The 144179-nt window shown below is 37.8% G+C and overlaps 11 protein-coding genes across 23 annotated transcripts in view; 9 read left to right on the forward strand and 2 right to left on the reverse strand.

The window, feature by feature from the left end:
• The window catches only part of RB195_016831 (uncharacterized protein), a gene marked incomplete at both ends in the record, with an annotated part of 20024 nt that extends 5733 nt beyond the window's left edge, over positions 1–14291 (forward strand). Inside the window, 15 exons of one of the 3 annotated variants that reach the window (XM_064183545.1) lie at positions 106–187; positions 253–360; positions 5377–5508; positions 7921–8062; positions 8177–8297; positions 8428–8559; positions 8925–9026; positions 9104–9195; positions 9880–10046; positions 10533–10616; positions 10817–10998; positions 11106–11202; positions 11741–11875; positions 13931–14077; positions 14136–14291. In XM_064183545.1, coding sequence (XP_064039425.1) covers positions 106–187; positions 253–360; positions 5377–5508; positions 7921–8062; positions 8177–8297; positions 8428–8559; positions 8925–9026; positions 9104–9195; positions 9880–10046; positions 10533–10616; positions 10817–10998; positions 11106–11202; positions 11741–11875; positions 13931–14077; positions 14136–14291 — 1879 coding nt within the window. Of the gene's footprint in view, positions 1–105; positions 188–252; positions 361–5376; positions 5509–7920; positions 8063–8176; positions 8298–8427; positions 8560–8924; positions 9027–9103; positions 9196–9879; positions 10047–10532; positions 10617–10816; positions 10999–11105; positions 11203–11740; positions 11900–13930; positions 14078–14135 lie in introns of those variants that run through there. The other 2 variants (XM_064183544.1, XM_013449843.2) reach the window with 2 other exon arrangements.
• A 4045-nt stretch (positions 14292–18336) lies between these two features.
• On the forward strand, positions 18337–41125 carry RB195_016832 (uncharacterized protein; the record flags this gene model as incomplete). 4 transcript variants are annotated; one of them, XM_064183546.1, is made up of 16 exons in its annotated part: positions 18337–18394; positions 20023–20076; positions 20248–20316; positions 32634–32741; positions 32814–32888; positions 33858–33968; positions 34063–34137; positions 36713–36826; positions 36964–37041; positions 37119–37172; positions 38783–38836; positions 38910–38954; positions 39330–39404; positions 40616–40669; positions 40740–40826; positions 41046–41125. In XM_064183546.1, 16 exons carry the CDS (start codon positions 18337–18339, stop codon positions 41123–41125), a joined length of 1191 nt encoding a protein of 396 aa, XP_064039427.1. The 4 variants fall into 4 exon arrangements, with proteins under 4 accessions (XP_064039427.1, XP_064039428.1, XP_064039429.1 ...); XM_064183549.1 differs by lacking the exons at positions 18337–18394; positions 20023–20076; positions 20248–20316; ... (2 more) ...; positions 33858–33968; positions 34063–34137 and adding an exon at positions 35199–36606; XM_064183547.1 differs by lacking the exons at positions 36713–36826; positions 36964–37041; positions 37119–37172; ... (4 more) ...; positions 40740–40826; positions 41046–41125 and having other exon boundaries at positions 34063–34160.
• Positions 41126–44374: 3249 nt separating this feature from the next.
• RB195_016833 (uncharacterized protein) lies at positions 44375–53939 on the forward strand (the record flags this gene model as incomplete). Its single annotated transcript, XM_064183550.1, has 11 exons — positions 44375–44536; positions 45397–45518; positions 47708–47813; positions 49512–49655; positions 50086–50283; positions 50362–50494; positions 51071–51146; positions 53085–53276; positions 53389–53542; positions 53683–53796; positions 53859–53939. The coding sequence occupies 11 exons, from the start codon at positions 44375–44377 to the stop codon at positions 53937–53939; spliced, it is 1482 nt and encodes a 493-aa protein (XP_064039431.1).
• Positions 53940–56039: 2100 nt separating this feature from the next.
• Positions 56040–63714, forward strand: RB195_016834 (uncharacterized protein; the record flags this gene model as incomplete). Of its 2 annotated transcripts, none has more annotated exons than XM_064183551.1 (11): positions 56040–56201; positions 56889–57010; positions 57521–57626; positions 58291–58434; positions 59669–59866; positions 59943–60075; positions 60696–60771; positions 62541–62732; positions 62849–63002; positions 63459–63572; positions 63634–63714. In XM_064183551.1, the coding sequence occupies 11 exons, from the start codon at positions 56040–56042 to the stop codon at positions 63712–63714; spliced, it is 1482 nt and encodes a 493-aa protein (XP_064039432.1). The 2 variants fall into 2 exon arrangements, with proteins under 2 accessions (XP_064039432.1, XP_064039433.1); XM_064183552.1 differs by having other exon boundaries at positions 56160–56201.
• A 4394-nt stretch (positions 63715–68108) lies between these two features.
• On the forward strand, positions 68109–77533 carry RB195_016835 (uncharacterized protein; the record flags this gene model as incomplete). 2 transcript variants are annotated; one of them, XM_064183553.1, is made up of 11 exons in its annotated part: positions 68109–68273; positions 69996–70117; positions 71932–72037; positions 72390–72533; positions 74163–74360; positions 74407–74539; positions 75466–75541; positions 75605–75796; positions 76789–76942; positions 77298–77405; positions 77504–77533. In XM_064183553.1, the coding sequence occupies 11 exons, from the start codon at positions 68109–68111 to the stop codon at positions 77531–77533; spliced, it is 1428 nt and encodes a 475-aa protein (XP_064039434.1). The 2 variants fall into 2 exon arrangements, with proteins under 2 accessions (XP_064039434.1, XP_064039435.1); XM_064183554.1 differs by having other exon boundaries at positions 68238–68273.
• Positions 77534–79918: 2385 nt separating this feature from the next.
• Positions 79919–87973, forward strand: RB195_016836 (uncharacterized protein; the record flags this gene model as incomplete). 2 transcript variants are annotated; one of them, XM_013449840.2, is made up of 11 exons in its annotated part: positions 79919–80173; positions 80317–80438; positions 81302–81407; positions 82808–82951; positions 83005–83202; positions 83264–83396; positions 85243–85318; positions 85381–85572; positions 87285–87438; positions 87771–87872; positions 87941–87973. In XM_013449840.2, 11 exons carry the CDS (start codon positions 79919–79921, stop codon positions 87971–87973), a joined length of 1515 nt encoding a protein of 504 aa, XP_013305294.2. The 2 variants fall into 2 exon arrangements, with proteins under 2 accessions (XP_013305294.2, XP_064039436.1); XM_064183555.1 differs by having other exon boundaries at positions 80126–80173.
• Positions 87974–99228: 11255 nt separating this feature from the next.
• Positions 99229–113446, forward strand: RB195_016837 (uncharacterized protein; the record flags this gene model as incomplete). 2 transcript variants are annotated; one of them, XM_064183556.1, is made up of 11 exons in its annotated part: positions 99229–99405; positions 99604–99725; positions 104731–104836; positions 108504–108647; positions 108708–108905; positions 108990–109122; positions 109977–110052; positions 110114–110305; positions 112237–112390; positions 113231–113338; positions 113414–113446. In XM_064183556.1, the coding sequence occupies 11 exons, from the start codon at positions 99229–99231 to the stop codon at positions 113444–113446; spliced, it is 1443 nt and encodes a 480-aa protein (XP_064039437.1). The 2 variants fall into 2 exon arrangements, with proteins under 2 accessions (XP_064039437.1, XP_064039438.1); XM_064183557.1 differs by having other exon boundaries at positions 99361–99405.
• Positions 113447–114341: 895 nt separating this feature from the next.
• RB195_016838 (uncharacterized protein) lies at positions 114342–117282 on the reverse strand (the record flags this gene model as incomplete). Of its 2 annotated transcripts, none has more annotated exons than XM_064183558.1 (4): positions 114342–114439; positions 116108–116137; positions 116204–116323; positions 117234–117282. In XM_064183558.1, the coding sequence occupies 4 exons, from the start codon at positions 117280–117282 to the stop codon at positions 114342–114344; spliced, it is 297 nt and encodes a 98-aa protein (XP_064039439.1). The 2 variants fall into 2 exon arrangements, with proteins under 2 accessions (XP_064039439.1, XP_064039440.1); XM_064183559.1 differs by lacking the exon at positions 114342–114439 and adding an exon at positions 114570–114772.
• Positions 117283–120550: 3268 nt separating this feature from the next.
• Positions 120551–121474, forward strand: RB195_016839 (uncharacterized protein; the record flags this gene model as incomplete). The annotated part of the gene is made up of 2 exons (XM_064183560.1): positions 120551–120665; positions 121380–121474. The coding sequence occupies 2 exons, from the start codon at positions 120551–120553 to the stop codon at positions 121472–121474; spliced, it is 210 nt and encodes a 69-aa protein (XP_064039441.1).
• Positions 121475–128076: 6602 nt separating this feature from the next.
• Positions 128077–132028, forward strand: RB195_016840 (uncharacterized protein; the record flags this gene model as incomplete). Of its 2 annotated transcripts, XM_064183561.1 has the most annotated exons (7): positions 128077–128158; positions 128223–128308; positions 129267–129398; positions 129475–129583; positions 131278–131393; positions 131503–131696; positions 131905–132028. In XM_064183561.1, the coding sequence occupies 7 exons, from the start codon at positions 128077–128079 to the stop codon at positions 132026–132028; spliced, it is 843 nt and encodes a 280-aa protein (XP_064039442.1). The 2 variants fall into 2 exon arrangements, with proteins under 2 accessions (XP_064039442.1, XP_064039443.1); XM_064183562.1 differs by lacking the exon at positions 131905–132028 and having other exon boundaries at positions 131508–131522.
• Positions 132029–133455: 1427 nt separating this feature from the next.
• RB195_016841 (uncharacterized protein) overlaps positions 133456–144179 on the reverse strand; it is a gene marked incomplete at both ends in the record, with an annotated part of 12661 nt that continues 1937 nt past the window's right edge. The window contains 8 exons of one of the 2 annotated variants that reach the window (XM_064183563.1): positions 133456–133636; positions 133698–133788; positions 134537–134648; positions 134764–134879; positions 134945–135053; positions 135389–135520; positions 135617–135766; positions 135876–136030. In XM_064183563.1, coding sequence (XP_064039444.1) covers positions 133456–133636; positions 133698–133788; positions 134537–134648; positions 134764–134879; positions 134945–135053; positions 135389–135520; positions 135617–135766; positions 135876–136030 — 1046 coding nt within the window. Of the gene's footprint in view, positions 133637–133697; positions 133789–134536; positions 134649–134763; positions 134880–134944; positions 135054–135388; positions 135521–135616; positions 135767–135875; positions 136031–144179 lie in introns of those variants that run through there. The other variant, XM_064183564.1, reaches the window with a different exon arrangement.

Genomic DNA, 144179 nt, shown 5'->3' on the forward strand with positions numbered 1-144179 from the left:
AGAATTTTAACTCATCGTTATTATAGATTTTGATTCTTTTTCTAAGGGAACTCGAAATTTTCAATGTGCTTAAGATTTCTCTGCTAAATTATAAAATGATTTCAGTAAAAAATGCACTCAACACACTGTGATACCATTTTCAATCGCTCTTAAACGTATGTCGGAAATTGTTGTCTATCGAGCGAAGGTAGAACTTTCCAGACGTTTTATTCCTGACACATATGCTGCGTTTAATTTATACTTCAACTTTAGGGACGACTTCGCGCTCTTGATCAAGCTCATGAATGTGTTAGTCAAGAGATCGATCAACTTGATAAAAATGTCGATAAAATCTTAGACCAAATCAACACCACGTTCCAGGTATGTCTCCTATTCAACTTCCTGATTTTTTTAAATGTAAAATCCTTACCTTACCTTTATTCTCACTGGATTTCCTACAGTTCGAATCACTGTGAACCAGGTTTTGTGTCCAGCTCAGTCCATACCGTACCTCTGTGGTTATTTTGCGGAAATTCTTATTAAAAATTACTACAGTAAGGAGAAATTGAAAAAGTTAGGAGGAAACTGAATGAAAACAGTAGGAAACCCGTAATCCACAATTCAAACTCTATGTTTTCCCTTTGGGTTTCCATGCTGGGTCAATTTCCTGATACGTTACCTTTGAGGAATGAGATGTACAGAAATGTGGCACTAACTTTCAAGTAGATTTGCTTTGTTTATCGTGATAATACATAGATATTTCAATTTCTGATACCGACTTTTTGGTCCCATGCTTGTCCCATCTCTTATTAAGTTCTTTAAAAAAGCTTTGAATTTGTTCTTCTCGACTTGTACAACAGTTCCGAACTCAGGTTCTATGTAGTTGCAGACCGGTTTTTCTCTTTTTTCTCTCTTTCTTTCCTCTTCTCTATCCTTCCCACCTACGTACTGTATGTGAAAATTGTTTTCAAACTTTAGATTCGTAATTATGCACCCACTGAAGAATCCAGTTGCTGGAGAATATTTAGATGAGCGGTCCCCTTGTTACGATCGAAAAGGACCTTCTACGATATTTGTCCCTTGATTTCCCTCTCCCAAACCAATATATTTGATTGGGAATTGTATTGGAATCATTATAATCTGTTAGTGGACCCTTTGACCTGAATTTTCATTTGAACCAAAGTTTTGGGGTTTGGTTACCATGCTCTTATTTGGCAAATTGGCTGCTGGATACATTTATTGTTGAACAAATAGCGCATATAGAAGTGATAAGGGACATAAAACTTTTACAAGTGTTCCCCTTATCCACAACTGGCCCCTTCTCTTTTCTTGTTTGGTCGAATAACCTTCTTCGATTCGGAAAATGTCGGAAAAAGAAGGTAATCCCCGTCCACTTAGGATAGATCCGCTCTATCGCACTTATGACGTAGAAGTTATATTCTGTTATTTATATTATATTTTTATTTCTTTCCATCTCGTTTTTTTTTTGCTCTTAAAAACTGGCAACTAGCCCAATTTTGTCGAAGAATTCGCAAAATTTAAACGACAATTCCAGACGCGTATGTGGCACTAGAAATACCATGGAATAATTTTCCTACGCGGAATGATTGTTGTGAAAAATTCTGAGTAGTGAAACCGATCAAAAGGTACATAGAAGTTTTGAAATTCAGCCAAATATCCGATTTTCTAGCTCTATTTTTGTGTACCTTACATTCAAAAATTTTTATATTTATTATATTGAGATATGTACCGTAACTAAGAAACTCAGCAGTATTGAACATTTACTTAGCCTCTGTGTCTTAGCGATTAGTTGACTTTTCCTAACTTCTGGTGGTTTTTTAACTGAACCTTCACAGTCGTCAGCAACTAGAAATTCAGGAACTTGCTTTTTCTAGACAATTCATCATTTTCGACTACCTTAAAAAAATGAATGAGGAATTCAGAGTGGTACTTGTTTATCACTTGGAACTCTCTTTTACAGAGAACTCAAAGAACGAACGTGACATAAATCACTCACGTTCCGTCTTTTTTTTTAGAAATTCATCCATATTACTCAACAGCTCGAAGCTGAATAATAAAGCAGCTGAAAAGCTTATACTTAATTTATTATTCCGAAGTCAAACTTGTTTTTTAAGATACTTTTTTAAGATAGTATATTTAATTTATTAAATTTATTTATTTATTTGTTGTTTTTACTATAGAAAGGATGAAATTATTTTCTGCCTAAATTTCATGACTTGATGAAAATTCATCGCTTTGCAAAAATCCGTGAAATCCAATGTCAACCTTTTTGTGTAATAGTTTTGAGTGGTTTTTAGTTTTTTTTTTCTTGCGTCCTTGATTTTATCGGAGATTTCTTTACCGAGAGCGTAGTCGAATTATATGTTACGGATATTATTCAGGCGTGAAGAGGGTGGCGCGTAAGCGCGTCGGTAGATTGTAATGTCGATACCGTCATTCTTCACCTAGATAATGTCCTTAGAATAGTAATCCCTCTAAGTGGTTTTTTTTTCGTAGCTGAACTCATAGAGGTTATCGATTTTGCTCTACATAAAAACCTTTTCTTATCACGCTCGACGCACTCACCGTTCTCATGATTACTTCGTGTTTCTCAACGTTACATTACATAGTTTTTACGCAAAAATGCGACCGCAAGTATGAAGATGTTGGAAGGATGTTGTCCACGTTCCTCTTTGCTGACTTTCCACCCTATGTGTCATCTGTTTCCTCAAATATGACTCAGATGATTTTGCGTGGGCATACTTAAGTGATTCAATCAGTCCTTTCTTTTTTCTTTTTTGTGCTGTTTTTTTTCAAATTTTGTGATCTTTGTTTGAATAATATTTGTTTGTTTGTTTGTTTGTTTGCATATCTTTGATAGGTTTGCCAGTAGAAATAGCTAATAGTATTATTTCTTTGGAATTTTGAATATTTTGAACAAACAGAGGAGAATTTTCCAATCTTAATAAAAACGGGGATGTATTTAGTGTCTACGAGTGGATGTTTTTATATACCAAGAAATATTTTCTGAAATGTCCCCAACAAAAAAAAAAGAACAGTCCCCCTCGTTTGGAGTTTAGGTTTCGGGATATCAACATAACTCAGAGGAGGCTTCATTGCTATTTTGGTTCATGAGAATTACTGTAGAAACTGTTGGTTACCCAACGGTGACATCGAGAGGTTTTATGAGGGCTAGTTCGGTTATTTTAGTTTTTGTACAGTTAGAATCAGAAAAATCATCCTGAGAGATGTTGACTTTGGGAAATTGAGGATTTCTCCATACTCTTCATCGTCGTATATTGGATAATTGGTGTCTCGCTGCAACGCCAAGAAATAAATTCAAAAAATCAATTTTAAAATTAGTAATAAATCTCTGAATTTTATGGATCAAAGTAAAGTTACATATTTTTCTGTTATATGTGAAGTATTTATTTTAATTTCAAGTACATGTCTGTGGTATTCTGATTACACGGAACAATTGACTTGTTATGTGTAATCCGTTCCGGAGGCACTAGTATTTTTGAAATAAAAATTTCTACGTCAACGATCTATTGACCATATTTCATTTTTGCAACGCTCTTAATGAAAACGTTTGATTCAGCATCATTCAGAACCGGTTATTGACATCAAATGACGTCATTCTCACAAGTTATACATAAACATGTAAATGGAAATGAATTCTTTCCCTTAACAGAAGTTAAATCGATGCTTTTTGGCCATTTGCTTCGTTTACACTGCAGTTTCTTTAGGTATTTAATTACTTCAATTCTAATTTCGGTCTTTTCGAATATGTTCACTTTGGCGCGAGCACTTATTCGAAAAGATCCAAAATTTCTGAGCCATTTGTCTGGGTTCGAGACGTAATTAACAGAATTTTATTGTTTATTTTTTACTTTAATAGGATTCATCATACAAGCCACTAATGACTCGCTGAGTACATTCAGAGCTTCCTTTCCTCCTGGATTTATGTTCTCTTGTTTTGCCAAACGAGTTTTTTCTGAAATTTTATTTATCCTTCATTACGTTTCGACAAGCCCTTCTTTTTCAAAGATTATCAAAAAAGTGGTTCTAGGGTTTTCATGGTACACATTTTCTCCTTCTTTCTTTCTTTTCCCCTTTCTTCTTTTTTTTAAATCTTCTTTACTCTCCTTCCTGTTGAAGAGTAGTGTTTCTGCAGATTCCCTACTCAAATAGCTGTTTTATGATTATAAAAAGAAGATTTTCCAATGTAAAAACTTTGTCCAGACATTGCTCCGCTACTTTAAGACTGTTAAATTAAATCTAGATTATTTTGTTTCTAGTTTTGCAATCCTTTTTTTGAGTAAATAGAAATTACGACTTGCGACTAGAAATCTTGTCAGTTCTTTTTAATTTAGTCGGAAAATTCTGATACAAAGAAGCGCAGTGCTTCTGCAAGTGACAACAATCTCTAGGGAAGATCCTGATTTACTCTAGGAAGTGCTCTTGTGATTGAGACATGCGTGCTTTCATCAATGAGAGGATTTTTGTTTTAATTTTAAGCATCCGATTAGTATTTTAAATATCCACTATTCGATGTCTCCTGTTTATCTTTCAACTCTACATTTTATTCTTTACTATTTAAATTCTATTGCCTGTATTATATATACTTTTAAAATACTTTTTTTTTATATCTCTCACTTTTGATGATAGTTTTGGACCGGGATAAGTTGGACAATTCACTTCTTTATATGGAACACTACTTAATTTAATCTTTTCCTGTGCCTATTTTTTTTATAATTTCATCTACTTAATTTTATCTTTTATGGATTAAGTGCTTACATGGTCATCAAGTGAAAAAAAAACTATGCTTGAGAACTTATGGAAATGTGTTCCTATGACAACGAGGTTCTCCTTAGGGGGTTGGACAGCTGCACAATCTGATGTGTTGATTTTTATAATTGCATGCGACATGAAAAGAAACTACATCTGCGCTCTAGCTTAGTTTAAAAGCTCAAATAGATACCTTACAATCCCTTACGAGAGACTTTTCTCAAACGCTTAGATACGTGAAGCTGTTTCTTTTTTTCCTGAGCAGAGGAATTAACAACCAACTTTCTCGTTTAGAGATTTTTAAAGTAGTTTCTAGATTTTTTTAGTAATCTCCTTACCAAATATGTTGTAGTCCATTTTATTTCGCAATTTTCCTTTACATTGTCTTCTGTATTGTTTGGAAAACCCTAAAGGTGATTAATAGAGAGTATGAGATGGGTTTTATTTGTGGCTTCCGTGGAGCCAGGATAAATGATCTCTTTCTCTGAAAACGTAGATTTTCGGTTTCCTTTTCCTAACAAGTTGAGGTCAACAACTGAGATTTTCACCTTTTTTTTTGAATTGAGGGAATAAAATTATGTGCTGGAACTGAATTCTTCGGTTTAGGAAGTGTCGAACACGGTCGAGAACCGTCGACGTGATCTAATCGAAAGCGTACGAGTTCGACGAGACGAAAAACGAAAAGTCCTCAAAGATCAGATCGAAGCGATCAGCGACGAGAAGAAAAAACTCGCTAAGGTAAGCGATTTTATCGATTTCGTGGAACTTCCTCTTCTATCTCATTTACCTTTCAGAGGTTTTATCGCGTATCGTTCAAGTTTCTCATATTTCATGTATTGATTTAGTTTTTTTTTATGAAGTACTATTTCATCCATTCGTTTCCATTTTAATTGGAAACAGAAGTATTTTTTTTATAAAATAAAAGTATTTCGGTAAATGAACTATAAGTTAAGGAAAAATGATGTCATAAAACGTATTTTGGCGACGTTATTGCTAGCAATTGAGTCATTTTTAGGAATATGCTTGAATTGCTTGAATCGGCGGAACCGCTAAGTATGACTCAGTATTTTTTTTAATGATGTTTCTATTTCTGCGTTTATAAAAAAAGTGCTGTTTCGATCCTTATTACGAATAGGATTTCTAGAAATATCCTGGGAAACATGTAAGACACGAGATCATCGCCTCCTTTGAAAACAACGGAACAGAACCATTAAGCACATGATTCGATATTTGATAAGAATATAGCTTAGTCATCGGGGAGCTGAAGGCGTTTGTTTACGTAGAAGCCGTTCGAGTTCAAAGTACTGATTTCACCTCATTTTTCTTCCGCGGTAATCTCTGGATGTTATTTTATCGTCGTCCTCGCTGCAGCCATCGTTATTCTTAGTACTATTATTTTTATTTTGATTGTTAAAGTCGTCTTAAGTTAATCACATCAGCTAATCAGTATTAAGTTAAGAAATTAGTCTTAGGGTAATCTTATCAGCTAATCGCTCTGTAGCTAGGAGATGAGTCTTAAGTTAATCTTTAGGAGATTCAGTTGGGCTTTAGGATAACGTTAATCACAAGAAAATTCAGTTGGGCTTTAGGATAACTTCTAGGAAATAATAGAATAAAAAATTTAAGAAATGAAAGAATAATAGCATGAAGATTTTAAGAGATTTTAAGAAATAGATAATACTGTATTAGGATTTTGAAGAATTTAAGAAATGTAAGAATAATAGAATAAAGAATTTAAGAGATTTCAAGAAATAGGTAGTACTATATTAGGATTTCAAAGAATTTAAGAAACGTAAGAACAATAGGATAAAGGATTTAAGAGATGACAAGAAATAGATAATACTGTATTAGGATTTTGAAGAATTTAGAAATGTAAGAGTAATAGAATAAAGAACTTAAAAGATTATAAGAATTAGATGAAAACAAACGCGTAGCTGCAACACCAAAGGATTTATCAACGCTATCAAAGCTATATTTTATTCTATTCGCTGCAATTCAGCGGCAGGGAGTTTATAAAAGTTGGTGATACTGTATGATACTGTATCAGGATTTCATGGATTGTTAAAGGTTTTTTGAGTTTCTTTTTAGTTTATGTTATATGTATGTTCTCGGATGCCCATCAATGACTTTTCTATTTTTAGTGTGCAATAGAGTACATCGAAAGTGTGGGTAACATTTCTGTAGAAAGTAATTTCGCGACGCGGTGTAATATTTCCACGATCCATCGAAATGTTGCTCAAATTCTCGTCACGGGACTCTACTGCACACTAGAAACAGAAATATAGAACACGTGACCAACGATGTCCTTTAATTCATTGATGGGAATTCGAGAAGGGCAGCATCGTGACAGACGAGTTGTTCGTTGTTTCTCATCTCTGTAAGGTTTACTTGAATTCCATACTCATTGTCACGGATGCCAAGGAATACGACACAACCGTATTTTCACGATTTCTTTCGTAATTCTGCCGAATCATCACATTTCTTGACTCATCTTTCTATTTATTGATAAGCTGTGACTCCGTTATATTTAAAGTAGTAATCTGGGCCATCCTGAATGAGAGATTCGTTTTAAATTGGGCGCCCACACCTTCGTTTCAGTTATTTTGTACTAATAAGTGATTAAAATTTGTGAATAGCATACATACTACTGGCTCTGATTTGAGATTTTTCATCCAGGAATGAGAACGTAGTATTTAGAAGGCTTAGTATTTATTTGTGTTTTTTTCTCAGCTTATCAGAAAAAAAATACTTTGAAATTTTGCAGTGTTTTCTCACAATTTATTCTGTCAGGACTCTCATTTCAATTCATTCAAAAGATTGTGGTCAATTTTTTTCCTTTTTTGGTCTACCTACACTTTTGTCATTTTGTCATTATTTATTTCTTAAAAATTTGTCCTAATTTCCCTTTTTTACATTTTTTGTCCAGTCTTTTCAGTCTTTTTTGTAGCATCCCTGTTTCTCAAGAAAGCATCCAAGAAATTTTACACGGAAAAACAGAAAATTTTGAGAGAATAGTTAGTGTCATATTTATATTCCTATATTTATTTTTTTCTGTATTTATGTGCCGTAAACCCTATTTTCTTCGCGTAGATAAATCAGGTTTGTATTTTTATTCAAGAAGAACGTTAATAGTGCTCGTGCTCGTTGTAGGAGCTGGAGTCGTGCCAGCTGGATGTGCGTTCTATGGCACGCCAACTGAAGGCGATGGATAGCGGATGGGAACGTCAACTCACACAACCACGCGAGAACGCGTTTCTCAAGCTGAACACGAACTCTAATCAGCTGATCTGCGGTGAATTTATCTAAAGATCGTGTGTTTTTTTTTCACAGAAGGTCCCCTTACAAGTTTATTCTTTTAAATCTCCACGTGGAGCATTTTCTGATCGGCAATGATCAGTTTTTCCAGATGTGCAACGATGTCTCGGTGATTTTGGATCGTTGGCTGCATCGACCACGTTCCCTGGAGAGACGGTTGTAGAACTTATTGACACAGCTTCTACTTATATTGAAGTGAAACTTATTGTGAGGTTAGGATTCATGCGAAGTAGTTTTTTATGTATAGAAGTGCAAATAAGTCTACGTTTTTTGTCAACATACTATCTCCACACGCGCCCAAAAATAAATTATGATGTGGTTCATGCAAAATTTTCTTTTCAGGACCTTTGATGTAGACTGTAAACCTCGAAATTCCGGCGGAGATCCTTTGGACGTACGCCTCCGCTTGGATGAAACATCTTTGCCTATATCTATTAACGATCTCAATGATGGCACTTATGAACTTTCTTTTCGGTAGGAGTTTTTTCTGGACAAGTTGCACTTTTAAGAAACTTTTCTTCTTATTATTTCATATTTGTATTTTACATTTATTATTTACTTGAAGTTATCATACAAAACTCAGCCTCTTGAGAAAATTTGAAAATTTTACCATCTCATCCACTGAATAGGGTGGAGTCTGAAGCGATTGTACCACTTCCAGTAACAAGTCAGGAGAAAAAAATCTTTGTACAATTAAACCACGCCCTCTTCGATGGAAGATGTTCACTATTAGAAATTTTTGGTTGCCTGTTTGGTTTACCGCGAAAACACATATTTTTTTGTCTTAGATGGTTTAGGTGAAACTAGAAAGTTTGTGATTTTCAAATCCTCACCTTCAGGGTACAAAATCCTGGTGACTACGTGGTTGATGTCGATATATTTGGTCGTCCAATTAAGAATAGCCCATTTCCTGTTTCGGTTTCGTCACACCACCCACCGAAGTGAATATTTTATTTATTGATCATACATCGAATATATTTCTGTTTTTGATAGGAATTTTATCGCACATCATTTATAGGTGGCAGTTACCGGTTGAACTACATCAACCTGTGAAAGTTGCAATGAACGGTGATTATGTGCTGTATGTGCTGGATACCGGCAATGAAAGAGGTAGGGTTTCTGATTTTATTTATACTCGCCCTGCCTGTCATCCGTATCATTATTTTTTTCGTATGTTTTTATTTGCACTCTTTTTTCTTCTTTTTTATTCATACTCTTTTCGCTTTCGCTTAATCCCTCCCCCTCCTCTCTCATAAATACTCTTTTTTTTTGCGATTTTTTAAAATGTTTAAAATGCAACACTAGTACGATATGTGGTGCTGGTAATTCATAACAAATGTGTCCAGCTGGATGCATAGCGGTTCTCCACAGATCTCGGATTGGTTCCAACTGCCTATGTAGTCAGCTTAACCTCAATTGTCATTACTTCCTTCTGAATTTGTAAGCTTTTGCCGTCGCGTGAGACGCGCAGGAGGCTCTGCGTAGGTGGATGGATTTTGTTGCAGCTGAAAAATTTGAAAAATGAGTCAATAAATAGGCCTTCACGTGTGTTTCTTAGGAGTTCACCCCAGTAGGATGTTTTTTTTTTTCTAATTTTACGTTGACGAAGCATTTCCACTGCTCGTTCTTTTTCCTTTTCTTTTTTGGAAAATTATCCGAGTTCGGTTTCTTACGATGTAATTTTTCAATACCTCGATGTGATTTTTTTTCTTCTCTTTTTTAAATTCTGTACCATGTTGTTTAAATGGAGAAGAAATATAACAGTACTTTTTGATGATTCCCGCCTACTTGTAGTGCGTGTGGTCAAGGAAACAGGCGAAGTAATCAGCGACCTGAAACCTCCATGTCTGAGCGGAGGAACTGCTGTAGGAATGGCTCTGTTATCTGGTGGTGATATGGCTATTCTGAACTGGAGGACGAAAAGTATTACCCGTTTGGGACCCAAAGGCGATGAAATTCAGGTTGGTGTCATTTTAGTTCTTAGTTAACAGTCCTAGTGCGCGGTTTCTCCTTGAGAATAAATGGAATCTCTTGAATTATTGAACTTTTTTGAGAACTAGGTTCTAATTTGCCCCTTTTTTGCTCCCTCTTAGTTCTTTATCGCGATTCATTTATTTGTTTTATTTTGTTTATTTTTTGTTGTGTTTTTCTTTAAATTCCTGTAGTCAATGTTTCCCATTTTTTTTCCATTTTTTCATCACTTATTCTAAATCGACTCATTCTGAGACGCTCTATTCGATCCCTGAAAAAAATGCCTCTATCTCTACTTATTTATTTATTGTTAATTTGTTAATTTAAATATGAGTTGTACATATGAAGGACAATAGTGTTGGTAGTTTGAAAATGCTGAAAAATTTCTATTGCGTTGCTAACAAACATCAAAATACCAAAATCATTGGAAAAATCCACATTCATCATTTTTCTGAAGATACTCTCATTGAATTTAGAGCATCAACTTCTCCGAATTCAATGAACCAATAGATTTGGCGGCTGATCACAGAGGAAGATATTTGATTGCAGATGCGCAAAAGGTAATTTTTTCTTCTATGTTTTTTGTTCTTTCCGTTTTTTTTTTTACCATTCCTTATGGTTTTGTGGACCAGTTTCGCATGGTCACTGTTTCATGCTGAGATGTTTTATGTTTTCTTCTTGCACAGAAACTCTTACGCTTCTAGAAAGTAGTAGCTTGATTCCTTCTTGAATCCAAACTATTTATTCTATCTTTTTACAGATCTTCGTGTTTGACTCGAATATGCGACCACAATTCAGTTTCCCTACTCGTGGTCACACTGTCACATCAGTCAACGTTGGACTAGATGATGATATTCTTGTCGGGACAACTCATGGATTACTTTTATTTGATGGGGCAGGAAGATTTTTAAGAGAGATCCCCATTGCTCCTGAAGAACACAAGTTTGTTGCCATATATTGTGCACTATATCATTATATTTGTATAATTAATCTTTATTTCGTAAAATATACGTGTGTTGTTCGTGTAGTGTATGGGAAGGAAGTTTCAGGGGCCGTATTATGGTTTCTACTTGCGCTGTGTGTCGTGAAAGTGGTCTTGTTATTGCTGGTGTAGTCGACGCAAAGACTAACAAAGCTCAGTTAGCGGTGAGGTTTTTCTATCCATTTATTTAACAATTTGTTTTATTTATTCATTCCATCGTTGATTTATTCATTTATTTATTTATTCATTCATTCATTCATTCATTCATTCATTCATTCATTCATTCATTCATTCATTCATTCATTTGTTCGTTTGTTACACTCTTTAATCAGACGATTCCATAGTAGGTTCTTGCTGTCTTCATTTGTTTATTCGATTCGTTTATGGATTAATTTTCTCTTCCATTCTTTTCTATACTTTTATGCATTTTATTTTATTTCTTTTCATCTATTTATTCTTTCATTCGTCAATTCATTCATTCATTCATCAATTCATTCATCACTTCAATCATTCATTTATCGATTCATTCAATCACTCATTCATCATTTTCTATTCATTCATTCACTCACTAATTCGTTCATTCGTTTGCTCATTAATTAATTAATTAATTAATTAATTAATTAATTAATTCATTCATTCATTCATTCATTCATTTAGCCGGGTCATCTATCAGTTCTTTCATACAATGAAGAAACATTTCAGATTTCTCGGTACAAAGGAGCATTCGTGTTCTACATCGACTCACACGGTGCTCGTCTGAGACGACCATGCGGGATCTGTGTAGGATCGGGCACACGCGCTGGACAATGCCTTATTGTTGACCACGCTTCGAACTCAGTTCGTATGTACAAGTTTAAATGAGCTCAGTGGACGGATTCCATCAGAAAATGGATCAGTTTCCTCGAATAAAGCGTATTGCTATTGTTCAAGAGTTGCTTTGCTTGAACTTTAAAAGAAAGCATTGGACGCGCATAAAATGCAATAGGTTTCATTTATTGTAATAATATTTATTTTAAAAGACACCATCTGAATAATTGTGTTTGGTGCCGTTACTATCCATTATTATTATTATTAATCCATAATGTGTAATTGTCTCCATAATAGGGAAATATGCATGCTTTATGATGATATTCATCGTTTTCTTCAATATGTGGTGCGGGTCAATGTCCTTCTGCGAAGTTGATCACTGGCTCAAAAAATTCTCCTCCTCCTCCTTGTACAAAAAAATTCTATGTATGTGGTCATTACGTGAATTTTTTTTACGTGTTATTTCAAAAAAAACACCAGTGACAATGTGTTTTTTTTCCGTTTCTGTATAGCATAATTTTGTTGATAGAGTGACTTGTTAATGAACTGTTGAGTGCTTCTCTGTTACTCTTTGGCTTCTTGACCAAAAATAGAGTAGCTAAGGGGAAAAAAATTGAGAAAAAGGTGTGTTGCCGGGTGTCGTAACGAAGGTTCTTCCTATAACGTCACAAGAAAATTTCCCCAAAAAAAATCCTAGAAAATTCCAAATTTCAAAACATCACTAACCTTCAAACGTTCCTAAAAAGTTAGGAACCTATTTGTGAACCTACCTTTAGTCCCTTGAGCTGGTGAAATAACGGATGATTTCAATAAAGCAAAAAAAAAGACCCAATGGTGTTTAACGAGAGCAAATGGAAAAATACTGCCATGAAAGTCAGTAAAAGGTCAGAAGAATCAGAATTTATAACAGTGTTTGTAATGTAACATAATGTAATAATACAGTATACAGGTTTCATTCGTCCTGGATGAAAATATGTAGGCAATAGCGATGGCTCTCGAAACCTCTGCTACTCGGTTACCCTCAAAATCCTCCTCTCTCCCATTTTCAAGCTTTGATAAAGGTAAGATCGTGGAAAAATCAGGCCATCCACAAATAAAGTTTCATCAAAACGTCGTTAGCAGAATAAGAAAACATAAATTCAGTATGAGGATTTTTTTCTCTACTTCCGTATGTAATCTCACTTGAAAGATGCATACGTTGCTGCTATGCTTAATACGAAGGGTGGAGTTCCATCGAAAAGATAGCAGAAATTCTCCGATCTTCCTGATATGTGCTTATCGTACCGCTTCTCGCTCGTTTTTACGATTAGGATAGCGTTAAATTCCGCCATTGTTCACCGAATGAGTGCCACATGACTGCCTCTTGTGATCCGTTAAATCATTCAACTTAGTTACTAGAGTTTTTATAATCATGTTTCATTTTTTAATGTAATATTTTTAATGCATTTTTAAATGAACGTGTAGTTCTACTCACTTTAAGTTTGTCACAATGCTTTGAAATTATTTTGGCACCTAAAAGTGCATGGAAATATTATTTCAAGCATAGTAATAAGCAAATGTACCTATTATGATTATAGTACGCATGAGGACTAAAATGGAAAAAGAAAGAAAATTTCGTCCGCTTACTATATGACCCTACCACATGACTTTTTTTTGGATGATTCGTTCGTTCTCTCACTGAAATTTTGCCGTCGTTCAGAATACCTTAGTTACGGTATAAAAATTACTGACTTAGTATGGTTTTGCCTAACGAATTTATCCTATCATTAACCCAATAACCGAAATAACGTCAAATTTGACGAGATCGTTAGCTTTTTCAGGACTTCCTTTGAAGCTCAGCATCCGAAAATCCATCCTATAGTAAAATTAGGGGTGCTAAGAGTCCAGGGAGTCTAAAAATGTGATGGATGATTTAAATAAAATGTTCCTTTTGCACCACACACTAAGCTGCTGATCAAATTTGGATTTTTTCTGCATTTCTAGAAAGCTGAAATCCATTTTCTTCACTCAGTTCTATTGTTTTCTATTTGCTTTTCTAAAACGAAAAATTTTCCGGCTCCATATCGCATTACTGTCTATTTTCAGATGCGCTCCCTTATTGTCCTTGCCCTTGTGGCCGTTGCTGCCTTTACTCTCCCTCAATCTCAAGCATCATTGGATTGTCTGATGTGTGAGATGGGTGTGAAAACAGTTGTACCGATGCTTGACCAGGATACAAAAGATATTGAAAATGTAAGAATTTCTAGTGAAAACTTTTTAGAAAAAAAAACTGTAAATAGTACACATTTAGGCAGTAAACAAGGAATGCCATAATCTATTGAAAGATATTCCATTCGCCACGAAGAAATGCCAAAAGTTTGTCGACGAAGACCTCAACAAAATCATCAAAGAGCTCGAATCTGGAACTGCTCCAGCAGATGTGTGCAAAAAAATTGGAATGTGCTAATCATCGATGTATTGTGCCTGAACAATTTTAAGCGTATTCTTAGTATAGTATCTAAGAATAAAAGTGCTACACGGCTAATTTTGTAATTGACTAGTTCATAGAAAAATTGATGAGTTTAGAAGAAGAACAGTGAAAGAACTTCGCCAACATTCAACAAAGATAAGCTACAGTGTTAAAAAAATCCTTGAAAAGACAAAAAGAGAAAAAAGGAAAAAAGGTGACGGAACCTGAGTTGAGGATGTCAAGAAAGATATCAGTGTGAGTAATTTAACGATATATGGCTCAAGAGGCGTGATTTCTCCCATGCCACGCTATTAATTGATTCAGAGATCAATCGGTAAATCCATAGATCAAAAGATTCTATGGATTTCAAGACAATTTATTTGAGATCAGCAAATTTTAATGGTTAGCAGGTCATCTAAAGCTTATTTCATTTACTTCAGTTTATATAGCTTTATATCATTCTTCTATGATTATTTAAAATCAACAAATAGTGAACGAGGAAAAAAAGAACCTGCTCTCCGAACAAACAATCAGCTACAGTAATGAGTAACAGTGCTACAATTCGAGCTAGAAAATAGGTAGTTCTAATTAAAAAAAAACATATTAGGGTATAACAAATAAAGTTTAGATAGCACCACTTCTAATGGTACCGCAGTCGGTAGGAGGTTCCGCTATGGCAGTACGATCGATCGGAGGTTGAAATCCGTCCTAGTGCTCACCAAGACTTTCATCCCTTCGGGGTCGATAAATTGGTACCAATCGTGTCTGAGAGGATATAAACACTGACGTGACCCAGGGCTAGCCCCGGTAATTATTTAATAGGCTAGGCACGCGTTTGTAAATCTCAAACGATTCTGAGTTAAAGTGAATGTGGTGACGGATCCGAAGCGAATTGATTAACGTCAGACACTTCACGACTTCGAGCGCCCCGGCGCGCTATTTTCTACAACGAGTTCGATTAGAGCGCGCCAGCCTTGCACACGCGCCGCATATTCCGGGCCGTTTTTTACGGCAATTAGGAAGAAATGGACGGAATCACCCTCCTCTCCATAACCTACGACCCCGTATAGGAATTCTCCACCTGAAGTCCGTACCACCTCATATTCGTGGGGTGATGCCTTTAACTGGGTTAATTTTATTAATTTCTAAGAACAAAACAACTGGAGGCGTAAAAAATAAGTCATAAACAGCACTGTATCTGAGATGGGTGTTGACGTATTCTGTAAAAATGTCAGAATAATAATAAGGCTGACAACCAAAGTACAAAACTGTGAATTCAATTCAATTCCCATTTTCACGGACATTCCCTTAACCATATGTAATTCTCCTTTCCATTTCGTGCATGGTTGTTTACATGTACGAAATAAAATGAGCAGGTACATGTGTTCACTGTGAAAGCACATAAATTATTGTAATGATACCTGGGACGACTTTTCAAAAAAGAATTACCGGCCACATTGCGACATTGATTTTCAGCCCTCTGTAGGTGTTTGAGTTAGAAAATGTGTCCCTCTGATATGCCTTGTTTTTCCTTTACAATCATTTCTTTTTCTTTTTTCTCTTTACTGCTTCGAAAACATACTGAAAAGTGAAATTTTCGATCTTTGACGAAGAATATAGCGAAAAAGAAAAGTGTTATTCTTGGTTAAATTTATTGTTTCCAATTTGATTTCGTTTGGAGAGCTAGCGGTTGATTTTGTGGTTTCCCACCCGTTTTCTTCTTTTTCGTCCGAACATTTTGAACATTCCTTCAAACTTTCATTATTATTTCGTCCTTTCATATCAAAAACACCACTGTTACCACTTAACATTAATGGTAGTCGGAAGAAAAGACATCATTGCACATCAACAAGAGCCTATTTAAGTACCTCATGCCGTGTCGCCGTGTCGCCGTGTCGTTGTGGTCGCTTTTATAAAATATTTCTCCCCTATACCAATCAAATTGATCATGTGATTACCGGTAGATTGCATCTATGTGGACTATGGACATTGGAAAAAGCATTTCAGCATCATTAGTCTACCCCCGTGCTGACCTCAAATAGGTCCTTTGAAGAATAGAGATCCAATGAACATTGTTCTAATAATTTTCTTTTTACGCTATCCAGTTATTGTCGGGTGCAGCGGAGCAGTGAGAGGTGATTCCGGATTGCACGATTGATGTTTCATAGCCGCCCTCGTCCAACCAAACCAAAAAGAAATCTGTTTTGGATAGCGTAATACCAAACATGTCTGGGAGGATAAAAAATACTGACTTGATACATCGCCTGGACCTTGCCAGTCATTCTATAGACAGCACATCAAGTATAAAGGACAAAGTGTCTGGCGTTAATCGATCCACTTGGGATGCGCCATCACGTTCATTTCAATTTAGAATTGTTTGAGGTTTACGAACGTGTAACTGGCCTAACTGTCAAGTGTTTTTATCCTTCCAGACAAGTCCGGTACCAATTTATCAACCCAGAAAAGAATGAACGGCTTTGTGAGCACTAGAGCGGATTCGAACCTCTTATCGACTGCACCACACCCGCTCCTAGGCTGGACATCCACCCAAAAATCGTTTTGTTTCTGAATTGATGTCGATCGAGTTGGGAAATCTTAGAAAGATTGATCAACGCCGTGCATTTTATTCTTTACCAGTTTGAAAGTCCTCCTAATGCCGGACATCAAATTACTTGTGGTACTCGCTTCGCTCGTCTACAATGATTATCATTAACTATAATAGAAGTGGTGAGATTGTATGTAAACTTACAACTATTTCTAAGTACGCTTTCTTCGTTCTTTTTTTCCCAGAAATCCAAACAGTGATAAAATGGAATGATGATTGGATAGTGATTAAAGGCATCACCACACGAACCTGAGGTGGTACGGATTTCAGGTGGAATATTCGTATACGGGATCGTAGATTATGGAGAGAAGGGTGATCCCGTCCAGTTCTTCCTAATTGCCGTAAAAAGGACCCGGAAGATGCGGCGCGTGCACAAGGCTGACGCGCTTCAATCGAACTCGTTGTAGAAAATAGCGCGCCTCAACGCTCGAAGCCGTATCTTCCGGGCTGTTTTTTACGGCATTTAGGAAGAAATGGACGGAATCACATCTCTCTCCATAATCTACGATCCCGTATACGAATACTCCACCTGAAATCCGTACCACAGCAGATTCGTGGGGTGATGCCTTTAATTTGACGCCGCCGGGCCCTATTCACCCACGTGTATCGTTATTCGGCGTCGGCACATCTATCTAAACGTCACTGGATCCGTCTCACGGCTTTCTGGTAATTCCTTAAACCCATGTGACAGAATAAGCTCGTTATTATATAGCATGATTCTTTAACAACGTATGTGTGATCATACTCTAGCTACTTGGAACATATAGTTGATTTTTTAACTATATTACAATTCTAAGTGGGTTAAAATTCAAGAACTACGAATGAAAAGACCTAAATATGAAAGTTTTCTCTATTTTTTCTTTAAGAGAGAGAAAAAAAAGACTCATGAGGGTTTTCACCTATAATGAAAGTCAATTAACACAAAATAAAATGAAAATGTGAATGTGAATGAGCGCTCTCGCACCTCAGTGGTTAGCTTCTCGTATTCGCTTACACTTTTTCTAGAATTCTTACAATTACACTAAGTGTAGTCGATTTTAAAGCTACATGCCAGTTCATATCTTTTTCAATAGTTGTTCTGCTTGCGTTTATCGACCGTTACATCAAAATGATTAGCCAACACTATGGAACATTCGTTGTTCCACTTCTCGTCTCGTATTACGTTTCACACTTAAACACTTGTTTGTTTCTCATAGTTTATCACTTTTATCTCCATAATCCTTGAAATTAAAGTTACACAGCTTTCTTTTTACTAGTATCCTGAGATATTTACGTAAAATTCCTTTTGTCATGGTCCTTGGAAAACATACGTGTTTACTTTACTGCTTCATTGTTTCCTTATTATATTCGTAAATTCTTACTTGTCAGAAATGTTAAAAGAAAAAATCAATAAAAAAGTCATGTAATAACGCTTTCAAATTCAGAACCGAGATACCGATGACGTCGACGAAGAAACTCGGACTACTATCGCTTCTTCTTCTTCTTCTTATAGTGGGTAAGAGAAGTTTTGATTCTGCGAGATTCTCTCGTTAACACCTCAGACCCTGAGGAGGCCTATTATATTATACAATAGGGTATTTCAAATGAGGAATCGAAAAAACAAAAACACGCCATTCATTGTTGAGTATTGATCGGAAGGTAGAGGCTTAGAGTTTTGTCTGTTTAGTTGTAGGGAGATTTGGTCGTTTAAATTGTGGATCGAATCGATCATTTCTCTGGCACTGAAAAGTAGGACTTGCCGAAACGGGGACCAATAAAATCAATTAACAACCTTATGTATATTAGAGTATGGTGTAACGGTTAGAGGTTACGCTTCCTGCACGATCGATCGGAGGTTCGAATCCGCCCTAGTGCTCACCAAGCCTTTCATCCCTCCGGGAAAAAATTGGTACCAGACTTGTCTGGGAGGATAAAAGCACTGACTTGACACATCGGCTAGCCACCGCAAGTCATTGTATGGGCCAGATACACGTTCGTAAACCTCAAACGATTCTGAATTGAAATGAACGTGGGAGCGCATCCCAAGCGGATTCATTAACACCAGAAACTTTATCCTTTATCCTTTATGTATAGTAGGGTCTAAGCGGAATGAAGCTTGGTACAATTGCGTAAGCGGCTTGCGGTGCAGTAGAGCATGGCGGTTAGGAGAGGAGAGACCATTTCTAGCTCCATTCGTCACTGCAGTCCGCTACGGTCTCACCTCAACCCCAACTGCTTGCTCTACCGCGCCGCTTGTGCAACCGCACCGTGATTCAGGTCCCTTTGACCCGACTATACACATCGTCGGGGACCAGCGCATAATCTTATCATGTCGATGTTCATCTGATGTTGAATGTCCCGGATGTTCTAAGTAGAGTCCACTGAAAATCTGCAGTCTATTTATTGCGCTCCCGGGCTTGCATATTGCAAATCAACCCCAAACAGTTGCACTACCGTACGTTTCATTGTTTCATCCTTTCGCAGCGAATATCTACGTCGCTTTACTGCTACGCACACTTTTAGAAAGAAAGTTGTCTTAAAACATTGGTTACTCAGTAGAAATAAGTAGAAAGTTTTCTTCTGAACTATCACATTCTTATATTATCGAGTTTGATAAGCTGTACACGAGGTTGTTAAATAAATTTATTGGCTAACGTTTCGGCTATATCGCCTTCTTCAGAGCCTGAAAAGTGCGATATTCAATCCATAATTCAAACGACCAACCTCTCCACAACTAAACTGATAAACTCCACGCCTACTTTCAATCACAAATTTAGCGACTACACTGAATGCTCACCTTAGATTGAAGACGCCTAGCATGGACCGCTGACTGATCGATCACGAGGGCGAATGGTTCGAATGTCACATTCGGATCGAAAGAACCATTCGAGATATGGCGCAAGTTCCCGCGTTATCGACAGACATTCACTCTTGCGGTTCATTTTAAAGTTTTTGGCTTGGATCCAAAATGCCTCCAGCGATTTTCGAGCCAAAGTTTTAGATTCGTGCGCTAAGATTTGGACCCTAATTTCAAAATCGGCTCCGTCGTGTTTTGTGTTTTTTTTTTGTGTTGGTTCATATAAATTCAACTATGCCGAGGTTCATTGAAAGTCGAACTTTTCAACTATCACATTTTTGTTCCAGAGACAGGCGCATGGAAGGAATATGGCAACGATGAGCACTCACCAATGAGTTCTTGTACGTATGTTGGAAAATTGATTATTTATTTGAAATTTAAGAAAGTGAAAATGCCGTCGAGGAGAGCGAAGAGCAAACTTTTCTGTTTATGTGTAGTGAAAACAAAACAAACAAAACAAAATGGCTAGTGCAACTCATGTCAATGAGTTAATTAAATCATAACATTGTCAGGGTGGCAAGGATGGGACAGTGACGATTGGCATATGAACCACGACGGATTTCTTGGAGGTTTCAGCAAGAGTGAGTAATTTTCCAATCCGAAAATATTTGCATTTAACAGAGTTTGTGGAGTGAGTCGAAAGAAATGTTAGTTTCTTTCTTTTGCACTGCAGAAATAGTGCGATAGGGCTAATGCCTTGTTGTACAAGTGGTTCAGTGGTTAAATATTTATTTATTAGAGCGCAACCATGATTGAGTGATCACTAGAAGCCACAGAAACCAGAATAACCATTGCGAACGGTCGTAGAGAAGCAATCTTCGCGGCCACTCATCTTGATACTGTCTAGAAATAATGAGAAAGACGTCATAATAATGAGAAATAGCAAAATAAATGCATTTTTCGAGGTACTTTTTTTGTCAGAAATATTCTTGTGTAGTCGTAGCATTCGTGAACTTCTTACCTAGATAACCCACCGACTGGGCTGGAGCATCATTTCCATTCGTTTCTTCTCCTTGTATTCTTTATTTTTGAAAATTTCACAAATGTCTAATAGAATTCTTATTACAAAGGCAACCTTCCGAAACGATCGCGTTCCCGAAAACGGTCTTGAACGCAGGAAATTGACGTGATACGGAAACCTCCGCGTAAACATGGAGTTCGGGCTGTAGATTACGGAAACAACCGTAGCTCTGCTCATCCTCTCCTAGTCGTGGAAAAAAAAAACGGCATAGAAGTCGCCGTTTTCCCTACTAAATCAGTTACAGCGCTCTACCGCTCGCTTGTGCACACGTGGCGACCACGAGCGAGCGGTCGAACATCAATGATACCTCCTCGCCAGCCCTTTCAACTAAAACCAATGAATAGGGTGCTGAGGTTGCCAAATCCTGGAGGGTGCGCGTTCGTTGTTTGCGTTTCGCTTCGCTTCCCATCTCTTTGGAAGCAAAGCTGTTCCCACACCATTTTTAGGATGACTGAGGTTAGTTGAGCGAGGTCACGCTTGTTTCCGTAATCTACGATCCGAGCTCTACGTTTTCCCTGGAATTTTCGTGCCAGGTAAGTTACGTGTACGCACCTGCTCGTACAACTCTAACCATAAATCGGATGATGTATTAGTGTGATTCGGAACAAATCAGCTGCTGCTAATTGAAATGAGTATTTTCACTCTAGTTATTCATTGTTTTTCATTTTGTTTTTCTTTCTAACGGTACACATTTTGTTAATTACAGGTGAACTTACAAATTTTTACGTTAGTTCGCTGATGCTTTTGCAGTCGAACTTTGGCAAAAAGCAGGCGCGATTTATAATGTTGAAATTGTAATGAAATGAATTTCCAACATCAAATTACTGCTGCGAAAAACACAAAAAAAATTTTGTCCTAATTCAAAACGTGTGCTTCAGAAGCAGAAGAAGTAGAAGAAGAAGCAGTAGAATTAGTGTGATCATTTAAGGCAGTGTTTCATGAAATATTCTATGTCTGGATCTCTTGCGGACAATATAGAGTTCGGAGTAGCTTATGAGTTTGAGCTTAGCCACGCTCAATTTCTCCCATCGTTCTGAAAAACTGTCTCAGTTCCTACGACGCACGTCAGAAAACCCCCTCTGCCGGTGAGATCCTCCCAAAAATTCCTCATTGGTTTTACTTGGATAGGTGGTCGAGGAGAGTTCATTGAATTTCGACCGCTCGCTCGTGGACGCGGCGCGTGCACAAGAAGGCGGGGAGAGCGTTCTGATGTACTTCGTAGGAACTAAGACCGTCCCCCACTCCGCTGTTGTGCACAATTGGGGAAAATTGGCCGAAACTTTATATTGTCCGTGAGAGATCCACAATCAAAAATTTCATGATACGCTGCCTTTATTGGACAGATATCATGTCCACTGGCACATTTGAAATATAAGGTGTCTTCTTCTTTTCTCTCATCACATCTGGCGAATATAATGAAGTTTTCGAGTGCTTGAATAACGTCGTTGTAATGCAGAGAACCTCAATCTTTCGAAATTTCTCACAGAGTCGATGTTAAAATCTTAAAATTTTTCATAATGCACCTTTACTTTAGATAGTGAGAAATAAAATGGCTTTAATGGATATGTTGTTTTGAAAATGGAGCAAATTGAGTTTTAATGTCGATTGCGATGCACGCGCGTGATTAGACATACTATACATATTTATGCATAATTTTTAGTTTTTAAAAGCAAAACAAAGCATTGCTATTAGATTTAACGATTATATATGCAATAACAACAATAATATGCATTGCCTGAACTCCAGGCCGATGTTAATAATAGACGTGCACTATCGTATTAGATAGGACATTTGATTTGTTTTCAATTGGGTTTAAATTAACAAAATCATCTTTTAAAAAAAACCATGACTCCAACAAGAGTCACTCTAAACCAAAATCTTCATAATCTTCAAGTTATTAAAGTTCTGCGATGTTATGTTATGTTTGTACGTTAATTTTCAAAAAAATGCCGATTAGAGGTTCATTACAGCCGGTTAGAGATCCGTATAGCCACACAGTCGATGGTTCGAAACCGCGCTAGTGTCGACCAAGCCTCTCTTCCTTCCGGGCTCAATAAATTGGTACCAGACTTGTCAGAGAGGATAAAAGCACTGACTTCATTATCGGCTGGCCCGCTCGTCTCATTTTATAGGCCAACACGTTCTAAAACCTCAACGATTACTGATAGTAGTGAAACGCGTCTGCGCATCCAAGATGGGTTTATACGCCAGTAATTTTATCCTTTTCTCTCAGTCTAATCTGTCCGGAAGTCCTGGAACCCATGAAGTTTTATTCACAAACTCTGTGATCTACTCGTTTACTGCAATCAGTAGTCACAACCTGACCTGAACAACAACATACAAGCTGCATATCCATTTCCGTTATTCTTTTTCTCGTTTAGCTCATCCTTCGGGATATTATGATTGCAGTCACATTTGTCATGGAATCTAACAAATCCGAGCATATTTTAGGGAATAGAGAGAAAACAATCAATATGCGGAGTTTTGGACAAGCTTGTGGTCACCTTCATTCATCCGTTGAAGGCAGTTCACGAGATTGACTTAGTGTGGAAATTTGGTTGAAAACGGGGAGTTTGGGATGTAGATCATGAAAATGACCGTGGCTTCAGTCAATGCTGCGTAAGCATCCTGAAAAACGGGGTGAGAAGCGGTGCTTTTTCCTACGAAGTAAGTAGTTGTAGTACAGTAGTACTATTCCACCCTTGCGCACCCGCAGCGTACACGAGCGAGCGATCGAAAACCAATGAATTCATCTCCGCAGATTATTCGAGTGGAACTATGACCGGGACGTTCTAACGTACCCTGTAGGAACAAACTCCGCTCTCATGCCGTTTTTCAGGAAGACTAGGGGGAATTGGGCGAGGCCACGCTCATACTGGTAATCTACTATCCGAACTCTGTTTTCCATCAAGTTTCCACATCAACTTCCTGATTTTTCGCTGACCTTATCTGTTTTTTCTCGCGAGTGTTCGATTGTTTCTCCTTTTTCTTGCATTTCGCTCGTTTCCTTCTAAAGCCCAGCGGTAATAGATATGCCTTCGCATAAAATCCAACAAATTAGGGGCTTTTAGGACATTTTGTATTATTTTATGACAGGATCAGGTTTTTACTTCTCCTGTATGGCTACAAAATGATTAAACGAATGAAAAACGTCTCACCCAGTTCACTGGAGTAATAGCGAGCTTGCTCTGCTCTCACTTTTAAATAGGTACGCACAAAGCGTGGTCTTCCAGTGCTTTAGGGATCTTCGGCTTCTTTGTTCCCGTTTTGGGAACATCCTGGTGGGTTTGCTTTCTTAGTAGTAAGTTCAACTACTGGCTCATTCGTAATGGGAAGTTTTCTTAGGAGATTTCTTCTCGCTGGTGCAAATTTGTTCCTTATTTGAGCCTTCAAATTCTTCAGCACGTGAGTGAATAGTTTTGGAGGTGTTCTTTTGAGAACTGAGCGAGTTCTCATCAGTGACCTTTTCTTTAGATGGACTCTTTGCTTTTATCTTTAGCTCTTTCGCTAAAATAAGACTATGAAGGAATAATTTACTTGCGCTAAATATTGAAAGAGAAATACCTACGTTGTTGTTGTTCCTGATCATTGCAATTCCTTTTCCACCTAAGCTCCATTTGTTTCGATACTTGCAGAGCAATGCGTTGCTGTTATAAAGTATATCATATCGGGGGAGTGTGGCGCAGTCGGTACTAAAGTTTGCCGGTTTGCCAATGACTGCACGATTATGAATTAACTGCCAGTAATTAGTCCCACCCAAGCCTTTTACCCCTCCGGGGTCGCTAAATTGGTACCAGACTTGTTTGGTAAGATAAATTCCGTCATTCCTGCAACCGTGTCCTTCCTGGCGCTACCGTACCAGGCTTTCTTCCGAGGTCAGGAGACTCTCTTCTATTACTGTGACATGTGATAAAATCTTAAAACCTACGGGCAGGTTGCAAGCCTCTAGTCCCATGAGCTTTTGGGAGAGCTTCCGTTCTCCCGGAGTGAACATGTGGAGCTTATTTGTTGGAGGCGACTCCAAACCGCCTCCCTTGCACCTCGCAGTCACTTGATTGCAGGCTTTTTGCCGGACCGACGTGCGGGATACAAATATGTCATGAGTCAGTCCTGGCTCAGCAGAAACAGGGAGTGCATTCCCTGAATCCACCCGCGTCTCTGGGCAAGCACAAGGTCGCTTTTGGTCCGCGATTAGCCGCCTATCCGCCACCTGGGGACGCGCCACGTAGCCTCGCGACTAACCGGCTGTGATCCCTCAAGTGAGGGAGGGCCGTGGTGAACATGTTAATGGATATTTTATCAACTTATCAGTAGACGAATACAAAACCCAAAACTAATCGTGGATCAGAAGACGACAGAGAACGTGTGTTGTGCAGTGGTAAGAGATTCTGCTCAAACTGCGTGATCCATGGTTCGAGAGTACCCCTAGCCAACCAATTCCCTTATAAATCTCTCATTAGATTGGTACCAGACTGGAAGGATACTGACTTTATGTATCAGCTGTTCACCGCAAATCATTGTATACACAGTCTGTGTGGTGCGCTCTGTGAAAACAGAGATGAGTAAATACAGTAGTTCAATGGCAAGTTTTTCCTAGAAATGAAACTCTCGATCGAAATAACAGCGGTGAGTGAGACAGAGATAGACACTCAGTAATTAAACAGCGGTGAGTTGATTGGCCTTTGAGGAGTTTAGGTTGAGTGACTTCACTCACTACCCTAACAATGACACTGAGCTGGTGCATTCACTCGAATACCGATGCATTCGTGAAGCTCAACGGATGTGAATTAACGTTGAACTTGTTGGCGCGCATCCAAAGTGGATTGACAAACAACAGATATTCCATTTCCTGTACTTTATAATGATCAGGTTGCTGCGTTTACAGTACACAGGGAAAATTTTGAACTCTTTGCGCCGTTTCCCGTGTTTTCGTTCTAAAACACTCGAGTCACTTGACGTAACCGGCGTGCTGCCCAACCGTCCGCAACCTCGCCGAGCTGTGCAGCGTTCTCGACCTACAGAAAAGCTAGCACTAAATTCTCCACATCCTGTAATACTTGACCTTTCGCTTGAGCTGTGTATCGATACCGCTTTTCGATGAGTGTCCGCAAGTTTATCTCCGACAATCTCCTCTAGCTCAGCGTGAAAAAAGGAGAGTTGTTGCCAAATAATCGAAGTTTTCTCTCAGCATTTGATCCTATCAGGATACACGCTTTTGCGCTACGCTAGACGGTAGGACCTTCTAGCAATGTTTAGTTGAATTCAACACATAAGTGTACAAGTAATATAGCTAGTATGTGAACAAAAGGTATAGTCTGGTTTTAATGACTTGAAAATTGCTTTATTTGCTTAAAGACATCACTCCAACAATCTGATGTGGTACGGATTTCAGGTGGAGTATTCGTATACGGGATCGTATATTATGGAGAGAAGGGTGATTCCGTCCATTTCTTCCTAATTGCCGTAAAAAACAGCCCGGAAGATACGGCTTCAAACGTTCCGGCGCGCTACAACGAGTTCGATTAGAGCGCGTCAGCCGCACGCACCGCATCTTTTGGGCCGTTTTTTACGGCAATTAGGAAGAAGTGGACGAAATCACCTCCCTTTCCATAATCTACTATCCCGTATAAGAATACTCCACCTGAAATCCGTACCACCTCAGATTTGTGCCTGTGGTGATGCCTTTAAGGGGAATTGAGCGGGCCACTCTCATACATGTCGTATACACCCCGAGCTCCTCATTTGACAACCATACAAAGACGTGAACGTCGTCAGTTCCGTGATACGCTGCCTTTAATCGGGAAATTCTAGTGGAATTCTTCTTCGACATAAACATTCGTAATGCAGTATTGGGCGACTAATGCCCAGCTATTTCGTTATGATTCATCGTAAACCACCCGATAAACTTATGGTGCATCGGAATTTCAACATGTGACACAAAGATGGAGTTCTCCATGTGTAGCGCGTTTAATTTTCATCGCTGCAGGAGAAAAAGGCAAATCTTTTAAGCTTTTTTGAGAGTAAATTCTTTTCAGAGAAACCTTATTTGTCACCTCTTTCGATTCTATTTCCTTCTACCCTTTATCACTTTTATCTCCTTCGCCTATTTAATTACACTACACACTTTTTCCTACCTGTGATCAAATCATGCACATAACTCATCAACGTTGCGTATCTCTGAGGAAATAGGAGAAAAGACGTTTTCACCCGGTTCATTGAGTCTTCTGGCCCCAACGTTCTTCAGTACCAAAGTAGACGAACTGACGTTGAAATGGCAGTAATGTTCCGATTAAGAGCTAGAAGTGCCTTGTTCATTAAAATTATTGGGAAGAAATTCATTCTGCTGTTTCAACTGTACTATCACTTCTAGCAGGGTTAAATTTCAAAATAGTACAAATATCGAGAACGTATATTACTTCAAACTGGCCGAGCAATTTCACTTTTTTAACCTGTGATTCTATCTCATGGCAATGGAAAAACGAGTTTTACAACTTGAACTTTTTCACTAAGTTTATCGCAAACCGCGTGAGATGGACGTATAAAAAACGAAAACGTAAAGAAGAACGTGTGTGTCTTTTGAAAACATTTATTGTATTTCATGTCAACACATCCTTAATTTTTTAACACTTTCTTCTCTACACTCGCTACTCGTGATTTTTTGTGTTTCATTAGAATACCAGGTGTAGTCTTTCAAATAGAATTTGGTAATTTCCTCAGAGATTTATTCATTTAGTCATTGCTTATTTGCTCTTATTTTACTAGTCTGCGAAGAAATAAACGTTGCTCAATAAAATATATCACAAAAGCTCGTAATAAGCTGCATCGTTGGAGAGAAGAATACACGCAGAAGTATGCATGCACGCTCTCCTATGGATCTGTTTGGAGAATTGAGCGTGATCCTTGTGAAACTAACCTACTTGTGCTGAAATGGTAGTATTGGGGATTTTGTGATACTCTGGCTCTAGATGTACTGCCGGTCAGTGCGACAAGCACATCCTCGGCTTTTTTTATTTTTAAGGATTTTTCGTACGATTTTCAGACTTGTAAGTACTCTTTTCAATTTTTCAAAAGTTCAATGAATTCTTAGGAGGATACTATACGATTGAAGTTTTCTACTTTTTGGTCTCATCGTTTTCGCTTGAACTGCTTCACTTTCTAGTATTCAAGCTATAAGCTAGTGTTTAATTTTAAAAAAAGAAAAAAAAGAACTAAACAAGCCGAGAACTTAACACTCCCTCATTCTCCACTCATTTTCCTAGGATTTGATGACTACGAATTCTTGTTACCCCTTATTTTATTTTAACCTTTATTTATTTCTTTATTTTATTCTTTATTTTAACCCCTTATTTTTTTTTCACTTTCCTGCTGACTAATTGCTACTTACTTTCAAATACGTTTTTTTTTCACGGAAATGGGCTAAAGTAAAAAAAAAAGCAAAAAAAAAGTTTTGTGTCCTTGCCACGCGGCTCACTATAGTTCAGAATCGCATGCTCGCAGAAATGTGATTTAAAAAGAAAAGGCTAAGGAGTATGGCCGTGGAAACAAAATATACGAAGAAGGTGAAAGATCAATACTGATCTTGGCCACAACTAAATCAAATCAATAAAAAATAGTTATATGTTCAACAAATAAGTTAAACAATAACAACAAAAAACATTTTGACAAATCTTTTGTTTTGTTTTGAAATGATTGTTTGTCATTATTCTCTGGTCTAGTATCAATTCGTTCTCAAAGGCATCAACCCACGAATCTGAGGTGGTGCAGATTTCAAGTGGAGTATTCTTATAAGGGATCGTAGATTATGGAGAGGAAGGTGATTCAGCCTATTTCTTCCTAATTGCCGTAAAAAAAAAGCGGTCCAGAAGATGCGGCGCCGCGCAAGGCAGGCGCGCTCCAGTCGAACTCCTTGTAGAAAATAGTGCGCCAGAACGCCCGAAGCCGTATCTTCCGGGCCGTTTTTTACGGCAATTAGGAAGAAATGGACGGAATCACTTCCCTCCCCATAATTTACTATGCCGTACACGAATACACCTGAAATCTCAGATTCGTGGAATGATGCCTTCAATCGTTACGTCATTCACTTCTTCGCGATACCGGTTCAGTTGTTGTCACATAGAACAAGTGGAAGTCATATTTTATTCTTACGGTGTTTGTGTTTTCAAAAAGATTTTCCATCTTCAGTTGTTTTGTACAGACCTATAGATAGACAAATATCACGGCAAATATCTTCTCTTCTCCATATTTCGACATTGTCCATCAAACATTATTATTTTGTTTTAATAAAGAGAATATTTAAATAAGAACAGCACAGTCATGATAAATGATTTTAATGATAGAGTCCTAATATGAAGAATGTTTTGATAACAATCCACGGCTGTGCATATAAAGTGGGCTGGGCAGAAAAGGCTCTCTTCGTTCTTTCTTAAATATTTGCGCCTTTTCAAGCAATAAAATCGCTCATTTGTAATTTCGCAAAAGTTCAAATATTAGGAATATGCGTTATGATCGATTTAAAGGGCATGAACAAAGCTGTGCATATAAAATTATAAAAATCGTGACATTTTTTTGAAAAAAAAAGTTTTCATAAGCGGGAATTGCACAGCTATGTATGTACTAGCTTCCTATATAACCATACCACACAGTAACCGACATTGAGATCAGTAAATCAATAATTTCTAATCAATTTCAATAATCAGTTTCTTTTGTATCAATAATTTTCCGAGGAATACAAAAGTGTTGTTTTTTTTTTCGAAAGAATTAGTCTCACATTCAGCTTTTTGTGTTTATCAACTGGTTTTGTGTTGTCTACATTTCCAATCTCTTCCATCTTCCGAAAAATTCCGCTACAAAATTTTTCTTAATGATTGGTAATTTATTATTAACTCTATGATTCATTATTAATTGGCTTTGTGTTCCCCACGTTTGATGTATCTTCCAGAAATTTCCGCTATGAAAAAAAGTGTTTTTACAATTCATAATTCATTATTTTCTTCGTGATTCCTTATTAACTGGTTTTACGCTGCTAACACTGGTTGAGATAAGGTTGATGTATCTTTCAGAAACTTCTACTATGAGAAAAAATTGTTTTCATAATTTTGTAGTTCATTTTTTTAACTTCATAGTTCATTATTAACGGGTTTTATGTCGGCAACGGTTGACGTATCTTCCAGAAAGTTCTACTATTAAATAAAGTGTTTTCATGAGTGCAATTGCACACCTCTCTATGCCACCATACCGTACACTAACCTATATTGAGAAATTGACTATGCTATATGTGCATAGGTGTTTGAACGCGTACACCTACCTTCACGTTTCTGTTTTTGTTTCAGGACGGATCCACGATTATTCAAATTCGCATTTTTTTTACATTATTTTTTTGCCGCTGTTTGTTGTTTATTGTTTATTCCTATTGTTATATCCTCTCAAATATTTGAATGGAAATTCCTCTTCTCCTCCTTTTTGTGAGCGACACATTTTCTTTTCAGAGATGATTACTTTAATTTTAATTGCTACCATCTTCAGCGGCGTAAATTCAGGTGGTGTATTTCGTTATCGAATTTAATTTGTTCGGTTGTCTAACATTTATCTACCGTAGCCTCTCCAAGTACAATGCAGAAAATCCACATCGAAATCCATGAGAATGATTTGAACGAAATTTTGAGAGCTGATCTGATCAATAATAGGATTTTTCTCCATTTTTATGTTTCTTGCATAAACATTAACTCGAGAGTAGTTTTAAAGTTCAATTCGAAAATAAAGAAGAAAATGAAAGAAAAAAAAAAGAAAAAGGAAAAACATTACAACGCCATTAATTCCACACGTTTCACTTTTCCTTTCCCTTTCCACCCCAAATTCCCTAACACAAGAAATCCCCACCACCAAAAAAAATTAAAAAAAGAAAAAAAATTAGAAAATGTTTGCATTAATTGCTGTCCGTTAATAATTCGTCCGCGAACACCTCCATAACGAAGCGATCTTCTTCATCATTATCAATTGTTTTAGCAATGGAAATTTTTTTCTTGCCCTACAAACGGCTAGGTCCCGCGGCGAAGTGCTGTAGCACCGTGTTTGGGTCAGTAAAATAATCAAATAATATTGGACGGCACGATTAGGAAAGGAAAGTAATCTCTTGCTTTTTTCAATCGTTTTTATCCCCCCGAAGGCCGATGTATCGGATACGGGGTTTGGTGTGACCTACTCGATACTTGGTTTGCCATATTGACGTACACATGGACTTCCTTATCCGGTTTATTCCCTGTTATCTTTGCTTGGTTGTCGAATATTTCATCTTTTTTTTTGGGGCAGAGACATTATCAGTATAATAATCCACAAAATATAATTGACAGTTCTTACCTGTGGTTCTTTGTGATATTTATTTAAATTGCTTAAGCGGATAACGTTTGAGAATTCTTGCAAAGTTAGCTTTATTCAAGTATTAGTAAGTAATACTGATTCTGCTTATTCCTTATAATTTTATTCTTCCTAAATGTTTATTGTTTTATTCTGCTATTTTTTTCGGGTGTTTATTCTACCACTCTATTATTTTTTTCCGGAGGACTCTCAGAAATCGTTTTCGAAATAGTCTGCGGTAAAATACGGTCATCTTCATTCTCGTTTTTTTTTTTTGCATCAACCCAAATTCCCAAAGAATATAGAAGCGCTGCGGATTTCCGGAAATTAGACTTTTTGTTGTCTTTCTATCCGATCGATTTTTCGGTACGTTTAATGTGGAATTAGTCCTGCACTTACTATTTGTGAATCTATAAACTGGTTTTATGTTCCCAACGATCGATGTATTCGATTTTCGGAAGGTCATGACGTCATGATGATTCATCCTCGGCCAGCGGCGATAAAAAAATTATTTTTGCTATTCATAATGAGAAACTGTCGTGTGAATCTATTCCAAATATTTGACCGGGAAATTTTGCTGCAACTGATTGTACAGCTATGGATATTTGAAGTAGAATACGTATTAATTTTGCTGTTCCCAGAAAAGGTTCCTCAAATATATGGCTGGAAACCATATTTTGTCCATTGTATGCTATAAACGAGTAAAACATAGCAAATTATTGAGTAATATTGTTTCATAGTGTTGTTTAATAGTGTTTAATAGTAATATTGTTCAATAGTCGTCAAAAATCAAAAATTACATATCATAATCGTAATCGAAACTATATAATTCCATAATAATTTAAAATAATTGTTATCAACTGGAATTTCATTAGTTTCGAGTATGATATGATATCCGTGACCTTTGTAAGAGCTTCTTAGAAAGATAGAAAATATTTTTTCATCTGTATCATTACAAAAGTTTTTTGATCTTCTGAACCATTCCGAAATTGAGAGATTATACGGTTGTACCTTCACTGTTCCTTGTTATCTTTTTTCATTAAAATTTTGACTAAAATTTTAGTATATAGAAATTTCTTGCTATTTTCTTCTACTTCAAAATTTTCCCACTTGTTTTATCCAACACTCAGAGTGCATAATTAATTGATTAATTAGCTAATGCAGATTCTAATAATATTAAAATCAAATCAATAATATTAAAGAAGCACAATTTATTTATTCATTTATTTACTTATTTATGCTAATTTTACCCGTATAATATTAAAGTAACAATTAATAGTATTCTGCCCTAACTCCTAATATGCGTTATCGCCACCGCTATCAACTTTCACTTAGCAGATCATTTACCGGCTCCGTTTTTTTTTTTTGAAAACATTTTATTGCACGTGCGAAACACGTGTAGCAGATGGTGATAAGGAATTAATTTAGAACAGTCGAAGTATACATAGAAGAATTATCCGAGAAGACAAGGAAAAAAGTACAAAAAGGCGAGAAAAAATGACAAACACTGCTCGGATATCTATTTAGAATGCCCTGCTCCAAACATTCCAAAAGGAATCATCGTTGACAATCGTGGACCGTATGAGAATGGTGCGACTATTAGTGGTAGATGTGCTGGAGGCGGTTATATCTTAGGTATCTTATCTACCTTAGTTTGTTCCGGCGATTTTTTACCGTACGCTTGTACTACAATCACATTCTTTTTAGGACCTGATACAATGGTATGTGTTTTTGGGAATTGGGCCCCTTCATTCATGGGTGAATGTAGCAATGGACCTCAATGTAAGACGAATTTACTGTTTTTTTTTTCAAAATAGAAACAGCGATGATGCTGCAACCATATAATGGAGTTAATGCCGCGAAATTAGGACTACTTTTTTGGTTTATAAGCTTGTATTATTTAAAATTAATTAAAATTAAAAACTAAAATTTAAAATTAAAAACTTTACTATTGTAAAAAAATGTAGAATTGAGAGTTATGGACGTGACCTTAAAGCATCACCTTGAAGCGACCTTAAGCACCTTAAAAAACACGACCAGAAGGAGATGGGCGCTCTTACAATTGTGGGATATTTTTGAAATATTCATGCATTATTCATTTCATAAAATTCTCACTCGTTTGTTTTTGGCCTGAGTTTTCATTAATTCCATCGCAATTATATTTTTAAACTAAAACGAGAAACTACTTAGTTTTTTTTTTCTGAAAAAAAATAAATTGAAATTCTCTAACTTTGAACATCAACGTCCAAAAAAACCGGCAATCTTCTTGACGAATTCAAAAATTATCTGAAGCGAAAACATAGTGATTACTTCCAGCTGCGATTGTTTGTTTAGGTATTCCTGGGCATATTTAAAAAAAAAATGTTGCCATGCATGTTTACAAGGAACAACTTTTCTCCCGGCTCTTGAATGCTGACGCTACAAACGGATTAACACTGTCTGCATATTTGATTATTTATTCACTTATTTTAATCCACATACACAAAATAAGTTGGAAGTTATCACTATGTTTTCTTTTCAGAGAATTTTTGAATTCGCCAGGAAGATTGCGAGTTTTTCTGGACGTTGATGTTCAAAGTTAGAGAATTTCAATTCAATTTTTTTCAATGATGCGCAAAAGAGAAAAAAAAAGAGAAAAAAAAAGAAACACACTTTGTCTAGGTCAGAACATTGTAAAAACAATTAAATTATGAAAACCTCTTAAAATAGGTGTAGTTATGTGAAAGCTTTGCCCCAAAATATCAATTTTAGACTCGTGTCCAACACCTCGTCCTCCTCGTGGAGGACGTCTAAGCAGTCAAGGTCCATTTGGAAGCGGTGACTCGGTGACTGGTATTTGTGATGATGGTGGATATATAATTGGTTAGTCAGAATACAAAAAAAAAACCCTTTAGAACAGCGGTTAACATAAAATCACACGAATATATCGATTGATAGAACGAAAAACTAATTTCAGGTGTATCGTCACTCATATGTGTTATGGGTCATTGGGCGCCTTCGTTCTTTGGAGATTGTACGAATAGCCAACGATGTGAGCACCGTACCTACTGCTAACCATTAAAAAAAATGGCTGTGAGAGCAATTTACATGGAAACGTGGCGCTTAGAATGAAACTACTTTAATTTTTTCATGGAAAATTCTTTTCTTAAATTTCTCTTTTCTCTTTTTCTCTCTCTCTTCTCCTTCTTGAAGACAATAATGGTTATCAGTTGTAAAACGTAGGAAAAGAATGGTGATTTTAAAGGGATACTCACATCCAGAAACGTTGGGAGAGAAAGAAAATGAGCGAATGTTTTTACACAGCTCTGCGGAGAAGGGAAAATTAATGTTAGCATTCTAATAATTGTTAAGTTAATTGTAATTAATTGTATTGTTAAAGACAGCATACCACGAATCAGAGGTGGTGAGGATTTCAGACGTAGTATTTATTTATTTATTTATTTATTTATTTATTTATTTATTGAAAACACCTGCAAGTGTGCCATAAAACAAAAAAAAAACAAGATGGAACAGAGCTCACTAGAATTTCGCCTGAATTTTACACAACAAGACTGGCCCTTCAAAGCATGAGGGGTGATGGGTTGGCCGTATCCGTACACGGGGTCGTAGATTAAGGAGACAGGGGTGGTTCCGCTCATCTCTCCATGCATCACTGCAAACAGCCGCCTCCAGAATGCTGTTTTGTACGACGCCATCTGTTGCAACGCTCCACCCCTTGCGCCACCTCCGGTCTGCGATTCGTCGGAAATCACTTCAGATTGCCCCGATAGGCAGTAAGGGACCCTACGCGTGCAAGGGTGGTGCGCTGCAATAGAAGGCTTCGTACAAAACAGCATTCAGGGGCCGGGTGCTCGCAGTGATTCATGGAGAGATGAGCGGAACCATCCAGGTCTCCATAATCTACGACCCCGTATACGGATACCTGAAATCCGTACCACCCCAGATTCGTGGTATGCTGCCTTTAATTGTAAAGCGATTATTACACTTGGGGATGATCATGGCACGAGGAATTAAAAGTTAGATGAGTTGGTCTCTTGGGAAGTGCTGAGAACTCAGCGTGAAAGATTTGGGCTCGTATTAACCACTCTGAGGATGTCTGTATCTTTATTATTATTATTATTATTATTATTATTATTATTATTATTATTATTATTATTATTATTATTATTATTATTATTATTATTATTATTATTATTATTATTATTATTATTATTATTATTATTATTATTATTATTATTATTATTATTATTATTATTATTATTATTATTATTATTATTATTATTATTATTATTATTATTATTATTATTATTATTATTATTATTATTATTATTATTATTATTATTATTATTATTATTATTATTATTATTATTATTATTATTATTATTATTATTATTATTATTATTATTATTATTATTATTATTATTATTATTATTATTATTATTATTATTATTATTATTATTATTATTATTATTATTATTATTATTATTATTATTATTATTATTATTATTATTATTATTATTATTATTATTATTATTATTATTATTATTATTATTATTATTATTATTATTATTATTATTATTATTATTATTATTATTATTATTATTATTATTATTATTATTATTATTATTATTATTATTATTATTATTATTATTATTATTATTATTATTATTATTATTATTATTATTATTATTATTATTATTATTATTATTATTATTATTATTATTATTATTATTATTATTATTATTATTATTATTATTATTATTATTATTATTATTATTATTATTATTATTATTATTATTATTATTATTATTATTATTATTATTATTATTATTATTATTATTATTATTATTATTATTATTATTATTATTATTATTATTATTATTATTATTATTATTATTATTATTATTATTATTATTATTATTATTATTATTATTATTATTATTATTATTATTATTATTATTATTATTATTATTATTATTATTATTATTATTATTATTATTATTATTATTATTATTATTATTATTATTATTATTATTATTATTATTATTATTATTATTATTATTATTATTATTATTATTATTATTATTATTATTATTATTATTATTATTATTATTATTATTATTATTATTATTATTATTATTATTATTATTATTATTATTATTATTATTATTATTATTATTATTATTATTATTATTATTATTATTATTATTATTATTATTATTATTATTATTATTATTATTATTATTATTATTATTATTATTATTATTATTATTATTATTATTATTATTATTATTATTATTATTATTATTATTATTATTATTATTATTATTATTATTATTATTATTATTATTATTATTATTATTATTATTATTATTATTATTATTATTATTATTATTATTATTATTATTATTATTATTATTATTATTATTATTATCATTATCATTATCATTATCATTATCATTATCATTATCATTATCATTATCATTATCATTATTTATTGGTACTATTATTATTAATTGTTTCTATTTTCTAAAAACTTAATTTATGAAAGCCTCTTTTTTGACGAAAAAACCGCCTTTTACCAGGAATAACTTATCATTTTTCAGACTCTTGCAGAGTACCATCGCCGAGACCTGGCATGACGTTAAGTCGCACAGGAAATGTGAAAAGTGATGAATCTGTGACAGCAACATGTACGGAAAATATGAAGGTTCTCGTCGGTAAGTCTGTACAAATGCTGTTAGATTTCAATTTTCTTGAATAAACTATATAAATAAATTTATGAATAACAATAATACTTATGCTAATAAATTCCTTGAAGAAGATTTTCCCGTCATAAAAAATGACCTTATCGCAGGAAGCGCATCGATGACATGTGTTCTCGGAAATTGGGCACCGAATCAGTTCGGGGATTGTGTGGACGTCAATGAACTCGGTAAAATCGGGAAATTGGATTTATAATCAAATTTATGGAATTCACTGCAACGATCAATCAGATCCTAATTTTTGCAGGCACCGTGGTTTATCACGATGGTGGCGAGCATGTCATCGTGAAGTTCCGAAATGGTCAGCCTTTTTTATTGTTGTGCAGAATACTGCACAATTATTTTTCTTTAATTTTTCTATTGTTTTCAAATTTCAAAGTCAGGAGAGTTTTGTTTTGACGATAATGCTCCGACTTCAATCAACAGAGGCGTAGTCGCTCTAGGTTGACATTATCAGCGGCTCATTAATAAATTTGTAAATATATATAATTTAAAGCAGTGCATTAATACATGAGAATATGTGATATAGCTTAATAGAATATTACATTAAATTAATTAGTTGCATGCATTAAATATCAAAAATTATGAATGAATAAATAACAAAAACAAAAGTATTAATAAATAAATAAACAACAAAAAATGAATAAATAAATGAGTAGCAAAAAAAACTGGATTTGTTTTACTGCATATCGGTTTTTTTCTCGCCACATGCTTGCAATAGCTTTTTTCACTAAACAATGACTATAACAAATGTTTATAAAAATAAATAATTCTAAAAGTACTCGAACCATGAATAAATGAAGATAAGAAGGGAAATAACATCAACAAAGATACGGAAGATACGGCTTCGAGCGTTCCGGCGCACTATTTTCTACAAGGTGTTCGATTGGAGCGGGCCAGCCCTGTGCAGTGCGGCATCTTCCAGGCCGTTTTCTACGGGAATTAGGAAGGAATGGAAGGAATCACACCCCTCTCCATAATCTACTATCCCATATACGAATACTCTACCTGAAATCCGTACCACCTCGGATTCGTGGCGTGATGCCTTTAACTCTCAACATCTTACTTTGACGAATTGGTCAAGTGAGAGTCAGTGATTCCTTCATAGTCCTCAGTCTCAATCCGTTGGCTTCTTCTTTCGCAAGGACAACGAGGAATCGTGTTAACTTTTTCCTTAACTTTTAAATTATTCTGAATTTTACTCTTTTGTTTTTTTTTCTTTCTTTTTTAAAGGGATTTTGCGAAGAGTTACGAACAGCAGTTTTTCTGTATATGGATGTTTAATATCCCAAAATATACCATAAATTCAAAAAATGATGTAGGGTATGCAGTTTGAAAGCGTTGTGAAATTTCTGCAGTCAGGCTTAAAGGCATCAGTCCAAAATCTGAGGTGGTAAGGATTTTAGGTGGAGTATTCTTAAACGGGATAGTAGATTGTGGAGAAGGGGGTGATTCTGTCCATTTCTTCCTAATTGCCGTAAAAAACGGCCCGGAAGATGCGGCGCCGCACAAGGCTGGCGCTCTCCAGACGAACTCCCTGTAGAAAATAGTGCGCCAGCCTTGTGCGGCGCCGCATCTTCCGGGCCGTTTTTTACGGCAATTAGGAAGAAATGGACGGAACCAACCCCCCCCCCCCCCCCCCCCCTCTTCATAATCTACGATCCCGTCTACGAATACTCCACCTGAAATCCGTACCACCTCAGATTCGTGGAGTAATGCCTTTAAGTGATTGAATGAAGTAGGCATTGAATGTTCTTTAAGATAAGGCCCAGGTTAGGTTTAGGTGAACACAACGTTGGATAAGTAGTAGCGTAAGGGAAGCTGATTCCTAAGTATCCTAAGAGTACTAATTTTTCTTCTTAGCTGTAAATTTGTTGGAGTTATTTCCACTCCTTTCGTACTCTTTTTCAGCTACCGACATAACGGATGATGGCAGAGGAACTGTCGAAATTCGATACAGCAGTGGTAACTAAACAATAATATTATATATTACACCTAGCAATTATCATCATATCTTCTTATTATCGATTTTCTCCAGGTGGCTATGGAGTCGAGAAGGTTAAAGGATATTCTGGAACACCAGGTAATCAGATAATGTTTTTTTTTTTCGAGGGCTACGTGGTGCAATTTCATTTATACTTACAAGAAATCACCGCAAAATTTAAGCTTTATGGCGCTAAACCTAAAATAGGTCGAAATATTGTATGCTTACGAGTAACGAAGTACGCAGACGTTAAATAAATACGCTGTAAAATTGCACTTTTAGGTGCTTAGGTGTTTTAACCTCTCGGAAAAACCTCGGATCTTCAGGGTTCTAAAGTTTTCAGGGGTCCAACCCAAAGTTTTCACAGTAAAATTTCCCTCGCCACTTAAAGTTGGATGTTCATAGGAATGCTATAGTCGGAAAGTCCTAATATTTCTTACTTTTCCACCCCCATGAGAAGTGTTTTGATTTCAGAGAGTGAAGGTTACAGCTGGAGCATTCGGAATGGTATGATATACAGGGACAATGTACAGATTCCTATTAGTAGTTGTAAGTTCCTTTCTATCTTTTTCTGACAAATTTATCTATTAGGTTAGCTATTCTTTACCAGTTTCTAAAATTTACCTTTTCCTTATGTGGTGTAGCGAAGTTCGTAAAAGGTTCGGCTGCGACTGAACGACCTGTGGTTGATGGTTCGAATCAGTCGCGGTGCCAACCAAGCTTCTCATCCTTTCGGAATTGTATGAATTGATAGTAGATTACCCTAAGACGATAAAAACAATCACTTTACAGAATGCCTAGCACCCATGAATCATTGTGAAGCTGCGCGCGCATTCCTAAACCTCAAACGATTCTGAATTGAAGTGAGCGCGTAGGTGGATCCCAAGCGGATTGATTAACAACTTATCCCTTATCCTTCATCTGTTCGTTGATGTTTAAACAGAGACTAGATGCTCCTTCCTCGAAACGTCTTAAATCCAAGCGAAAAAACTGAGGCTGCAGCAAAATAGTGAAGATGGCATGCATTTGATTACGGAGTTGGCGAAAACACGATAGGTCGGCGTAGATGACGTACCCGATTGTCTTGTTCCATCTTTTCTGCGTTGCGTCACTGGTGGTTGGACGAAGAAACTATGTGATGTGGTGGATTGCCATGTAGAAAGAAGAAGTCAACCGGAGCGCACCGATTCGGATAGCTCGTAACGTTTATTCGCTGTCGTTGACATCTGTACGAGATGGAATTAGGTGACAGTAGGTACCGTAAGGAGTTAGAACTAACTTGCACCCACTCCGGAACAGGTATTCTGAGAAAAAAAAAACGGTGTCCACTGACTTAGACTCGAACAGATTGAAATGGTCCCAGTAAATGCAGGACATGATCACAAAGGTGTTAGCGCCTTTAACGCCTCTCGAGATCCTCACTTCCGTAATCGTAAGCGTATCAGCTCAGCGTAACAGAATTTCGTAGAACAGCCTTAGCATGACCTATAGCTAATGATTGTCGCAAATTTTCTTGACTCATACCTCTGCATAAATAAATTAATTAAATAATAATTAATAAGTAATAAATTTTGTTTATTTTCAAAAATGTGCTCTCGAAGGGATAAAAAGTGATCGAATCTTACTAGGAAGAAACAAATAAACTTTGAAATTGAAGCAGTTCACTAATTCCGCTTAATATTATTCAATGATTACCTGGAATGAATCATATTTCGTTTCAAATCTCTGTGTTCAAATAAGTTTTATTGTTTGTTTTTCAGATAGCTTCGGCACAATTAAACTGACCGGCTATAAAGCTCTACAGAAAGATCATGGTAGGTTATTTTGGACTGTCTTCCAGAGATGGAAATCATGAAAATTTTGATTATTTCACCCCGATTTCAGGATTCCCAACACTATCCAACACTGTTGGAATCGTCGTGTTGAACGGCGTAGTTTACGTTAACGGAGTTCCGGTAGCTCAAAGAACAAGTGAATGAAAAAAAAAATGAATCTTACCGTAGAGTAGAAAAATATTCACATAACTATTTATCAAAAACGTGATTATGACCATTACTCTTCCTGTAAAACCTCATTTCCTACATTTTGTGCTTGATTGCTTAGTTATTTTGTCAATGTTTTTGTTTATCATTGATTTATTTATAACTATTTTTATTCGGTTGACCTCTGTTGACTTCACTTCTATTTTAGATAGAAGCGGTGTAGATGGCATCTTCGTCGGCGATGGTCAGTTCATATCAGTTAGTTCTGGATTCACCGTTCTAAAGTAGCTTTGATTCATTTGGAATTAACGTTTTCTTCCCAAGAAAAATAAAGTGTATCCTGAGGTATCGTAGTGTGGAGAACACTTCAAAATAACCGCCTATATCATCTTATGTTTTGTCTCAATTTGAGTATAGAAGGTACAAAATATATTAGATTATTCGGATTGTATTTTGTTGTTTGTTGGTCGCGGGAGATAAATGTACTATGAAGGTGAGGATTCAAAATATCAAAATGTCCGGGTGTCCGTAAAGTGTCGGCGTTAAAGGCAGCATGCCACGAATCTGAGTTGGTACGTATTTCAGGTGGAGTATCTGTATACGGGGCCGTGGATTATGGAGACCGGGCTGGTTCCGCTCATCTCCCCCTGAATCACTGTAAGCAGCCGGCCCCTGAATGCTGTTTTGTACGATGCGTTCTATTGCAACGCGCCACCCTTACACGCGTAGCGTCCCTTACAGCCTATCGGAGCGGTCCGAATTGATCTTCGACGAATCGCAGGGCGGAGGCGGCGCAAAGGGTGGAGCATTGCAATAGACGGCGTCGTACAAAACAGAATTTTGGAGGCGGCTGGTTGCAGTGATGCAGGAAGAGATGAGCGGGACTACTGCGTCTCCATAATCTACGACCCCGTATACGGATACTCCACCTGAAATCCGTACCATCTCAGATTCGTGGGGTGATGCCTTTAAGTCATGGTACACATTTGATCGGTCACAGATAAGCAACAAAACAAGATAGAAATGTGAAATCTTCACCAAATGAATGGAAACCACTCTACGTTCTCAAAATATGATGCGCGAGCGTGTTCGCACACAGGTGACGACGCTACTCAACGAATTGTTCAGCAGCGGATCAGCCTTCGCTGGAGCCAGACGAGATGTGGACGCGACTGAGGAGGCTCCAGTGTATTTTGTGGCTTGTTCAGTTCGAATCCGTGAACAAAGTGCATGGTGAATACCGTTGCGAGTACAACGAACGCAAACACTGTTCAAATGTTCATGAACACAACATTCCCCCAGTAGAAAGTCAGAGGTTCTGTCAAGCCATCGCATTTACGATATGACTCCCAAAGTCTTTTACTTGTTGAGTTATGTGCAAAAAGATGTGTACAATAAAAGTATCAATAGCCATTTAAAATTTAAAAGACATTAACCATTTAAAACAGAAGATCACTAACGTTATTCATTCTCTTACATCAGGTGTCTTTAAAGGCATCATCCCACGAATCTGAGGTGGTGCGGATTTCAGGTGGAGTATTTGTACACGGGATAGTAGATTATGGAGAGAATTGTGATTTCGGTTATTTCTTCCTAATTACCGTAAAAAGCGGCCAGGAAGATGCGGCGCGTGCACAATGCTGGCACGCTCCAGTCGAACTTTTTGTAGAAAAAAGTGCGCCAGAACGTCCGAAACCGTATCTTCCGGGCCGTTTTTTTACGGCAATTAGGAAGAAATGGACGGAATCATCCCCATCTCCTTACTCTACGATCCCGTATACGAATACTCTACCGGAAATCCGTACCACTCCAGATTCGTGGAGTGATGCCTTTAACCGTATGGGGGAGGAACTTAGCTTATATGTAGCCTATATGTGTGTAAGGTGACAAATAGAGGCCACATCGAACTGTACTGAATAAAAAACTTGAAAAGTTTTTCTTTTATTTGTTAACGTTTTCACTTTTCTGCCTTGTTTCTTTGTTTTCCTGTGACCGGTCGGAAGTTCACCATGACTTTACGGACATCCTGTATATGTATAGCAATGGTGTCCGCTCACCTCATCCCTTAGTGCAGTCACATGTTCCAATTGTATGAGCGTTGAACGCGCCGCACCGTGTCTATGTGATTTTACTGCTATCAAGAACTTATTGAAAACAAATTTCTGGAAAACTAAATAAATTAAATTCTGATAATAAATAATTTCTGTAAAACTAAACAAATAAATAAATAATACAAAACTAAATTTTTTGTGGAAAACTAATTTTGTGAAACAGAAGAAGAAGAACACGAGCGGGATCAAACTACACAATGGGACCTTTGTACATTTACGATTTGGCCAATCTGCAGCAATTTTAAGCTTTAGAACTTTAAGGGTATTCTTTAACTCAACGATGATCACTTCAATGTTTTAGAGGACAAAAAACGAGAGTCAAGTTTAACGAATAAGAAATAGCAAACAGTAGCGAAGATTTGAGAAAACAAAAACTTTTCAAAAGTTTTGAAAAGTTCTCTAACGTTTCTAAACAGGTAGGTTATTATAAAACTATTGCAGCTCGTCCTCCCTGACGTGGTGAAATTTTTATGTTATTCTTTTTTCTTTAGCGGACCGTAAACAATCAGATTATTTCTAACACATTGGCGAAAAAACACTCGGTGAACACTCGGATTCCCGATTATAAATCGGACATCAGGCTTAACGGCGGAACATGTCATAATTGCTGTGTGAGTTTTCTATCGAGTGCCGAACCGAGTTTTTATCGAAATCTTTTTGTCGAAATTTGAAATTTTTTGTCTAATCGTTTATGCTGTTACGTTTCTGTTTTGTCCCCGTAGCAGCTCCTTCTCAAGAATGTTCGAGAACGCGCAAAAACTAGAAAAGGCGGTTGTTCTCGATTGAAGTGCCGCGGTAGATCACTAACAAACGCTAATCCTGGGGGTCGATCTGTGAATTCTATCGGTATTCAGCGATTTATCGCAATTGTGGTGATTCTGTGGGAACGGAAGTAACCATTGTTTTGGATGTTTTTACCGTATTCCCCCTATTTGTCTTTTACTTATTTTTTCTTTAACATTTTGGATTTACAACTACGGTTCTTGTGTTTATTTCTGCTCTGATTCTTCCTTACGATTTTGATCTCTTCGCTTCGATTCTTCCTTTCCTTTGATCATGATCGAAGATCGTACATATTTTGTTGTAATCCATTAAAATATATTCTCTCTCCCGGTTTTTTACGTTAAAAATTTATTAATTTTGGTTTTTTTTAATGATTAACGTTACTACAACTCTTCTTTTCTCTTAATCACATGTTTGTCAAAAGATTTGTCTTCTGTCACAAGGTCATCAAAACAACACATATTACCGGTTCTAGATAATCCAGTCATCAAAGGTCTCTTTTTCTTGTTATCGCCTTTTCTATCTATCTGTTTTTTTTGGAGCTAGAAAAATGTTGCAACTTTCGATTTTCATTTTTGTCTCAAGATACGTGTTTCTTTACTTTTTTCATTCTGTTATTTTTTTGTTAATTTTTCTTACCAGCATGTCAACAGCGTCATCGATTTGGGGAAATGGATTTCGTTATGTGTTGTTGATCTTGGGATTCCTATGCCTTACCTCAATCTGTTCAAACTATATTATTATTAATTTCACATTTATATGCATGGCTAGAGATGACTCAGAGAAAGTCGATACCGGAAATGGAGTCAGGTTTCCTAGATTTTTATTGAACTTTTTTAAAAAACGTACTTTGCTGTCAATGGCCAATATTTTACTCTCCAAAACCGGAGAATTAAAAAAAAGGTACGGGAACTAAATTCCAAAGTTATTTGATTACTCTCTTTATGCTATTCACATAATGTACTATATATTTCTTTAAAAGTGCTGCCTTATACATTTTGTATTTATTTATTTATTTATTTGTTTATTTATATTTGTTTTTATCTTCCTTTTCGTTTCGTTTTCCTTTTCTTATTATTATTTTTATTTCATAATTTTATTTTTTCCTTTTATTTTTTCCATCTTTTTCCTCCTCATATTTGTTTTCCTTTTAACTGCTCCAGTTTCAATGTTTTTCATTAATTTATACTTTCCTGTGAAACCAGTAGCCATTGGTCGTTTCAAGATCCAATCGGCAAACTTTCAAGGTTCCAAAAACTAGTTTATGGAGAGCGTATGACACGGAAATATGTATGTATATATGTATGTATATGTAGGAAACATATAAATATATGTTCTCTCCAAATCAAAGTAAAATTAAAATAAGTAAATCAGAGTATTTTTCATGACTTGTTAAGCGGGACCAGCATAAAAGCTCGATTGATAACGAGAACCATGGAAGGAGAGAGAAAGCACATTCTTGAAATAGATCTTCGTGTACTGATGCACTCAATCTACAACGTCAGATACAAGAAATGGTCTAGCAACGTTAGAGCAATTCAAAAGGAGATAAAAAAAACGACAGAGATAAAACTAGATATGATGTAGTGTTCAGAAAAATTATCCAAGTAACTGTATGAGAGAAGGATGTCGTCCAAGAAGATTATTCCAAAAATTTTCTTCCAGACCTTCAAAAATCGCTTCGTGTACAGTGCGGCCGAGAAGAGTTCAATAATATGGGCAGTAGCAATTGGAACAATACTTGGAACGTTCCCAGTTAACTACTATTACATAAAATTTGGAGCAAGGTAAGTTTAGATACCTAACAAAGTGATGAAGTAAATCCAACCTTAGAAAAAAAAGTGCAATGCTAGTGCAATCTAGAAAAAAAAAACATGAATAATAATCATCATGCTATATAATAACGCGCATAGTCAGTGTGTGTCCGTGTATCCGATGGTCCAGTTCCAGGAACGCAGTACAACGTCATTCGTATTTGATGACGCCATTAAGATGCGCCAGTACCAGCAAGTAGAGAGAAAGAGAGAAGAGTTTAAGACAGGAAGACGGGGCGCCCAACAACATGTTGGCGCTAGAATGCAGCAATGTGTCACGACATCATACCGCGGTGACATCAGAATGGATTAAAATAAAGTGAGACTGCTGGCCTGCGGGTTGGTTCACCTAAAAGTATTCCATTGAATGCGCAGTTAGGTGAATCAACCCGAACTAACCCTCTCTACGTTACACTTATTACGTTTACCAGATGATTTCTCCAGAACTTATATACACGCACGCAGACGTCTGCTTCAGTAGGAGCTAGCCGTTCACGAGATCTGACGTAGATTTCTTATTTTTATCAGTATGATGATGACTTTCGCCACTATCACACCTTTCTATGTTATCTTTCGGGGAAGATCACCTTGATCACCTTGACTCCCGTTGATCTTCGAACTGGTCGAGCGGGCGCCAGTAATTCTTCCATTTGTCCCGATCGCGTGCCTATAGCCGGTGGGATACGAGAGCATCATATTTTTCTTTCAAGGATTAATCGGGTGGGGTCATCCTGTAGTGCGCTTAATAATCCGGGAACAGTCGCTCACGGCTCTGGTCCAACGGTTGTCATTAAAGCGCATCACGTGTCGCCCACCTTATTTTATCCGTGGAACAAAATTCCAGAGAAAAGGATCCTAGATCACTTCTCAATTGCGCGTTAATGACATTTCCGAAGCGGCCAAAGCAGGAAGTACGGTGGTGTTGAAGAGGTGAGCACGGAGCCGGGTTTCGTTTTACATCCTCGTGTGTACGCTCCCCCAACTGCCCAGCTCGGGGTCAGGTCGTTTGTTCAGTTCCCGACCAGATAAACGTAGCTGGTGCATCGGAAAAGTTCATTCAGCAACAATCGTCTTTTGTAGATTCAGCTGAAGACCGATGCATCCACATGTTTCGTCGAATTCGGTCAGCGATTCGTTTGTTTTAAATTTGCCAGAAAATGAATGAGTCGGTTCATAACCTTGATAACTGAATGTCGCACCCTCTTCACGTCAATGTGTATCTCAATTTGTGTTTCAGTGCTCTATGTGGATTCCCCGACCGCGTCGTCTAACTCGAAAGTTCTTTAGCGATGAAGGTGAGACAGAGCGGCATCTTGTACTCGCCTCGAAGGTTGGTAGCGGCTTCTTTCCCTTTCTCAGACTTTCCTTCAGGATTACTCTGTAAAAAGCCTTGGTGTACAACAACACGTCTTGCTTAAGGTCTTCGACTGTTTGGAACCTTGCATTCGACAGATAACTGAAGAGCCTCGCCAGGTGTTGATGATCCTGGCGGAAGGCTCTCAGGTGTTCGTCTTATGTCGACAGGATGATGTACGTTCCGACATGATAGCTTTCGATTTCGAACGGACAACATCTACCCCTAGATGGTGAGGAGGCAAGTGGACATGGCTGTCGTAGAGATCAGAGAGAAGTCGTAGATGTCTTTTTGTTCGCTTTGGGGTTTCCGGGAAACGTTCCTTCTGATCTTCTCTAAGGTCTTTTTATGCCCTCGGCAAAGCCTTGCGAGCTCGGACGTGAGTTCTTGTTTCCCTCCGGCTCTTTCTCCTCCAGATTGTAGCAATACACAAAGGAATACTTCAGCCCTTCGCAGTCGTGAAGGTAGAATATCCTCCCACCGATGGTAGTCCTGGGATTTCTCTCTCATTACTGACCCATTTAAGAAGAAAACTACTGAACTCTCAATTACTGCTTAGATTTCTTTGAAAAAGAACGAACAAAACGTTGCTGGGAAAAGGAAAACTTAACACTGCAGCAGAAATTTACAGAAAGTGCCACTAATTCTAATTTTTATTTATCAGTAAAGGCGAGCGAAGAGAAAAGCGGGAGAACCACAAGAAGTCTGAAGTCCGGCGTTAGCCACACATTTGGACTGAAATGGCAACGATAAACAATAACACAAAATGGGACAAATACCAATCAATATCAGAATATACTGCTTTTAGATGGCCATTTTTTATTTCTGGTATAATGTCTGTTTTTTCAACTGCATTGATTCCGTTGGCTGCATCACTTGGTTTACCATACTTACTTTTCTCTCGGTTCGTGCAGGTGTGTTTAGTTTCCTCGATTATTGCTCTTCTGAAATTTTATCCACACTCTGTTGCCTGGTTCCTCTACATCATTAAATTTGTATTGTTATATTATATTATATATTATATTATATAATATATTATATTAAAGGGGGCGTGTGTGGTGTAGCGGTTAGAGGTCCCGCTTCCTGCACGATCGATCGCTGGTTCGAATCCGCCCTAGTGCTCACCAAGCCTTTCATCCCTCCGGGGTCGATAAATTGGTACCAGACTTGTCTGGGAGGATAAAAGCACTGACTTGACACATCGGCTAGCCACCGCAAGTCAGTATGGGCCAGATACACGTTCGTAAACCTCAAACGATTCTGAATTGAAGTGAACGTGGGGGCGCATCCCAAGCGGATTGATTAACGCCAGAAACTTTAAACTTTAACTTTTATTATATTAATATTATATATTAAGTATTATGTTAATTAAATTGGTATTATATTATGGCTTAGTTAAAAACTCCGTTATTTTAACTGTTATTTGAGATGTTTTCAAAAGAAAAAGATGCAGCCATGAATTCTAAGGAGGGGGGGTTTGTTGGAATACGCATAGTATCAGAAACCACTAACCATTTCAAGGGTTTGGTGAAGACGCATCTGTCAAAACGTAAGGCCACAAATAAAGTTTCATCAAATCCTCTTTATCAAACTAAGAAATAAATAAGAAATCATGGATCGAATACCCAACGTGATGGTTGCAAAGCGAGAAAACCTGGAGATTGTTAGATATCCTAGTCGTTTTTTCAGAATTTCTATACATTTGCATGATAATCCCTTTCGTATATTTTATTTTGCAATGGTCTAGGCGATTAATCAAGTCAGTGTTTTTATCCTCTCAAAAAAAAATCGATCGACCCCGAAGGGATGAAAAGCTTCACTAGGGGGTTTCAAACCCCTGACTTTGTTGTTCTAACCAAACTTCTCACTGACCGCACTACTCTCACTACTTTTCTTAAAACACTGGACACTTCTTACTTCTCACTTCACTGAATACTTCGTAAACAATTTAAGGACTAATTTAAGGACTAAAGAAAAATGGGTGCAAAGTACGTAATCTGATCCTTACTATGGTGATGAGACGAAAAAAACCACATACGTTTAATTTTAATCACAAAATAGTTCAACAAAACTATTTGTTGTGAAGAAGTCGCGTTAGGCTTTTGGTCAACACCGTTCCCATCCTTAGGTCTATTTTTCATTCAACAATGCATTACCTATCTATGAATGACTGAAACTGTGCCTCAAAACAGGCTCATATGACTTCAGTTCACTGAAAAGAACTTCAAATTATTTGAATAAGTTTAAGATCTGCTTTGGTCTAAAGGTTAAAATGTTTTCAATACTATACAAATACTATACAAATTTCACTAATGTCCGCTGGCTGAAGAACACGAAAGATTCTGTCGATTTTATTAGTATTTATTAACTATTGATTAGTAATTGTTTTCTTTAATTGAGCCGGATATGAGCTTGTTATAATACAATCCTTTATTCGTGGCTAACGTTTCGGCAATACCACCTTCTTCAGAGTCTGAAAGGGTGAAATCGAACGTGATTAATCCGATCAAACGCCTTATTCGCCCAACAAAGAAAAATTATTGATTATTAATTATTTTTAACTAATAGTTCTGATTTTCTTCTCACCACTTTGATGCTTCCAATTGATTTAGGGTCTGGCTTACGCCGCTGATTTTGCCGCTATAGGAATACTGTGTGTTCGATGGGCTCCGTTATCCCAAATGGGACTTTTTATCAGTGTATTGACAGCGTTCACGTCTGTGTCTTCTATTATCACTAACCCATTATCTGCCTGGGTAAGTTTCTTATTTTTCTTGAGTTAACAACCAGAATTATTTTTTCTTTATTAATCAAGTCATCGTTCCTTATATAATGCAATAATAATACTGAAAATACACAGCTACAATATTACAGCTGCACCTGCTTAGAAAATAACTCCGAAAATTTATAATATTTCCTTGGGACCTTCCATGGAGATCAGCGACAGTACGCGTTCCATCATTACTTTTTTCGATGCCGATCAACCTCTGTTCAGCGTTATATTCCCAGAATATTCCGTCTTGAGATCGTATGAATACAAATATAGCGCTAGCAAAGACAACCTGTCTTCTATTAAATTGGCTCCTATGGAGGTCCTAAGAAGAATGATAAGAGGAGATAAATCTTGGAAATGGTGATTCCTACGTATTTTCCAGCGTATCCTTCATGTAAACAATGTAATTGCAGCTTTGCGAGTCCACTCTTGGCTGGCGTTCAGCTTACTACATACATGCAGCTTTCGGACTCTTCGTATTCATTTTGTGGATAATCATTTACAACGACGATCCTCACCTACATCCTAGCGTTAGCGAAAAAGAACTCGCTAAGATTCAAGAAGACAAAACGCAAACTCATATCGAACGGGACAGTTTTGTTCCATACAAGGTTTCGTTCTAATTTGATTGTTGGGACAAAGCTAAAGGATATGACCTACTCTGAGTAAAGGTAAACTTTGTTTTCCAGGAAATTATCAAGAACAAAGTGATTTTAATTGTCTGGTTCAATGCGTTCACAGAAATGACTACAGTAACTTTGCTACTCGTCTATGCTCCTATCTATTTCCACAATGTGCTTGGATACGACATTCCTACAACTGGTATGGCTATTTATTCGGCGTTTCGCTGGAGGATGCTGAGAACAGCTTTGCCGTTCAAGTTCCGCTAATATTTGCTACGATATAACTGTTGTTATGATTGGACCTGTAAGTCAAACGAAGCGCCAGTTTTACGTCGTCACACATTCACGTCAAAAAGAAACATCTTCAAATTTTCTACTTCATACCCAGCTTCTACTGTGAGGAATCGATGATGATAGAAGTGAATAGGTTATAGAGCTCATGCATGGCGCGATCATGGAAAATAGCGTGTGGAGCTCGTTTTAGAACCCTGCCATAATTAAAGTCGTCAGCAAAATGAGATTATCCGTAAGGTGATTGGGAGGACACTACTGTTCATAACTACAAGCTAATTTAGTCTTCATAGACCTTTGAAGCGGAACAACTTTGTTTTTTTCAAAAATCTAGACTTTTACCTTTAAAACAGCAGTGTAATAATTGCGCTTCAACTATTTTGGTGCACCCTGTAGCTCTTAAATCGTTAACCATTAAATGCGTAGTGAAATACTCAAGAGTGATCAACATGGAGCCGCTACGATTACACGAGTTTTGATTTAGGAGTTCTTGTATCGTTTGCGGCCAGCATTCATCTTCCATTTAAGTTTGCTGGGGGATTCATCAGCGATCGAATAACGTGAGGTTTTTGCTCTTCTTGAAGATCCTATTGAGTAGCGCAAAAAGAACTGTTACACTACACTACACGAAAGTACACTTGTTTATCAAGCATACTAAATAGCAAGACTCAGGAGTAACAAAGTAGAATAATGTTATGACTTCATTTGCATTAGCAAGAATGAAAGCGTAGCGGTTAGGACCGCGTTGGAACCTTTTTTAGCCCACTCATGGCTGCAGTTTGCGATATTCCCACTGTCCCTGACTTCTCTTTTCGCGAAGGACTCAAAGAGCATCTTACGTCCTCTTCAAAGAGGACTTTGTGAAGAGGTCTTGCGAACGGGACGGCGGTCTTCCTCGGGCATTTAATATCGGAAGGTATCCAGTCGCTCATGGCTCTGGTCCAACGTCGTCGCTTGAAACGCACCACATGTCTGGCAGACCTAATTTTACTTCGTGTGGCGTTCGTTGGATGAAGGCTATGCTTTAACTCCCTTCTTTCACTGGCATAAAGCGAGATATTCCTAGCATCACCCTTTCAACTGCGCATTCTGTAACGCTGATCGAGTTCTCCCCTTGTTTGCGAAACGCCCAAATTTATGAAGCGTAAGTGAAAGAAGGAAGAACGGCGGTGTTGAATAGGTGGTCACGGAGCCGGATGTTCTTAGTCTCCTTCACCACATTCTCGATGCTCTTATATGTTTTCCTAGTCGCTCGTTTTCTCCTCTCTAGGACAATTCCCAGGCAGTTCTTATATGTTAATTTTGCGACATATATGTACATAGCTGGAGTACTCGGGTATTTTAGCTCTAATGAGCATGAATAGGAGAATCGGAAATCCATCCGTCATTCATGAAGGCCGTGTTGTCGAAGTACAGCTGAAGACCGATCTTTCTGCAGCGTTTTCATAAAATTCGGCCAGCATCCATCCGCCTGATTCACACCTTCTTCTAGAACCCTTTTTTGGCGTTGAAGTTGCCAACAATGACGTTGTGAAAGGCTTGATTTTCTCCGTAATTGTTCTTTAGGGCTATGTGGGAGGCTTCGTCTTCGTCTCCAGCGTGACATGTGGGAGTTGTTGTTGGACCGTGAATAGAGAAAATAGTCAAACCTTGTGTTGATTCAATCTTTTCACTTGTAACGTCCGATGCGAGTCGTCAGTTGCTCGAAGAAGTTGATGGTCATCGCCGTACTCGTGTTGACGAAGACACCGACTCCACCAACTCCTCTACTGTGGCATGTTTCAAGTAACGATTCGTGCAATTATAATCGAATCAGTGCCGACATTTTGATCTCTGATATCATTTAAGCACCAACATTATCTCAAAGGACTTCCTCCTTCTGTCTGACCCGTTGAAAGCTTGTTTTGTCGTTCTGAAGGATATTTCCAACAGATCTCACTAGCTGCCGTACTTTGGAGAAGCGCAGCAAAAAAAAGTGTGTCACTCGAAATTGAGTCAAGCTTCGCCATTAGTAGACCAACATTGTTTGGGGCTTTTTACACTAGAGCAACATTATTTGGGGCTATTTACACATTTTATTATATTCTGTTTATATTATGGTAGCATTAGCTAATGCTGCTATAAACGATAAAGGATAAATTGTCTGGTGTATCAATCTGCTTTGGGTTGCACCAACGCGTCTTACTGCAATTCATAAACGTTGAGGCTTTTGGAACACGCGTTGGCTTATGCAACGACTTGCTGGACCCAGCCGATCATCAAATCATTGTTTTTATTCCTTTCTTCTCCTCTGGTACTAATTTATCGACCCCGGAGGCATGAAAGATTTGGCTGGCACTAAGGCGGTTTCGAACCATCGACCGTGGAACCACAGCGGAACTCTTACCGACTGCACTGCACCCTCTCGCAAAATAAGCGAATACAATAATGTTGTAAATAAATATGTAATTGGTTTCTCTGCCAATAACAAATACCAAAAAACTAAATTTCGTTTTCAGGAGTGTTTCGGAACGTCACAAAATGTGGTTTTTCAACTCAATCGCTGTCGGTTTAGCGGGCATTTTTTGCGCGCTGATCGGAGTGTTTCCAGCTAACTGGTCAAAGACTGGAGTAGCACTGTTTACGATTACATTTACATGCATGGGAATGAATCCTGGCGGATTTTACAAATGCGCAACTCTTTCATCACGGTAAGGAGGTTTTTCAACAGATATGTGATGTATTTAGCTCTAGGTGCATATGTCTGAAGTGAATTGATACAAACTAAATCCACCATCCTCAGTCCATTGCTTTCTGTTTCAGTCAGTACGCTCATTTTGTCTTGGCTACCATCCAATTCATGAAATGCATAGCACTATTCGTTGGACCTGCTATGGTCGCTTTCTTAGTAACGGATGAGCGAAACCATGATCAGTGGAAATATGTGTACTGGATCAACGGTTTCTTGCTGAATGTGGTGAGACAATTATTAAACCATCTTGTTTACAGTGATCCCGCACACCCTCACATGGATGGGATTGGAAATTCGTTACACTAGCTTTATCTTCAGTTCTTCAATCTCTGTTTACTTTTTTTTTAGTAACCTCACATTTGCAGGCAAACCTTGCCTTCATTCCTGTCGCTACTGACCAACCAGCTCCATTCACCCTTATCACAAGAACAACTAGAAAAGTCCACGCTGAAGAAGTTGATGGCTCTCTGGGATACAAAGTGCCACTTTCTCCTTAAATTTACTCTATTTTGATTATTGCACATGAATAGTGTCATTTTAGATCGCAAATACTGAGATGAGTAGAAATCGAGCGAAGAAAAGCGGATCGCAACATTCCATTGTAGTTAATAAAGAAGTGTGACCAATAAAACTTTTACAGCTGCCAGCGCACCTTCGAAATCGAGATATGTTTTCCCAACCTGTCATTATTTCACTATCCTCTGTGTTTTGTTTGAAAATAGCTGATATTATAGAAGATATTTATATAAAAAAATAATATAGGATTATTGTATGTCTTGTTTTTCAAAACTCGTAGAAGTATCGCGAGAGTACAAGAAAAAGTACAAGATGCCGTAGTGTCTCACTTCCATTGACTTTGAGAAATCCTTCGATTCAGTCTAAGCGGAAATAGTCGTGGAACCCTTTGACCACCAAAGCGTCTTTACTCGACACACAACGAAACTTTGTAAGTATTATAACGACATCATTGCCAAAATTACTCCATTTTACAACAGTGTTACATTCAACGCGAGCAGAAAGGTTCAACATTGCGAAAAAATCTCATTCGAAATATTTCGTGCCGCTGTCAAGAACGAAGCGAGGGTGTTGGGTAATGATAACACATAAGTGAAGCAGGAGATTTGAAGTTCAGTCCTACGATTCAATGATCCAAGATCAGAAACACTACCGCATATACCCAAAGAGAGTAAAATAAAGAGTGCAGGAAGGGTGATGCGTTTCAACGACTATCGATGGATCACAGCTGTGATCAAATGTGAGTCGATACTCTGCGATATCCAAACTGCACTGCAGGAAGACTAATTTTCCGATAGTTGGAACTTACTATTTAAGATGCCTTTCAAAGAAAGATATGATGTATTTACTATATTGAGTGTTTACGAGAAAAGAAAAAAAACAGTGCAGCTATTGCGACCATTGAAGGTGCTACTGGTGGCCGCTCGAGCAACTCGACGGAGAACAGGAGCACAACTGATGTATTTTTTTTAAAAATAATTCGTGCACCACAAATGCCCTACAACTGGTGAGGATTCTATAGTAATGATGTTGCTAATGTCATATTAGCGTATTCACACGTTTTAATTGTAGAGACATAGGGTCATTGAATGTTCGATATTTTTTTTGATTTTGTCATGTGAGAAATTTTCGAATAGGATCATAGAAAAAGTTTTTCCTGAAATATAGGAGATAGATTGAGGGAGATAAAAACAAAAAACCGATCCTGCATTGGCAAGATGACTATTTCGAAGTCCTTGAGAACAAACAAAACCATATATAATAGCGGGATTAAAGGAAATTATAATAAAATTGTAAATATAAAAGTGTTTTTATTCGTATGAGAACAGCTCCCATTGCAATACTTTTCTGTTTTTTTTTCTTTTAGGAAACCATAGAGAAGCAGATTTGTTCCAACATATTGCTTGAAAAACAACTGTGATCGATTAGCGATTATGAATCAGCCATCGTACTTAGTGGGACCTCAGAATTGCTGGAGATTTTCAATTATAAAACAGAGTATTTATCGATGTGTTATTATTGTAGTATTTCTGTTATGCCTAATTTTCCTTCCATCTCTTTCCTGGGAATGTTCAAAAATGGGCGAAAACTGGAAAAAAAATTTGCATGGGCGATAGTCGTCGGTCGGTAGCCACGTGGATCGCTTTTGCCGTGTGATCTGTGAATTCTGTCAATGTTCCGCATTTCTCTCAGTTGCGGTGATTATTGGCGATCGCCAGGGGATTGACGCTTTTTCTCACAGTTTTTTTTGCCGATTATTCCGATTCTCTTTTGTAGCATTTTGATTTTATAGATATGGGTCTTCTGTTTAGTTCTATTATGGTTGATTTTTCTACGATTTTATTTTCTTTTTGGACTCCACCCCCTTGGTTGTTGTGGAAGATCCTACAAGTCTTGTTTTTGTTCATTAAAACTTCTTTTCTTCTCTGTTGATTCCGTCTGTCACAAATTTATTTCTTTTTCGTTCTTTATTCTGTTTAAGGTTATTTCGTGCCTCCTTCTATTCGAATGTTTGCGAAATGACTTTTGTTTTTTTGCTCCAACATCATCAAAACAACACGGTATTACCGGTTTTAGATGATCCCGTCGTCAAAAGTATTTTTGTTCTATCTATTCGATTTTTTTTTCACCGTGTTAAGGTTATATCTTCCATTATCGACTTTTTATCCACATTTCACTGATCACAACGTGAATTTTTGTTATCAGCATGTCAGCAACGTCATCAATTTGGCGAAATGGATTTCGTTATGTGTTGCTGATCTTGGGATTCTTATGTCTCACTTCAATCTGCTCAAACTATATTATTATTAATTTCACATTTATTTGTATGGCTGGAGATGACTCAGAAAGAGTCGATGCTGGAAATGGAGTCAGGTTTCATTGATTATGTACATACATTCCTTCCGATCAGCCCAAAAAATTCTCTTTGTGGTTATTTGCAAAGATTTTGCTAAAAATTTCGGGTTATTTCAAGAAAGAGGATGAAAATTCAAACTCTTTTCTGCTAGTTACGTCTCTCAGAGATTCTTGACCTCTCCCATTAGGTTTTCTGCTATTTTCCCATTTTTTCTTTTGATTTTTTACTTTCCCTTTAATCTAATTGCCCTAGTTTCGATAATTTCACCCTATTGTACTGTCTTTTGAAACCAGTGGTCATCGATTCTTTCACGATCCATTCGTCAAACTTCCCCCCATCTCCCAATAACTGGTATATATAAGCGGTAGAGCGGATAACAACGGTTACGGAAATACGGTAACCTCCAAATCAATGTGGATTTTCACATAATTTGTGCGGTATTTCGATGAGATTAGAGTGGAAATCCGAATGATGATGGGTACTGAGGAACTGAATGATGAGGTTCATTTGTGGACTTGAGGTAAACCGCAACATTAGATACAACACATACAATAGGTCTAAGAACCGTGTAACAGTCTGAATTGGGGAAAAAAAAGAGAATACGGGATATTATGTAAACCTCGAAGAAATTATCCAAGAAATATAAAATCTAATTTAAGAAAAAATTCACTCCATTTCTTATTCTAAACCTATTTCTAGACCTTTATAAATCGTTTCGACTACAGTTCAACTGAGAAGAGTTCAATAATATGGGCAGTGGCAGTTGGGACAATACTGGGAACGTTCCCGATTAACTACTTTTACATAAAATTCGGAGCAAGGTAAAGTTGAACTAATGATAAAGTATAGATGTGAATCACAAGCTTAGAAAAAATACACAGTGGTAGTGGAATCCAGAAAAACAACACAACAATAGTAATATTCTAATAACAAACAATAATACTAACCTTCAAGGTATCACCGCACGAATCTGAGGTGGTACGGATTTTAGGTGGAGTATTCGTATACGGGATGGGAGACTATGAAGAGTGGGTGATTCCGTCCATTTCTTCCTAACTGCCGTAAAAAACGGCCCGGAAGAAACGGCTTCAGGCGTTCCGGCGCGCTATTTTCTACAAGAAGTTCGATTGGAGCACGCCAGCCTTGCGCACGCGCCACATGTTCCCAGCCGTTTTTTTACGGCAATTAGGAAGAAATAGACGGAATTATCACCCTCTCCATAATCTACTAACCCCTATACGTATACTCCACCTGAAATCCGTACCACCTCAGATTCGTGGGGTGATGTCTTTAACGCATAAATCATCCATCATGGAATTTATCGATTTTAGATGGCCATTTTTTATTTCTGGTATAATGTCTGTGTTTTCCACTGCATTTATTCCATTAGCTGCATCGCTTGGCTTACCGTATTTACTCTTTTGTCGATTCGTGCAGGTATGTCTAGTTTTTTTTAAGTACTACTCTTCCAGAATTTGACGTTCACACTCTAGCGACTGGTTCTTTCTGATCGAAGAAATTTTTGATAGCAACGGTATCTTGTTCATATGTGGAAAAAACTTCCCCTCTCCTAAAGGCAGTCCTCTACAAATCCTCGAATACTCGCTACTCCCTGAAAAATTTCATAGATATTGAAGTCGTTGTTAAATTTATTTTTTTATACAATTGTTCACTTTACACAATTTTTATACATTCCCATAGTAATGCCTTTCATTTGATACAAGTCATAGATTTTTGTCTACCGTGGGAAAAGCCGGTATGAGTACGTTGAACCGAAGTTTTCCATTTAATCCTTATAAACTCGCAGTGGTACTCATGACTTTTCAGATTTTTGAAGCTGAGGTCTAATTTTCCTTTAAAATTCCAAAATAATTTTTGAATTTCGTAAAATGCGTGATTATATCAAGAGGAACAGTTGTTTCAATTTTTTGACTCCCTACTTCAAAATAACCGAACGAAAATGAGATCTGCTATGGTCAAAGGTAATGTTAAGGTTGCCATAGAAATTTTAGCACTGATTTCTTCCTGGGAAGCATTGGAACAATGAAACATTTTGTTGGTTTTAGTTTCGATCTTCTTCCAACGAGTTTAACGTTTTTAGGGTCTGGCTTATGCTGCTGATTTTGCCGCTATAGGAATATTGTGTGTCCGTTGGGCTCCTCTATCCCAAACGGGACTTTTTATCAGTGTATTAACAACGTTCACGCCGGTATCCACTGTCATCACTAATCCGTTATCCGGTTGGGTATGTTTTTTTTTTCGGAAAGATTATTCTCAAGTACAAAAAGTGGAACTATTTGACCTACATGAATAAAATGATTATTCCGCATATAACATAATTATAACACTGATAATATGTAACAACAGTAGTACAACTGCGTTAGGTTAGAGAATAATATTGATAATTCACATCCCTAGAATCTTTTAGGAATGCAAAGTTTGTTGTAACATCATTAATTTTCTGTATCGACCATCATCTTTTAGGTTTTCTTTAAAGAGAGTCTTGTCAGCGTTTTTTGAAGAGTCCAGAACTTTCGACTTTTGATCGATACCAATGATGTATCATGTGGTAGTTGTCACAAATTCTCGAAGCTTTTCGCCAACGGGACCTCTCCTTCCACACTATTTTCTTTTTGGGCTTATTCAAGGGTTAGAATTTACTAGAAACTGCTCCGGTAAGGAAACACGGATCACTGCTGTTATTCACGCCACTCAGCTTCAAAAACTCGTGGAGGCTCTTCAAGGGAAACCGTCGAGACAAATGGCTTCGGTGCATCTCCTTCATTCATGATAACGAGAATTCATCGTTAGCTTCCGCTACAGGAGCTAACGATGCCCTTCAAAAAAAAATCGAAGAGCTAGACTGGGGCATAATACTCCCACCTCTCTCCATATTCTCCTGACATAACTCGCTCTGGGTTGGGTGTAGTGTAGCGGTTAGACCGCTACACTACACTACCGCTTCCTGCACGATCGATCAGAGGTTCGAATCCGTCTTAGTGCTCACCAAACCTTTCATCTCTCCGCGGTCGATAAATTGGTACCAGACTTGCCTGGTAGGATAAAACACTGACTTGACACATCGGCTAGCCACCGCAAATCATTGTATAGGCCAGATACACGTTCGTAAACCTCAAGCGATTCCGAATTGAAGTGAACGTGGGAAAGCATCCGAAGCGGATTGATTAACGCCAGAAACTTTATCATTTATCCTTTAACTCGCTATGAGTATCGGTTATTCCGCCTCCTTAAGACTTTCCGGGCTATGATAACTCTCACCAAGTTTGATGACATTAATCGGGCGGAACTAACAATGGGGATTATATTGTTGATTTATTTTTCACTGTATGTTGGACAAAAATTAAGGAGAAAAAACTACAAAACTACAACTAAAAACTACAAAAATATCAAAATTTTCCTACCAACCTTATATTATTGCTCTAGTTCAACTTGTGACTATGCTATACGTACATTTGCAGCTTTGTGAGTCAACTCTTGGCTGGCGTTCAGCTTACTACATACATGCAGCTTTTGGACTCTTCGTTTTCATTTTGTGGATTATCTGTTATCACGACGATCCACACCTGCACCCAAGCGTTAGCGAAAAAGAGCTATCTAAGATTCAAAAAGACAAAACGCAAGCTCATATCGAACGGGACAGTTTTGTTCCATACAAGGTTTGTTCTAGGTTGATTGTTAGGTCTCAACTAGAGCATATGACCTTAGTAGAGCTAACAAAACTGTATTCTTTAGGAAATAATCAAGAACAAAGTGATTTTAATTGTATGGTTCAATGCTTTCACAGAAATGACGACGGTAACTTTGCTGCTCGTCTATGCTCCTATCTATTTCCATAATGTGCTAGGCTACGACATTCCCACAACTGGTATGGCTATTTATTGGGCGTTTCGCCGAAGGATCCAAAAAACACCTTTGTCCTTCAACATTCGTTCTTATTTACCACGATATCATTACTCTCGTTATGATTAGAACTGTGAGTTGAGCGGAACGCAGTGATCCTCGCATTTCCACGTTAAAATCAAACGTATTCAAATTTTATCTTTATCTGTGGTCTGAGGGGTCTTCAAGGTGACCTTTTACAATAGTACTAGCACCGCCATTGAATTGTTCCATGAATTACTTCCATCAGGCAGCTGTCCTATTTTTCTTGGATTTCTGAGCACCCATTTTCCAACATTTTTGCAAAGTCCGAAATAATTTTAAGATAGTCTTTAAGATAGTTCCGTTCGATTTACATACTAGTCTTTGGAGTAGAATGAGTTAAGCCATGGTGGGTGACCGCATTTTATTCCAGCCGGCGAAATGCTCAGGTATGTAGGTGAGAGCAGAAAGAATGGCGGCGTTGAGTAGGTGACCATGGAACCTTCTTGATATTTCCCTCTTGATTTTCGGAAACGTTGATCTTTTTGCTTTCAATACGACAGTACAATATAATTGCGATTCAACTATTTTTGTGCAGCTACACAAACACGGAATTTGATCCAGGCATTCTTGTATCGTTTGCGGCCAGCATTCATCTTCCACTCAAGTTCGTTGGAGGGCTCATCAGCGATCACGTCACGTGAGATTTCTGCTTATTTTGAAGATTCTGGTAAATTTCATAGAGGCAACTACATATTTGCTTACCACAAACACTGAATAGAAAACACTAAACCCAAAAGCAAACAACGATGTATCTCAATGTAGAGCCGTGAATAACAAGGGCGAAAAATGAACGAGCACCTTCTGCATAGGTTTTTTTTTACAGTGTTACTAGACTTTTTCGCTTTGTCCTGCCACACTCTCAAATAACGAAACTCGTCCACAACTTTAACTGGTTGTCCGTTCACTCTGATTCCTGCTGAGGTTGCCGCGGTCCCTCTGCTTTACATTCGTTGCAATGCAGCTCAATTAAGGTGAAAAACCCACAGATTGTGGACGAATGGATAGATATCATGTGAGCTCTAGCAGAAGATCCAACAGGATGGGCTCGGCTATGCTTAAGAACGACACATCCCAGCGGACTACGTCAGGTCGTAATATATTCCCATATATATAATATACCAGCCTGAACATCCGGCTAAAGCCGGATTTCAGGTTTATTTTAGTGTTCGCTTCCCTCGTCTTTACCGACCAATAAGAAATAACAGTAGCGACAATCTCCAAGTCCTCTCTTTCGAAACCTCGGCATTTGATAGTGTATCTATGTTTTCTTGTTATGCCAACGAGGTTTAGATGAAAGTTTTTTATTGGCCTGACGTTTCGACAAACTCGTCTTTTCAAAGGCCTGAAAATGGTTCGAGGTCTTTGATACCATGCATATCTCATCAAACTCCTCCTCTCTCCTCGCCAAGCCTCGATATTGTTCCTAGTACACCAAGCAAGACCTTAAAAGGAAAGCGACTGACCACTTTCATCGAGTTCTTAAAGATTGTCATCAAGGCGAATGAGATCTACGCACTGTGCAGTATCCTTAAGTACTGGTGTCTGGATAACGTTAATGAAGTGCATGTGGGGCAATCTTATAGCTTACAGTGTTACGAAGCTTACACTGGTAATTGATAAGCACTCATTTTTGTAGTTCGAATGTTCTTTTGTCTTGAAACCTCGCAACCTGGTAGTGTGGCACCTGAAGGGATAAACGTAGCATTGCTCCAGTCATCCTCTATTTAGGCCTCTGAAGACGGCGAAAAGCCGAAACGTCAGGCAAATAAAGATTCCATCTAAAAACCTCCCAGGCACACTTTAACAAAACACTCATTTTTGTTATTCATGGACGGATTTCTGACGGAAATCCAGAATGCTTCCAATGCCTTCCTGCATTCATTCAAGCTTCCAATCCATGAAAAAGGCAATTATCCGAAATATGGTCAAAACAGAAGCGACGTTTTTTTGGAAAATTAGAATTGTTTTTCTCTATCAACGGTTTCTTCAATATTTTTACCCATTAATCAACCAATTTTAAAATTTATTAACCCTCACTAACATATAAGAGAAACTAACTTGCCTTATCAAAGCCAACATAAATAGCACCATAGTTTTGGACAATGGTGAAAAGGTAAAGTACTCGCCTATCAAGTGCAGGTTGGCTAGCGATGGTTCGGCTCCTCAACGCTGCAGAGCTTTGCATCATCACGGAGCATTTTCGTGACACACAGACAAAAACACATATATATATATATATATATATATTTATATATACATGGAAACATGGGTTATTATATAGCATCATTATATATATATATATATATATATATATATATATATTGAGCAAGACAAGTCACCTAATGATGCTAGAAGCAAAAAGAATATCGATGTAGAGGTCGATGTAAAATTAAATTTCGTTTCCAGATGCGTGTCGGAACGTTACAAAATGTGGTTCTTCAACTCAATCGCTGTCGGTTTAGCGGGCGTTTTTTGCGCGCTGATCGGAGTGTTTCCAGCTGACTGGTCAAAGACTGGAGTAGCACTGTTTACGCTCGTAATTACGTGCATGGGAATGAATCCGGGTGGATTTTACAAATGCGGCACTCTTTCATCACGGTGAGGAGATTTTTTACGGCAACAGATATGCAACACTCAACCTCTAGGTGCATACACCTGAAAGAAATCGATACAGATTAAATCCATCATTCTCAGTCCGCTGTTTTCTGTTTCAGCCAATACGCTCATTTTGTCTTGGCTACTATTCAGTTCATGAAATGTGTTGCACTATTCGTTGGACCTGCTATGGTCGCTTTCTTAGTAACGGATGAGCGAAACCACGATCAGTGGAAATATGTGTACTGGATCAACGGTTTCTTGCTGAATGTGGTAAGACACTTATTAAAGGCATCACCCCACGAATCTAGGGTGGTGCGGTTTCAGGTGGATTACGCCTATACGGGGTCGTAGATTATGGAGCGGAGCGTGATTCCGTCCATTTTTTCCATTTCTTCCCGATTGTCGTAAAAAACGGCCCGAAAGATGCGGCGGGTGCACAGGTCTGGCGCGCTCCAGTCGAACTCGTTGTAGAAAATAACGCCCCGAAACGCTAGAAGCCGCATCTTTCACGCCCTTTTTTACGGGAATGAGGAAAAAATGGAAGAAATTGGCGGAATTACCCTCCTCTCCATAATCTACGACCTCGTACAGGCATAACCCATCTGAAACCCGCACCACCCCAGATTCATGGAGTGATGCCTCTAAGCCATGTTGTCTACAGTAACCTCCCACATCCTCACATGGATCAATCGTTACACTATTCTCATTGTGACATCACCTTTACAGGCAAATTTCGCCTTCATTCCTATCGCTACTGACAAACCAGCTCCATTCACTCTTATCACAAGAACAACTAGAAAAGTCCACGCTGAAAGCGCTGATGGTTTTCCGGGAAATCCAGTACTTTTTTCTCCTGATTTTCGTTTACATAAATCAATCGATGTGAATATTGTCATTTCAGATCGCCAGTATTGAGATGAATAGAAACAATAGGACAAATAATGGATCTCGACATTGTATTGTAGTAAATAAATACCTATGATGATGATGTGAAACTCTCACAATTGCCAGCGCACTTTCTGAATCGAGAAATGTTTTCCAATCATCTCATCCGAAATAAAATCTGAGAAATATTTTTCTGTACGGCTACCTAATCAAAAATCTGTGGAAGGGTTAGGTAATGATTTGTGATTTGGTTTGGTTTCGGTTTGTTTGACGGGGAATGTGTACTTCTGATATTGAGTTAGTGGCAAGATGAAATTTCCTCGACCACCAATTTGATCGATTGACACGAAGAGAAAAATCGTTTCCTATCCGCTGAGATTGCTGAGCATCCAAATTGAGTTTCTTGTTCTTCAGTATCCAAAATTTTTCGCTTTATAAACATTAAAGACTACTCTTCATTGGTTTAACAAATTGTTATTCAATACCATTCACTCCAGTTAAATGGTTTGTATCAAAAGATATCAGACGGCGAGCATTAGAATCGTGTATGAGCCCATTTGGAAACAAATATAGGTTAAAAGGAACAACTACGATATAAGCTGTGCAACGAAGAGAATGAGTAACGCATGAAATCTCAAAAATAGAAATCCAGTGTAACATGGCGAGACGTAAAAATCCTAAAAGTTCAACAAAACAAGCTCCTTAAAAGAGGCAGAGATGCGACTCTAACGAGGAAGTCGAGAAGGTTCTGTGGGTTGGGCTGATCCGGAGTTCAATCGTTCGGTTCGATTCGGAGGTAGATCATATATTACGACAATCATTAGAAGAAATCCTATTGTTCAGCCAGAGACATGAACTCATCTTGTTTCATATGGAACTCCGTTACATCATAAGTTTTTTTCCTTTTTTTTTTATCACTGCTAATTTGTATACAAGCAGAAAGCAGAAGCGTGGTCCGATCTCAAATTCCAGACGTGACCGTGTTCCAGTCTGTTTCTGCCTTATTAATTCCCAAAATACTCTTCAGCAATTTTCAATCGGATAAATTGTACTGAAGAGAAAGTGATGGTTAGAGATTAATCACAGTATATAGCACGAATAGGAATTTGTGAAAAAAATCTGGATTGATTTCGAAAATTTTCAAGTAAACCTTGCGACTGTATAAAATTTTTATTTTTTTTTACTGCCAAAAAAATTCTGAAAACCAAGGTCAAACTTTTGCAATTTCTCCTTTGCGAACATTTGCCGGATCCAACTAGTTCCGATAATATTGGAGAAAAAAAAAACCTTATTATGGGTGAGAAATAAGGCATAACGCAACCTACTACTGTACATTTTTACTGTAAACCTAAATTTTTACAAATAAACCGCTTTAGTAGCTCTATCACTATCATTTGTAATAGAATTTGTTTTTTTCTCTTCGGAGAAAGGACGATTTCTTCTTCAAAATCCTGGTCATCAGCCGAAAATTAAAAAGGATGTAAATTGCCGGAAGGTTTAGGTGTGTGAATCGCTTTAAATGTAGTGTTGAGTTGATTTTAGTAAGAAAATATCGACGAAAAGATAAGAGATTTTCCAGATTCAAATGTGATTTAAGTTATGATTTTTTTTTGCCGCTTCAATGGAAAAATTCTAGAAATGATTACCAATAAATCAGTTCCTTACTGCCTTTCTTTTAGTAACGTCATAAGAACACAGGCATCCTGCTTATTCGGCGAACAATCGTGATCAATTCCTTCCACGAATGCCATTATTGATAGGACCGAGTCTCTGATTTCAATAACAACAATAACGGAACTCTTTGTCTTTATCTCTTTAAAGAAAATTCTGTGATTTTTTTCATAAAGTCTACTTCGCGGAAATAATAAAATTTATTTCAATAAATAGAAGATAATAATGGTACACAGAGTATATAATTTCTTGGGAAAAGAATGGATCTGTCTAACTCAACTTTTTCAGCTCGAATAGAACGGGAAAATTTGGAAAAGGAAATTTCATTGCGACTTGAAAATTTATGATTATAAACGAAAGGGAAATTTCTGGAAAGTTACCTTCTTTGAATGGATGCCATAGATATTTACCATATACGTAGTATGTAGTAAAGCATTTTATTAATTTTGCCAAACCATGAGAAGGCTGTGATCTATCAATGGTTCCAAAATCTCAGGAACGAAAAAAAATCCCTGTGTAACTTTTACTAATACCATATCGAACGATAATTCATTGCAAGCAAATCCATTTGTGACAGCCCCGAACCTACCATGATAATTTTGTTTACTATACTAAAGGCGATTTTTGTAATGTATAGTATGTGGATTCATTGAACTCACAAAGAGCTTCATAATTAGTGGAATTTAATGAGTGAATGAAGTGAATTTCTAGTAAGTAAATTGTAGTTTTCAACAGAAAACTTGTGACGATCGAACGGTTGCAGCTGAAGTGAAATGGGGGGGGGGGCAGAAGATGTGTTGGATCACTGTCAAAATGGAGATTTCTCAACATTTCTCCCTGTCAAAATGAAATTTCTCAACATTTCAACGGTGGGCGTGGGTGTAGTGTAGCGGTTAGAGGTTCCGCTTCCTGCACGATCGATTGGAGGTTCGAATCCGCCCTAGTGCTCACCAAGCCTTTCATCCCTCCGGGGTCGATAAATCGGTACCAGATTTGTCTGGGAAGAGAAAAACATTGACTTGACACATGGGCTAGCCACCGCAAGTCATTGTATAAGCCAGATACACGTTCGTAAACCTCAAACGATTCTGAATTGAAGTGAATGTGAAGGCGCATCCTAAGCGGATTGATTAACGCCAGAAACTTTATCCTTAAACTTTGTCCTTTATTCAACGGCTGATGAGATGAGCGGATGGCGTATCTGCTTCAAATTCTCCCTTGATCTTCGTTTAAGAGTAGGATGCAATTTTTTCCCACCAGGTAATCAACTAAATTTCCTGGGCCAGAAACGCACGCGGAGCTGATCTCTGCTCGTTGAATTATTTCTTTCTGCCTTTTCACCATGATTTACTGTGCTTTTGTTTTGCATTTGTGCTTGTCACTTCCTTCATGATGCGGCATATGAGCGCAATAAATGAATAAAGCAGTAAATATTTCTCCCCTTCTATATTTTAGCAAAAAAAGACAGAAATAAGGGATGCATTGGATGGTTTCATGCAAATTGCCTATTTTGAATTCATAGCCGATTGCGCTCTGACAGAATAATCACCGTCTGAGATAAATTTCTTCAATGTCATCATCATTTTCGTCATCATTCATCGTCTTTGAACTTTACACGATCTTAAGAACTTAATCATCTACTGATTTTTACTCTATTAAATTTTACAAAAGGTTTAAGGCGAAAATAAAGGTTTAAGTATGTATATGAAGGGTACAAATCCAATCGACATATAGTTGTGTTCATTTCTCGTTGTTTGAATGATTTTCGCAGATCTCATTTTTGGATTAGATCCTGTAAATTTTGTTGACTGAAAGAATATTAACTACTTAAAAAAGTCAAAATAAATTAGATAGAGGATAAAACTGAAAGTGGATCGTTTCGCCTCCTTTCCTCCTTTCACCTTTAAAAGCAGCTTCTTTCATATGCTACACAGCTCTTCAGCACAGTTGCCTACACAGCTCTTCTTTTCCCTTATTGGGCTCTCATCGTTTTTCATCCAAAAATATGTTCAATATTTGGCTCACATATCGAGAGACGTATAAATGTTCGGTCAAAATATTCCCGATAGACTTTATGAACGGTTTGAAATGTTCGATGATGTAATGTGTTTCGGAATTTTTCGATTCCCTTGTTTTATTTCTTCTCAGCAACTTCTTGACTCTATAATAAGGTAATAAATCTAATGGTTGCAAAGAGAGTAAAGGGAGCAAAGAAAGAGAAAGAGAGAGAGAAAGGGAGTTAAACCTGTTGCGCGATAAAATAAAAACAAATGCACATCTTACATATAAACCGACCACATAAATCTCCGGACTTTTCCTATAAAAACGACGATGAACGTTGTTGGAAGGAAATCGATTAGGAATAGATTGTAAGACACCTCCAGACCGTATATGAACAGCGCTGGCTCAAAGAAACGTGCCTTCACCATTGCCACCGTGTCTTTTCTCATAAATAGTTTATTCTTTTCAACCAAAACATTCCGGAAATCTTTTAGGGGTCATTTTTTGAAATATGTATAGATCTTTATTTTCTTTAGAAGGATGTTTAGAAGGTCGTTCATGAGAAAAATTTCTCTTTTTCACTTTTTCACGAATTCATGGAATTTATAATCTGTATTCATACCTTTTTCACTTTCCTTACTATTCGGATGGGTCAGTATGCTATGAACTGGCCACCTTCACGTTCTTCCTTTGTTTACTTAATTGTGTTTTTTTTTTGAATTTCTGATTCATCACATAGTTCATAAAATCTTGAATTACGATCATATGTTGGGAAAAAGAAATTTCTCTTTTTTGTTATGTTGTTTCAACGCATTCCAGATGTACTCAAAAGGATTTCTCTTCAAATTATGTCGGAATAATTTTCGTTATTTGCTATTGTTTATTGGCTTCTTTTGCCTTACTTCTACAAACTCAAATTATTCTATTATTAACTTTACTTTCATTTGTATGGCAAGTAATTCCAGCTCAAATGAGCAGAATCAGGTGAGAATGTTCTGTACATACTCTTTCTCAGAGAACAGCCCTCAATACCTAATAATTCATTTCCCGCCACCTCAAACAGTAATAGAATAAGTTGTATATAATTTTTGGAAACTTTGAAAAAAAAACATGAAAGGTGTGGCCCCACAACAATTAGCAGGATTAAGGATTAAAGATTAAAGTACTTTTAAAAAAGTCTTTTTCTGAAAATCATTACTTAAAGACATCACCCCACGAATGTGGGATGGTGCAGATTTCAGATGGAGTATTTTTATAAGGGCGGGTGTGGTCTAGCGGTTAGAGGTTCCGCTTCCTGCACGACCGATCAGAGGTTCGAATCCGCCCTAGTGCTCACCAAGCCTTTCATCCTTTCGGGGTCGATAAATTGGTACCAGACTTGTCTGGGAGGATAAAAACACTGACTTGACACATCGGCTAGCCACCCGAAGTAATTCTATAGGCCAGTTACACGTTCGTGAGCCTCAAACGATCCCTGAATTAAAGTGAACGTGGGGACGCATCCGAAGCGGATTGATTTACGGCAGAAACTTTATCCTTTTTACTTTATTCTTGTAAGAGATAGTAGATTATGGAGAAGAGAGTGATTCAGTCCATTTCTTCCTAATTGCCGTTAAAAAAACGGCCCAGAAGATGCGGCGCGGCACAAGGCTGGCGCGCTCCAGTCGAACTTCCTGTAGAAAATAGTGCGCCAGAACGCCTGAAGCCATATCTTCCAGGCCGTTTTTTACGGCAATTAGGAAGAAATGGACGGATTCACCCTCCTCTCCATAATCTACTATCCCCTATAAGAATACTCCACAAGAAAGTCGTACCACCTCAGATTCGTGGAGTGATACCTTTAAACGCCTACACGCCTCTCTACAATGAAAGACACGAAGGAGGAATGATTTAATACTCAAAATTTATGAATGATTTATGAAAATAAGATTGGCAAGACAGCCCACGATCAATTAGTTTTTTTTTTTTTTTGTACTTTCATTTCTCAGGAAAAAAGAGAGCTTTTCTCAGACAGCAGACCACTCAGATGTAAGTAGATTAATCACAGCGTGAAACGAGGCTGATGATATTTGGGTCCCAGTGGGCAAATATTGAGTTTGGATTACGAGTAGAACCATGGCCCCGCTCAATTCCCCTTGATCGTCCTGAACAACGAAAACAAGAAAGGAAAACGGCATTTGTTCCTACAAGGTACCCAAGACAATTATACACGCTCTCCTTTCTTCAGAAGCCTATCTACTGGTTTTACTTTTGAATAGGTTCCCAAGGATACCTCATTGATTTCTGACTGCACGCTTGTGGATGCGGTGCGTGTATAAATGTGGCGCGTCCTAACGTACCTCGTAGGGACAAAAGCCGTTTCCCACGCTACGCTGTCTTTAATTATGATTGGGGTAAATGGCGGCGCCATACTCATACTCGTAGTTCCCATTCTATAATTGGATACAGAAATCTAAAGATAGTCAGTTTCATGAATCTTATCGCTGTCAATAAAGTAAATAGAAGGGGGGAGGGGGGAAGGGGGAGGGGTTAGGAACAGTTAGTAGCACTCAAATGGAAATTAAAAAAAAATAACTGCGATCTTCCTCCTATCAAATCTCATGAAAAATTTTCACTGGTTTATCAGCATCACTAGATTGATTCTAAACCAACTTCCTCTGTAGTCGTATAAAATCCCATGACAATCTAACGACAGTTTTTTTCCAGACCTCTGCTTGTAGTGTGGATTATACTACTGCAGAAAAGACAGCGATCATGTGGGCAGTTTCAATTGGTACCATAATTGGAACGTTTCCTCTCAATTACTTTTATACAAAATATGGAGCCAGGTTTGAAATTAGAGAAGCATTTAATTATTAATGAGTAATATGTATATATACTTCAATTTTACAGTAATCCTTCTATTAAAGAAGCACTAAAAATGTGGCTGTTGGCTTTAAGGGAGTGTTTAAAATTCGCACATATGCAGTCGTCAGACTAACAAAGTTCCCCAAATTTTTATCTGCCCACGAACTGTTTCGTTGACATTCAATCTGTAGCCTGCGCTAATTTTTTTATGAGTGATTTTTGATGTACATAAAGTTCTTGATTGGTTCTATTGGGTAACGTTTTGGCAAATCACTTTTTTTGGATACTAAATAGGAAATTTACGAAGCCTACGCCTACTTTTTTAAACACTGACGTAACGAATGCACTAAATGCTCACCTTGGATTGGAGAAGCCGTCGACCAATCGATCACGAGAGCGATGATTGGAATGTTTCATTCAAATCAGAAGAGCCATGGGAAGATATGGCGCGAGCTCCCGCCTGATACAGAGACATTCTTCCTTGTGAATCATTTCAGGGTTCTGGAGTAGATTTAAAGGCATCACCTCACGAATCTCAGTTGGTACGCCTATACGGGGTCGTAGATTATGGGGAGGAGGGTGATTCCGTCCATTTCCCCTTAATTGCCGTAAAAAACGGCCCAAAAGATGTGGCTTCGAGCGTTCCGGGACGCTACTTTCTACAACGAGTTCGATTGGAGCGCGTCAGCCTGGTGCATGGGCCGCATCTTCCGGACCGTTTTTTACGTGATTAGGAAGAAATGGAGGGAATAACCCTCTTCCCCATAATCCGTACACCCCGTACAGGCATAACTCACCTGAAACACGCACCACCACAGTTTTGTGAGGTGGTGCCTTTAAAATTCCTCGAGAGTTGACGTTCAAAAGTAGTATGCCATGATTCGAATCCTGATTTTAAAATTGGCTCCGTTGTGTTTTTGTGTTCGTTGGGTTCCCGAAGGTGTCTAAATCCATTACTTATCCATCACTTCCTGCCATTCGCATGCTCTCCAACACGAATATGTAGCTGTCGAGCTCTTTTTTTAGGATCCTAGTCGCCGCAGTTCGTGCAAGAAATTAGGATTATACCAGATCTCATGTAATCCTTTACATGTGGGAGAAATAATACAGTTTTTTGTTGTACAGATGGTATCGTACAAGCGGTTCCAAACTAGTTGAAACTTTAAATTGTTCAGTGGTATTTCCGCAACCGAAACGGGGCTATCTAGATTTTCTTTGTAGGTTGTGCTGCTCACACAATCCATTCACTGGATTACCCTAGAACTTCTTGTGAGACCTCATAAACTATCTTTTTTTGCTGCTTAGAATTAAAAAGGAATTATGCCCTAGCGCATACTTGTACTTATATTTTTGTTTAATTACCTACACTTACTTCCGCTGAGGTTTATCGAAAGTCAAACATTTCTACTTGAGTTTACTCGTAGACCAGATTTTTTCTTTTCTTTTAGAGCACAGTGTTGATGAGGGTTGATAAGCAGTTAAAGGCATCACCACACGAATCTGAGGTGGTGCAGATTTCAGGTGGAGGTGATTCCGTCCATTTTTTCCTAATTGCCGTAAAAAACGGGCTGGAAGATGCGGTGCCGCACAAGGCTGGCGCGCTCCAGTCGAACTTCCTGTAGAAAATAGTGCGCCAGAACGCCTGAAGCCATATCTTCCGGGCCGTTTTTTTACGGCAATCAGGAAGAAATATACGGAATTACTCCCTCTCCATAATCTACGATCCCGTATACGAATACTCCACCTGAAATCCGTACCACCTCAGATTCGTGGAGTGTTTTTTTTTCTCGTTCAGATGGCCGTTCTTTATAGCTGGTGTGATGTCATCAGTGTCGACAGCGCTTATACCAAAAGCAGCTATGTTTGACTTAAGAGTCTTGTTGCTTCTTCGATTTATACAGGTGCAGTTGTGATTGCGCAAATTTTCTTCTTAGGGAAAATTTTGGTGCAGACCTCAGGAAAGGTGCTTAGATATTTTTGCTCGGGTGTCGTGACCTTGCAGCTATAGTCTTTTTACGCTTTACACACACTCTCTTTCCTGAGGTCTGCCCCAATCAAACGTGCAACGCGGCTATTCGGACAAAGATTTCTATAACGACCGTACAGTTCTGTTTGTAAGAGCGATAATGAAAGGAAAAATTACATAAAGCTTACTTACTTACTAAAAATTAATGCAAGACACTACAGAAGAAAATGCAACGAATTATGCTTTACAGTTGCAATATCAAGAAAAAAATCCTTAGCAAGATTTAGGGTGTGTCATACTCGGCTAACTTTGGAGCTATTGGAGTCCTTTGCGTTCGTTGGGCTCCATTGTCTGAGACTAGTATTTTTATTAGTACCTTGACAAGTTTCACACCTTTTTCCGCCACAGCGACGAACTTTATTTCTGGATGGGTGAGTTTGAAATTTCTATAGATCTCTGAGTTTGTACGGGTCTAATTCGCTAGTGCTCCATCCAGAGCAACAGAGCACTAGTTGTTTGACAGCTAAAGCTTTGACTCAAGTCTCTGCTCTATGGTTAGCTGTGACGGAGCGTAGCTGAAGTTCTAGCCAAATAATTGCAGTAATATAAACTCACAATACAATCTTTATTACTGGTTCGAACTTTTGTTGTCCTGTCGAAGGCGTTGCAGTTGGCACGCTAACACACATACTTGGGCTCATACTACACTCTTGTGCAAGACTTAAAGGCAGCACACCACAAATCTGAGGTGGTACGGATTTCAGGTGGTGCATCCGTATACGGGGTAGTAGATTATAAAGATCGGGGTGGTTTCGCCCATGTCTCCCTGAATCACTGCAAGCAGCCGGCCCCTGAATGCTGTATTGTACGATGCCTTCTGTTGCAGCACGCCACCCTTGCACGCGTAGCGTCCCTTACTGCCTATCGGGACAGTTCGAATTGATTTTCGACGAATCGCAGGGAGGAGGCGGTGCAAGTGGTGGAGCGTTGCAATAGATGGCGTCGTACAAAACAGCATTCTGAAGGTGGCTGCTTGCACTGATGCAGGCAGAGACGAGCGGAACTACCCTCGTCTCCGTGATCTACCACCCCGTGTACGAATACTCCATCTGAAATTCGCACCACCTCAGATATGAAACGTATACCACGGTCGAAACGACGTGGGGCACGGTGTAGTTACATAAATGGCTACATTTGAAGCAGCTCGATGGAGCTTAGCGGAGGATCGTTGTGGGACCCTCGCCAGCACCGCATATCTCTCAATTCGCGATTGTCCCACTTCGATTCCAACCGCTACGCGCTACCGCGCCGCTTCATGCGCAGCCGCTTACACAAGTGCAGCGTGCCTCATTTCGTTTCAAACCTACTATAACATTGTATTAACAACCCAGTCTAAATGAATTAAACTGCGGGAGTATGTTGCCAGAGGTTTCCCAGTCGTACTCAGAAAACTGGACGTCGCATCGCGTGAGGTCAGGGTGAGTACAGCGCGACTTTGACCTGCAGCGCCCTACTACAAGATTTCTTTAGCAACCTTGTGGTCAGCATGGGATAACGTTGCGGGGCATGCTTTATCGTCCATGGTGATCACACACCCTATTAGGAACCATGTCGTTCTTTTCGTAATGTCCGCAGGACCATAATAAATCGCGGTGACTTTGGTATTACCTCCGACTGGAAGTTTAATTTCTGTTCGTCTCGTTGCGTATTTCTATCAGTTGCCTTGTGGAAAATGAAATTTTGGGGCATACCCTTATTTCTAGTGACTTTAGCTTACGTGACATAGATCCTCTAAGCCTAATGCTCAGGTCTTAGGGCCTCGAGTGATTTAGTTATTCACTTCCAGAAGTAGAAGTGCCACCGAGTGTCTTCTCCCCCCCACCTCCAACCACATTTTACCCATCGCATTTTTATGCTGTAGTGTACTAATTCTTTCTATGTATGTTCAAGTTTCACTGCTATGTTACTTCGCAGTAACATTATCCAGAAGTTACTCTCAACCTTAAGTTTTGCACAGTAGTGAATTTTCTAGAATAACATTATAAACCTACAGTTTTCAGTTGTGTAACACAAGATTTGGTTGGCCGTCCGCATTCTATTTTCATGCTCTTTTCGGAGCTCTAATGTTCCTATTTTGGGCACTTTATTATCGTGACGATCCGCAGTTTTATCCTATTATTAGTGAAAAGGAACTCCATAGAATTCAGGAAGGCAAGACACTGGCGCATATTCAACGAGACAGCTTTGTGCCTTATAAGGTAATGCTATTGATGAGTGATTATTGTGTTATTTTTTGTTTTGTAGGAACTATTAAAAAACAAGGTAGTTCTTATCGTATGGTTCAATGCTTTTGTGTCGTTGGTAACTCTGACGTTACTAATAACGTACGCTCCACTGTACTTTCATGAGGTACTCGGATTTAGCATCCTAGAAACAGGTACGAAATTTACCCCAAGACAGAAAAATTATGGACTATCATTCAGGTAGTGCAGATACCTGAATAGACTAAGTTTAAAGGGTTCGGTTGGATTGGAACTTTTTTTCTTCTTGTTATCTTTGATCGCTCATTAAAGCTCCCGTCTCAGTTTTGCAGAGTTTTTCAACAAAACAAAGTTTTTTAATGTGAGATCATTTTGAAAATGTTGTCACGTGAAGTGGTGTATTTATTAAAGTCGATAACAGTCTATAAGAATAATAATAATCTATTCTTATTTTTAAAATTTTTCTTTTGCTTTCCCCCATTCTTTTTCTTTCTTATCCTTTTTTGTTCTCGTAAACTATCATTAGGAGCGCTTTGTCACCATTTTGAACATTGTCGAAACCCATAGCAAAAGAGCAAAGTTGAGGTAGTAGACTGTGGATCTCAGCGTGGTTTCACTTAACTTCCGTTAATCGTCGTAAAAAATAGCTTAGGAATCGCTTATGTTTAAACGAGGTACGTGAGAACCCTCTATGTACAAGATCCGGTCCCCTCAGCAGCCTATTCGTTGGTTTCACTTGGAAAGACCGGCGGGAAGACATTATTGATTTTGCCACCGCACGCGCTTGGGTGCGGCGCGTGCTCAAGGGAGGCGAGTTACTACTGGAACAATCTTCCAAGCCGTTTTTTTACGATTTTCAAAGATGAGCGGAATCACACTGGGCCCCTCTATCTACTACCCGAACTCTACGCGTTCGTTGTGGGTTCCACACTGCCTCAAAATCGTGATACGTTGTCTTTAATTATTTTCATCTTTATTTTTATTTATTTGTATTTGTATTTTTATTTATTTTTTACTTTACTATTAATTTTGCTAGCCAACCAATAGTAAAGGGACTAGAAACGGCTATTTTATTATTATCTTTGAATTTTACTTTACAAAGGTACTCTCGCATCAATTTCTTCTGCCATTCACCTCCCCATAAAAATTGCCGGTGGAGTTGTTAGTGATCGACTCACGTAAGTATCGTAAGTAACAAATGAATGATGAATTTTTCTCTCCAGAAGTCCCTTTTTATTTAGAATCATCTCAGAACGTGGTAGAATGTGGTTATTCAACACTATCTCCGTCGGGATGACAGGTGTTTTTTGTACGTTGATTGGAATTTTTCCAAACGATTGGGGGAAGACGGGCGTTGTATTGTTCACACTTGCCACCACGTTTATTGGACTTAATACGGGTGGATATTACAAATGCGGAACTCTTTGTGCAAGGTAGTTACTTCCTATAATTTTTCTATTCTTAAACAACTATCAGCACCGTAATTACATCATTGCATGGATAAAGTTTAAAAGTTGAAGTTTCTGGCGTTAATCAATCCGTTTGGGATGCGCCCTCACGTTCACTTCAATTCAGAGTCGTTTGAGGCTCCACCAATGTGTAACTGGCAGTGTAACTAACTACAGTGACTTGCAGTGGCTAGCTGATGTTTAAAGTCAGTGTTGTTATCCTCCCAGACAAGTCTGGTACCAGTTTATCGACCCCGGAAGGATGAAAGGCTTGGTGAGCTTGATCATGAACATGAGCGGATTCAAACCTCCGATCGATCCTGCAGAAAGCGGAACCTCTAACCGCTACACTACACCCGCCCCCATTGCACGGAATTATCTATCAATTAGACGAATATTTTGTCCAGTTAAAGGTAGGGCGGGTATAGGGCAGTCAGTAAGGGATTTCCCCGTGTCTGCACGATCGATTGGAGGTTCGAGACCGACATACCGCCAGCTAAGTCCATCATTCCTACGGGGTCGATAAATTGGTGCCAGAAATGTCTGGGAAGATAAAAACCAAGCCCTCTTACCGAAGTGCGCTACTGTGACCCTCTTCTGTAGATTACTAGCGGAAATGTCTTTTTATGTGGAATGGAACTGTTCGCTGTAGCTTCCAGAGCCTACCCTGCTTGGCCTTGTGGATATTTTAAACTGAATCGATTAGGATATGCTGGATTATTTTATGTGGATCGGAGTTAATCTTGCAAGCAACCACGTTTTGAAAACGATTTCGGAGCCTATTACTTACCTAAAATATAAGGGTATAAAATCACGAAAAGCAATAAAATCCCGCTGTGTATGTCTATGTCCATTCGACACAACAAACTTTGAAAAGCTTCAATTTTCCTCAGTATTTATTTTTTTCTTATTCTTTACTTTTGTATTTTCTTCTTCTTCTTTTCTTTTGTTATATTTTTCTCGATATTTCTCTTTAGACAATATGCTCATGTAGTTCTAACTGTTATACAATTTATGAAATGTGTTGGTTTATTTGTTGCCCCGGGAGTTCATGGCATATTTGTGCAGGATGAAAGCAGATACGATCAGTGGCGATATGTTTTCTGGGTTCACGGGATTCTACTTATTATTGTAAGTGTAGCTTGTATACTATAGTCATGCTAATTTTTTTGTAATTGTTTGAAATATTTCCCCAGAAATAAAAACATTTGTCAATATCATGACCTAGGCAGTGCTCAGCTCGTAAACTCTTTGAGCTACCATTAATTTTGGTAAATTACAACATTGTCGTATTTCCTCAACTCCTGGACTATTGAGGGGAAGATCGTCAGTTATTTCTTCCTAGAGGGGCACTAACAGCAGAGCAGTTTACGAGCGAAGCCCAACTCCTTCTAGGCCTTATCTTTCCGTACTTTTTCACTCGTTATTACCGTGATTGTTTCAGAACATTGAAGTTTCTAATGAAAAGTGAAACATTTCTTTTCAGGCTAACTTTATATTCCTTCCTATAGCAACCGACAAACCTGCATCGTTTACGAATATAACAAGACTGACAAAGAATTATGGGTCGTTATCTGAATCGAATAAGTCGAATGTTATTTATGTTTACTTTTCTTTTTTTTTTTACTTTCTTTTCTAGAATGTTTAGATTGTTTATGAGATTTAATGGTAAAAACATGGCAATTATTTCAGAGAAAAATTGAGGAAGCTATCACCCACTGATGTCAGTCGACGACCCGGCGAGAAATTTGAAAGCAGAAAAAGAGAACTACTCACAAAGGGAATTCGACCGATTTCTATAATTTTAAATGAATAAAATTATGATTTTATTTAAAATATAATAATTTTATCTTTTAGTGTGTCCTTTTCTAATCTTATCTCTTGCTTGTATTTTCGCTATGGCGAGTCGCTCAGCTATGTAATTTTGGAGAGACGATCGGCAGTATTAGTCCTGAGATAGCTAATAATTTTAAGAATAAAGGATTAAGTCACTGGAGTATCAATCCACTCGGGACGCGCCAACGCGTTTTACTGGAATTCGGAATCGTTGAGGTTTTGGAACGCATGTTGGCCTTTACAATGACTTGCGGGGGCCAGCAGATGATCAAAGCATTCTCCTCGACAAGTCTGGTACCAATTTATCGACCCCGAAGGGATGAAAGGCTTAGTGAGCCCTAAGGGGGATTCGAACCCTCGACTGTGTGGCTACAACGGACCTCTAACCGACTGCGCCACACCCGCCCCAATAAATTTAAAAAAAGCTATACATTGTTAATTAAAATCTAATAATGATACCCGTGGTAAAAATCTGAGCTGTGACAGGAAACTGGAGGCTGCAAGCACGTTACGCAGTTCATCATGAAAACCACTAAGAAAGCAATAGGAAAATAATTGTTGGTACTTATGGATGTGCCTCCTATGACTTATGGTGTGATGGTTAACGAGTAGCGAAAAAACGCAGTAGTTATCAGTGTTCATGTCAGATTCCTATCGCTGCGATTTGAAACGGAGTCTGAAGTTATTACAACCGTTAAAAAACCCTATTACACACTCTTAGACGTGCTGTTTATCTGACCTAACGACGGCCTTCTCGTACCTCCTCAGTTTATGCTTCATCATTTTGCTGCATTGTGTTTTTTTTTAATGCGGATGTTGGGAGAATTTACAATTTTCTGTAATCCTATATCCATTTCTGCGATTTTTCTCCTCGGTGCTGAATGTCATCATCGTAATCGAAAAGCCACATTCGGACTGCGATTGGTTTTTTTTTTCAAAAATCTTCTCCAAGCGAAATTTTTTTGAATCGTGAAATTTACCGCTGAGTGGATGAAATTAAAAATTATCTAATTTCATTGCCGATCACATGAATTTCCAGTACTCACAATATCTGTACATAGCATTGCACTCGGTAAGATACGGTGAACGATGAACGTGAAACAAGCACGTGGTCCTCTCTCTGAGGTATCACCGATGGAAGGAGCACAAATTAATCACGTATATTTGGAATAGGATGATGATCCTTGGTCTCCAGATCAATCAACCGATTGATCTACTCTCAGACATAATATTATTCTACGGAATGCGCCATAGTTATAGCGAATAGGTATTTAATTCGTTTAAAGCAAAAATGTAATAATTTTGAGAAACCAACAATGTAACAATTTTTATCGGTATTATTTAAACAAAAAAATTATCAAACTTTGAAAATGCCGCCGTTGGCATCGATACAATCCTTGAGGCGCTTCAGGAAGTCATGTACTGCGAGGGATTTCTTCAAAGAATTCATAGAGCGATGAGGTTTCGAGCATGATTTTGCTTCCACACTCGACCGGGTTCTGTAGACCAGGGGATTCATATCCGGAAAGTTAGCTGGCTGGCCATTTGTCAAAGCTGACGAAGTTGAGAAAGTTGGCGTTGGACCAATTCTGCACCATTCTTGCTTTGTGAGCGCGAGCTTCGTCCTGCTGGTAGGTCTAAGGGCGGTTGTAGAGCTTCAATTCCAGATTGCAGAGGATTTTCCTCATTGAAGTCTGTTTGATGCCCATTTTTCGTGACATTCGGGTCTAACGGGCTGGGTCCTTGGGAATCCTTTCTTGTACCTTTCTGAGAATACTCGTAGTGGTAACAGATATGAGTTTTTCTCGTCCAGATTAATCATATTCCGATCCTGGATCCCTGTAGCGTCCAAAGGATCTATAGATAACACTTTGATGTGCTCCAAGTCACTGGTGGAGTTCGCATGCCGAAAAGCCTTGGCGAGGACGTTGAAAGGCTGAAGGACTGTGGCAGAAGCGCTTAACCATACTAGAAATTACATATTTTCATGCTTGAATGAGAAAAGCATAATCAAATTAACACAGTGAAAACAAGAGAAGCAGAGAAAAAAAGCAAAGGATCCGAATAGGAGGTGAAATTGTCCGCGCATAAGCTTTCGCTGAGATTATGGCGCACCCTGTGTATTACTACCTACTACTACTACTCTAATAATATCATATAAATTATAGTTGTAGTGTGATTATAAATTTTACGGTCTTTGTAAAGGATGTAATATTTCTGTTATCTCCTACACTCTCTTCTGATGAAGTGCTTGATGCTGAATCGTTGACTATGATTGATGATCTCCTAAGGTATAGAACTGGTGCTAGACATGTGCAATTCTACACGACACATCCTGGCTGCTCAATAATGAAGGTGAATCCTCTGTCTTGTTTGCTATGTCGGAATGGTTTCCGACATCTACTACTCGTTCTGGGCTTCATTTGTCTTGTTTCCGTGAATTCAAATCATATTATCATCAATTTCACCTTCATTTGTATGGCAAGGCCGCTACGAGGAAATGTGGACGTAACTTCGAATAATAATGTGAGTACATTTTCACTTAACGACCATAGTTACATTTTCTTACATTTTGTAAGTAAAATGGGTACTGTGTTTTTCAATGAAATCAGCACATGACGTTGACACTCGACTCTTGTCACTCCGTTCATATCAGTACCTCACTTCAGACGTCAGAGACAATCCTGGACTACACCCCAACTGAGAAGAGTGCGATCATATGGGCTGTAGCAGTTGGCACTATCGTAGGAACATTCCCCATCAATTATTTTTACACTAAGTATGGAGCAAGGTTAGAATTTGTATTTTAAGGAGGGTTGCGCACAGAAATTTCAAAACTACTTCTTTTTGTTTCTAAATAGCATTTCAAGTTGATTTCAAACAAAATAGACGCATATCTTTCTCTAGCCAATCTTCAAAAATAAAATTGGAGCCCGATTAGATGCCATATCAAAAGAAGATTTAGGCGACAAAAGGTTTCTACAGTAATCTATAGCAGGAAAAAACTCACGCACGTATAAGTGCTGCGGTTTGCAATCTGATGTCCCCCTTAGACTAACGTGTGGCTGGCTTGGAACTTCACTCTGAGGATTTTTTTTTTTTGCAGACATATTTCAAAAAACGACAGTGGTTATCACCGACACAAAAGGGTGCCGCCACATTTCGCTTTCAGCTGTCGTGGACGTTTTGAACACTTAAATCACCCCACGAGTCTGAGGTGGTGCACTATTCAGGTGGAGTATTCGTATACAGGATAGTAGATTATGGAGAAGGTAGTGATTCCGTCCATTTCTTCCTAACTGGCGTAAAAAACGGCCCAAAGATGCGGCGATGCCCAAGGCTGGCGCGCTCCAATCGAACTCGTTGTGGGAAATATCGCGCCGGAACGCTCGAAGCCACATCTTCCGGGCGGTTTTTCACGGCAATTAGGAAGAAATGGACGGAGTCTTGCCCCTCTCCTTAATCTACGGACCCGTATACGAATACTCCACTTGAAATCCGTACGAGTTCAGATTCGTGGGGTGATGCCTTTAAAGCAGCCGTCTTCATCGTAATAACTTTTTTTTTGAGAAAAAAAGGTTAATATGATGCATACCGCAAGATAGGAGAGGATTCCGCATTGTCTTTTCATTTTACTGGTGTTATGCTTTTCAGATGGCCCTACTTTGTTGCTGGAATGATGACAAGCATATCTACAGCATTGATTCCTGTAGCTGCATTTTTCGATCTAAAAATGTTGCTATTTATGCGTTTTGTTCAGGTGAGAACTTCGTTCAGCATGGACCAAGAAAATGTACGGACAAAAAAGATCCGATAAAATTAAGCTTAGTCCCAGCTTAGTCACAGTAGTATGCACACAAATACAGTATTGGCGACCGTAGTTGCGTCAGGTTTCCTTGTGATCTCTACACTCTTATGATCAAGATGTTTTCTGTTTCAAATCGCCAACAAAACAAAAATATTTTGTTGTGGTAGGAAAATTGCCTAAAGTCAAGCACGTATCATATAGCGGTCACTTCAAACGAACTGTAATACGTACGTAATTATGAAAAAAAAAACTTAAAAATATGTTAGGAGAGAATTCTCGTGCTTGAAATCTGTGTCAGACCCTACTTCAAAAGCAAAGAAAACCACTAAAAAGGTATACTGACACGTTGACGACATTGTCCGACGACACCGTTGAGAACAGCATCATAAAAAACTATGTCCTTATGCAGAGTTATAGAATGCAAGGTAGCGAAATGTATTTTACCTATGAAAATCGAGAAAATTTATTTTTATAAAACAAGTGAGACATTTTATAAATATAAAAAAATTTACTAGGACCGCCGTCACCTTTGATATAGGCGTCAATTCGTTCTTTCATCCAGGTGCGGCGGAGGTATTCAACGTCTGAATCGTTCCAAATTCTGGTAAATTCGGTTTCTGTTTCCGTATTCTTAAGGGTTTGGTTTAAAGTGTCCCTCTTCCTTTCATTCCTTTACAATCTTCTGGACGGTCCTTAGAGGAACTCCGAGCCCCGAAGAAATCGCTGGTTTCTTAATCGCTACTTGGGCAGCTCTTTCCCATAGGAGTCAGATGTTGGAAAGTTTTCGGAATAAATAAACCTTTTATGGATAAACCCTCGGATGTCGCTGCAAATGCATTCATCACTCATGCTCCCATAAAAAAGGAAGTGTTAGAATATTTATGTTAATAACGCTTTTTTCTAGCATCATTTTAAATGTGTACAATCAATCTTTCTTCATTGTAAATTCATTTCATTGTGTGCCAAAATATTTTCCCCTTTCCTTGTAGCCTTTAATATTTCATGCTGTTTTTTTGTTGTTGTGATAATTCGCGTAGAGGTTCTCTATGAATCTCTATCTGTTTCGAGAAGTGATAGTTACTCGATTTGGTCCAATTTCGATCGATCGCAATCAGTACAGCTCGTCTTATATTAATCGATGTAATGTTACTAAATGTTGACAACCCAAGCTCAAAACAATCCGCTGCCACAAAAATATGTGAACATGATAAGATAAAAGATAAAAGAATAAAGGACAAATTACTGACATAACGCTACCAATTGGGGATTCACCCTCGTTCAACGTAAAACACTGTAACAGATATCTTCATAACAACATCTTTGTGTATAGCGTTTTTAAAGGTGAAATTTAGGGACTTGCTTATGCCGCTAATTTTGGAGCGATAGGGACGATGTGTGTCCGATGGGCGCCTCTTTCTGAAGTCGGATTTTTTATTAGTGTCCTCACGAGTTTCACTCCCGTATCGTCCGTCATCACAAATCCGTTGTCAGGATGGGTAAGCCTTCTCGACCAAGTTATAACATCCTGATCTACAACTACATCGTTCAGTTGTGCAACACAAGTGGTGGATGGCCTTTGGCTTTTTATACTCATGCAGCGTTCTGTTTCATCATGTTCTTACTCTGGATAATTTCCTATAGGGACGATCCACAATATCATCCAAGCGTCAGCACGAAAGAACTAGCCAAAATTCAGAAAAATAAGACGAAAGCACACATTGAACGCGACAGTTTTGTTCCCTACAAGGTAAGCACGAACGTTAATTTGTGCACCTGCTTTCTTTGTATTTTTTATTGCGCTATTTTAGGAACTTTTACAAAACAAAATTATTTGGATAGTATGGTTTAATGCTTTCGTAGAAATGGTTGGTTTAACCATTGTGTTGACCTATGCTCCACTCTACTTCCACCTTATACTTGGATACGAAGTCGGAACTACCGGTACGAGTTATGAAATCAAAACTGCTCGAGAATTCAGCTCAAATTCGTTATGAGGAAAATTGGGAAATCATGCCTACGAAATATGAATGATTTGCTTCTGCACTGCACCTAATCCTTCGATAGTTCACGCCCTACCTCGCGAATATGTTTGCTTGGAGCCGGCCTACTTCGCTGTGTTTTACTCTTACTCTTGTCCCATGCATACTCGTACACTATGCTCTGACACTTGTGAGGATCCTCTGGTCGCCGCCCTGCGGGCGCTTAGCGAGCCACTTTGGAATACACATACATATGCACAGCGCACACATAATGATTGCCTCGCCACTCTCCTTTGTGGCTCCTCTGTACTGGACTGCATACAGTACACGCTGGGTACTTTTTCAGTCCTCAGACACTACATGTATACACAACAATACAATGTGAAATGTGCTGGACTTCCCACTACGGGCCGTGTAAGTACAAATCTCCGGGCGTATAAGCAAAGCCTGGACGCGGAACCGTGCACTTTACTCCGCCAGACAGCCTCAAGGATTCCGCTTACCTCCAGTTAGTTGTAAGCTCCTCCTCCTCCATTTCGCAGATGGTCTCGAAGGTTGCGCTGGTGTTCTTCATTGATCGATCGCATCCGTTTCTTAAGCCCTTTCCGGTTTGCCACTGCTCGATGGAAATGTTGGTGCAGAATGAACACGGAACGGCTCCTTCTATAGAGGAGAAAGTGGGCGGAGCATAAAGCGAGCGAAACGGAGGGGAGCCTGAGAGACCTTGTCGCTCCAAACTTCGTAAGAGCACCTGATACGTTAACTTCTGCTACAGTACTATACCAATATACTAATGTTGTCAAGATGGAAATGGACAGCGCTGAAGTTTGGATCACTTATGAACCAGCAGAGAAAAGCGACCGGTATATATCATACATGTACGCTAATTTAGGAACGTGCCATTGAATCCATTATCATCCTACTCGAGAAGATGTAGCACCATCATCGGAATAATAGCGACAAGAAGACATCATCATCTGAACGCCGCCTATCTAAGATACTTGGGAAACCTTAATCCTCTTTACGTGACACGCTTAACGGTGGTTTTCTTCGACACCAAGAGTGTGGCCGTGAACATCGATTCTTTCGACATTCAACAACTGAACAATCGAATCCAATAGTTCCGTTTTTGAGCAGAATACATAAATGCCAGTTTTAGCTTTCGTCCTCTCGCTCAGAACATTTTTCTTATCGCTGAAAGGGGAATAGGTTGTAGAAGTCAACAGGTGTGGTTTCACGACTATTGACAGATGAGACCTTTTTGGTCCTCGAGAATAGCACCACGGATGTAGATGGTCCCATTTTTACTGCACCTAGTGTGCCAGAAAAAAATAAATTGGACCCAGGTACAAACCATGTCCGAACTAAGACTGGGATAAGGTAGCAGTTGTATCAATGTCTATGTGTCTTTAATAGTGATTTAGTTCGCTTCTCAACATCTTCATGACTGTAAAAAGAAAAATGAAGGGTTGCATAGAAGCAACCTAGAGATGACATGAAACATTCAAAGGCACATTCTTCAATTTTCTGCAAACATTGTTATGGTTAAATAAATTTCTCTGGAGGAGTACTGTTTCTTTTCGTACCACTCGACAAAATGTGTTACAGAAGTGCAAGAACACTTCTTTTTCTTTTTCTTAACATTATGTGGTAATTCATTGATTTTTCGTCATCCAAAGATGCAAGACCAAATCTAAGCAACGGTTTAATTGTTTATACTGTAGAAATGATCAAAATATCCAGCGTTAGCAGAATCAGTGGAATAGCAACCATAAGTACTACCACGAAAGTCAGTCAGTTTTGTTAAGGAACACTTGTCTCACTTTCTGCTGTTATTCATCTTCCTGTCAAATTCTCCGGCGGAATAATTAGTGATCGACTAAGGTAATCTTTGAAGAGTACATTAGAGCAGAAGGATACTTCCCGACGATTGTTTCCGTTTTCAGGAGTGTCTCAGAACGTTACAAAATGTGGATTTTTAACACGATCTCTGTCGGGATAGCTGGTATTTTCTGCCTGTTAATTGGAATTTTCCCGGCAAATTGGGGAATAATGGGTGTTTTAATGTTTACGCTTACTAATACATGTATGGCATTGAATACAGGAGGATTTTACAGATGTGGAACACTTTGTGCAAGGTTTGTACATAGCTTAAGTGTTTGTGCATTAAATTAGTAAGATCCAAATTTATCAGAGAATATCAGGCAGCATTCTATGATATCCATTGTAATTCATCTCTAATTATTTCACGGAAATTTGTGATTTCTCTCCAATTATTCACATAATTGAAATGCAAGAAATTTGTTGTCTGAAAAAAATTAGATTTTTATGCTGCCGATGCTCGCTTCGATATTTGAGAGCGATCTCAAAAATACTTGAAACTAAAAGCAAGACAAAAACTAAAATAAAACGGAAACTGAAATCGAATTAAAACATCTAAATATAATAAAAATAGTTAACGAAAGGTCTTCAGCAAGAATGTTGAAAAGAATTGGAAAAATTTAAAACTTTTCATCGCAGTACGCAAAAAAGAAGCGTATAATTAACAAATTACTAGTTGTGGCCACTAGTAGCCGGTACTTAGTTTTGAGAAGAATTTCTCTTCCTTAATTTTCTGAACTTCAACAATTGTTAGAAATTGTCGAAAAAAAACTCTATCAACCTGTTTTATAAATGTAATTTAAGTATACTTTATAAATAGTTGAAATATGATGTGGAAATAGTGCAGGCGTAGAAAATTACTGATTAAGCGGATTAATTTCAATGTTTCCATGTGTTTCTGATTCCATTGGTCATGATTAATTATTCAAACCAAGTTTCTTTTAGTCAAATCCCTAATGAGTACAGGATTTTGAATTAAAGAGAAAGTAAGGGAACTGACTCAGAGTTACGTGCAGTACCTTTGGTTTTTTTTAACCAAAGGACCCATCAATTACAATTCCCTTTGCTAGAGAAAGAAACCATGGATAAATTAGTTTTGGCAGGGTGCACGTTCGCAGAAAAAGTTCATATTTCTAGGATTCTCTCATTTCCTTAGACAACACGACCAGTAGCTTGTGTCCCAAAATCTGTGTCTCTGGGGCAGACTAATCCGTCGATAGCTGTCGGACTTTTTTGAGAGCGGGCGAGATTAAATTTTGAAAATACCATGCCGAAAGAAAATGAGCCGTTCGTTTGAACCTTTAGTACTTCCGGAATTTAGGTTTGAACAAATTTGTCTGATAGCATGCAAAATTTCGCGAATCTTCGTTAATTACTTTCTCACCTCTGAAATTCTTGCGGTTCGTGGTTATTCTCAGAATTGGACGGAAAATTTAACATATCCGTGAGTTTCAGGAGATCATTTAGAACATTTTACTACTCCACATCTCATGATTCGACGATTGCGACGGAAACGGATTTTAGGGCACGAGTTTGCAATTGCTTTGTACCTTTCTAATGAAACTAATGTTTGAAAAATTGTGTTTTCTGCTGTTAGAAAAATCGGTTAAGATTTTCATTCTCAGCTAGGAAAGGACTTAACTCTTCAAACATAGAATTGCTGCAATTATTTGCAATAAATAAATAAATATTTGACAAAATCAGAAAGGAGAAGGCATGCGAACGATTCCTAATCAATTATTTCCTATTCCTATTTTTTATTATTTATATATTTCATATTCCTTTCAGAAGAACCAATTCCTGCTCATATTTTTCATAATGAATGCTATCTACTGAATATAAATAAAAACTGAACATAAATAAAAATAATGATAAGAATAGAAAATAATAAAATAAGGAGTAATCATTCAACTGTCTATTTTTGCCTAAACTTATGATGAATTTTCATCCGGCACGTAAATATTTTCAGGCAATACGCTCATGTTGTTCTCACGGTTATACAATTTATGAAATGTGTTTCCTTATTTGTGGCACCTGGTTTGGTTGCAATTTTTGTACATGACGAAAATCGATACGATCAATGGCGTTACGTGTTTTGGCTTAATGGAGTTGCTTTAATTATCGTGAGTTATCATACCACTCATTAAAATAATTTTTTGCTGGTTTCCATATTATTAAATATAGCCTAAGGGTATTCATAGAAGGGCTCTTTAAAAGATTTTTGATGCCGTTCGTCAATATTGTCAAATCGGCCTAAAAAAATCAAGAAATATTTTCTTCGCACGTTGGAGATTTCCGATCTCTTCAATAATCACTCACAGTCCCCTAATGAAATTTGCTTTCGCGGAACGTTTTCCTTGTTTTTGATCTCACATTTGCAATTTTTTTGAATGATTCGGAATTATGATTTATGATTTAAGATTTAACATCATCTTCCAAGATTTATATTTTTCAGGCTAACTTCATGTTCTATCCGATAGCCTCAGACCAGCCAGCCTCATTCACTAACATAACAAGAGAAAGCGTTAAGGCCGCACGGAAGTCAAAAGAAGAAAATGTAACATTTTTTTTCGATTCAGAAATTATATCCTAACGCAAAATTTCTATAAATTTCGTAAATTTTAGGCTGACGCCGAAGAGCTGAGCGATAAGTTTTAATAAGGTATTCAAGTACCTTGTCGACATTCCTAATTCAAAAATTCTTCAAAAAATAAACCCATTGTTAGGAAATCAGAGCAGCTATGTAGCATAAAGAAAATGAAACAGCTGTCATTCTAGATATCCTTAGCAATTATTTAGTGGGGATTGGCTAATATATATCACACTGTGTGATTTTTTTTTTCACGATTGGTAAACCATTTTCTTTGTGAGGAGTGACGTACGTACTTTGTGTTTATTGTTATTACAACGCTATGTAGTGATAGTGGTTTAGTTTGTGTTCATTGTTGAACCAGAGAATGAAATTAAAATAAATTAAATTAAAGTAAATTTCAAGAATATCGCGAAAATGTTCTAAACATTCGAGATAAGCGAAATGTATTCGTTCACCACAAATTTTCAGTAAAATTTCAAACAACTGAACAAATGAAAAGAGTTTAGGTGAATGACATTAATCTTTTCCAAGGATCTCATCCTTGCAGCCCTTTGAAAATCTATGTTAAAGGAATCACCCCACGAATCTGGGGTGGTGCGGGTCTCAGGTGGGTTATGCCTATACAGAGACGTAGATTATGGAGAAAATGATGATTCCGTCTATTCCTTCCTAATCACAGTAAAAAACGACCCGAAAGATACGACTTCGAGCGTTCCGGCGCGCTATTTTCTCCAAAGAGTTCGATTGGAGCGCGCCAGCCTTGTGCAGATACCGCATCTTCTTGGCCGTTTTTTTTACGGCAATTGGGAAGAAATGGACAGAATCACCCTCCTCTCCATAATTTAGGACCCCGAATAGGAACTCTCCACCCGAAATCCGCACCACCCCAGATTCGAGATTGATTGGCAATTATTTAGGGCACTTTGAAGAATATCTGTTTTTTTTTTAAATTTTTGAATTCAAGTGCCCTAATCGCCCCGCCTTACATATGAATTAGTCATAGAAGATTTTCATGGATGGGACAATGCCTTTGAGTTTCTTGCAAGAGCATTTATTCCTGTCTTTATTATTATTGGAGAAGTTTAGAAGGGACTTTCGGCTCATTTCTCTCTAGTGAATGGTGAACGTTTGAGTCCCTTATATCACCTGCCCTCCCTCCCGTTAACCATCGACGTGCTCGCCATCGCCAATAACACTCACATTCCTCCCTGTTGTTGACTATGATTATCCAGCATAGTACACATGGATTTATCGGTATTTTTGCTGAGTTTTTTCTATTTATTAGAAACCAGTAGCCCACGATTCTCGTTAAAGTCCTGTCGCATATATCGTTAAAACATATCGTTTGGCTCACTTAACTTCACTTCCTTTAGCAAATATAGCAGATTCCCTGTTCTTCAACCGTTGACGTAGGGCAGAGGTTCTAATCCTCTCGCTCCAATTCACTTTGGTGGTTTAAGAACGGTATCATCGAAAAAAAAGGTTTTTTTTACTGGAGGTTCTATTCCAATTTTCGGATAGCTAATTATTTTGAAAATGTGAGGAGGTAGTAGCATTTCGTCAACCCTCAGTCCCGATTTCGCTTTGCCAAAAAACTCACACTGAATCATTATGCTATGAATGGGAACACTTTGATTGTCTCATGCTTCCAAGAGCGTATATCGCAGTTCGAAAAATAGGATTTCTGACAGGAAAGGAAAATTTAGAAAAATGAGATACTCCATGTATTTTCTTCGGATACGCACAAGCAGATGAATTAGGATGAGAGTACAGATCGTGGATGACCTTTTCTATTCCTGTCTCGATTTAATGACTGGATTTTAGAGTGCCGCCATTGTAGAGTTCCAGTTTGGCTATGTAAATGTAAATAAGGGAAGGTTTAGAACTCGAATTTCTAGTTTTTGTCGTTACCACTTTGGCGACAATGTCCGACGATGCCGTTGAACACATTTTTTGCCACGTCGGGCAGTGCCCGACGGTGTTGGCGGACAGCATCACTGACTTGCATCACTAACTCGAACCAGCAACGCGACCATCAGCATCTTCCCCGGTCTCTGGTTCTCAAACCCATCCAATTCAGCTAGAATTAGCACAGAATCTTTCCATCCGTCGCTATTCCACAAACGCCGAAACTTCACGTCTCTGCGTTAGCTGAACTCCCTGCCAACGCCAATTGTCCTCTAATCTTCCTTTACCGTCTAGGACCTTCTTTTACACCATTGAAGCCTTTACCATCACAAGTTCAGGGGCTGACGGAGATTGTTTTTAGCAAAGTGTTAAAATGTTTTCCCCCACAGCGACTTCGTTAGCAATGCTCAGGACTGGCGAACACCTCTTCGTCTTGTCGCTACACTGGCCTAGAATAAAGTATGCTTTTTTCGCGTTCTTTTCCTCCCACGTCCCTTCGAGCTCCCTCGTTTATAACGTCCATTCTTTCTCACGGTCACGTTTCAGCTGACGCGGCCCTCCTTCTTAGACGCTTCTCCTCATTGACGTCACCAGTAGTGCATGCCACACTTAAAAAATTATATGTGGAATTTGTCTGAATGCATTTAGTGAAGGAATCATTGTCACTCACTCCCTTCTTGGTCCATAATCCGATACTAATCGAGGCTCAAAGGAGGGACTTCTTTCTGCATTCATCGTTCTTAAGACTTGCCAAGTCGAGCTTTGGTTGTTGTTGAACTCTATGACTCTTTCCGGAACCGTACCAGCAAACTGGAAAGAACCTTGTGGTGGTCGGAATCGAATAAGACATCCTAAGCAGATCTAGATTTTCGATCCCGCCTGAGAAGGGGATGTTCTTTGCCAGCACGCAATCGAGTGATCGTCTCCCACTTCCGCTGTTCTTTGATGTCGATAGAGTTGTGCTTTGCCACGTAAACTAACGGGGTCGATGAATTATTCTCAAGTGGATGCAATGAAGGTCTATCACACAACTTTCGTTATCCAATGTTTGATCCATGACACAATTTCCAAACACATTGGATGCTGTTCAAGTCCCATGTTCGCAATCAATTCCGACAATTACCGCCTTGTGGCCTGATATTGATATATTGGGGCGATCATTGATGCCATGTTTCCTCCAATGCAGCAAACAGCGCATGCACATGTCGCAGAAGTTTGGAGAGAGCGGTTTGTTGGTGTTCACTTGAAGGCCACCATCACTTCAATGTTACGAGATGGTTGTTCTTTTGCCAAAGATTTCATGTTTCCTTCAGGGATTTGACCTTTCAGGGAATGGGTTTAGGGATGTTGCTGGAAGTCAGCACCTTTTTGCAATGTATGGGAAGCTTTTAACATATTACAGTGCGGGTTACATAACTCTCAAGGCCTGATATACAGGTATATTCAGTGCCTGATTGCATTGCCGTTCCGTAAGAGCACCGCCATCACGAGCAGGGAATAATCAGACTTTTTATACGAGGCCCCGACAGCATCATGAAAAAACTTTATGAGAAGTTATCAGATATTTGATGGTATTCGTAATCTGTTTCTTTTTTCTTCATTTTTTTGAAGATGCATTGGGACATCTGGCGGGCAGAAAAAAGACCCACAAAACCGCTTGGGCGTCAATGTGTAAAGATGATGAGATGATCATATTTTTTTCCTCGCTGCTGTCCTACCCAGGATTAAAAAACTCTCATTTGATAGTGATTGTGTTTGGGAAATGTTTCGTGCAAATCGTCATTTTCTCTATTTCTCACGAGAAGAAAAATTTTCCACGATCCCGCAAAGCATTTCTATTTGAAAAGACATTTTCATGGCATGTATGTTGAAAGAATATCACCACGTGGTGCGATCATTATTCATACGTACCCACGTGCAGCCGCCAAAATATTCTTAGTTGTTTCCGATTTGAAGAAATGTAATTTGTCACTGAAGTTGCATCAGCACTATTTTTCTGTATTGAATTTTCTGGAATCTCTTACATTAAATGTTGCCATTCTGAGTGAGAATCGAAAGATTCGTAGACGTCGCAGTGGAGGAAGATGGATTTAGCGGCTAAGGATTTAGCGTTAGGGCAACTATGAAGAAATCTTCTATCTTCAGCAAGTGAACAAGCCTAGAAAAAAGATAGAAAAAAATAGTCAGATCTCATTCTTTAAAAATCTGTTTACGACGAGCATTCGCGAAAAAAAAACGGAGCCACATGAGTCGTAAAACGTTGCTAACACCTGCCATTTTTACAACCCTACAGGAAAAAAGTGCAAACAGCGTAAATTTAGTTGCAATTTATCCGGTTTTACTTTTTTACAATGCAAATATTTGTACAGGTCTGCCTAAAAAAGGAAAAACGTTTAAAATTATAGGAGTTTCAACGAAATTGTTGGTATCGTTGGCGTTTAGCATTAATTTTTACTTTTACTTATTTCTTTTTTAATTTCCCGTAAATTTTTAGTCATCGTGCACTTATTTACAATAACTTTTATACATCCGACTCCCCACCCACATCTCTTTTTACAGTGTTATGAAAAATTAGGGAAAATATTATATAAATATTTATCAGAAATAAGATTGTGATCTAGCGTACATTTAGTACTTCCATCTCTTCTGAAATTAAAAAATTTTCCCTTAGAATTTCCCATTGGTTTATTTCACAGCTAAAATTTGATAAATTATTAACAAGGTGTATTAAACATGAGGAGCAGCGCAAATAAATGCTAACTAATTATTTCTTTTATTTTGAATTTATTGAAATTTTTTCTAATGTGTTGAATGAATATCCCCGCATGATACGACAACTGTTCATTCGTAACCACGTGCAACCATAAAAATGTTCTCTGTAGTTCTTCTATAGAGTGTAAAAGGTGGTCAAACAATTAAATGATGTGGATAACTTGAATTTGTGTCAAAATTTCTATAAATTAGAAAAAATTAAAAATCAAACTTAAATTAGAAATATAGCGCAAACAAAATCTACCGGAAAAATTCACTCAAAGGTAATTCTAATGGAAAATTCCAGAAAAAAATGGAATTAAAAATGGAATAATTTGTGCTGAACGTGGCGTCGAGTGGAGGAGAAACTAGGCAAAAGTATCTGACGATTTTCTTTAAATTTGAAATATTTTAATCAATTATAAATAAATAAGTATTCATAATTTTGATATAAATTGGATACATATTTCTAAGATCTAATCCATTCCATCATTTAGAAGCCACCACCGTTATTTTTTGCGCTTTTTTTGCCCCGATTAGAGCGGTCGATAATCTGCTCCGATCGATCAATTCCCGTCGACATTGCCGATTTGAATTTGAATTTGGCGCGTCTAAACGGCAATGGCAGTTTTCCGGATTTGAAAAACACGCAAGCGGAAAGCATCCGTGACGCATTACACGCTGACGCAATTTGTATATGTTTGGACCGCAACGCACGCGGGATGTCGATTACGAATGATGACTGTTTCAATACGTGGGAACTGTAAATGAATACAAAATGGGAAGTGGAATGTGGAAAAAATGGAAAATCGAGGATTTGCCACATGGTTACGTGGGTTTGTTTCAATTCCTCGACGAAATTGACGTACATTGATTTTCGCATCCGAGCTGTGCATTGTGGCGTGTTTGGAAGAGAAAAAAATTCCAAACCGGCCCATTTTTGAAATTTTTTTCTCTTCCAGACATGCCAGAATTCTGGAAAATAAGAAACCTAACACCTGTACGAATGAATATATAATAGATAGATATACTCAGTAATATATCTTTTTGTTATAATCACAAACCGTATCGTCGGCCTCTATTTGAAATCGATAAAAACGTTCAAAATTACCATTTTTTCAGAGATTTGAAATATAACCATTAGATGAAGTGGCGAACCGTGAAGACTGGAGAAAAATTTTGAGGAATTTTGAATGGATGAGGTAAGGATAAGGTGTCGTGTACGTTGTATTTTAAATCTCTGATCTCCTCGATTCTTTGGTAACGACATTTTCTCCAAGAATTCCGAGAATTTCTCAGTTTCCTCCCCGTCTGCCCGACAAAACCAAATGTTTTTTCAACACAGAACATAGAACTAAACTGTAATTACAGCAGTTGGAATGGCAGGAACGTCTCCTTGATATTTTATCGCATATCTTCGGAAATAAGACAACAATAAGCGGCGAGTCATTGACTTTTCGGTTCTCGTTATCGCGACGAGAGGAAGAAAAAAATCCAGTATTTGTCATCGATGATATTTAGCTGCAAATGTGTCTACATACAGCATATCGACCGATTCTGCTGCTTATATGCACATTTTACAAATTGTTGAAAATTTTAAATTCAATTGTATTAAATTTTCAAAAGGACTAAGTCACGGGCAACGGGGAGTGGAAACGTCCCGTTCTAAACTTTCCATGTACTCGAAAATCACCTGGCTGCATTAGGTTCTTTGAAATAATTAGTCTTTTTTTCCTCGATTTTTTAATGGATGAATGAAATCTACCTCATAACGACACAGCTCACGATTGCTGCCGTCTTCCACTTCCTACATTCAGTTTCCATCCAGAAAATCATCACTCTGAGATGAATGGGTCTATATTAGGTAAGAAAAAACCAGCCACCATTATGCCGTCACCTTAAAAATTGTTTTTTTTTATTTCGACGACAATGATGTGAAATGAATGAATGTACTAAGAATGTCCTTTTGAGGATGACTTCCTCCTCACTTCGCATGCAACGCGTGGGTTGAGTGAAGCATAAACCACTGAAAAGCGAAACATCGAATGAAATCGAATACCGCCGCAGCATTTTTTTTTTCGCATCACGGAATTCAAATTAGGCGACATTTTTTATTCATAATTTATAAGGATCAAATTTAAAGTGGCTCGAAAAGGGAGCTTCTGGAAAAAAAATTTTTTCCACTAAATGTTAGCACCGAAGTTCTGAACGTTCCAGAAAAAAAGACGAACATCCTCATCAACAGCAGAACTCCGCATGCATCAAACGATATTCTAGGTCGCAACTTGTTGATAGTCGAATTTAAGCAACAGCCAAGATTGTTAACAAACTTTATTACGGCTAACGTTTCGGCGTTGTCGCCTTCGTCACAGCCTGGAAAGTAAGAACATTTGCAGCATATCCTCTCAAATGCCTCATCCAGCACAAGTCATCATCCCCTACGATATTACACTCGAAAACAAAAACCAAAAAAGCCCAAATCGTTGTGCCTACCTCAGTAGCCGCGTGGAAAGTTGGAAATTCAAGAAAAGTCGAACTTTCGCACTTCTGGAAGATATTCTAGGTCATTGTCTTAAGAAACATCCATCGTAGTCAAAAACTCCAATTCTATTCTGATTCTCTCCAGCTCAGCCATCACGTGATGCTTTTCGGTACCAGAGTTGAAAATAAATTCATCGTATTTCTCCATGGAAATTTTTCAAAAAAAAAAAAAACGAACTGGGCATGATTGATGTACCGTAACTAAACTTAGTTATGTACCCTGCTTAACTTTACTTCCACCTAAGCTGTACATTTACATGCAGAAACTAAAAGTCTAAAGAAAACTAAAAAATAATAATAACAAAGCCTCAGTAGGATAATAAACAATTAATAAAAAATAATAAAAAAAATTATATCTACAAGGAAAAAATAGGTGCCGAGGATAAAAAGAAAATCTGAGCAGAAAAAATGTGGTGATATTTCCGATTCAGTGCTGATTCATTTTAATTTTCTGCTCAAGCGCATTATTCAATTACTTCGGCCGATATCCACGGAAACATGGATGTACTTTTAATTACCACGTCGATGCGCACCATACATCCAGAAGTCAATACATCTCCTTGTTTTTTTTCGACGTTTGCAGATCTCATGACCGATTCTTCAGAATGCGAAGCTACAATTATCACGTGGTGAATGATTTCGTGGTTGTGTGTGCGAAGAAAAAAAAGAGGAGGGAAACAGATCGCATATCTTCAATTTTTGATCATTTGATTTGTAGCTGATGATGTAATGCTTGACGAAAGCTCTAGAAATCAATCTAGAATTCTAGATGTACTGTAGGTCGTCCCTATTCGTCCCTACTCGCCCCTATACCATGATACGCTTACATACGTCGTCACTGGCGATGGATTAGCGATAATAACCTGTGCGTGTGTGTGTGCGGCGGATTCAAAAGAAAAAAAAGTGAACCAAACTATGCAAAAAGAAATGGTATTGACTCCTCATTGCTACAGTAAGAAGCTTAATTCACGGCGGGACCTTTGGAAAAATGTTTGAATTGCAACAAAGTGCACATCACTTAAGGGGCAATATCCTCAATTATTTATTATTATCGACTAATATCATTGCCTTTACAGCCATATTATGTTACGAACTGACACGTGGAATAAATATTCTTTCGAAAACTCGAAAAGCTCATCTGCACGAATATTCGAATACTATTCGAATAAGGTAGGGTGTAGAGCGGTTTGTAAGAGGTTGCGCTGTGTCCTTCGTACAATTCATCGATGGATCGAAATCGGCCTAGTGCTGACCAAGCCTGAAGTTAGATATCGGATAGCCTCCGCAAGGCCTCCGTATGTCGCTGTGAAAACTAAATACGCATTCGTAAACCTCAAATGATTCTGAATTGAAGTGAATGCGTTGGAACGAATTGAACTCCAAGCGGATTGACCCCGGACACCTTATAATTTACTCGATTTTATTCGAGGAAGGAGCTGGGATCCAAATACGACTCTATGGATCACGTGTCACGTACCTTCACTTCACTCCTGCACCAATCCCATGTTCTGAATTTATGGCTAGCTTTTGGAATTCAGGTATCCAATTTTTTTTTCAGTAAATATATAATAGGGGTGGGTGTGGCGCAGTTGGTTAGAGCCACACGATCAAGGGTTCGAAACCGCCCTGGTGCCAACCAAGCTTTTCATCTCTTTGGGATCGATAAATTGCTATCATAACGGTCTGCAAGGATGAAAACAGTGATCTGGTAATCGCCTGACCCTCGCAAGTCACTGTATAACACTGGTCAACAAGCGTTCCAGAACCTCAAGCATTACAAATTCCGATAAAACGCGTTGGCGCATCCCAAGTGGATTGATATGGCAGCGACTTTATCCTTTTTATCCTTTAAATATTTCAGTCGATCGTGACTTTTCGCCATCTTACACATCATTGACTGAGTTTCTCTCTAGATTTGTGAACTACTGCAGAAAATTTATGCGCTAACGTATAGTGCAAGGCGAAAACAACAGATGTTTTTTTCCCAGTAATTTATCCGGCATCCGGTTGGGGCTTCTCCGCTGCCGCCGTCGCTGCCGCCGCCACATCCTTCCCTGACATTCTGCCGTGGCGGCAGTTGGCGGCGGCGCCAGCTGCAGCGCTTTTGCTGGGTGGATTATGACGACATGGCTACGTGCTGGTCGCTTCGTCCATTTCGTGCACGTGTGTGTGTGTGTGTGTGCAGCGTTTTGTAATGTACGGATGACTAATCCGCCAGCTCCAACATCGGTCAACATACACGTCAACGCAGACGTCATGACACGTTCAAATGACCTGCTGCTCGGATTGTTTGTGTTTTTTTTTCTTTTCTAAAAAAGAATAGTGGGTGAGAAATAAATCCACCTCATTTCTCATTCCTATTTTCTTCCATGAGCTGAATTTCTTCACCATCTGAATCACTGCATTCCTCAGAAAGAAATTAAATGAGAAACAGGCGTTTTTCTTAACAGCGTGCCATCGATTGAGGGAGCAGAAGTGCAGACGGGAGGAGGAGGAGGAGCGAACGGGAGGTAAGTACATATGTCTGTGCCAATATGTACGATACACGGAGGAGGGTTTCCCTTGGAATTCCCGCCAATTCTGCCTTCCCCTTGCATTTTGGAAGATTTTATTTCAAGTTTATACGGTGGCATCGTAGTGTCGTCGTAGGAAAAGTACATGTATGAATGCACATTTCTCCATTCCAGTTAAACACGTAACTGTATCCGTGATCCTGAACTAATTTCTAAATCCTCTTTTCCGTCGTTTTTTTTTTCTCTTAAAACTATTGAAGTCAACCGTAGGAAAAGATATGAGCTGATTCCTAAGTAAATGATAAAAGTAGGAGCGTCGGTGCGGTTATCAATATTTACGTCAGGTGCTAATAGCTGACAAATCACTCCGCCGAGATCGAAAATTTTACGACCTCTGTTATAAAATCCATGACACTCGCTCGACTCGAGGACATACTCTTTATCGAAAACCGCTAATTCCACACAAAACTCCCTCTTATGAGTTCTATCGATTTCTCGTCGGAAGTCGTGTCGTCGAAGCGGATGATGAAGGCGCATACGGATTTTTTTTTCGTCACCCGCCCGTCATGCACAATTCAGCTCTAATTTCTTCGTCATTTCTTTCCGTTACTGCTCTCGAAGGGGATCTCAAAGACTACCTCGTGGAATGAACTGGATAATTTCTTGTGGAAGTTATTGGGAGGGATTGCAGTGAAAAATTCTCGATAGTTACATAGTTGTTCTTGATGGATTTCCCTGGAAGAAATCTTGTAACATATTGCTAATAAATTTTTAATTCCTCATTAAACACATCTTTTCTTCTTATTTATCTGCAATTTAAGAACATTTAATCGTTGACGGCTGTAAAATGATCTTGTTTTTCTTCCGGAGATTATATGTCTTAAAGTGTTGTGAACAGATGCGAAACGTCTTCAAGTGTCTGTCGACTGAAATAAACATATTTCTGCTGTTCCTCCGCACTCGTCAGTCACTTTGAACATCACCCAGACAACCCGAATTGAATTCAATCTCTTGCCGCCTTCAATCTTTCTGCCGGCAGCAGGAAAGAGGAGGGCGTTCCGTTGCCGGCCGCGCGCTCTCATTCGAAGACCTCAGTCCCACAACAGCTCTTCGATTTTTATTCACCTTACGTAATATGTCTGAAACAAACAACTCTTCATCCCTCCTTTCCCTTTATCTCATCCAGAGATTCCGTTAATTGTTGTGTGAGTGAGTATGAGTGTTACACACACACACACCCGGATCACAGGATCACATAGTCCTCGAATTTTCAGTTGTTTCTGCTGAACGGCAGCGGCATCAACCAACCATCATTCAATCGATCTGTGTTATATATATAATATGTGTGTTTGTTAGTCATTTTTCGATATATCTCATTTTATATTTTGTTTCGAAATGGTTTCGTTTGATGTGATATTTGAGCTGGTTGTGGTGGAATCTTTGAAGAATCGGCGAATATTTTCACATTCTTTTGATTCTTTCGACGTCCGTCTGACGTGTACGATTCGATCATTGATAATGAGTAATCTTTGAAAATATCAGATTTTTTGTGCTGAGCTGAGCATGTGCGATTTTACAACGAATACCATCGTCGTCGTCAATATTCAATGATGAAGATGAAGTCATTGGCTTGTTCGTTATGTCGGAATGGTTTCCGACATCTACTTCTGGTATTGGGCTTTTTTTGCCTTACATCGGTCAACTCGAATTACATTATTATCAACTTCACTTTTATTTGTATGGCAAGACCGATAGGGAATTCTGAGGAAATTTCCAGTAATGATGTGAGTTTTCTTTCCTTTTTTTCTGTCTTTTTCTAGTCCCTTATTACGAATTATATTTAACAAGTTCCACTGTGGCATAGCTGTGATAGCTGAACGTTTCAACGAAACGCATTAAATGACTGAAATGACTGACTGACGTTGACATTCGGCGTACCTGTCACTTCCATACCCTCATATCAGTACACACTTTCATTTCAGACGTCAGATACAATCCTGGATTATACACCCACGGAGAAAAGTGCGATCATATGGGCTGTAGCGATCGGGACGATCGTAGGAACATTCCCTGTCAACTATTTTTATACAAAATATGGAGCAAGGTTTGGATTTATAGACGGAAATAAAAAACTTTAGTTAGGATTTATAGAATTCATAGAGGGAAAAGTCTGGAACTCCTATTCGCTTCCCTCTCCGTTTTTGTAGTCAATTCTGGCTAAAAGCAGCAAGCGGACATCAAGCACGCATTCTCGGCGCTTCCTGAAAAATCACTAGTGGAAATGGAAGTGAGAAAAAGTTAATGAGCATGTCACATGCACAAATTTGCGCTTGAACTGCTTTTCTACAGTACTCCAGAAAAGAAACCAATATTTTCCATGAATGTATAACTTGCTTGTTGGCAGTTGTTGTTTTTACGATTTCCATCCACCGATAACTGACTCCGGTTAGAATTATCTTGACTTTTTTTCGAGCTCCTAACTTATCAAGGTAAATAAGCGTGTGTTTTTATTTACATAAAAATGTTCGACAATTTCACATCCACAAAACTCGGCAGAGAAACACATCGAGGTGAAAAAGGGGCTTATAATTACATTTATATAATATATATGTAGAATTCTAACTGTATACAATTATATTAATTATATATGTTTAGAATTTTGTCTCCGAGAAATTAAAAGAAAAATTTTATGAACTGTAGAATTATCGCGAAACAAAATTGTTGGGTTTATTTGGCTTTTTTTTCAAAAAAAAAACTTTTAACATTTGTATTTTAAACGTTATTTGAAGGAATTTTATTTAAAATACAACAAAATCCACTCTTATATACTTTACAGGCAACGCTCATCTGTTCCTCCTTCCATACATCCCTAATTTCAATCAATCTGAAATTTCTCAGAAATATTTTTCACTCCTTTGAAATTTTTGAAGGTTAATGTGTTTTTTTCCTTTATAACAACACATTTCTTTTTTTAAATGTTTTTTTCTGGAACTTTACTTCTGCCAAACTTTGCCGCAGTCCCATTATGTAGACTGATTGGTCCAGCATGTCATTTATTAGCATTCAGAAAATTTTAGTGGATTTTAGCGGGAGCATTTGGAAGAAAACTTTGGAAAGTAATGAAAATTCGAGTTGAGCTAACCAAGGAAACGGGGGGAAATGATGAATTTGAGGAAAACGCTGAAAATACTCAACGACCTCTTCAACCTCGCGTGTTGTGAGCAGATCAGCTTCTCGGTTCCTTATTTTGCTACAGTAACACCTATACAGTGACCAGGATCAAAGATCGCTTTACAACTTTTGTCAAAAAAACACGGCAATTTTTGATGCCATCAAATCAAAGAACAAAAATTGCTACAAATTTCGTCAAAAACACGGCAATTTTTGAGAAATGAAGGTATTTTTTCTATTTTATTTGTTCGATGGGGATTCTTCACTAGGCATATCAATATGATAACAACCCGATGAACGCAAACACTCGTGTATCAGAAACAAAAAAGTATGTACGTATGCGATGCTCTGTGATCACTTCTTTTTTTTTAGAAAAAAGGTACTTAGAAGGTGCTTTATGTGAGTCTGGGCAGCTTCATTGATCGATTTTGAAGAGAATTGTCCTACTTAGCTATCTTAATAATCGTAAACAATGTGATAGCAGCAAATCTGAACGGAAAATTAATTTCCCTCCTCTTGTTTTTTCTTTTGCTCCCATTCCCTGTATTGTTTCCCTATGGAATTATCCGTAATCACTCTTTACTTAGGCGATTTTATGAGAAAATAGTAAAATATTTTAAGTCAATAGTATGAATAGTAAACAATTTTCCAGTTCCAGTCACTGTTTCCTAACGCTCTTAATTTTCTCCTATAAAAATTCCCTAGGGATGTCACCAGCTGTTTGTTGTGTAACAAGGTCTTCCCCGAACTTCAATGGCAGGAATTTGGAAGAGAAACGGGATATTCGAGGATTTCTCCTTCGGAATTTAAGAAGAATAGCATTGATCTAGTTATAAAAATTATATTTCCATACTTATTTATTATTTTATCATTATCTTATCATTTAAAAACTACATCTGTACCTTTTTACATGAAAGTCTGACAATTCTGAATGATAAGTTCAAAAAATTCTAGAGGAAAAATTTCAGAATTTTCGTATTCCTTTTGCTTATTTTTCGATTTTCCGGGCTTTTTCTTATTTTTGGTAAATTTCTTTTTTTAAGGGTTTTAACATGATGTATGCTCCATACATAGGTGATCATAAAATCATGGATTTTCTGCGCTACAAAGCCCTCAAATTCTAATTTACCATATAACCCCGAGAATGGATTGAAATTTGAGTTTGCCGATTTCCGGTGTGCCAGGCGCGGCAGCTAACTCATAATTATCCCACGAAATGCTAATCCACTAACAGTTTTTTTTTTCCCGAACGACATTTCGTGACGACATTTCTTTTCTGATTCAATCGAACATGTGATTATTTGCATGCGACATAAATAAAATTCAGCTTTACGATGATGTTTTTGCATTTTGAGTGATGTAGATGGATGATAAGAAAAACCAGAACAAAAAGCCAAATGGATTCAGAAAGAGAAATCGTGGGTGGTGGTGTTCCTTCTGTCTGCCTTTGCGTGAGAAAAATACTCCTAAAAACGTTTGAGACATGATAATATGTATTTCAGCAAAGAAATTTGCGGGGGATTTTCCTTTCGTTGTTGCCTTCCGCTCCTACTTTTGTCCAGAATTTTTTTTTTTCGAAAAGTGTGGGCGAGCGGCAACAAATTAGCGTCGTCGACTAAGTACATACAATGCCGGAAGCGGAATAAAATGAAGTCTACTGCTTTCTTTTCCATTCGACTCACATGCACTTTATTTTTTCGGAAGAAAATACTTAATTAATGTCTTAACTCAAGCACACAGGCGGAGGAACGTTTCCTTATTCTGGAAAATGACTCAAGCGATTTAATTTCGTAGAGATTGTGAAGATATCTATGTACTAGAAGGTAAAATAATTCCATTAAAATGTTTTCTAAATAAAGGACTAACCAAAATTAGGAAAAATACCTATTGAATCTTATAGGATAGAGAAATTTTCAAAAAAAATATACTAAATAATAATAATAAAGATAAAAGATAAAAAATTATTTTGCTGAATGTTTTCCTCTTTTTATATTTTAATGGTGCTCTAAATTTATGAATCCAGAAGAAAATTTTTCTTTCACCAAGGAATTTGAAAAAATTCTATCATATTTTAGAGAAGAATTTTCCTAAAAAAAAACTTGCAATGTCATCTTAAATCTTTTTTTTTTCAGTTTGGATTTATTTGATGTTCAAATTTGTGTTTTAAAGGTTTTGTTTTTTTCTATTTGAAAAGGAGGGTTTTCTTTCTACAAGCAATTTGAATCTAATTTAATAGGTAGCAACCATCCAAGCATATTGGAATAGAATCAGAATTTTCCACACAATTTTCCAAGCACCTTTGATTGATTTGATCACCCTTATTATAGCCGTAAGATATGCATTGCTTCGTGGATAGTGGAGGGTTATTTCCCCAGGACAAAAATAGGGGTTTCTCCGAGAAATTTCTGAAAAATAATAAGTCCTGCTGAGTTCCTCGCATACTTCTTCGAATAAAGTAAGAAGCAGAATTTTTTTCTCTTCCTGAATTCCCCTTCTGGATGATAGGATGTGATTTTTTCGATGTTTTCCCTTCAATCCGCACATGTAAGGATTTCTGCGCGTGCGATTATCCGACCCTCGAGGAAATGGATGCGTAGAAATAGCGCTTGAGGGGACTTTGGCGGATCGAATGCAGCTCACAGCATACCACATTATCTTTTTTTTTTCGCTTTATTTGGCTTTCGGCTAGAATTCAATTCTGAAAATTTTATCTTTCTATCTACTAGGATTCATCCTGAAAAGGTGCATTGAAAGGAAAAGATGCCCTTGGGGACAAATTCAAATCTGATGGCAGCCAGTTAAATTTTGGTTGGTTTTTTAAAAATACTTTTGACGGCAATTTGATATGAATTTTAAGAAGTTGAGAACGTTCTGGAAATATTACTATTATTTCTTTCTTATCAATTAAAAAATCTTAATCTAATTGAAATTAAATCGCTGTACAAGCGTATTGCTATGGTAACATAAATAAATATATTTGATTTAAGTGCTTAACTTCATTTCTTTTATTCTGTACCATAACAAAAATAACTATAACAACAATAACAATAACAATAATGAAATAACTACAGTTTTATCAGTTTTATAAAATTATACTATGAATTTTCTTTAACAACTGCTAAAATTAATCCGCAGCATTGATTGAAAGTCGCAAAAACTTTGTAAATGAGGAGGAGGAGGAGGAGGAGGATTGCACTAAAAGATTGAAGAATCCTTCTTCCTTGGTTTTGTTCCTGCAAACCCTAATAAATTAAATAAATTAAAATTAATCAATTAATTTAATTAAAATTAAAATTAAAATTCTTCTGTTCGGACTTGAGCGTCTTCAATTAGCGCTCCTGTCATCATTTCATTAATCCACTAAAAATCTTCGCATCCCATCTGACTGGTCGACCTTTTTCGATTTTTTTTTCGAAATTTTTGTTTAGGAATTTGTTCGGAAAATTTGTTTAAAAATAAAAAGGAAAGATGCGCTCAGCTTATGTAAAGCTTCTCAAGTGAACGCTCGATCGATGATTTCTTCTTTTCTTCCATTTTGATGAGGTAGTGGTTGAATAAGAGAAGAAAATATTCCGAATCTTCCAAGTTTTATTACATCCGGAGGTCATTCGGAAAAAAATGAAATGAATCAATTGATGAGAGTGTTCTTTCACTTTTATTCCAAAAAAGAAAAAAAAGACGATTGATTGGAAAAATAAACCGGAAATATATCAGCTGACCTATAACTCATCTACAGGAATTTGATTTATTCGTTTATACTTTGCATTTCTGCGTGCATTCTCTCACAGTTGCAAGTAACCGATGACCCAAAAAAAAGAACTTCCTTAGAAAAAAAAAACCTCTTCCAATGTATGATAGGGATCTAAAACACGATAGGCTGTCTTTGTTTTATTTTTCTGTTATTTTTCTGTTACATGTACGTGTATTGGGATTTTCAGATGGCCATTCTTTGTAGCTGGAATGATGTCAGCCATATCCACGTTATTAATGCCAATAGCTGCATATTTCGACCTTAAAGTACTACTATTTTTACGTTTGCTACAGGTAAGTACAAATTATCAATTCCAGTCTAAGGGAAGTGTAGAGAAGTCTAGTAGGGAAAACTCTAGTAAAATCTCGAGTAAGCTAAAATAAAATTAAAGTAAAAAACAGTAAAGTAAACAGTAAAATAAACAGCTAAGTAAAATCACGAGGCCTTAACACTTACCTTATTGAGTTCTGATTCTTCTGATTACTAAATGATCCTTGTGCCGGGATCGTACACAAAATTAATTCTATTTTTTGCTCATTCGATTTTTTTCACTGTATTTTCTATTTTTATTACTTGGATTCATCCTTGGCACATTCTTTAAGCACGTTATTGAGCGTGTTAAATAAATAAATAAATAAATAAAATCTGTCGATTTAAATGAAGACATTTCCAGAGCTGTTGCCATTGAAATTTAAAGTTGAAAAAGTGCGTCACGTGCGTGCGTCGATTCCAACACACAGCCGAGCCGATTTGTTCTGGATCTGTCGTTTTTCTTTATTCACATACCAATACCAACGCCAGAATTTGTCATCGCGGTGAAAAAAAAAACAAAAACAAAAAAAACGAGATTGCCGAAATGCTCGCACACGTGTTCCACTTTTCCTTCCACCATCCATGAATCGAATAGGCTATAAAACCTTTGAATGAAAAAAGATTTAAAGCTTTAGCGTCGATACGATGACGTGTATGGAGGAAAAAGTTTCTGAGGGATGAAATATGCACTTGGATAGTGTCGTAAACAGAAAAATTCCCTGTGTATCACTTGAGACGCTTTTTCAATCCAACTCGTAAGTGTTTACCGCTTTTACTGATCGAAAGTAGCAAAAAACAAGAAGACGCTTCTGTAAATTAAAGAAAAATATCACTGAATACACAAAAGTCGGTTATTCATGTTTTTGTGAAAATTAAATGCCACAGTGAATACAGTAACCTTTTCTCATAGATGAAATCCTCTTTATTTGCTAGCTTTTTCTCTTCGATGTGATCCAGGATAATTTCCATCGACGGTGGCGTCGTCAATTTCTACCACATTCCAATGTAAATCTAATTTTGTAGAGTGCCCAAAAAAATTGTAAAATTGAAAATTTTGTAGAGTGCCCAAAAATTAAAGTGCAAATTACTGCATCTTACAAGGAATGACTTGGTCTTCATTTGACCTTACCACGTTTATTGCCTTAGAGACCTTACCAAACCTTTATTCCCTGGACATCTGGAGGCCGCGGCGCGTTTGTTCCATCCTCATCCACGGATGACATGTACTACTAAATGACGGGAAATCAATGCCTCTAGCGGCACGATGCGGCATCCCTGTGGATAATTAACGCTGTAAAAACTATGCCCGAAGATATTATTATACATGCACTGTCCTCGAAAATGTAAGATGTGCGGTGGATCAAAGGCAGCATGAAATTGATAATGTCGGGATCTCTTTAGGAAGCGTAAGATTAGGGATGTAAGCCACGAATAGGAGCGTGACGACGGTCAATCTTCCCTAATCCCTGAAAACCTGCGTAGGAAAGAGCCACCCTGCACATTTTTCCTTACGAAGCTCGTCAGAACGCGTAATGCATACGTGTCTCATTCGCGAGCGAGTGGACGATAATCGATAAAGTTTTTCCGGCGGCCTCTTGAAGTGAAGAAGCAATGGATAGGCGGCTGAGGGGACCTTTGCGTGTCTAGAGAACGTGTTGCTACGTGTGTCGTAGAAAAAAACGTGCACAAAAGCTGTTTCCCACGCTGTTTTTTAGTTCGACTTTGGGGAATTGGGCGTAAACACGCTCATACTCAAAATCTATAAACATGCTTGCTCCTGAAAAGACCCCAACATTTTCATCATTTTCGTGGTGTGCTGCTTCTACCATGATCGTGTAACGTTGCTGATGTTGAATTCACCTGAAATCGATTGAAATCGATTTTATCTTGAGGATTCAGGATTGAATTCTTGAGGATTCAGGAATCACCAATCCCTTCGTTATAAATGACAATGTCTGATTTAACTTAAAACCTAGAACATTAAAAAAAAACTTTCGTTGTTTACACTTCAGATAAACATTAAATTTTACCAAATATACGGTATTGATTGTCGTACTGTTTTTTTTTCTGTCTTTTCACTTTGTACTTTCTGCATTTCCCATTCGTTCTTAACACGTTCTTTTTTTGGCACGCCATTGAGCGTAATAAATAAACAAGTAAATAAGTAAATAAATGAACAAACAAATAAATAAACCACAAGAAAGTAAGAGAGTATGAGAAATATGACTATGTTGCATCACGTTCTACCGTACTTCGATCAAATAAGTCGTTTCGAAATCGTTAGCGAAATTTTTAGGATCTAAAGTTATGTGCATCTTATCTTTAGGATTATTTTATCCTTATTTATTTCTGGATTCTGTCATAGTTGAACTTGTTCGTAATTTTATGTATATCCCTTCATTAAATTCCAAAAAAAGACTTTATATGCGAGAATTCAACGTTTCTTTGAAAAATCCATTGGACGGGCAATTGAATTTACATACGGGCATTGCAAAAACTAATATACGCAAAAGAATGGCGAACGAAAAAAAAAACGGAGAAAGAAAACGTACGCGAACAAATTGCACGCAATATTTGAAATGCGGAAATTTCGTAGTGGGGAGACAAAGAAGAATTACCGTGATTTCTTTTTCCATTGACAACCGATTTTTCTTAATCTATTGCATTTGTCTGAGGAAAATGGGAATAAAAAAAAATTTTTAAAAATAAAAATAATAAAAATAATAATAAAAATTGAGGCATCACGTTTTGATTCACGGAGGCTATAGCATGAAATCAGTTAATGAGCATTTGATCCTAGGAGTGTGGAAAAGGAACGAGTTCCTACGTAAGAATAAGCCCAAAAATCCCTACATCCTCTAAAAAGTTGCTGAGAATCGATTAATAGTAGCGGTGACAGGAATGGATACCTTTAATGGATACGGAACGCAACAGGAACATAAAAAAAATACTCTCAGGAAGTTTCACTAATGGATTCAGCTCCATAGGGGATCATTAGCCACACTTTAAAAACACATCCTAATTATTCATTATCATAAAAACATGAAAATATTGTTTTTGGATCTATTAACTTAGATAGGGTCACCTTAAGCATCTCTATTTTAATTGAAAATTGGCCCTCTGTGGAAAGGAAAAGTCAATGTTACGGTATGAATTGTAAAAAAAAAATTTCGGGTAACCACTAATCAAATGTACTCGGAAATTGATATGGAGGAAACTTGTCGGAATCAAAACAGTACAAAGGGAATGAAGAATGTTATTTTTTTTAAAAAGATATGGATGTTTTCTACTGTTAAAAACTAAACCAATTTAATGTTTTCCTGCGGTCCTACCCGTCAATAATTCTTTCCAGAAAACATATTAGATCCTTCTTTATCTCAAAATTCGCTCCACGGATTTTTCTGTGCGTGAACGATCTTTGAGAGCAATTTACGAGAAAAAAATCTTATTTCTCGAAATCAAAGAACTCTTGAGAACAATTTCCATTCACAACACAATCGTTGTTCCCATTTTTCCTTAGGGGGAAATATTTGGGGGGATTGTATCCTCGAATTCCCAGTCAGAGTTTACAGTAGTCCAAATAGAAATTGATCTGATTAGCATCTGAAGAGATTTTTTCTTTACGGAATCTTCATGAAATCAATTTAGGGCCTCGCTTATGCGGCTAATTTCGGTGCGATCGGTACGTTATGCGTTCGTTGGGCGCCACTTACCGAAGTCAGCATCTTTATTAGTGTTTTGACGAGTTTCACTCCTGTATCCGCGGTCGTCACAAATCCACTGTCAGGATGGGTAAGCACAGTCGTAAAATAATTTGATAATTTTGAGTTTTTAAATTTAAATATGTTTCAGTTATGCAACACAAATAGCGGATGGCCATCGGCATTTTATAGTCATGCAGCTTTTTGTTTTGTTGTGTTCCTACTTTGGATAATATGCTATCGTGACGATCCACAACTTCATCCAAGTGTTAGCGAGAAAGAACTCGGGAAAATCCAAAAGAACAAGACCAGAGCACACATTGAACGCGATAGTTTTGTTCCCTATAAGGTATGTGTTTGCCTTGTGCTCAATATTATTTATGTTTATTTATTTATTCATTCATTGAGATAAATAAACAACGCTATTTTGCAGGCAATCCTACAAAACAAGGTCATTTGGATAGTATGGTTCAATGCTTTCGTAGAAATGGTGGCAGTAACATTGGTGCTGACCTATGCTCCACTCTATTTCCATGTTATTCTTGGATACGATATCGGACTTACAGGTGATTTTAATTCTAAATGACTGTTAGTTAGTCACATAGGTTCCTTAACGTCAAAGGTACAATAAAAAGATCTTTTTGTGCAGCTTATTTTAGGGAATTAGCTGGCAGTTAAGAAGCTTTTTAATTTATACGCATGATCGCATAGTTGTGACCAGAAAACAACTTTGAACAGAAGGGCAGAAGTCCGTAGAGCGGAAAAGAAGCTGCGCTCCAAACCAAATGTCTGGATTAATGAGTGAGCTCGCGCTTAGTTCCATCTAAAAAAAACCGTGGGAAACGGCTTTCACGTGCGAATTCCCTCACGAGGCCCCTTATGACACACTGCCACTGTGCACTTTCCGCATCTGCGAGCGAGTGGTCGACGATGAAATTCAATCAATGAGTTTTTCCAGCAGCCTATTCGCGCAAACGCACCTACGAATAAGGTGATAAGGGGAACTGCCGCGTGCGAAGGTGACGTAATAAGGTGTCTCGTAGGAAAATTCGCACAGAAACTGCAGTTTCCTCCGTTTTTTGGGACGATTAGGAAGAATTGAGCGCGATTGTTCTGACAATAGTAAACTACACTGTTAACCTTATCTTTTCCTGGAAAGATCCCGACTTCGTTAATTTTGTGGTGTGTTGCTTTTAAGGGAAAGTACAGCTGTGCTTAGGACGAGAAACGAACCTGAGCTCTATCCAGAATTACTAAACGGAAAATAGATATTTTTTACTTTTTGTCAAGACTACACATGCAGGAACGGTTTATCGGGTTGATTGTCCTTGGGTGTGGAGTGAAACGAACCATCCATACATATCCTGCACCTAGGAAATTATTTTCCGGACCAATCGTAATCCGCTGAAATTCTTTGCAGGAACACTCGTCTCACTTTCTGCCATAATTCATCTTCCGATCAAGTTTGTTGGCGGAATAATTAGTGATCAACTTACGTAAGTTATTTTGAAGTGATTAGTGCGATTGAAAAGTCGGAAAATTTTCGTGGATTTTTAGGAGTGTATCCGAGCGCCATCGAATGTGGTTCTTCAACACTATCGCCGTCGGTTTAGCTGGTGTTTTTTGTGCGTTAATCGGGATTTTCCCGGCCGATTGGGGAAAAACCGGTGTCGCAATGTTCACGCTTGTCACTACATGTATGGGATTGAATACGGGTGGATTTTACAAATGTGGGACTTTATCTGCAAGGTATGTAGGTGTTGTCTTTCGTCTAGGAATATTCACGGATAAGATGGAATTTACTATTAAATTATTTGAAAATATCCAGTAAAGATGTTACGAATACGCCCAGATTGTTGAATTAGCAGAGCATTAATTGTTTTTAATTTACCGTGCGCGGAATTTCGTGAACTTAAGAACTAGAGTAGGTAAATGGTGGTGGTCCTTAGACCTTTCGCGAAATTTTTGGGACATCCATCCAGTCAATTTTATATCTTCCCCACACAAGTGTGCGATCAATTTAATGACATTGTAGCGGTGAAAACCAATTTAGTTCAACTCGATTACGAACTATCATCTGTGCAGTGACGAGAGAACCTCTTACCGACTGCGCTACACCTTCCCACTGGTCGTATCTAGTGAGGAGTTTCGTATTGCAAAAAAAAAATGCAAATATGCCTTCGGAACTTAAGGAGATCTTTGGGAAAAAGAAACTCTTCTGCTGTGGTTTATTCCGACACGTATATGAACCCTTGAAGAAACTTAAGAACCCTTTCTTCTCTCCCTCGTCCCATCCCTCTATCCCCCTTTATTCGATGAAGAAAGAGACAGAAGTTGATCGAAATAATCGACTCAGACGCTCAATAACTACAGATGCGCAGATTTTTCTTCTTGTGTGGACGGATTAGGATTTCAAGGATAGCGGTGGAGTTCTTCAGAAGAAATGAGTGCTTAAAAGGCAAGCGCTACAATTACAAATATAACTTCGGGGCGTGAAAAAAGGTCGTTGGAAAAAAAAACTTCTTCGCTATCGTTGAGTGCAAGACGTATATGATCCTTCAAAGAAACATGAGAACCATTAGCTAGAATTCCCCTCTGAGATCCGAGTAGAGTTTTTCCTTGAAGGTGCTGTGAAGAATTCGTGAGAATTGTGGACATCAGTTACATCCTCACCAGCGGTAACTTACTGGTTTACGGGATTCTGATTTTCTGAAATTGTATCCAAGGGAACTACACTGTAGCTCTCCGTCGCACAGTATTTTTTTGTCGTTTCCTTTTCCGTCTCCACGGTGAAATGTGATCCAGAAGGAAAGAGGAAAGGACTGCTGGAGAATCAAAGCACTAACGTGAAAAATTGCAAGCAGCCGTAGCGAGAATCAATAACAAGAACTTCCAGAAAAAAAAAAACTTTGAAAATCTCACTGCCGAGCGAATTGAATTTATTAGAGTGGCAGCGTGTTCACTTCCAAAAACGGTTAGCTTCGTTGGGGCAGACCTAAACCTATCGAGTTTCGAATACTCGAGTATTCGAGTATGGGAATGACGTTGCCGAATATGTATTTCTTAGGATAGTAATATTTTCTACAAACTTGTTACTAAAGTATAGAGCTTAGGTCGTCTTTATGAATCCTTTGTTTTTTTTTGTCGATTTGTATGATACAGCAACTGACTAAGACTTTTATAATGGCATCGTAGTGTTTTTTTTTTACTTTTTTTTTTCGAAAATTTAGTCCTGCATGTTTAAATCCGTACATGTTTATGAAAGTTCTACTCAGATTATTTCTTCTAGTAATGAGGTAAAGATTGTGTAAATAACAAGAAATCACTTTGAGTGAATTCTTTAGATAATCAGCGCACATTCATGTGAAAATTTCGCTTTGATGGCGAAAGCAACTCGATTTCTGGTCACCAAGCTTTATTGGAAATGTGAAAACTAAGCCACTCAAAATAGCTGAGACTAATTTAGTGAGAAAATATCTCCTGATTCTTATCCCAGGGTTAATGGTTTAGAAAAAACTTCGTCGATTACGGGAAATCTTTCCGTTCATTAAGATCCAAACTCATTTACTCATCTATTTTTATCTAAGAATTCAATAAAAGTTTTGTAAAAAAAATTTTTACCAAGTTTTTTTTTTACCTAAGAGTTCCACGAATTTTGATTGATATCTACCTGTTTTCAGACAGTATGCACATGTTGTTCTGACTGTTATACAGTTTATGAAATGTGTTGCGCTATTTGTTGCACCGGCTACGGTTGCAATGTTTGTAAGCGACGAAGCTCAATACGATCAATGGCGTTACGTTTTCTGGCTTCATGGAATTTTCCTCATTGTTGTAAGTTATCACCTCTTTAAGTTAACTATCATTTATCAACCCACCACTCCCCATGCTTCGAAGGGCCAGTCTTGTTGTAAAATTTGTTTGTAGTTGTAGTAAAATTCAGGCGAAATTTTAGTGAGCTCTGTTCCATCTTGTTTTTTGCTTTTGTTTTATGGCAAACTTGCAGGTGTTTTCAATAAATAGGTAAATAAATAAATTTCTGGGGCTAGGAGTTCGTGCTTAACTACATAATTTCACCAAATGTTCTAGATAGCCCCAAGCAGTGCCGTGTAGAAGATTTCCGTTAATTTTTTACTAAAATAAAATTTAGCGTCGTTTAAGGGGCGAAAAAGAAGGAAAAATTCTGGCTAAAAAAATAGGCAGCGAATTTATTTCGCCTTTCCAGTCAAATTGTTAGCTTTTTCTCGATAGTTCCAGAGAATTCGCCGCTTTGAATGTCACAGTTTTCTGAAAAATTATGGAACCTCCTTGAAATGTAGAAATAAATAAATGCTACTATTGCCTCTTTCATAAATAAACAAATAATATGAATAATAACAAATAATATAATAATATAAATAATATGAATAGTAAATAATAATTTTATACAATAAAATATATAAATAATAATATAATAATTTACAAAAAATAAGTTTATAAAAAGGGCAATAATAGTAATTAAGTAAGAGTTCGAAAAACTTCAACGATTACGACTTGTAGAAAAACTCGTTGGCACGATTCCAAGTGGAATGACATTTGTGATATTTTATTTTTTTATTTATCAGTGATTTTGTCATTTCAAATAAAAGTAATCACGATTCTGATTATTTATTCTGATTAATTGGCAAAATTTAGGCGAACTTTATGTTCTTCCCCATAGCCACCGATCAACCAGCATCATTCACGAATATCACGAGAGAGTCGAAGAACGATGAAGCAACACACAAGCTACAAGACGCAAACGTAAAAAAATTTTTTCTACGGAATTTATATTTTTCTGGATTAATCGGATGAGACGAAGTCGGTCTATGTGTTTAGGTTGAAGACGTGGAACTAAACGATAAGCCATGATCTGATTTATTTACAAATAACATTGAAGACGGTTACCTCTTCGGCAGTTCTTAGTTGTTGTTGTCGTTGTTAGGAAATGGAAGCAGCTACGGTAGAGCAATCAGTAAACAAAAACCTATTTTTTTAGTGGTTTGGAATAGATCATAGAGGCTTTACGTTATATATTACGTGGTCTTTCCTTTAACTGAGTAGTAATTCGATTTGTATTTGTGTGTTTAAGATACTTAGCACTGTGTGTTTGTTGTTATTGTGACAATAGTGACAGTAATTTAGTATGTATTTGTGTTTGTTGTTATTACAATAGCGAAGTGATAGGAACAGTTGAATTTGTCTTATTTTTAAGAATGAATTGAGACAATTCGATTCAAATAGGCATCCATGTCTACGCGAGAAAAAAAAATTCTGCTTATTTCCAACTTTTACAACGCATTTTCAGCTGAACTAGTAGTACGGTAGCTGTACAGTTTTTGGTGTTATAAGAAAAAATCTCCTTCCTTTCAAAACTGTTTCTTGATTTGATTGGACCAATACAGATTTTTTTTCGTGCCGTGTTTCTTTGGTGTTTATACAAAAATATTAGAAAAATAACTGACAATAAAATTACTGATGGGGCTGAGGTACTCTAATATTTAAGTTAAGGTAGAGTAAAGTGGTAGGCGTTAATCAATCCGCCTAGGATGCGGTTTTTAATTTCTAATTAAAATCGGAGGAATCACTACAACTTCAAACTACTACTTAAAGTAAACAACTTTTAGTTTTTATGTGTTATTATTACTTATTATTACAAAAAAATCAATTTGGATCCAAAAAAATCAATCTTGGATTCTCGTGATTCAAGGAACACGATAAGTAGTTCTAACTAAAAGTTTTATTAATTTTTAATTTCTAATTAAAATCAACATAGACATACCACTAATTCTGGAGGTAGTGGAACGGATGTAGCCCAGTCGCCTTGAGAGGTTCCGCTGTCTGCACGATTCATCGGGGAAACCACTACAACTTCCAACTACTACTTATTGTGAACAATTAGTTTTATGTGTTATTAATATTTATTATTACACTTATTTATTGCTATGATACTTACTTACTGCACACTTATTTTAATAGGGCCAGTAAAGCGGAGTTAGTAAGGGATTCCTCTGTCTTTGCATGATCGATCACAGAGGTTCGAAGCCGCCCCGGTGCTCACTAAGCCTTTCATCCCTCGGGGATCGATAAATTGATACCATACCCGTCTGGGAGGATAAAAACACTGACTTGACTCATCGGCTGGCCACCGCAGGTCATTGTTTCGGCCAGTTACACGTTCGTGAGCCTCAAACGATTCTGAATTGAAGTGAACGTGGTGGCGCATCCCAGGCGGATTGATTAACACCAGACACTCTATCCTTCGTTTCCGGATACGAGGTACTCCAAATAAGACGACAGTCGACGTCATCAATTGTTGCGATACCCGTATGAATTATGATGCTGCGGTCCAGTTTCATGTTTTCGACAAACATAGAAAAAAATTCCCTCAAAAATTCTAGAATACTTCTTCTATATGCGTTTTCTGTGACTCCGTGTAGACAAACTGTCTCAGTTTTTTTTACTATTAAGTAAGTAAGCAAAAATATGATGTATAGTTTATTTAGTAGTTGTACAATCTAGTTACGTGTTCGTAAACCTCCAACGATTCCGACTTGAAGTGAACGTGGTGGCGCATCCCAAGCGGATTGATTAACGCCAGAAACTTTATCTTTCATCCTGATATTTAATTTAGTATAATCAATCGATATTAAATAGATTTTTTCTAATAATCGGAATTTTAGCGTTAAATTTCAGTGGTGGATAGTGCAAAAGACCACAAGAACTTCTCAGAAACGTAAAATGTTCAAAAAATAGACTTTGAACAGAAAATAGGAAAAGAAAAAAATAGAAGGAAAAAATAGAATGTTTAGAAATTTGCTGATATGGCGATAAATGAGAACAGTATAGATTTTCTGTTCTTGTAGCAAAATCTCGTTTATTTTTTTCTATTTCTAAAAATCTCAACGATTTTAAATATTGGTTCCGTAGCACCGCCGTGCGACAGTTCGTCATCAGCTCCACCCAGGTAGTATTTCAAGGCTACCCCTGTCTGTTTAGGCAAGAATCCGACACTGTTAGTCAACAACCTCATCAACCTCTATCCAGGATTGTCGAGAACGATAGATGATCAATCGAGGCAGTCGAAAATCGGATGATCATGCGATCATTCATTTGAAAAGAGCTGTTCATTTGTTGTGAATATTCGTAAAGTCAGGGTCGTCATTCAAAAAACGAAAATTAAAATTTTATCAATTAAATAATACGATAATCAACACCACACCACATACCGCTAGATTTGCACTTTTCCTTCGATGAAAAAAAAAATAAAAACGAGTCTTTTCTAATGTAGGTTTCCCTCAATCAAAAGCTCAACTTCGTAAGACCTCCTCCACCGAATGGTTGACCACCACCGAATGGTTGACCTCCACCGAATGGTTAACCTCCACCTGAACTGCTTTATACAACAGGAATGTTTACAGTGGTCTAAAATTATTATTACTATTATTATTATTATTATTATTATTATTATTATTATTATTATTATTATTATTATTATTATTATATAAACATCATTGTAAAGAGGACACTTACCTCCTCCGTTTGGACCGAAACCACCTGCACCTTCAATAGAAAGCTTCTTATTATCAATTATTGGCTACTGTCCTAATGAAAACTTTATAAACTCACCTACACCTCCACCAACTGGACCATTAGGAAATCCGTGACCTGGTCCATTAGGGAAGCCGCCCTGCCCCGGTCCATTCGGGAACCCGCCTAGCCCTGGCCCATCCGGAAAGCCGCCTTGGCCTGCAACCGACGCAGTTGTTATTATTGTGAAATAAATAGGCTGTTGGACAAATTGTTGTCGTTCCAGAGAATTCGTAAGATTGCACAATAAGGTTATTTTGGTAAATGATCTTATTTTTCTAATTATTTAACATTTAGCTAAGAAAATAATGAAATCGCACCTACTATTTTTCTTTTATTATTTTTCACTTTCTTCAAAAAGCCGTATCAATGCCTACTAAAATTTTTGAGACGCAAATCAAATATTTGATAGGAGAACACGTACCTCCAAATTGTGCTGACACCTGCCATTTTTATAAATTTACAAAAAAAAAGTTTTCAAAAAAGTCATATTTAAGTACTGCTTCTTTTCGAGATTTATTTGTTTTATATAATATTAAATATTATATTTATCCTACTATATTCTATTCTATTCTTGTTGTTGGATTTTCTGTTGTTTATTTATATTCATTCCTTGCCTCTTCTTTTTGGCACGCCTTTGAGCGTAATAAATAAATAAATAAATAAGTAAATAAATAAATATTTGTCGTCCATTTAGATCTGCATTTAGGCTCAGAAAGTATAGGAAAAACTTCAACAATAAAGCCTTCGATGTCGTCATTGCGAAGCCCGTATATTGCTTACGTCGATATGATGGCAAATATTTCGGGAAGAGTTTCGGAATCAACGATGACCTCGAAATTGACTGTTTACTAACTTTTAACTTTTCATTTTTCTTTTAATTTAAATAATGATTTGTCGGTTTTTTCAAAACATTTTCCGAATTAATCAAAAAAAGAAAAAAATAGAAGAAAGAAAAATATTTACTACCACGACCAACCATGGCTAAAAACACCAAGGTTCTAATTACAACTGAATAATTGAAAGTTGTCGCTAGCGGCTTATGCACATAAATACTCATAAAAAGTACCTGAAGATAATTGAGCCACCGAAAGTATCAGTAAAACAAGAATCATCATAGTAGAACAGCCAGTAGCTCTGAAAAAAAAATGCGTCATTGAAAACCTGATTTTGGCAAAGGAACAAGTTTATTCGGTTAAAATCGTAGCTTCATGGAAAACGCAACACTCTCTGCAAATTAATCCAGGAAAAGTTTAGCGAATGTTCATCACGGGACCATTTATGGAATTCTGACATTTAGAATCAAAGAAACTATCAAATAACGCACCTATATGTACTAGAAAGTGAATAGATTGAAAACTTCCCCTCTATCAACGATGAATTTTTTGAATTTTCCTCGAATACGTTTTTTTGAAAGCTTATCCGCAATTCTTAGAAGAATAGGGACGATTCGTATGCCCTGCGCGCGACATTTTTAACCATAAACGCAGAATTAATGATCGGATTCCTATTTCCAAGCAGAACAGTACAGAGAGAGAACAATTTAACAAATTTTAAAAATTCACATTAAATTCAGAAATTTGAAGGACTACCAATTCGGTATTCACACCCTCATTCCATATTTTATGCATATACGAAAGGAGGAAAACGCTAGATGAGTGCATTTTTTAAAATCCTAACGGTGCTGTAAAGATTTTTACCCCCTGGCCATCATTGTCTAAAAGGTCCATCGTCCAATGACCGCATAAAAGTCAAAACTATTGTCAAAAATGGCTCACAATCATCCAAACTCCGAAAAAAAAAATTAAATTTCGTCTCAAAATGAAGCGCTGGAAGGTCATTTAATTCCATTCCAGTTCTTTTTATTCTGCTCTCATCCGAACAAATGAACTTGACCTTCTTTTTCCAAAAACTGTAAACTTAGCGTTGAAATAATAATTTTTTTTAATGAAGTGTGTTTTACAATTGCACTTTACTCCACAAATCTTCGAATGTATGGGAAGTGATTATTGTAGATGTTTATCATCTATAATATTTATCTATTTATTTTCATACACAAATGGTGCGCTTAAAAAAAAAGAAAAGAAATGATATTTTGTTGAATCTAGCAGAGAAACTGAAAAATTGAGCATTTAATTTTTTTTTGTGCACAGAAAACTGCGTAATCCTTCGCGTGGCAGGTAAATAGGTAAACAGCTCAATGGAACACAATTGAAATATTCGATAGGAGAACACGTATCTCCAAATTGTGCTGAGACCTGTCACTTTTATGAATTTTCAAAAAAAATAATTTTATAAATTAAATTAATTATAACTTTTATAAATTAATTACCGTTTTCAAGGAAGGTGAGAGGACCTTTCTGAAGACCTGTTTTCCAACCGAAACCACTCCGAAATAGTCAATCTATCGATCTGCTAAGGCTTGGAGGACAAAATTAGTCGAAGGCGGGAAGACTACGCCGGGGAACGTGGACGAATCTGTTTGGGGATCCTATGCCAGGGAGTTCGCGAAATTTCGTGGTCCATGGACGAGTAACCATCGGAATCCAGACGGACGTCAATTAAGAATTCCCAATTAGAAGCTGCGGAAGTCAATAAAATGATGACATTCATCCAGAAATAGTTTAGGATAATGGATAAAATCTCTTGGAGTACCAATCCCCTTGGGACCCGCCACCACGTTCACTTCAATTCGGAATTGTTTGAGGTTTACGAACGCGTAACTGGCCTATACAACGACTTGCGGTGGCTAGCCGATATGGCAAGTCAGTGTTTTTATTCTCACAGACAAGTCTGGTACCAATTTATCGACCCCGGAGGGATGAAAGGCTTGGTGTGCACTGGGGCGGATTCGATCCCTTGACCGTCAGCTACAGCAGACCTCTTACCAACTGCGATTGAGTCGCCCGAAACGGTTTAGAATGAAGGTATGGAGTGACAGATTTTGAAAAAAAATGCAATAATTACAAGAAATCGTGTCTTTCGTGGTGATTCAACTTCAAGGGCAATTAGTCAGGATGAGAGGGGGGGGGGAATGGTAGCGAAGTTAGTTGGAGAAAAAGTAGCATTAAAGGAACCTAAAAACGGAGAAACATAGAAGACATTTAAGAGGTTTCATTGCTGAAAATCTGCAACCAGGGACACGATCCAGGATTATAAGCAAGGATATGCGTGGTGAACATGGAATTATTCATATGTTTATAGCATAGTTGTTGCTCAGAAAGTTGTTTACATGGGTATCCATCGCTTTCTTTTATTTCTTGCACAATTTTTTCTCCGCAAGTTAGAAATTTCTTTCAAAAATCGCTGAAAACCAGCATATTTCAACTTCTCTAAGTAGCGTTTTCAAATGGTTCCACATTTCGTTTGTGGATCAGCACGAAATCTCGGTTGAATCCATCCAGACAGGATTTGTTCGTAGTTATTACAGCAACTACACGCCGTTCACCAAACAACCTATTAATTTCTCGATAATGTTCGACGTGATGATTGCTTCGCCACCAGCAAGGGAGGCTTTCCTGAATTCTCCTGTGAACCTTTTATTCGAGGATTAGTCTTTTTTTTGAAATTTTCAGGAATTTTCTCGTTAGTTCGCATGCAATTCTATGTTTATTCAATTTGTCGCTGTACTACGTTGAATGGTGCAAATTTTCCTTTTCTTGGAGTAAAGCTTATCATCTACACCATTCTTTCCAGTAATTTCCGGATGAAGGTGCGGCTGATGTTTATTGCAACCCTGGTGATACTTTTAGTACATACATCACACGGTGACTTATTTTTATTTACTTTCCTTATTATTTTCGTTTTTACCTACTACTTTATTAACTTTATTTACTATTAACTTTATTTACTCTACTATTTACTTAACTTTTTACGTTTTTCTTACTCTTATTTCCCTATCTTTTCTTATTTTTACCTTATTTATTCACTACTTATTCCAATACATTTTTCTTTCATACTTTTTTTTTACGTACAGATTTATCAGATTTTTATTCGTTTCCGAGGAATATCTCAAAAATTCCATACAGTCCTTTGAACGAGCACATTGCAGAATCTTTATGCTCACAATCCTAAAATTGATGAGAACATCTGTTATTTAAAAATTATTTCCAAAAAGTTTCCGAACGATTTTATCGAGTGAACTGAATTGAAGACTTTGACTGATGACTTTGTTGGGACAGTCGAGCATCTGAGAAACACAGCTGAGGAGAACTTTTAGAAAAATTCAAGGGGATTTCAGGAATTCTTTCCAAAATTCTTCTGTTTTCGGTAGGTTAGAACTCTTCTTCTTTCTGAATAAGAATAGGAATTTCCAGGTCGAAGATCGTGGGAAAGTACACGATTTTCTAGCGTTGAAACAGGAGGCGACGATTCTCACGGTTAGCTATGGGATTTAATTCTTTTCCCAATGAGATCACGTGCATAAAAATAAAATATGGGATTTCAGTGCGGAGAACTTCGTTCGGTGGTCATGAGGCACTCGCTTTCCGATCCGGCGTAGGTGGGTGTATGAGAACTATCGTATTTCTGCTATAATGACAAGCACTTGACGTCGATTCTCCTACGGTAGATCAGCGTCTGTTGGAGGTTTGATCCTCATTCATATAAGTTGTATCACTGTGAAGAAAAGAAGAGAAAAGAAAGAAAAGAGGAGGTAAGAGGATAAAATAAGAACAAGAATAACAATAATATAAAAAAATAGAAAAGTTTTGGGAACTCTACCAATTCTCGTATAGAAATTGCGATAAAAAAAATAATGGAAATAAAATAGAAAGAAACTTTTATAATTACATTTTTTTTTAAAATCTAGTTAGCTTCTAAGCACTAGTTACCTAATATTTTACTCTTGTTGTTTTTTGCAGCTAAAATTTCGAAAATAAAAATGATCAAATTGATATTTTTTCCGTTCCCTAATTTTTTTGTACCATTTTATCGAGTGAAATAAATTTTGATCCTGCGAATTTTCGCCAAGAATTAACTTTAAACATGAGTAATTAAAGATTCAGTGGTAACATTTCTTCCACTCGGATAATTTTCGGATTTTACGCTATGTGACTATCATTCCATGATCAATCAATCTATGTATACGAGCCGGAAGTGATTCGTTCACGTGTCGCTCTTTGCGCTCTGCCAAGGGAATGGTTTCGTTCTTTGCTCCGCGGAAGGTCAACGCAATCTCATACGATCGTTTGCACCGAAGTATGATTGATTTCAGGAAGCGGTTTCCCGGCGAGACGGCCAGATTTTTGGCGACCGGCCAATGGACGCGGCCGGCAGTCGAGATTCAATCGATGGTCAAATAATCATTGATGATGCGTGGCGAATTCACATCAAAACAAAACAAACATCACAACAAATACATCAAAAACAACAAACATGCGTAAAACTCGAGTTTCAATTTTGTTTTTCTGTGGTTTTTGTGTTGTATTCCATTTAGTTTGTTGTTCTTTGTGTGTTTCATTGCAAAAAAGAATTTTTATGGAGAATTTATGCAGAGAACGACTGACCATCACCTTCCCTCTACACCGCGTCCTTGATCGATGCGATCTCGGAACAAAAGAACGGGGGACCGCACATCACTGTTAATAGTTCGGAAGAAAAGAAAGAGATCGGTAGCGGAAACGAACTGAATTATTTCTATTGTACATAGGACAGTTTTTCTTCCCTGTGGTTTAATCCATACAAGCAGACTTTGTCGGAAATTGATAAAATTCTTGAAATTAATAAAACTCCCAAGTGTTTTATTATTTTTCTTCGTTTTGCATCGTCGTGAATATCTTTCATTTATTCGATGCATTATTTTAAGTGCAACTGTTCAAATTAATAAAATTCTTGAGTAAAATAATTAATTCTTGAGAGTTTCAGTAAAAAATAATAAAACACTATGAATAAACAGTAGAAATAATAAAAACAGTGAAAGTAGTAAAAAGAAATAAAAATAATACATATTAGGCTGGTCCCGAACTCTTCTACTAAATTTCAAATAATCATAACTTCTATGAACAATAAAGTTAGAATCGTTCTGAAAAAGTGTGAACTTTTTCTCTTTTTTTTTCGTTTCGATTTTTGAAAGTTTTTCGAACCAACCCCATACAAAACCAAGTGACATACCCGAAAAGCAGCTTTAAATCTTAAACACTCCAAAATACACGAATAAAACTGAACACTTGGCAGCAGAAACGGAAAAACTAGATGGAAACAAACGCTGCGTACGCTGCGGAACAATACAAGAGAAAAAAAAAACTTTAGAAATTACTCAGGATTGTAGAATGAATATAAATCCGAATGAAGGCCAGGAATTAAACTTAATTCATTTATTTGACCGCTTCCTCGTCCTTGTTGCGCGAAACGTCAGCGAAGTGAGACGAATGCTGAGCGGAACAATATGTGATGATCTGAGGATCAAAAGGTAATTACAAAAAAAAACAAATAAAAAGAGTGGGATCGTAAAGGGATTCTGATGCGCTTCTATGTAAAAATGAACGACGATGCAGCCGTCTATACCTACATAGGTTGGAAAATCAACATCGGTGAAACGAGCTCACCACCAACTCAGCCCGAGGAAAACGGAAAGCCTGGGGTCCTGCAGAGAGAAGCATCAAGCGTCGTTGATAAAACACATCAGGGCAGAACTACATCGCTTCTTGCCTATATCCTTATGACTACTGTATTCCTGTTTTGATCTATGCTTCAGAAGTTTTGACATGACGTCCTGGAAAGCTGGAAAAAAAGTAGTGCTATCTAAAACCCCATCGAAGAATAATCCTAGGAGAGTCATGTTTCGTCCAAGTAAAAGAAAAAAGATCTGCAGTTCTGCGTTTTGCGTCAACAGTCGAAAATCAGAAATACTACCGCGAAAATAAGATTAAGAACAAGTAAGATTGAAGAAATAATAATGTCAAGTAATAAATAAATAATACAAACAGGATTAAAATAGAATAATAAATAAATGCGCTAGACGATACTTTCTAGTGAGAATCGTTGGACAAAGAGCATGTCCAACTGGTTTTCATCGAAAAAGAAAACGTTTGACGTCAGGAATAAATTCCTTTACAAAACCTTTCAGAAGAAAATATAATGGTGGTTTTTTTCCCATTCAAGAGAAGTGAAGTCAAGGTGGATTTTTCGCGTGAAATGGAAACGAATCGAAGAGAGGCACGATTGACCAAAGTGATTGAAGATCAACGAGTGGAGAGATCACATAGGTAGTTTTTCAAGGAGCTGAACTTGTTAGTTCCGTGGATTTGACACTTTGACGCTTAAGATCAACCAATTAACGGGACAGTCGAAAGGGAAAAAGCACGATTTCTCAAACTACTCCTACTTGATGGCTGAAAGCTATTCTTCAGGATTCCTTGCTGCATTTTTTATGTATATTATTTTTTATGTCAAAAAAGGCGGAAATGAATGTGTTCATCGTTTCATCTCTTGCAACAAGTACAATTTTTTTTCTGCTCCAGGACAAGATGGATCCGGTGCAATTCGGTAACAGTTCGTAAAAATGCTTTACGCTCAATGAATTTTTAAGTATTACTTTTATCCTTTTTTTTAAAGACATCACTCCATGAATCTGGGGTGGTACGGATTTTCGATGGAGTATTCGTTTACCGGATCGTAGATTATTGAGAAAAGGGTGATTCCGTTCATTTCTTCCTAATTGCCGTAAAAAATGACCCGGAAGGAGCGGCTTCGAGCGTTCCGGCGCACTATTCTCTACAAAGAGTTCGATTGGAGCGCGCCAGCCTTGTGCATGTGCCGCATGTTCAGGGCTGTTTTTCACGGGAATTAGGAAGAAATGGATGGAATCAAATCCCACTCCATAATCTACTATCCCGTATACGAATACTCCAGCTGAAATCCGTTCCATCTCAGGTTCGTAGGGTGATGCCTTTAAGTTACGCTAAGAAAGGAGCTCATCCATTCAAACGAAAAAAAAAATGACATAAAAGCGAATTGTAAATTCTCGTCACCTCATAAAATAACAAGGAAGTTAATGAGTCGAGAGAGAGAGAGTAGAGAGTCCAGGTCTCGTATCAGTCTAGGTCTTTTTTTTTTGTTCGTCGGGTTGCGCTCACCTTTCTCCTCCTGCTAGCGCCATAAAAAGAACGGCCATCGGTCGATCGGAAGTTCTTGTCTACTAGCTACTCTCTAGTCTACTGCATCTGCTATAATTATGAAAATTTTACTAGTATTAATCATATGCATAGCTTTAAGTAAGTTATTCTAAAATTTACATAATTAATGCTGTGGATTCGCTGTAATGTCGTATTAATCGAAAATTTTAGCCACATGTATTAAAATGAGATGTTTTTGGGATGTCGAAAAAGGAAATTGTCAGCAGTCGTTGCTCAGGTATTATTATTTTTTTTTATTTTTCTTTATCTTGTGCTGCTAAAAATCACGTACAAAAATGAAGTTCTCAATGCATAAAATAAAAATATGAAATTAATTAATTTATTTATTAAAATTCGCTTTGCTCTAATTTCCATAAAATTAATTCTTCTGCATCGTAACTAATCCAGGAAAAAGTTTTCCTAGGCATAATATAGAATGAAATTAATAGTTGCAATGAGTAGCAGAAACGGTACGGTAGTTTCGTTTTTCAAAGACACCACAAATAATGTAAAAATTATTTTTTCTTATGGACCTTTCACAGAGTTTGATTTTTTTCCTATTTCTCTACGCAAAGATGCAGGGTGTTTTGGTTTTTCGAGGATACCGCGGAATAATGCGAAAATAATTCTCTTCTAGAGGACCCTCAAAGAAGTTTGAGTTTTTATTGAAAATCCTATATATTCTCTCCTTCTTCAATGTGAGCATATTGTGCGATAAACAGTGTTTTGATTTAATTTTCCTGTTTTATTTACTGATTTCAGATATACATTCGACAGACGCACACAAAAATGTGTTCCGTTCATCTTCACCGGTTGTGGAGGGAACGCTAACAGATATCCGACCTTACAACGATGTCAAAGAACTTGTTTGAAACGAATGGAAACCATGTATCCTAAAAATGACATAATAAAATTATTATAGACTCAAAAATTGTGGTTGTGTTCATTCAAACGCTAAAGCCTATTATTTCAGGAACCTAATTTCAGGAGTTTCAGGAATTTCATTTTAAGTTTAACCCCACGAATCTGAGGTGGTGCAGATTTCAGGCGGAAAATTCTTATAAGGAATAGTAGATTATGGAGAGGAGGGTGATTTCGTCCATTTCTTCCTAATTACCCTAAAAAACGGCCCGGAAGATGCGGCGCATGCACAAGGCTGGTGCGCTCCAATCGAACTCCTTGTAGAAAATAGTGCGCCGGAACGCTCGAAGCCTACTATCTTCCCAGCCGTTTTTTGCGGCATTTAGGAAGAAATGGACGGAATCACCCTTTTCTCCATAATCTACAATTGTAGGAAGATGCGGCGCGTGCACAAGGCTGGCGCGCTCCAGTCGAACTCCTTGTAGAAAATAGTGCGCCAGAACGACTGAAGCCGTATCTTCCGGGATGGCATTGAAGTGGAGGAGGTCCCATACATGCGAACTGCAGTACTGAACTGTGCTAGCAAGCTCGATCCCAATCCGCCAGCTTCACCGCCACCGCTTCGTGCGCAGCCGTCTACGGAACTGCGACGAGCTTCATGTCGCTCTCAGCCTACTATAGCTGAGATGTGACCGAGGGAGAAAGTATGTGCCTCTTAAATTCTGGAAAAAACATGGACGATAGATTACAGGAAATGAGAACGTCTCTAACTGAGTCATTCACACACCACGCAATGTCTGGAGTAATATTTCCTTGAATGATAATCACAGGAATTATGAAGGCCATGAGAAAATTGGCTGTTGAAAGAGATAAACAACAGAAATCTGAGAATATCAGTGAAAGTTCGCCTCGTCCTATAACACCTTGCTTCCGTTTGATGTTTCTAGGTGATATTTTTACGATAACACATAGTATATTAAATAATAATAATAATAATAGTATCATCATCGTGAAAACAATGTGTACTGTATAATTTCTGCAAAAAAAAAAAAAAACATTTCTGCGCATGGTATGTTCGGACAGGGAACTTTCTGCCGACTTTTATGGATTTATCTTGATAGTTTCTGTTGTTTTTCCGTGTTTTTTTAAGCAAAACATCAACTTCGTTTTTTTTTTTCGCCGATCCTGTACATTAAAAAATAAAATACATTAACACATCTTGTATATTAAAATAACCATGATGTCAACATCGTCTTTTTCACAATCTTGCGCATAGAAAATGCAAAGAAAAAAGAAAAAAGAAAAAAAAGAGAAGAAAAAGAAAAAAGAAAATAAAAAAATCAATATTTGTCCAGTTTGAAGACGCCATTGAAAACCACCATTGAGAAGGTTATGAACGATTCACGTGGAACTATGGATGAGATATCCGACTACTCCTATCCGTTTCACTATCATTTCTTCGTTGCGTACATCATAGTGGGATCCATATTGTGTTTAATGAATGCGCAAGTTGTATTGGTGGGTAAAATCGATTTTTTCAATCTACTAGATTCGTTATTTATTTCCTATGTACACACATATGCTTTACAATTTCAGCGCTTTTCAATCACGCCTTGACGATTACCTGTGGATGTATTCACCACGGGTGTCTATCACACTGTTCCATTTTTCCGGAGAGGTTACAGTTCCCCGAGAAATGAAGCTGGGGAACTGAGAGACTCAAATAACAACTTAACAACAGATCTAAAGTATGTGAAGAAAATGAACATTCCCTGCAGCCTGTGTAGTGTATAGAATACACATATGCTCAAGCCTGAAGAGCCCGGAGAGAGGGATATCCGGGGCCCGGCTGCATGTCATTTCGGCTACTCGCTGCCAACTTGAGGCCCTTGGTTGGGGGAACGGACCTTGAGATAGGTCGAGGTAAGATGAATATGGTGGATTAGGAAATGAACCTCAACGCAATGGGAGACAAAGGAAAAAAGGTGGATTGGGGTACGAACCTCGAGGTAGGGGGAGCAAAGGGGAAGAGAGTGGACTGAGGAACGAACCTCGAGGTAGGACAAACATGTAGACGAGGCAACGGGAAAAATGTGGGTTGAGGTCCGTTCCCCAACCTAGTTCCTCAAGTTGGCAACGGCCGAAGTGACGTGCAGCGGGAACGTGCACAGCACTTTCTCCGGGCCCTTCATCATTCGCTGAACTTCAGATTCGTTTAATTCTGACTTCAAATTCACTGCTGAATTGTTCTTTGGATCTCAAACCTCCAGCTTCTGGTCACAGGGGATAGTAATCCTTCCAGAAACATGAAACATTGTGATGGACGCTGATGATGGATAAATTGATCTCATCATCTGAGTACCTGTGGATAATCATCAATGTCTAAACAAAGCAACTAGCCAACTTAATATAAGAAAGGCATCAACTTCTAGAACGATTTGGTGACATTTGAAACAACGAATATTAACCTTTTTATCCATAAAGTGCCATCTTCATTTGAGAAGCTGTGAACATTCTTCCAGGAAGCTAATCACAAATTAGCTAGGAATAAAAAAATAGCTCATTTTAAAGATACTTCGAGAAAAACAACGTCTATCTTTCCTCAAAATCATTATCTAAATGTGTGTTAGGATGGGGCTGTAGATTGCAGGATACCGGTTGCTTCCGTTCATCTTTCCTTAATCATCGTAAGGAAAACAGCGTGAAAGACGTTGCTACTTACGACGATTTCAGTTCCAACGCACCACCGTCAGGCACGCACCGCATCCACGTGCGAGCGGTCGACGATCAATGATGTCTTCTCACCAGCCTATTCCTATAAAACCAATGAATAGGCTGCTGAGTAGAGCGGGACATGTACATAGAGGTGTCTTCTAACGTACCTCGTAGGCACTGAAGCAGTTCCCGCGCCGTTTTTTTCACGCCAATTAGGGAGGGATGAGAGGATCCGTCGCGAATCCGGAATCTACTACCCCATCTCTGTTCTCGCTATCACAAGAAACACACACATCAATTTTAGGTAATTAGACGGCACTCATCGTTATGGAATCTACCCGCTTATCGTTTTTTATCACTGGCTTCAGTTGCGGATGCGGTGAACTGTATTTGTCAAGTTACAGTTGTGGTAATTACGTTGCGATCTCCAGTTATTGATTGGACAATCAATTTGGTAAGTCACTATCGTGGATTAATACACAAGGGGTACACAATACTTCAGAAAAATGCCAAATTTTAGTTTTAATGGTATTAAAGATATGTGATACTATATATCTTTAAGTTGAGTTAGAGGCATTACCCCAATCCGGTGGTGTTGTGGATTTCCGATGGCTTATAACTATACAGGGTCATAGATTGTAGAAACGGGCTGAATAACGCTTATTTCTTCCTAACTGCCGCAAAAAAACGGCAAAGATCCGTGCGTTCTGGGACGGTGTTTCCTACGACGAGTTCGATTGGAGCGCTCCACCCCTGTGCACGCGCCGCATCTTTTGGGCCGATTCTTACGGCGAATAGGAAGAAATGAACGTTATCCTACCTGTTTCTGGAATCTACGACACCGTGCAGATGTTAGCAAATCCATACCAGCCCAGATTCGTGTAGATCGCAATAACGTCAGCCAGAGGTTGAGTCGATGCTTTCGTTGATCATTGGTGTAGATCAAAAATCACTCAGGAGTGGGAGTATTTGGTCGTCCAATAAATAGTGAAATATTGCAAAATTCCTCTTCTTTGGGTACAAAGTACTCTACTGACTACTTTATAATTTTGAATGAACTTTTCAAAAGTCCTTTATACCTTTTTTCAGTCAAGATTATGCTTTTCTCATTTCGTTTTCTTTTGCCGATCCATCCATTTTTTTCCTTCTATCGATTAACTCTGAAACTCCACTTCAAACATTTTTCTGGACGAAAAATACTCTTCCAGTGAAACTGAAACCGGTATTGAAAGCCAAAAATCTATTTCATAAAATACAGCCAAGCTTCAATTTTAGGTCTATTTTAGAAAAAAAAGAGATGCCGGGAATGTTCACGAATGGTGCTTATCTATAAATATAGAAGATTGTTCCCAGACAGAATTTTCCCTTACGATCACTTCAATGTTCAGAATAATTACGTCAGGATCGTTTAGATTATTGGTGCGATCTTCCAAGCGGCATATGCTGTGGAGTATCCATTGATTTTTGTACTTGCCGTGAACAGATTCGTTGCTGTTATATTTCCTTATAAAATGGAAATTTTATTCTCAAGGAAAACATCTGCTGTGAGTAGAGTTCAATTTTTGTTTCTTACCATATCTGTATTTGCAAGAAAAAAGGTTCTATACCGAATTTATACAGGTAATAATGATCGCCTGCTCCATATTTGGCGCTTTCAACTGTGCTCTCTGTTTATCCGGCAAAATCCAGTCATTGTGGGATCCAATGATTCCGGCGTTCTATTTCACAAGTACGTGTTACGTATTAAAATTTGGATCTATCCGAATTTCCGGAGTTACGGATGTGCTCAGCTTTTGTACCTACCGCTGATCATACGCTGCATCACCGGCTAGGATACATATAATTCTGAAGCTACTAAATTGTTTTCGAGAATCAGACAGATTTACTGGAATTTTCTAATGTGAGGTGATCTCAAATTTGTAACCGTACCAGAAACAAGAAAGTGAATTATGAGAGAAAGATGCAGATAATAAATTCAAATTACGTATATGAAAGCCTTTGTTTAATACAAAACTCTCCAGCTTTCAAAAGTAAAGGGAATAAGGATTATCGTTATCCTGGAAGTCCCAAAGCTTTTTAATAGGCAATTTTTTTTGGAGAGGAGGAGCGTCTGAATCTCTGATCTCTCGGGAAAAAAGAGTTCGGTTGATAAGATTTCCAGACTTCCTTAGGGTAAGATCTAGACAGAAATGCTCCAGTCCTTTTACTACGAAAACCACACAAAATTTCATGTACTTTTAATTTATACTTTTCTTCAATTTGTTGTTCTCCAATTTATCCAGTAACTCACGTCATTCTTCTTCACATATTTCCTTATAACTAGGTAGTTCTTTGCGTGTCTATGACCAGAGGAGTATCTAACACGGCTATCTGTGTCTCCATGAACAACTGGAGCGTCACCTCGACGAGATATGTTCGCGTGTCCCCTAGCATATCCACCGGATACGTGATATCTTGGAGGGATTCGCGGAAAATCCGCCGGGACCCTCTTCACCATTTCCCGGACGAAATACTTGGTTGGCACTCGAGCGGATTCAAAACTCCGATCTATCGTCCAGAGACAGCGGAACCTCCTGCCGCCTGCCCTACATCCACCCCATCAGTATACTATTAAAATAAATGGTATTAATAGAGCCGGATATATGAGATCTTCCACACCTGGCTGCTACCTGCTCGATGTGGCCCTGCTTGTACTGAATGCATCCAGGCATTTGAGTATGCGCTCTAGGCACATATGAGCTACATGACTTGCGCAGTTATAATGGTGAAAGTTGTCCAGATATTGAAGGTGCTGGTCTCCAGAACACCGCCAAAGCCCAACCCTAAAGTGAGCGTGGGAACTTTCAACTCTGCATTCCGTTACCCTGAAGTGCTGGACATTGTGTTACTGTCGACGCGAATAGCGTTTCAGGCAGACGTAGCCAGTTCACGCGAGATGCCACGTCCCTGGACCACTGTCGAGTGGATGGATTTAGGCCGTGCGAAAGCTACAGTAGATATTCACCCGAGGCGATTTTCCTGTTGCCGCGCCGACGATAAAGTCACGCGCAAACACGACAAATATGTGCAACAAACAAGCATACAGACGAGATTCAAACGATCTGAAGCCTGGTAAAATTCCGTGAACGGTTGCGCTCGAGATGGGACCCTCGCTAGCCCAAAAGCAGCAGAGCTGAGTTAGGGTCCGCACCGTATCGCTTCAAACGCAATCATTTGCGCAATTTAAGGAGGTTTCAAGTCTTTTCAGCCATCTATTTTAGATTTTTCGTATAGGAAGTCTAATTTACAGTATTTTTTCAGTTTTTTAAACGAGTGTAGGACATCGAGAGTCTACCTTATTTACGAGTTTGTGGTAAAAAAGCTTCTTTTTTATTTGGTGCTCAAATAATCAAATACTTCTATCCATACCAGTACCTTCTTCAGATCAAACCACGTTCACTGCTGTTTTTATGCGTTCTATGGATCTTTATCTCAGCGAATTTATTCAAATATCAAGTCTGGTAACCTACATAATTATTATTACTCATCTTGTTCGCAATGTAGGTTTTCCTACGATCCTTTTGTTATCGGTTTGTTGGGAATAGAGGGATCTATTGAACTGATACTAAACCAACGATTTGAAGGAGTGATATTGTTTTCTAAATTCAGCGCAGACGGATCAGAAATAGTCGCGCTGAGTTGCCTCTTCTATTCCATTCTCTTTATTCTTTTATTGTTTGTGGAGTCCTGCTATTTTTTTGGTACCATCCAATTTCGGATACTGATTTTTATAATCACTTTTTTAATATGCTGGTTGTAATTCGATTTGGTTTCGCTCCAGTACCTTTATTGTTGACAAATCCGTAAGTTTTTTTCTCACACGATAGTTTTTTTCTTTTTTGGAAAGCCGATGTCAATCGCCAGAAATACGTTCACAGAAGGAGGTAAAAAAATTTTAGAAATGTCTAAGGTGGGTTTGAAAAGGAGCGTAATAGTACGTATTTATGTCACAGTTATTGTAGAAAATTTTAATTCTTTATGTCGCTTTTTTTTCGCAAAATTTTCTTTCAGAACAATAAGACTGCTGTTCTTTCATTGTAACAAGATTCCCAATGCTGCGACTCCCACACTTCAAATATCACAACAGCAACGAAGAAGAAATGAGACATCTTCTCATTTTCCACATGCAAAGTAAATGGAGACCGAAAATTCTCATTCGGCTCAACATCGCGAGAAAACACAAGTCGATCAACATAAATAGCACTCGGCGGACTGTTTCTGTCTTTCTGACGATGTTTCTACACCTGCGATTAGCTTTCCACGATAAATACTTTGGATTGGTCCATTCATCCATCATACACCGTACCGTTACTGTTATCGCATTTATTTTTGAAAAATATTGCTGTGGAATGAGGTAAGGTTTACATTTATGGAACAGAAATAAGCCCAAACGTTACTTTTTTTTTGGATTTTACACCAGAAGAAAATCATAAATGAACGGGAAGGATTAGTGTAACGCATTTGCTAGCAGGTTCTGCTGCGACTGTATGATCGGTGACTCGAAATCTCACATACCCAAGCCTTTCATCCCTCTGGAAGGGATAAATCAAGACCGAACTTGTCTGGAAGGATAAAACCACTGGCTTGGCATATCGGCTGGTCCCACAAGTCATTGTATAGGCTACGTATAGGCCATGTATGTGTTCGTGACCCAAGGCGATTCTGAATTGAAACCGAACGCGTAGGCGGATCCCACACCTATTGATAAGACAGAACCTTTGACTTTTTCCTTTTATCACTTTTTTCCAGAATTACTTCAGTTGAATTACTGTATAGTTATCCCGCCAAAGTCAACCTCAAAACCTAGCACAGACACGACAGACAGAGTTCGGAATAACGATATATAACATAATAACGATAATAACGATAATAACGATATACGAATAACGAATTCAAACGATTCTGAATTGAATCGGAACGCGTAGGCACATTCTAGGAGGATCGATAGACACTTTTTGCTATATGATTTATCTTCTAATTAAAGGGATCATCTAAAAAAAACCGACTCAGTACGGTACGGTAGTGCACCAAATTAGCGACTTACGGACACGAAAAGTATGGTTGGTATCCTAGGAGTATACAGCATTGATATAGTTCTCTGTTCAATGATTTGTTTAAACGCATTCCCATAATCCGCGTCTGGAATTTGTGGAGCACAAAATGCGCGAATCATCTCGAAACAACGTAGAAACATCTGGTATCCCTTTACGTAGCCTCTTTTTATGGAGGTGATCGGCTCGACAGATTAAATCCCTGAAAGCTCTATGCTACTTTGCAAAAGCAGCTGATGACCCATTAATGAAGTGAGATGAAAATGACCAAATAATAATCACCAACAGTATTCCTTCTTTTCCTCTACAACGCTTCATAGCCATGTCAGACGGGAGAAAAAACCCTTGGTATTGTGGGTTGTAAAGTTTTCCTTCTTATTTTTCCGCTTCTAGATTTTGGGTGAGCTTATTTTGCATCGTATCCACGAAAACTTTGAGAAACAAGTGAGAATTATTTCGGATATGTCTTAATTAGAAATAGTTGAAGGCAGTTTTATTGATTGATAGCTACTTAGTATTTCACATTCACGATCCTGGCTTCTTTAGTTGTAAATAAAGTGGTAGTAGCAGCTGTAACTGTGTTCTTGCAGTGAGCACCATTTCTGATAGTAGCCGCAGGTTGTGCAATCGTCGTAGTTGATATTAGTTGATTTTTTCCTTGAAGAACTTGTAAAAAGCGAATACGAATTGATCTGAAAAAATGGATGTAACGAGATGTAAATTTAACAGCATCTCATCAAGATAATAACAAACCTATTCACAATCAGAGCAGCAAGTGGTGGTATTCCGAATCGAATAACAATCATGGTCTGAAGAAGTTGATAAAATAGTGCACTGCTGGAAGCTGGATAATGCCATAGAAATAACGTAGCTCCAGTTGCAATGAAAATACAGACAGATTGGAATAGAAGCGGAATTTCGTGATGTGTGGCCGAGATAAGCTTTCGCTGCAATAAAACCTAATAGCACTAAGGGTCCTTAAAGGCATCACCCCACGAATCTGAGGTGGTGCAGATTTCAGGTGGAGTCTTCGTATACGGGATGGGAGACTATAGAGAGGGGGATGATTCCGTCCATTTTTTCCTAATTGCCGTAAAAAACGGCCCGGAAGATGAGGCGCCGCACGAGGCTGGCGAGCTCCAGTTGAATTCCCTGTAGAAAATAGTGCGCCAAAACGCCTGAAGCCGTATCTTCCGGGCCGTTTTTTACGGCAATTAGGAAGAAATGGACGGAATCACCCCCCTCTCCATAGTCTCCCATCCCGTATACGAATACTCCACCTGAAATCCGTACCACTTCAGATTCGTGGAGTGATGCCTTTAAATTGTTTCTCACGTGAACATAATAGAAAAGTTGTACAAAATCCTTCAATTCCAGAATCCTTGCCTACCCTAAGGTAACGACATGAGAAAGTATTTACTTTATTCATATGTATATACTTATTTATTTATTATTTGTAAATATGTTTATATTTACACCTGTTTATTCATGAAGTATTAACCATTTTCAGTGTATCCAGAACGTGTATAAAAGCATACACTGTGCACATATCACATAGGTACGTCAAGACGATCTCAACCCCAGTTGCGTACCGGGTGGTGCGATGGGACCTTTACTCATATCCGCAGTCCGATCGGTGCTAGCAAGAGTCTCACCAGGGAGCGCAACCGTTTGCGTTTTGCACAGGGGATCAAGTCGTTTTGTCTGGACCATAAGCGCTGGTATCCGCGCTAGCCTGACTGACGCGTCTGACTGAGGATAAGAGACCAAAACCCCGGACCCTAAGGGCAAGAGGTACAATAAAAATTGTTGCCACTACCTTTCGAACAAGATGGAAAACAATAATAATGTAACATGCACAACTGGAGAGTACAATAAATTCGCCGAACCAGAAATCAACAAAATTGATAATGTTCGCGAGTATTGTAGTACTTTCTGAAAAATTGCGCTATTTTTCCTTTGAGAAAGTTAGTACATTTGAAGCTGAAGTTTGAAAGTACCTGTGAATCCAAATGAAGGGATTTCAACGAGCCAAATGCATGCGACTTGTCCAGATAGGCAGACACCTGTATTCATAGCCCCGAATAACAGACATGCAGCTATGTAGGCCTGTAAAGGAAATTTTTTTGTACAGTTTGTAGAAAGAAAAATCCTCAAAATCCCAAAGTTTAGAGAAAAGCCAAATCTCAGATAATTTCTCGATAATTTCCTACGGCTTCCCTATCTCTTATCCGCAAAATACGAGAAAATCAAAAACAATAAGTACTGTATTATGAAGTAGTAGCTCATATATCGTTATTCATAATAGAGATGTATGTTTCCTGGAAATTCATCTTTGAGACTAGGGAAATTTCTCACAAATACAAAAGTCAGTTCAGATCTGATGTCTGAGATGTATTTCTCGGGATTTCTGACTAAACTTCACTGTCTTGACATTTATTCACCTTCGTATAGTCTGCTCGAAAGAAAATTTCAGTTTTAAAAGGTAGAAGAACAGCTATCAGCCTGTTTACGGCAACAATAAGTATCATCGGATAATCAGCGGCCCATGTGCCTTGAAAGATAGCACCGTTAATCTGAAAATGGGTGAGGTACGCAAAAAATTAAAAAAAAAACACCTTCTTGTAAAGATACCTTGGAGAATAAGAAAAAAAAACTTATAAAGAAACGACCTCATTAATCATATAATTCATATCAGCATTATTAAATGTACAAGCTTGTGCTATAATTTGCGTAACACTATTGATGAGATCCACAGCGCATAAGTGCACCATAAAACGATAACCGACCATTTTTCGTAAAGAACGTGATCGTAATATCACCTGAATATCACTATGAACAATAAACAATAAAATTTAGAATGTTAAGAAAAATACATAGTGCTAGTGCAGCCGATTATTCAAAATTAGCCCTTCAGGCAAATTCACTCACAAAAATTATTAGAGCATTTAAAATTACGACTATTGAACCAATAACCAAATTAAAAGCGAAAAACCATTGTCGATAAGGCCAATTGTAGTTGTTGTTCGGATCTTCTACGGTATCTTCCATTCGAGAAGTTGCCGGAGGATAGTAATTATCACTAACTGAAAGATAACAGATTAGTGCACGATGATTTTATCGAGCCGTGGTCACAACGGTGGAAAGCGTACGTTTCAGCACGAAAAATCAATTCATCAAAAAACCACAAATATTCATTAAGTCCCGTAAAGAATCCGTTAACATCAGGAAAAAAAATAATGAGTAGTTGATGTCCATAGAATAGAAGTCACTGGATTTTAATTTTACCTACTTTGCTACTTTTTAATTTACTTTTTTACTCGTCAGAATTTCAATTTTCATCCTCCTGATAGCGAAAAATAACAATGTAAATTGCTGCGACGACGTAGAGAGAGAGTGTGTGAGCAAAAAAGAGAGCACAAACGAACAGATAATTAGGAAATAGTGCAGCACAGTGAAAGAAATATCCTTAACATTGGGAACCAAGCATTAAAGAGGGATTGAAGAGTATTCTTTAATATTTCTTCAAGCTATATTTTCAGAATTCAATGGGTAAAATATGCTGAAGATTGGAAAGCACTACAGTACTGCAAGCTTTGCCTCAAATCTCACCGTAATGTTGCCTGAATGAGAGAAGAGAATCTCTTCAGTGCGTAACTTTTCTAACTGTTTTTTTAATGAAAAAAACGATTAATTATATAAGTGTTAACAACATTCGTTAGTTTGCAGTTCATGGAACAACGACAAGAAAAATAAATGTTATTCCTAGCACCTGCTCCGCAGAAACAGGCACGATTTACAATCTAGACTGGAGTAGAGCAAAAATGACTGAAGCATAAATCCTCGCCTCTAGCATTGAGTGGAAATGTATGTGGGGGGAGGGGCTTATAGCTTATATGTCACAGATCTTCACAGACCCCTCCCACCCACTACATTTTACCTCAGCTTTGTAACCATCACTTAAGGTTACAAACGTTAAGACGTACATGAACCGAGTTTCTCTACCCAACAATTTTAGCTCTACACAAACAAACTCCACATGGCTTCTGATTAACTGTAATTATTCTGATATACTATTATTCCCTTCCTCTAAAAACCACTGTTCAAAGATTCAATACATTCACAAAATTGCGTGCCGCCGTTGGGATTTATGGATCATCGCGTGCGGGAAACAGAAAGAAACAAAGAACACGAAAAACATAAATAGTCGAGACAAAACTACCTGTAGCTCGGTGCAATTGCGTCAATGGCTGCACTTGGTGTGGACAATGGAGCCTTGTAGTGAGGGTCCCACACCGCTGCAGTCGATGTGGGACCCTCACTTATCTTTTGCAGTGCAATTGCAAAAAGCGAAGGTCCTGCGTCGATCTTAAAGGCATCACCCCACGAATCTGAGGTGATCTGAGGTGGTGCAGATTTCAGGTGGAGTATTCGTATACGGGATGGGAGACTAGGGAGAGGGAGGTGACTCCGTCCATTTCTTGCTAATTGCCGTAAAAAACGGCCCGGAATATGCGGCGCCGCACAAGACTGGCGCGCTCCAATCGAACCTCTTGTACGAAATGGTGCGCCAAAACGAATGAAGCCGTATCTTCCGGGCCGTTTTTACGGCAATCAGGAAGAAATTGACGGAATCACCCCCCTCTCCGTAGTCTCCCATCCTGTATACGAATACTTCACCTGAAATCTGCACCACCTCAGATTCGTGGGGTAATGCCTTTGACCACCAGCTCCAAACCACCATTCACGTCTTTTCTATCGCCCTTCTGGCATTTCGTTATACCATTATTAGTTTGTCTACTTTTTTAAAGTCAACTCGTCTAAAAAAGTCTCTCTAAATCCTCTTCTATCATTATATATTTATTTTTCTTAATAACGAGGCCGGACTCTTTCATCACCGTTCCACAGATGTGTATTTTTCACCAGATCAAAAACCTGTCGCTTGTATTCGCATACAACGGAACATCCGACATTCATCAATGTTCAAGAAACCACTTCCTTTCCTGATGAATTGCCTAAAGAACCAGTTTCCAAAAATCCTTCCTCTTCTATGCAGAAAAAAATTGTTTTTAAAAATTCCTTTGACGGAATCTAAAGTGGTGTGGCGAATCCTTTAGTCTTTGATTAACTTCTGAACTGGCTCTGTGTGTGCGTTGTGGACAGACTTGTATCCATCAGAAACAACTGTTGGAATTTTTCGCTTTTCCCAATTTCCTTTAAAACATGCAATGATTTTCTATATCTGGTATTTCGTATGCAATCGTTTTATGTAGCTCGATACGTATACGTAAACGAACGATGCTCTAGGTAGAGGGAATAGCAGAGATAGGTCCTGCGAGGCATATTTCGCACCTAATTAAACGATGATTGATGCTGATAGGCGTATCACGTGGCAGACACAAAGCAATGTTCTGCTGATGTTGCCAATTGCTGCGTAGCGCAACTAACGAACGCATTGTCAGTCATTTCCCGTAAGAATAAGCTGTCGCGATAGCTGTGGATACGCGCCCTCGCAATCCTGCCATTGGCTATGCCGCATCTGTGCATAGCTTTACAAATGTAACTCTGGCTCATAAAGTAACAATATCCTTGGGCACCGAGATGGAGACTGTGTCTTCCGATAGGCACGATACCGCTCTCGTAAATCCACCCACAAGACAACCCAGAAAAGATTCCGTTCTGTCGACCTCACATCTATGTCTATATTATATAAGTGGGTGACTAGAGACCTAGGGGTTTTATCACACTAATTGAACAGACCAAAACAGTGGCTCAGTGGAATGTGTTTATTATACAGTAGGCAGAGAATAATGTGATCGAAGTAATGAGTGGGTAGAGCGTTGTCTGCCGCACTCTTGGACGGTCGTTATGTGACGAAAATAACCATAACAGTGAACGGTACTTTATACCACGTCCTTTATCTATCATTGGGGTCGTGATATATATGTGAGCAGGTATGTACGAAGCTATCTACGCCTCGCCTGACCTACAAATCCCTAGTGTTCGAAAACGCAGCACGTAGAGGCATTTTGGAAAACTGCTAAAAGTCCAAGAATGACTAGAAAGGAATGCAGTGCGGTTACAAATGAATTAACCTCATACCAAGAATAGTGCGAATTTTGATATACGTAGCAGGACGATAAAAAGGTAGGGATAACTATGTAAATTATGAACAACTAGAAATAAAACTCTAGTAATGCATAATTCTACTACGACGTAGCCTTCTACGCATCCAAATCCAGCAAATTAGGTATGCGCTAGTCAATATGTTGTTAATTGAGTTCGCAAATCGTCTGAATGTTTTCTGAAAAGCGATGAGACGTCTGAGAGCATAAGTCACTGATGGTTTGGATTTTCACGTATTTGACGAAGACGACAACACCGAGAACTTTGGCTGTTAATAGAGATCAACGAAAATTGTGACTACAGGTTAAGTGGATTAATTAGAAAAAAGCTAAGACAGTTGTGATTGTACGAATTAAATAACTCCAACAATTCAATTGCTTCCAAGCTGTGGCTTTTATAGGAAAATGTTCGTACGAAGTGCGCAAAGATGGGATGGGAGACCAATAGTGAAGACTTTCAAATGAACTAATCGAAATAAAAACATAGAGGGAAGTCAAGAACGGTTCCAGAGAAGGAGATGAAAAGAAATATCAGGAATACCATAACACGCATCAGAAACAAAAGAAGAAGAAAAGTAAAGAGACTTCCAACAAATGTGGCAGCAGTTTCGCACGTCAACCATGTACTATATCGTATTAACTGTTCTTATGACCATCTATTATAATCAAATAGGTAATTATAAGTGGCACGAAATTGTCGGAAGGCGAAAAACATTTATTACATGCTATTCATATGTGAACTTTATGTGAACCAATTATTTTCAACGATATATGAACCTCGAAGAAAACGTAGGATAACATCTGCTGTTCTCAGAAAATTTTATAGAATTTTTGAAAAATTCACTGTTTCATTTTCAGCTTCGAAATCGTAGAAAACTGTTATGATCAAAATAAGAAGTTAGTTAAAGGCATCACCCCACAAATCTGAGGTGGTACGGATTTCAGGTGGAGTATTCGTATACAGGATTGGAGACCATGGAGAGTGGGGTGATTCCGTCCATTTCTTCCTAATTACCGTGAAAAACCGCCCGGAAGATACGGCTTCAGGCGTTCTGAGCGCACTATTTTCTACAAAGAGTTCGACTGGAGCGCGCCAAAATTGTACGGCGCCGCATCTTCCGGGCCGTTTTTTACGGCAATTAGGAAGAAATAGACGGAATCACCTCCCTCCCCGTAGTCCCCCGTCCCGTATACGAATACTCAACCTGAAATCTGCACCATCTCAGATTCGTGGGGTGATGCCTTTAACATTGTTGATGTTATTTAACTAAATCTTCACTGTAACCGCAAATTATGACATAATAAGCGGATTCTTGTGACAACCGACAGTAACAACATAATAAAACGTTTTTAAAATTGCTTTAAGTTGTAATTTAAAATAAAACTGACGAAATTATGGTTAAAAATTTAGCATCGTCACGAAAAACCGATGATCGATGAGGGTTTTAAACATTTCTCTTCTCATCAGAAAAAAATGTGTTCTTGCAAAAAGAAAACGTGCCGTTCTCCGGCACATTGCTAAAGCTCTCCATCCCCAATTGGTCAAATTCTTAGAGGAAGCGTGAAATCCTGGATAACAATTCTCCATTTCATCATGCTCAACTTTCGGACATTATCGGCCTGAGGTATTCGGGCCATTCGGTTCAAGCGAGACGCTAAGTCTTGTAGGATACGGAACTGTTATGGATGGATGGATTCTTTGCATGCTATTGCTGTAGATTGAGAAGCTTTGGAAAGAGCTGTGTTCAAAGACGGAACGCTTCGCTGAAGATGAGAGAAACCCCGTCAAGCAATGATAACGGCTGATTGAGGGTTAGAGGTGTGGATGGATGAGTTCACTGCAGTGATATTTTTAGAAATGTTATTGTTAAGGTTGAGTCAGCTGTTTTTGTCACTTTTGATTCTGATTCGACGTGCTTTGGATTTCTGGTGTTAAAGACTGCTAATTTGACAGTGAAACGTTGGGAAAGTGGATTGGATCCACATCTACTCTCTCAGAGCCTGACAAGGGCCCTGATGCCGAAACACAAACAGAAGTGATGGATTTTAAAGATAATTCCTCATCGTTTAAAGTAATATACCAATTATTCACTACTGGTCGATGTAGGCCAGTCGGTAAGAGGTGTCGTTGCGACTGCATGATCAACTAATGGTTCGAAACCGCTTTGGAACCAACCAGACCTTTCATACCTTCGGGGTCGATAAATTGGTACCAGGCCTAACTTGAAGACAAAAACACTGACTTCACCCAACGGCTGACCCTCGCAAGTTCGCAAGTCATTGTGTAGCCAAGACACGGATTCGTAGACCCCTAACGATCCTGAATTGAAGTGAAAGCATTGGCGCATCTTAAGCGAATCTTGATTAACATCAGAAATTTTGTCCTTTTACTACTTTTACACACTTTTCTATGCTAGGATTTATGTAATTCTCAACGTTCGAATTTTCTAGAATCCGAGCGCAAGTGTACCTATAGCGGTTTTTTGACTCACGCATCGCAGCTCACTTACAATGAGCTATGGTGAAGATATTAACGCCATTAAAGGCATCACCCCACGAATCTGAGGTGGGGCAGATTTCAGGTGGAGTATTTTTGTAAGGAATAGTAGATTATGGAAAGGAGGGTGATTCCGTCCATTTCTTCCTAATTACCGTAAAAAAACGTCCCGGAAGATGCGGCGCCGCACAACGCTGGCGCGCTCCAGTCGAACTTTTTGTGGAAAAAAGTGCGCCTGAAAGCTCGAAGCCGCTCCATCCGGGTCATTTTTTACGGCAATTAGGAAGAAATGGACGGAATCACCCTCCTCTCCATAATCAACGATCCCGTATACGAATACTCCACCTGAAGTCCGTAATACCTCAGAGTTCGTGGAGTGATGCCTTTAATGTCGGTTGATTAGAAAATGCAATGAAACATGGAAGGTTTTGTTTCGCAAAGTGCTCAATAACTTTGTAGTAGGAGGTTTTTTTCGGACCAGAAATAAGAGAGAAAAGAAGAAGAAAGTCAATGCAATAAATCTGGAATGCAAAAAATTGTATCTACAAATACAAGATGGAATAAGATAGGAAAAAATAGTACAGTAGACTAAAATAAAAAAGAGTTGCAAAATACAAATTGACACGTGATCTGCTGTTGATGAGATAAATTTAATAATAAGGAGATTTTTTCCAGAATTTTCTCTTCATACACCTTTGAATTCTTTTAAATTTCAAGGGGATTATTCATTCCATTGAACTATTACACTGTAAAAAATAAAAACTATAAAGTTCGACTACGGATTTGAATATGGATAGAAGCGTGACGAAAAACAGCCTTTGGTTTTGTGCCATTCGTTTTCTAACAAATTTTGCACCAAATTGTTGCGTACATCTTAGACCGAAATCCAGAATTTCATGCACTTATGGTTATGAAAAAATGAATTCAGCAGAACTCCGTCGCTCTTCAACATCATTTGTTTATGATCTACGAAATAAGTAAGCTATCCAAGGAAACTTACAGTTTCCTTTCGAGATCATAAATGAAATAGTGGAAAAAGTACTTTTAACAGCAATAAACAGGATAGTGTTTCTGTTCTGACAGCTGGAACATTTTTTTCAGAGCTCGAAAAAAAAGCGTAAATACTACAATTGGAAATAATAGAAAACAAATTCCCTCATATTTACATCTCAGGAAGAAAAGACGGTGATTTTGATGAGGTTACTGTACAATATCTTTTCGTGCTAACCCAGCAAAAAAAAGGAGTAAAATAGAATAAAAAAGACCAGGACCTTGGTGGGTCAGTCTGCTTAAAGGCATCACCTCACAAATCTGGAGTGGTGCGAGTTTCAGGTGGGTTATGCCTATACGGAGTCGTAGATTATAGAGAGAAGGGTGATTCCGTCCATTTCTCCCTAATTGCCGTAAAAAACGGCCCAGGAGACACGACTTCGAGCGTTCCGGCGCGCTTTTTCCTGCTACTTCGATTGGAGCGCGCCAGCCTTGTGCGTGCGCCGCATCTTCCGGGCCGTTTTTTTTTTACGGAAATTAGGAAGAAATGGACGGAATCACCCTCCTCTCAATAATCTACGATCCCGTACAGGAACTCTCCACCTGAAATCCGCACCACTCCAGATTTGATGGCTTTAAGACGCAGCAACGCGTTTGGTCCGCAGTTTGGAATTGTTGAGGGATGGAGAGCTATTCATCCGCCGAGGCAGGTCCTGTACCAATTTATCGACCTCTAAGGAATGAAAGGTCATGGTTGGCATTAGGACAGTTTCGAAATATCGACCGAACGTGCAGTTACAGCTGGACTTCTTTCGGACTAGGCTGCACTTGCTCTACAACAAGCAGGAGAGAACTTTCTGGAAATTGCGTGAAATTTAAGGAATCGAAAATGAACGTATGTCAGAACCACCTAAGACAATGTTTGAATGATTTTCCTTTAGAGTCCTTAGAAGCCAACCAGGAATATTATACAGTAGCATTCAACTGGAAAACATCTGATATTATACAATCAAAGACAGAGGTTAAAGTTTAAAAAAAGATGGATTGTTTCGTTTCTTCCGCTTTCAAGTTTCTATTCCTATATATATTTGATTGATTGAAAATATTGATTGCTTTCTTGCACTTCTGCATGAATAATTTCCATGATCCTAGTGATTGAGAGAGCAATAAGGGATTTCGGAGGTCAAAATGGCTTCACATTGATGAACAACTCAGTTTAACTGGAACAAATTTTTAAAACGTATTCCACTACAAGTTACTTACCGGCCTTTATAAAGCATAGTTTCTTCAGAAGATAAAAGGTATTAACCATGGTTGTAAAACAAATATAATTTGCCCATTATCAATCGCTATGGAATGGCGTAGGAATCAAATATCGTTGTTAAACAACCACATTACCTACTCATTACACTTTAGGTGTGAACTTGAAGTTAGAAGAAAAAGTTTTTAGGAAATCCAGAAATTCACGTTTTATGCGGAACTGAATCAAATCCACTGTAAGATACGAAAACGTAGAAGTAGCACATTTCCTTACGCTATCTATGTACGACGTGAAACGTACATCTTAAACAGCTATGTTGCTTGCTCAATTATAGAATTGTTTACCAATAAACTTATAGAAAT

The sequence above is a fragment of the Necator americanus genome, chromosome II, assembly GCF_031761385.1.
Source record: "Necator americanus strain Aroian chromosome II, whole genome shotgun sequence".
NCBI classification, from domain to species: domain Eukaryota; kingdom Metazoa; phylum Nematoda; class Chromadorea; order Rhabditida; family Ancylostomatidae; genus Necator; species Necator americanus.